This window comes from Sturnira hondurensis, unplaced genomic scaffold, assembly GCF_014824575.4.
Source record: "Sturnira hondurensis isolate 20B ecotype Veracruz unplaced genomic scaffold, ASM1482457v3 Scaffold0015596, whole genome shotgun sequence".
Classification (NCBI taxonomy): domain Eukaryota; kingdom Metazoa; phylum Chordata; class Mammalia; order Chiroptera; family Phyllostomidae; genus Sturnira; species Sturnira hondurensis.
This window is the reverse complement of record NW_028088227.1, coordinates 7,903,051-8,047,229: the sequence shown is the minus strand read 5'-3', so window position 1 is coordinate 8,047,229 and position 144,179 is coordinate 7,903,051. Positions and strand designations below refer to the sequence as shown.

Below are 144,179 nucleotides of genomic sequence, written 5' to 3'. Positions count from 1 at the left end.
ATACATGAACATGAGACAACTGGGGCTGGGTTTCACATAATCAATAAAAATGAAGATTGGGACTAAAATATTGTCTTTGATATTGATTAATAGAGCTGATTTATCTAACAACACATTTTGCTCTAGTGATGCCATGTCTCTAGAACAAACTTGAGGCAGCCATAAAATAAAGAGTTAACTCAGAGTGGTGTGTGATGCTCCAATTTCTTAGACTCAGTTTTCTTCGGGGTTCCTCAAGGACTTGGAACACAGACACCCCTAATTAGCTGAACAGATGACTTGGAAGAGGTTTGAATAATAATTAGTACATCATAAGGAAATTATTTGGTTCACGTTATAATATCTATGTGTATGCATGACAGCATCTATAATATAATAACCATCTCATAGAAATACCTGGGAGGTTATTTCCAAGGCTTATGATTGCTGCCTCTTGTCTACTGAACTGGAATAGTTCCCATGATAATTGGGAAAATCTGTCAGAACCTATCTATAAAAGCAAGAGGACTTCTAGCATCATCAAGTATGTTAACATTTCTGAAGTCAGTCAATTCAATAAGAAGCTGTAGACCCTCTTTCCTAATTTTTTCCAATTTGATATTTAGATTATATTGAATATAATTTTCATTGCATTTCAGTATAATTAGTGCCCTTCCTCAGTCTATGTACTTGTTCTAGTATATTCATATTTATTTGGAAAATTTTTCATTTCTGCAGCTTTAGTCATAATTGCATTCATTTTTTTCTACAAAGGGTTTTCTTATTATTCCACTTTTAAATTTTCGGTGTACTAAAATTTTATTTGCCCCAATATTAAAAAGTAATTTTTAAATACTTTACTCTTAAAAATTACTGAAATGAAACAAGCTTACTGAAAAAAATTAAAACATGATCGAATACATAATGTAACAAGCCAAATTCTCAGAGTTAAGAGTTTGGTATATGCTTTCCCCTACTAGAGGTCATTTGTAGTGTTACTGGAAGTCAAGGTAATAAAGTGCCCACTGTATTTCCATTTTGAAGATGCAAGGCTAAAAGAATGGGGAAGCAGCAAGAAAGGCAAAGACCAAGTCTTCTGGAGCCCATTTCCCCAATGTACATAGTCAGCTGTAGTAGATCCTGGGGCTATCAACTATCATTTAAGAAATTTTCTATTCTTGCTCCTTAATCAGGGTGAGAGAGCTCTGGATGGTAAGGGAATGGAGAATCTATGCTAAGAATCAAATTTGCAGCAGAGGAACAGAGATGACTAGAAAGGGAAATAGTTAAGTTGACCCACTCAAAAAGAGAGAGGAAGGAAGGAAGAAGGAAAGGAGGAAGGACAGAAGGAAAGGAAGGAAAAATTTTTGAAAAAAGCAGTTAACAAACTATGGGTGTCACAGTAACCTAATTTTTCACTTGTGGGACTCACTTTAAAGAATAAGTCAACACTTTGGGACATCCCACTGAATAGGACAGTAAAAATTTTTCATAATTTTGCATAACTGGACAGAGGTGGTCAATTGATAATACAATGTCCAACAGTGTGGCTACTACCTACGGCAACAGGTTTGGTCCCTCCCCTTAGGCAAGTAGAGGACTGATTATACAATAGAATAAAAAACACTAAAATGAAACCTCTAGTCCATATTGTAAGGTAAGGATTCAAATGTTCCCCTAATGAATGAAGCATTAGATGATTTCACCACACTGGTTTTTTTTTTACATAATTGCTTTGATTCTCAAGATTAAAGAAAATATGAACTCCATAAAACAAAAAATGACAGTGTCAAATAACCCGAACTTTTCATTTAACCTGCCATGTAATCTTTAGTAAAACAAATAAACAAAAGCACTTCAAGGATTTTTTCTCATTTTAAAAAGATAAGTAAAAATAAATGATAAAATTATGTAGGAAAGATGAGCGATATACACAATGAACAAATTTAAACAAATTACATTAAATAACTGGCAATTGTGGTTAGAGAGCAGAATATAAATCTCATATTTCTTTAAAGAGAATCTTAGTGTATAATCATAATTTGACTATAATAGTTTAGGACAAAATTCTCAGAGCATGCAAACAAAAATTCAAAGTTGAGGAAAATGAAAAGCAATATTTGTGGCTTACTTCTCTGTCATATGCCATGCTCAATAGAAATGTTAATTCTGTGGTGTGAGTTAACCATGCTTTTATTCTTGAAAAAGAATAAAGACCATTTGCATTTTCTTAAAACTAAGTTCTGGTGGTACAAGAAATAAGGGCCATTTAACTAGCTTCATTATAGAACCTCAGATATGGAAGGGATCTCTGAGGCTACCTATGAAAATATCTACCTAATGGCCTAATAAACTCTATTATTTTATTTCAGACTGATCAAATGAGGACAGCTGAGGCAAATGTGTACATTCCTCCTTCAACTCCAGAGAGCTTAATAATGATTCATTAGGCAGCCAAGTAGACTTGCGTTATTCTCAGTAAGAAGCTCACAGACTCTGCCCAGTGGACACACCTTTGGCATGCTCCTTGCTCTTGGAGCATCTTTGTGTTGCTATTTAGAAGCAGCCCAAGAGGGAGTTTTGTGTTCTAGGAAAAAGAAAAAAAAAGTTCCGTATTTTATGAAGCCTATAAATGCACTGATTTTGATTTGTTTTGTTTAATATACTTCAAAAAAGAAGCACTAGGGAATTTAGTGATTCTGTGGCATATATATAAGACAAATTGAAGACAGTAGTTGGGCACATAGCAAGAAGCTACACAGGAAGGCACATGTGCAGGACTATATATAATGCGTGGTTCTTCTGTGAAGAACATCTTGCTCTTGTAACCTGAAGGAAATCCTAAATATGTAGATTTAAAGTTCCCTTATTTGGTTCTTGAGATAATAAGGTATTGCCCATGGAGAATCCATACATGTAGAATTTTTGTACTAGTCCTGATTTGGCAAAATTCCAGTTCATGGATCTCTAGGGCTTGTAAAATCGTCATTTAAAAAGAGATTTTTATTCTTGTTACAAAAATCGTCACCATGCTTCAGTTTATTATTTTCTAGGTAGATTATTTTATGTATTTCAAGCAAACATCTTATATGGTTTCTAATTTGTTTTGTCATAGATCATAACCTTAAAAATAAAGAAAACCAACGTCAGAGACATTGTAAGGCTACTACAGTTCGTTAAGTGCTGACATCTAGTGGCTCTTGCTGTTCTTTGATAAAGAGTAAGCCAGGTAGTCTTTTCTGCGAGCTCCATTTTAAGAGGTTTAAAAAGTACTGACTTCAGATTTACAGTCAAGATGGTGGCACAGACAAACATGGCTCACCTCTTTGCACAACCACATCAAAATTACAACTAAGATATAAAACAACCATAACTCAGAAGCATCAGAAATCAAGTTGAATGGAAGTCTGAGAACTAGGGAATTAAAGAAACCACTTTCATCCAGACTGGTAGGAGAGGCACAGATGTAGAACAGGCTGGTCCCACACCTACCTGTGGTGGATAAAAATTTGGGTGAAATATCTCAGGAGCAGGGAGTTCCAGACCCACACCAAGCCTCCCAGCCCAGGTTCCAGTGCCAGAAAGATAAGCCCCCAAAACTTCTGGCTGCAAAATCCAGTGAGGATTAAGTGGGAGGAAGAAACTTGTGGAGCCCCAAAGAGTTCCTCTTAAAGAACCCACATATGGACTCACCTTCTCAGACTCACTGCCTCTGGGTTCCAGCACCAGGGTAGCAGCTTGAAAGGCACCAGTGGCATACAGGGAGGACCTGAAGTGTATGGCATCAAGGTGAGCAGAGGCCATTGTCCCTTTTCTAAACCTTCCCCCAACAGAGCTGGCAAGTTGGTGCCATGTCTGAGACTCCATCAACCTAGCTAACACCATTTGATCAGCCAGGGAGATCCCCTAAGACTCTGCTCCACCCAGTTCACAGACCCACCCAAGCTACTTTTCCATATGAATGGCTGGCTAATCTTAGCTCCTGTTTCACAATCAACTAAATCCTATCAAACAAGCAGTAGCTGGCCTAGGTGAACCCCAGGTAAGGCACTAGCAGCAGCCAACCTGGATTCATAGGTTGGCTTCACCTGGGAATCTCCAAGCCCAGCACAAGTAGCAGCCCTCTCAGATTGCTTTATAGCTCAGGCAGGGCAGCCCCGGGCAAAACACAGGTTGGGGCTAACCTTGACTTGTCCCACCTGGGAAATCCTAGTGGACTCAGTGGACAGCTACAGACCACATCGGAGCACGTACCACACTTCCCCTGTGCAGCAATACTCCATGGAGAGTGGAGGTTGATGAAAAGGGGTCACAGCCAGTCCTTGCAGCTGACTAGTCTGAGTAAATCCATCCCATTGATCTGCCAACAGCAACCAAGACCCAACTACAAGAGGAGGGTGTACTCAGTCCATATGAAGGACAGATCTCAAGTCTCCAGCTTGAGTGATAGGGGAGGCAGTGCCACTGGATACCAGGCATTTAGTATTCCCAGACTAATCCTAGGGACACACAATGAACTATTGAGAAATTTTAGGTAAGAAAAACAAATATATCATGAAATAATAGCAAGTTAGTATGATAGGTGTAACGTTGGAACTATGGTAGATTGAAAGACACAAAATTATTGGAGAGAGGAAGAAAAATTTCACTTAGGAGTGAAGTGATCTCTAAACCAGGTTTTGAAGAATATTCATGAATTATCCAGGTGACAAAACCAAGACACTGTAGACAGTCATTTATTTGTTAACCATCCAATAAATATCTATAGGGGAGCTACCATATGCCTAGTGCAATACAGTATGTGCAAAGGCTAGAGATATGAATGATATTTTAGGTCTCTTATTGCTAAAGCAAAAACTAGGAGAAATTGGGGAGCAGTATGAAAGCAAGGTGCATAGTAGGGAAGAAAAATCTGAACTAAAAATCACATCCACTATGTAAACTTTAAGCAAGCAACATAAGCTCACCAAGTATCATTTATGCCATCCATACAATACAAGTAAAGCTATCTCCTGGATTATTGTGAAAGCAGGCTTAAGTAAAAGGTTAATTGTAGCCATCAGCTTTTGCTGCCCTGTAAACAACCACAGAAATCTCTGTGGCCTACCACAACTAGTATTTATTTTCATGCTCATTGGTCTTCAGGTAGACTACAGTTGGGCTGGTCTAGGCTGGGGTGGCTAGGGAACTCTGTTTTAGGCTGTGGGTGGAACCCACATAGCTCATTTTGAGTTTTGGCTGTAAGGACTTAGGCTACTGGGGTATGGTCTTATAGTGATGGCAGAAGTATAAGCCCAACCAATCAAATTCCTTTCAAGCCTCTGTTCATGTCACATTCCTAACACCCCATTGGTCAAAGTTGGCCAATGGGATGTCCAAGTTGAGAGTCAAAAGGTGAGAAGGCATCCTGTGACTCCATGAGTGACAGTATGTGTGTGGGTATGTCATACTGCCAAGAATCTGGGAATAATTTATTTTGTTTATTGCAAAGGCCTTGTGTATGTATTATCCTAAGGACTTTAGACTTTATCCTGCAGATAATGGAAACAACTGATCAAATCTGTGGTTTTAGAAAGATGGTTCTCCTGGTGCATGGAGAGTAGAACTGAAGAGGAACAAGACTAAAAGCCAAAATACCAGTGGCAGTAATGTCTTAGTCTAGAGATGGCAAAGGCCTGAACTGGCCTGCACAGAGACAGAAGACTCTATTAAGTAAAGAGGAGAGAGTAGTACAGTAGGTTGAGTTGTGAGTCTGAATCCTGAGGGATTTATTCGTTTAATTTGCTTCATTTTAAAAAATTATTGAGTAAATCTGTTTAAAGCAATTCTTCCTAAAGCCATGGAATTCATACTCCATAAACTGGAAGTAATCTTACATTGCTTTGGAGAGTCTCTTTGTTCAATGGATGTAGAAAACGAAGCTCAAGTAGAGGGGTGCTAGAGGCAGCTTTTACTGGTTTTTGTGTTACTTGTAAAATTTTCAGGAATTTTGTGAGTTGATTTATGCAGCCATGGTTAAAAATTTAGTTGTATAAACTTATGATGAAATAAATTATGCTAAAAATAAAAGTAATTACTTCTCCTTCCAGCCAAGATAAAATAACTGGGACTGAATTTATTTTCCACCTGAAAAATATTATGAAACTCAGGTAAAGTATACTAAACAACAATTTGCTAGACACTGGTCATTTGGTAACAAAACAGTGATCCCTGAGAGATGAGACGCGATGGTTGCCCCCAGCTTACTGTCTTGAGAATAGCTCTTAACCACTGAGCAGAGGGAAAATGTAGGCAGAGCTAAGGACTCCCTGAAATGTGGAGATGGTGTTAAGAATCCAGAAAGACCAGGGCAACCAGCGTTTTCAGGACAAAGTACCAGAGAGAAGAGAGCTATGGAGATAAAACACTTCAAAGTGCTGTATAGGGTCTCCCTGGAGTATTATGCAGAGTACTGATCAGCACATGCCTTTAAGGAAATCACTTGAGACCAGCAAAAGAACGTTGAAAGGATTAGAGGAAATAGTACTTTGTGCTCACACGTGATCTGAAACAGTGCCTGTTCCCACTAACTGGAAAAACTTATAACTTGGGTAAAATACCAAGAAGGGTCTTGCCTCAATAGTGGGGAATAATTAACCTGGACTGAATATTGCTCAGGTCAACCTTAAGAATCCTTAAAATTGAGAACCAAAAGGAACAAACTTTTCAAGTAATTTAACTACATCACAGAAAAGGCCCAAGAAAATTTATAGGAGTACAAAAATATGCAGTACTCAACAAAGTAAAATTCACAATATCCAATCCAAGATAACAAGAATGCAAAGAAGCAGGAAAAATGGGAACTATAAGAAGACAAATTAATAAATTAAAACCAGCTTAGAACAGATACAGAGGTATCTGTCACTGAAAAAGACAGTGAAAAACTGGTTACTTATATTCCATGTGTTCAACATCTAAGTATAATAGAAACACAGAAGATGTTTTAAAAATCCAAATAGAATTTCTAGAGATGACAGCTACAGTGAGATTTAAAAAAATACTGGAGTGGATTCACAGCAGACTAGACACTGCAGTAGAACAGAGTGGTGAATTGTTGAATACATAGCAATAGAAACTGTCTGCAGTGACACCCAAAGAATAAAATGAATTAAAAAAACAAAACAAAAAGTAAAAAGAGCATCAGTAAACTTTGAGAAATAATCCAAACATAAATTAATAGGTAAGTGGATAAACAAATCCATGAGATGGATTTGAGTGATATTCCATCACTCAAATTTTCATGTTTTTGCTAGGTTTCTGCTTGTGGAAAATTATGAGTTTATAAAAACACACACTTTAACAAAACTGCATTCCTAGTGGTTTATGATTTGTCAAAATACTCTCTACCATCCTGCAAAGCTTTCATCATTTACCTAATATCTGTGATAGAAAGGCTCTGAATGAGAAAATGAGCACTGGATGGGCTGCAGTCATGAGCATATATCAAAAATGGAACATAAAGATATTCCTTCATAACATTTATCAGCAGATTGGGCTTTAAAATTTGAATATTTAAAATGAGGTGATACGTTAAGAAGCCAACACAGAGGATTTGCTGTTATAGGAGTCACAGGACACAAACCGTTAGTTCATTCCTGAATGAACTAATTATCTCAATTTGAGATATTCCATCTCAAATTCCATGAGATGGAATACACTCAGTAATAAAAAGGAATAGACCATTATATGTATACAACAACATGGATGAATCTCAAAATACTAGGCTGTTAAAGAAGTAAGGTAACAGAAGCCTACATACAGTGTGATTCTATTTATACAAAGTTCTAGAGAATCCAAATTAATGTAGTGACAGAAAGCAGATCAATAGTTGCCCAGGAGATAGAATGAGGATGGGGATGGACGGGCAGGAGGGGGGATTACAAAAGAGCACGGGGAAACTTTCTGCAGTGATGGATATGTTCGCCTTTGTGGTTTTGACGATGGTTTCATGGGTGAATACATGTGTCAAAAATTGTACACTTTCAATAAGTGTTGTTTATTGTGTGCAGTTCTACCTCAGAAAAAAAGCAAATTCTGACCCACAGGGATCATTAAATAAGATTTAGCTGTTAAAAACACACACACACACAGAGGTAAGACATTTCCTAATTATGTTACTACATTTTATTATCATCTGTGTCCTTGAGGTTATTTACATCTATTTTTGTCTGGGTGGTGGCAGTATTACACGATAGTGTACCATTTTGAATCTCTTCAGAATCCCACATTCACTGACATCATGCTTGTAGTGTGAAATTGGTCATTATGGGAATATTTACATCACAGAAATTGGCAAATACTATATAAACCATGGCCATTTCCTACCCCTGGGCCAAGAGCCTTTGTTAGCTAGTTAGAAAGACGGGTCTAAAAGTAGGTGTCCTATTCCTATATCCAGTGATCCTTTCTCCAAATCCTGCCACCTGATAGGCCTGTATAACTAGAAACTGCTCAGAGAGACACTGGGGTGGGAGAGACTGAAGCAGAGACTGAAAGGACCATCTCCTCCGGCCTTCCAGCCAAAGGAACAACATTAGTTACGACCGTGAGACCTTGTCCCCATTGTTTCTTATTTCCCCTTCTTTACCCTTTCCATCCGTTTTCACCTGATAAAGGAACAGATCTGCTCTCAAACAGCATTTCCCAACAAAAAAAAGAATACATTATTTTTGGTGGAATTTCAGCAATCAGTGGAAATAATTTTTTTCTTTTGGTGAGGCTTCTTTCAATCAATGCTCTCATTATAATACATGAATGTAGTAACTGTATTCTGCCCCAAATCAGGCATATAGTTTGAAGATCAAATTTATGCATTTCCATAGTATATGAACATGGTGGAGAGAATATCTGGAATCTGGATTTTACCAGAAATTCCACATAAGCTGAATTTGTCAACCCTCACCAGTCTGTGGATACAAGTGGAGTTAAATAAGTGAGCAATCAAATTTTAATATTTCTGCCCTCATCTACTATCACAGGACCTCCAATCTCCCTCTAAATTCCCAGGGCATGTCTTGCAAGGAAGCCCTCTTGAGCCCCTAAATCTGGTCACTGACTTAATGTGCTGCCTGAGAAGAGAAGCCCCTGAAAGTGGTGGCTGCCTTTGTTGTCCTCATCTGACTGAACCTACTGAAGGTACTATTTTTAGATGTGTATTTTTAAAAGATTTTACTTATTTTTATAGAGAGGGGAAGGGAGGGAGAAAGAGAGGGAGAGAAACATCAATGTATGGTTGCCTCTCATGTGGCGCTTATTGGGGACCTGGCCCACAATCCAGGCATGTGCCCTGACTGGGAATTGAACTGGTGACCCTTTGGTTGGCTGCTAATGCTCAATCCACTGAGCTACACCAGCCAGGGCTGAAGGTACCATTTTCTATTGCTTCCAAAGTTGCCCAATCTGGAGGTGCTGAAGCAGCAATGCATTTTCTGAAGCAACTGTTGGTGATGCCAAGTCACGCTGTGCTGTGAGACCTGTAGGGAATGCCCCCTTTTCTCACTTATATCGAGCTGTGTCCCTTTGGCTTCCAGAAGCCACTTAAACTGTTGCTTGAAATTCATTTTGTAACTTCTCTTTATAGAGGGTCCCAATAGGAATCAATGGAGTTCAACCACAGAACATACTGTTTTTTCCATCTTTGGCCTTGGGTAAGTGGTTAGGAAGAGTGTGAAGAGTGGGAGATGGCAGGGGAGAAAGGAAAATAAAAGAGTTAGAAGTCAGTCTAGTTATATCTAAATGCTGGTTTTGACTCAGTAGGGGCTCACTACATCCAATCACATGAGTAATCTTCAGTTTTTCCTATGGCTGTTAAGACTGGTGTTATTTAAACTCTCTGACCGAGTTGTCATCACAGAAATGAAATGTCTGGTCAGAACATGTAGAGGCAGTTCTTGAAAGCCTACGGAAGTTAAAACAAGCGTTAAATCAGAACACATTACCCAATAGCTGAGCCTTTTTTCTTTTTTTATTGGACAAAGCACCCTTCTCTTGCTGTCACTGAATCAACTATTTTTATTTCCTGGGATGAACATTGAGAAGAATGTACCTGAAAGGCAGGAAGAAGTACAAAATAAAGTAACCTTTCCTTCTCCATCTTCTTCACAACTTTAACATTACCTGAAGCATGGACACTTGCATGTGAAATCAGTTTTGTAAAAAAAGAAAAATAAGGCCTTGGGGGTGTAATATCTTAACTTCACAAAGCCCCTAACGGCAGGAATGAACTAACGATTTGTGTCCCGTGACTCCTATATCAGCAAATCCTCTGTGTTGGCTTCTTAACGTATCACCTCATTTTAAATACTCAAATTTTAAAGCCCAATCTGCTGATAAATGTTATGAAGGAATATCTTTATGTTCCATTTTTAATATATGCTCATGACTGCAGCCCATCCAGTGCTCATTTTCTCATTCAGAGCCTTTCTATCACAGATATTAGGTAAATGATGAAAGCTTTGCAGGATGGTAGAGAGTATTTTGACAAATCATAAACCACTAGGAATGCAGTTTTGTTAAAGTGTGTGTTTTTATAAACTCATAATTTTCCACAAGCAGAAACCTAGCAAAAACATGAAAATTTAAAACTCTAAAGGCTTAAAACCATACTTCAAATTCTAAAGCTACAGAAGCAATTGAATGATTTAGTTCAGGCAGTGGGGGTGTAGGGCTCAGTTCTAATATTAGACAAATCAGTTCACTCATCTCTAGTTGACCTATTTGTTCATCCATCCAAGTCATTACCCTAATCTCTGTATCTTCTGTGCTCTGTAAGGTAATTAGCACATATGGGAATCATTTGTAGCAGGCTCTGTCACCTCCTTGACAATAAGCTTAATTGAAATACATGTATTTATGAAAAACTTCCTGTTCAGAGGAGCAACCAATTGATTAAATGGAAGTGGGCGAGGCGTGCCTGGGCAGTCACTGTCAGGCAGCACAGGGCCTTCTTCACTCCTGACGTGAGCACTGCTCTATAAAGTGACACTAGAGACCTCTTTGCTCCATGAGCAGGTATGTCCAGGACCTTATGGGGGTAGAAGGGCATGAATGAACGAAGCTAGTTAACAGGCTGGCTGTGTAATAACCATTCCTACTCATCCAATTATACTCCACTAGCTCCCTTATGTAAAAAACATATATATTACATATTCATTATCAAATATGTAAACACATATTTTGTCTGTTTCCTATTTACAAATGCACAGAAACATACACATACAGATTCCCTCCACACAATATACAAGGAAAATTTATCTCTACTTGTTGCTTAAACAGCTCTGATATTAGCAGAAAAAATCAAGGATGGTAGTGAATACCCCACCTGAGTGTGTAAACAGTCTTCCTCATCAGTTTACTCCTGTAAACATCACTGTTCATGTGGAATGGATAACTCATATCCTTTTTCAAGGGACAAATTAATTTTAGTTGTCAAAAAAGAAAAAAAAACAGATTGCATGGCCATATCATTCCTTTGGGGAAAAAGGAGTATTACATCTTTAAAAGGTTACTTATATGCATAATTTCCTGATTTTATTGATGTGCCCTCATTTCATTACTTTCTTTAGGCCAAGCAACTCTAATTTTCAACCTTTTCCTTGAAGGAGTTGGCAAACTGTATCTTAGGGGTCAAATATGACTCATGGTTTGTTTAAACTAAGAATGGTTTTTTTTACATTTTTAAATCATTACTTTAAAATAAAAAAAGAAACAAAGAATATGTGATGGTAAATACTTTCTGGCCCACAAAGACCTAAAAATCTGGCCCTTTCAAGAAAAAAATTGCTGACCCCTATTCTAGGAGTCGACTCAAAGTCCCCAATCATAGCATTTGCTGAGGAAAAATCGTTATGGTCCAGGCTTGGCCCTTGATATTGCTAGATATTAGGCAAGACCTGGATGTGATTTTAGCACAAGTATACAGAGTAGGGCAAGAGTACGTTTACAATTGTGAGTACACAAAACACAGAGTTTATTCTTGTGTTATTTATTAATTATTGTATTATTTTCCAAATGAACATCTTAAACCTACTTTTGCTCCCACCCTGTAGTTTGCTCTATATCTTTGAACAGAGAATGAGTGTTTTGTATAGAAAGATGTCCCTAACCAAAAAAGCACAAATCTGGAAAAAGGGCACACAGGACATGCATGTAGTCAGTCACATCATACCACACTCATTGCAGAGGTTAATGAAGAGACTTACGTTAGGGCCAGACAACATTTGCATTCACAGTAGTTACGACAGTGATGCAGCAAAATGAAGTGGGCATATGGTCCTCTACTACTTTTACTGGCTTATTTGCCAAACTATTAAACTTCTGTTCACAGCTTTTTTCCTCCTAAGTTGGCAGCATCATCAATCTCTGAGAAAGGAGCTTCTGATGTTAAGAATCTTACACACTGTACAGTGTATTCTTGGTTGGTTTATTCTAATGAAACTGTCTTTTATTTAAAATAGTTAAAAACAGAGTGTAAGTAGTCTTTTACTTTTAAGTAAGACAGTTTTCTTCTTGAATCGAAGAAAAAAAAACCTTGTCTTTATATACTGTGTTTGTTTATTGATTTCCTCTAATTGTATTGACACCTTTTAATCTATTTTGAATAAAGCCAAGACAAAATTTATCCTCAACTTATATGACTTATATGCACATGTGTATCATATACACACACACTTGTGCTTGAGATTAAAATAATGTTAAAATAAAGCACCTGAGACTTCCGCCAAGATGGAGGCATAGGTGGAAACACTGTGCCTTCTCCCACAGCCAAGTTTGAATACAACAAAAGTTTGGAGAATAAAGACACACCCAAAGACCAGAAAATTGAATTATACGGAAGTCCGACAACTACGAACCATTCAACGGGGACGATAAGAGGGACGGAGCCAGTAGTGGAGCAGGATCGGGCAGGACAGATCCCCTGACCTAGGTGAGCAGGCAGCCCAGAACCAGTTGGGGTGTGGGGCAGACTGACCGCGGTCGCACATTCGTGCATAGTGAGATGGACTGCTCAGGCCCCAGGGGCAAACCCAGTGGTGGAGGGCTGACGGTGGTGTCACACTTGAGTGCAGTGGAACGAAACGCGTGGGCCCAGTAACAGTGGTGGCTGCGGCGCCAGTGGGGGCCACGGCAGCAGGCGACAGATGGCACACCATAGTTCCTCGTTGACCCCGCCCCCACATACAACGTCATAACCCAGTGACTGAGTTGCCCTGCTCTAGTGAACACCTTAGGGCTCCAATCCTGCTATGGAACAGGCAGGAACAGCCCAAAAGATGGTGCAAGAAGAACTCAAAGTCCCAGAGCCAATAACTCTAAGCGACCGAGAAATTGCCAGCCTCTCAGAAGCACAATTCAAGACACTGTTTATCAGGATGCTCACAGAACTGGTGGATTATAGTCACAAATTAGAGGAATATATGAAGGCTAAACTAATTGAAATGAAGGGAGATGTCCAGGAAACCAATAGCGATGGAAAGGAAACTGGGACTCAAATCAATGGAATGGACCAGAAGGAAGAACAAAACATCCCACCACAAAGGAATGAAGAAATGAGAATTCAAAAAAGTGAGGAAAGGCTTAGGAACCTCCAGGACATCTTTAAACATTACAACATCTGGATTACAGGGGTACCAGAAGGGGGAAAGAAACAGCCACGAGTGGAAAACATATTTGAACAAATAATAAAGGAGAACTTCCCCAGTCTGGCAAAGGAAATAGACTTCCAGGAAATCCAGGAAGCTCAGAGAGTCCCAAAGAAGTTGGACCCAAGAAGGAACACACCAAGGCACATCATAATTACATTAGCCAAGACTAAAATGAAGGAGAGAATCCTAGAAGCATCAAGGGATAAGGGGACAGTCACCTACAAAGGAGTACCCATCAGACTGTCAGCGGATTTCTCAAAAGAGACCTTACAGGCAAGAAGGGGCTGGAAAGAAGTATTCCAAGTCATGAAATCCAAAGACCTACAGCCAAGATTGCTTTATCCAGCAAAACTTTCATTTAGAATGGAAGGACAGATAAAGTGCTTCTCAGATAAGGTCAAGTTCAAGGAGTTCATCATCACCAAGCCCTTATTATATGAAATGCTAAAGGGACTTATATAAGAAAAAGAAGATGAAAAATATGAACAGTGAAAGGACAGCAAACACACAGTTATTAACAACCACACCTAAAACAAAAGCAAACCAAGAGGACAGCTAGATCAGGAGTGGAACCATAGAAATGAAGAACACATGGAGGGTTAGCAACAGGGGGATGGGAGGAGGAAAAAGGGGGAGAAGGCATAGAAAATAGCATAGATGGTAGGTAGAAAATAGATAGGGGGGAGGGCGAGAATAATGGGGGAAATACAGAATCTAAAGAACTTGTGACACGTGGTTATAAACTAAGGGTGGGGAGAATGGTGGGGGAGGGAGTGTGCGGGTGGAGGGGAATGAAGGGGGGGAATAGAACAACTGTAATGGTAAAATCAATAAAATATATTTAAAAAAATAAAAAAATAATAATAATAAATAAATAAAATAAAATAAAGCACCTGAAATGAGGGTGGAAATAATCACGCCTCCACTCATCGATTTTTCCTTCCCCAACCTCACTTTTCTTTCGTTCTGTTTTATCTTCCTTCCATTAGTGTGAAATAATTGTTAGTGAATTAAGGTACCTGCTTTAAATGTAAAAAACCATGAGGACTTGGGAAGACCCACCTAGGTCACAGTAGTAATCAATAGCAATCATTCAATCTTGTTCATGCCTGTGGGGAGTGCCAATATGTTAGCTCTTATCTGTCCACACCAGGGTTACTACTTAAAGCTATCATCTCACTTTTATTGGCATGCCTTAAGTGCTTGTGGATTTGAATCAAATTGAACTGAATTCAGATGAAAGGGCAGGAAGAACTTACTCTAGTTGAGCTGTTGTATGGACCTGCTTGCCTGCTTCTGTACGTGAAAATGCTGTTTCTGGAACCAGCATTTGAATGGAACCAGCATTTCTGGAACCATTCCATTCAGACACTCATGTCTGAATGTCTTCCGTTGTCTATTTTATAAAGGTCAGTCCTTCCTTTTGTCCTCAGCTTTGACTTTTCCTTCCTCTGAGAGTGAGTCCTGGTTATCTGTGCTTGGATTTGAAGACATCTCCCAGCCCTCTGCCTGAGCATGCTAGATTGGCTTCTGCTGTGGGCCTCTGAACCATGTCTGTGTCTTCACTCTAGCGCCACCCTTGATGCACAGTAACAGATGCCTTTCTGTAGGAGCAAACTACCCACAGTGGGGATAACAAGGGAGGTGCGCAGGCATATTGCTGTCCATGGTCCTGGAACTCCATAGTTCTGAAACCCCTGTGGTTACACTCCACTTTGCTCTCCAGACTAATTCATGGTCTTGGCCTCTGAGTTTCACTCTGTCATGCATTAGACATGAATACTATTTTAAATTTGAAGCACCACTAGGAAGATGCTATGGGGAGGAACTAAAATAGGCAACTGGGCTTGTATCTTTCACCTGAGTTTGTTTATGTTTGACCAAAAGATGTTTAAAACCAAAGACCATGGCTTGGAAGAAAATACAACAAAAGGTTGTATCCATACAACAAAACAGAAAGAAAACAGTATTTTCTTTTCTGATTCCGTGCATTTTATCTAACTCTTTAACTTTCTATCAATGCACACTAATAGTTTAATATATAATTATCATCGTACTTATTTGCAGAAGGTATTTATATTTTTGAATTGTCATGGAGATAGAAAATTTAGGGGGCTTAGATTTTATTTATTTTATTTTTTAAAAAATATTTTATTGATTATGCTATTACAGTTATTCCATTTCCCCCTCTTCACTCCTCTCCACCATGCACACACCTTCCCACTTGCATTTCCCCCTTTAGTTCATGTCCATGGGTCGTACATATAAGTTCTTTGGCTTCTACATTTCCTATACTATTCTTAATGCTCCCCCATCTATTTTGTACCTACCATTTATGCTACTTATTCTCTGTACTTTTCCCCCCTTTCTTCCCCTCCTACTCCCCTGCTGATAACCCTCCATGTGATCTCCATTTCTGTGATTCTGTTCCTGTTCTAGTTCTTTGCTTAGTTTGTTATTTGTTTTAGGTTTGGTTGTTAATAGCTATGACTTCGTTGTACTTCTACTGTTCATGTTTTTAATCTTCTTTTTCTTAGATAAATCTCTTTAATATTTCATATAATAAGAGCTGGTGATGATGAACTCCTTGAACTTGACCTTATCTGGGAAGCACTTTATCTGTCCTTCCATTTTAAATGATAGCTTTGCTGGACAGAGTAATCTTGGATGTAGGTCCTTGCCTTTGAATGACTTTGAATACTTCTTTCTAGCCCCTTCTGGCCTTCAAGGTTGCTTTTGAGAAGTCAGCTGATAGTATTATGAGGACTCCTTTATAGGTAACTGTCTCCTTGTCTCTTGCTGTTTTTAAGATTCTCTCCTTATCTTTAATCTTGGGTAATGTAATTATAATGTGCCTTGATGTGTTCCTCTTTGGGTCTGACTTCTTTGAAACTCTCTGAGCTTCCTAGACTTTCTGAAAGTCTATTTTCTTTGCCAGATTGGGGAAATTCTTCTTCATTATTTCTTCAAATGAGTTTTTGGTTTCTTGTTCTTCCTCTTATACTTCTGGTACCCCTATGATTCAGATGTTGGAACATTTAAAGATGTCCTATATTTCCTAAGCCTCTTCTTATTTTTTTGGATTCTTGTTTCTTCATTCTGTTCTGGTTGAATGTTTCCTTCTTCCTTCTGCTCTAAACCATTGATCTGAGTCCTGGTTTATTTCCTGTCACTGTTGGTTCCCTGAATATTTTGCTTATTTCCCTTTGGGTAGCCTTCATTTGTTCCTTCATTTTGGGACTGAGCTCAATCAGTTCTGTGAGCATCCTAATAACCAGTGTTTTGAACCATGCATCTGATAGGTTGGCTGCCTCTTCATCACTTTGTTGTATTTTTCTGGAGCTTTGATCTGTTCTTTCATTTGGGCCATTTTTTTTGTCTCAGTGCACCTTTTGAGTAGTAAGGAGTGGAGCCTTAGGTGTTCACCAGGGCAGGGCAACCCACATTGCTGCTTTGTGACAATGTATGTGGGGGAGGGGCCCAAGAGGGAACAGTGCTGCTTTCTCTGCTCTCTGCCAGTTTTCAGTCACTTACCCCACTTCCTGCGAGCAAATTGGGCCCTTCTGGTGCTGATTCCCAGGTGGGTGGGTTTGTGTATATTCTAGGACACTGTTGGTCTCTCCAATGAACTCTCTTGTGAGGCTGGGAGTTTCTCCCACTGGCTCAATCCCCACAGGCATTTTCAGTCAGAGGCTTCAGGTTTTATTTCCCTGCACTGGTACCTTGGGTTGTGTGGTCTGTCTCACTCCCCAGTTGTTCCTCCCCGTTATCTGCACGCGAATGTGGGACCACCTGGTCCACCAGCCACCACCTTACTGCGAGTCCTCTCCACACGCTGCCCATCTCCAACCCTCCTACTGGTCTTAATGAATGTTTCTTCTTTAACTCCTTCGTTGTTGGAATTCCATATAGTTCAATTTTCTGTCAGTACTGGTTGGTTTTTGTTTTGAAATTTGTTGTTGTCCTTCTTTTGGTTGTGTGAGGAGACACAATATGTCTACCTACACCTCCATCTTGGCTGGAAGTTGGGATTTAGATTTTGAATAAGTTTGCCCCAGATAGTTGTGAAATTCTGACAAATTATCCTCTAATTGATGAAAAATTATTTTAAAGTTTAATAAAAGTTGTTGAGAATAGTGAATGGATTAGAATCCAGGTATTCATAAACTCTCTTTATCTTTAGATAAAGATAATTACAATGAGGAAGAAGTTATATGAGTAGAGAAAATAAGGTTTTCATTTTAGGCAAACAGTTATGGCCATAGAGTGAAGCTGGGTTATGGATACAAAGGGTTCCTTACATAAAGGGGTAGGTAAAAGTAGGTTTATAGTTGTTCACATGGAAAATAATACATTAATAAATAATACAAGAATAAACTTTGTGTTTCATGTACTCACAGTAGTACATTTACATTTGCCTACCCTTGTGTATTTCCTCTACTTTCGTTTATCTTTGGAAAACTCCATAACAAAACATTTTTTAAATTGTTTTAAATAGTTTCAAAGAAAATAAAAACTTATAAATAAACTTACACTACATCTATATAATAAAATGCCAGTTACATATTAAAATTATTTCTATGCCCTTTTATGTAAATGTGAATGTAATATAATTGAGTCACAGTAACAGAGAGGTTCAGGGCATAAGAAATTCTATCCAGCCTGGGTCAAATCCTGCTCTATGAATTCACAACTATATGCTTGTGTACTAGCAAGGTTAATACTTAATTCAACATGGGACTTTTTTTTTTGTGCTAAGCCCTTTAAAAAATACAGAGGTACATGAACATAAATTGCTGCATGTGATCTTAACTTTTCATCTCTCCATACAATGTCCCTTATCAGAAATGACACTATTATCAGGTCCTTAGTGAGTATTATCCTTGTAGACTTTAAAAAAATGAATTAATATTGATATGTAAATGTATAAATATGTAGTTTTATTATACATATATACATTATATTGTATAATGTCTTTCTGCCAGTTGAATTTTAAACCCAACTGTATTTGAAAGATAGTGATAGTCATTAAATATAAATTCACTCTTCTATTTATAATACCTATTTCACTGTGAGAGTAAATTTGTTGCCTCATTATTCTAATGACAAGTTTCTAGCTTCCTGGTGTAGAAAACAGAATGAAGGGTAAAATCTCAAAGATAAAAGAAAATATTTATGGCCTATTGTTACCACAGCATGGGGAGTTATGATAATTTGTTGAACTGAGGCTATAAAATGCCTGGCAATAGTGATTTGGAAATACTTCTCTAATTTCCCCAGACCTGTGGTATTGAGCAACAATTAGACTTCCAGCCGTAGTGGGTTCTGCTTGGGTCCTATAATTACAGCTTCACATTCAGAGTCTGACAACTTTGTTCTGGGTCATCCATGAACTTGTGGCTGCCTGTCAGTTTCTCTCTTTCAGTTTTGTTGAGCAGACAGTTATTGCAATCATAGCAGCTGAGCACTTGCAGGGATATTAACAATCATCTAATTTGCTTAACAAGGGTGATAGCACAAAGCGACCTCATATTATTGACATGTCAATGTCTTAAAACTTTACCTGCTTTCTTAAAATTCAGATTTTCCCCTTTGAACTAGCTGTTTTCTTTATTTTCTTCCAGTTTTGTTGAGATGTAATTGACACATAACATTGTTTATGTTTAAGGTATACAATGTGTTGATTTAATGCATTTATAATTGCAAAGTGACTACCACCATAGTATTAGCTACCACAGTCATCCCATCACAGAGTTTTCATTTCCTTTTGTGGTGCAAACATGTAATATCTACTCTCAGTGACATTCGTGTATGTGATACAGTATTATTAGCTATAATCACCATACCGTACAATAGATCCCCAAACTTGTTGATTGTATAACTGCATGTTTTTATCTTTTGACTAATATCTCCCAGTTCTCCCACCCCCAGCCACTGACAACCAGCAGTCCACCCTCTATTTCTCTGAGTGTGTCTTTCTTAGATTCCACATAGGGCACCATATAGTATTTGTGTGAAAACCCAGATTTTTGCCTTCATATAAGTGCCATCACCTCAACCATCACTGAAGCAGGTCAGCTGACATTGTTATGAGGAATTGACTTTTAAATACTTTTTAGCAGAATTTTTATGTATATGAAGTTGATAAAATCTGGGTAACTTTTCTCTGAGGTGCTACTGGGTTGCCATCGGGACCGTACTTTTGAAAATTTTTCTTTTTTCTGTTTGAAGAACAAACACATTTTCTTATCTAGAAACAAATATAAAAAAATTTCCTACAAAAGACGCTATTCTCTCATCTCCCCATCTTCTTCCTCTTCTTTAACACACCTGATATAAAGGACATTATTACACCTTATTAAAACTTCACCCAGGTGCCAGACAACGCTCCGTCTATGTATTCTTCTGTGTTTGCAAGCTGCATGTTCATATAGCCATCCACAGATACCAGATAGCCTTTGTACTCCATTCCCCACTTAAGTTTCACCATTACTGGCTTTCCTGTTAATCCATTGAGGAAAGGTTTGGGGTTGAGGGGCAAACTCATCGCAACGATGAGCAAATACTGCAGATTTCTTGCCACGAACCCAGCTCTGGTCCATCTCTCCTGACTAGAGCACCTCAAGCAGAGCCCGAATCGCAGAGCTTTAAGACAAAATCGAAAATTTATCTATTTAAAAACATATGTGACCCATCCATTTGTAGGAGCAAATTTTCAGGATCAAATTTTCAGTGAGATTTTCATAAGAGGCAATGTGCCTTGTAGAAGAGGAGTTTTGATAGAGAGGAGAGAGTACTGAGTTAGGAATTAAGAATTCTCCTTTAGTTTTGCCATAATTAACTGTATAGCTTAGGGAAACTCATCTAATCTGGTTAGGTGTCAATTTCATCTGTCCAGTGGAAATTTTCTTCTTTTCTGCCTCCAGTGTTGCTTTGTATTCCATCAGCAAATATGTATTAAAGACTCAAGGCAACAAAGAGGAAGAGATAGCAAGATCCTACCTCAAAGAAATCACTCAGTGAGGAAGACAAACAGTAAAATAACTTAACACATAGTGAATTAGCTATAATATATGTGTATAGAATAACGTATGGGATTACAGAGGGTGGGCCCCTAACTCATCTAAGGGGTGGTATGAGCTGAGACTTAAAGAATAAGTATCAGTTAAGCAAGTAAATGAAGGTGGAAGGACATTCCAGGGGAAGGCAATAACACCTCATTCCAGTGTGATGTTCGAGAAAGTGCTACACATTTGAGAACAAGTGTTTCATCACAATTGGAGGGAAGGGTTCCTATAGCATAATATCAAATGAAGATGAAGCTTAAAATGGGGCTTTAGAAGACCCTATATGCCATTTCAATAGTTTCTACTTAATTCTGAATGTAATGAAGGCCACTTGACAGACTCTAAGTCTGGGAATGATATGGTCAAATATTAGAAAGATATTGCAAATATTGTGTAATAGCAGTTTGGAAGACTGCTTGTAAGCTTTGAGGCCTGGCTCAGGGGGACCACCTAGGATACTATAGCCAATATCCGAGGAGAATATGCAAGAGAAAATGATGAAGGCCCAACTGTGGCCGTGGTAATGGGAATAGAGATAAAAGGATAGATGCAAGAAATGCTTAAGGGGAGTCGGCTGGTGGGCAGAGGAGATGGTGAAGGTCATTAAAAGGCACAAACTTCTAGTTACAAGAGAAATAAGCTTTGGAAATATAATGTACAGAATGGTAATTATAATTGACAATACCATACTGTATGGTTGAAAGTTGCTAAGAGATTAGATCTTAAAAGTTCTCAGGACAAGAAAAAAACATTTCTAATTAAACTTACTGTAATTATTTTGCAATATATACACACACGAAATCATTGTGTTATTATACTGTATTTTTGTTACATTGCTTATTTATTATGTGTCAATAAACCCAGGGTGGGGTGAAGAAGAGATCCTTAAGGGGAGGGGGAGCAACAGATCTGTGAGACCCAGTGGGTGTAGAGTGGACAATCCAAAGAGGATGCCATGATTTTTTGCTTATGCGTTTGGATGGAGGTAGGTAAAAAAAATGTGTTAAGAAATACAGGTAGAGTAGCAGGACAGCAGACATTTATTGTTTGTGTGGTTACTCAGCACCAGAACTTCCTTTTTTCGAGAAGGGGCAAATCTCCATAAGTCTTAAGTCTCTATAGATGTAGTGATCCTCAGAGCCCATTTCCCACACTTTACTACTAGCCTCTGTTACAGCTCAGGCAGAAGCACATCTCCTAGGCTCAACCAATTAAATACTCCCAGAGTCTAAACTGGAAATCAGTGGTTTAAGGAATGGGTACTCTAATCCATTTTTGTGATGGCAGTCACAGTAGTAGAAGCTCTGCTGGGGCTCCCAGTGTTTGCTGTCAGCAGCTACTGCTGATTGCAGCCCTGTGACTGTGGTGCCTGGCATTCAGCAGCAGTCAGATCAGACTCCCTCTGTAGAGGGATCCTGATTGTAACCTGTGGCTGCTGCCCTGGTTTCCAAGCCTGGCTCTGGGCTTCCTAGTGACTTCTCTTCAGCTGAAATTAGAGTGAGTTCCTGATGCTTCTGATTTAAGTCATTGATGGATACTAACAAACATGGCGGGTAGGATGGTGTGGGGCTGTAGAGAAAATACTATAGCAAATATCCAAGGTCGATAGGTTTCCACACAGCTAGAGCTTTCTAAACAAATGTTACTGAAACTTGGTGCCAGCAAGCCTGAAAGGTAACTTAGGACGAGTAAGATAGTGAGAGACTTCCGGAGAGATCGACCTCAGAGTAAACATCTTTACAGTTGGGGGTGCGGTGGTGGGGGCACAACAGCCCAGACCTTGGACACATCCCTGAGTTGTGAAGGTCTTATCTTTCCCCTGACAGATTTCTTTTTTAAAAATAAATATTTATTTGATTATGCTATTACAGTTGTTCCATTTTTTCTCCCTTTTATTTCCCTCTGCCCTCTACCGACCCTCCCACCACAATTCCCGCACCTTAGTTCATGTCCATGGGTCATACAAATAAGTTCCTTGGCTTCTCCATTTCCCATACTATTCTTAACCTCCCTCTATTCTGACAGATTTCTTTACATAAGAATCCTGGATCCTCTCCATGCCATCTCCAAGGAGACTTTCATTAGGGAAGGAGACAGCTGACTCTTTTTTTTTTCCATATAAACATCCAGATTCTTCTGTGGGAGGACCTTCCCCTTCTACAACACAAGCCCTGTGTTCGTAGAATAATATTTGGCTTTTGTTGTATCACCCCAGGGGAAATAATTGGGCCATGGGGGAGCATAGGGTGGTCATTTGCTTTTAAGTGAATAATAATTATCTGTCTCCACTCCAGAAACTTTGTATGTATGTTCAGGGTAATGTTAATAAATATGGAGAGAGAGAGGGGAAGAATTAGTCAATACGTTCATGTATTTTGAGGTCATCACTGATCTGGAGGTAGCAGTTGTCAAGAAGTCAGAGGGGAAGGACAAGGGGATTAAGAATTTGAAATGGTGGCAAAAGATAAGAAAGTGAATCAAACTGCATCAAACTTAAGAGAAATGTTGTGGTCGTAACAAACTGACAGTTGGAGAGAAACCAGAGCAAAAAAGGAAAAAAAAAACCTGAGCTCAACACTAGGAGAATGTACATCCTTGGGGACAGGATCTGATCCATTCACCAGGAAATTAGAACAGGAGTGCTTTTCTCCCTGAATTTCGTTCATGACAATATCTGTGCTCCTAGTGCTGTGCCAAGTACTGTGTTAGGTTCTGAGGATATAGCGATGTACAAAAATAAACAGAAGTCATTGCCCTGAGGGAGTATACATTCCATTGGTGGAGACAGATAAACAACTATATGTATCAGGTGGAAGTAAATGTAAGGAGAAAAGAGAAACAAGATGAAAGATCTAGCAAATGACAAGCAGAGTCAGATGAGTATTGTTTAAAGATAAACTGAGGCACATTAAGTTTTTTAAGATTTTATTTGACAAAAATAGCCCTGACTGGTGCAGCTCAGTGGATTGAACGCCAGCCTGTGGACCAAAAGACTGCCTCTTCGATTCCCAGTCGGCACATATACCTGGGTTGAGGGCCAGGTCCTCAGCTGGGGGCATGGGACAGGTGACCAATTGATGTTTCTCTTGCACGTGATTGTTTCCCTTGTTTTCTCCCACCTTCCCCCTCTCTCAAAAAGTAAATAAATAAAATCTTTAAAAATGAAGTTTATTTGAGTAAAACCTATTTTAATTTGGCAGCATCCAACTGGAAATGGTGAGAAGCACCTGGATCTCCTAACAGGATCAACACTTACAGAGAAGACACCAAAGCAAAACAAGGAAATGATTGGATCACCTATGGCTTTCATAGTTACCTTATTTGGAAAAGCCTGGTTGGCTTTTGTGATTGATTGTCCTTAGGCTTTGATTTCTTAACCTTCAGGCATTTATAGGCTTAGTGTTTGTTTTGCTTATGTAGGCTGCCAGGGCATTACAGCCACCTCAGTTTCATTAATTTAACAGTATTAATGTATATGGGTGGTGGTTAAAAAAACTCACAACACTTCTCTGTCACAGAGACAGAAGGTGGAGCAGTGGTTGCCAGGGGCAGAAGGAAGAGTGCAAATGGGGAATTAGTATTTAGTGACTACAGAGTTTCCGTTTGGTAAGATAGAAAACATTCTGGAGATGGATGGTGGTGATGGTTCACAACAACGTGAATGTTCTTAATTCCACCGAACCATACACAAAAATGGTTAAGGTGGTAAAATTTTCATATGCAAATTTTACTACAATTTAAAAAATTACCTTTACATATGTTATTTTGCACATATTCAAGTGTATCCACAGGATAAATTCCAAGTTGAATTGCTGAGTCAAACATGTGTACATTTGCATTTTGATAGACACTGTCAAACTGTCCAAATGAGTTACACTGATCAATACTATATTCAGCAATATAGGAAAGCTCTTTCATTTAAACCCACTCCAATCAGGTTTTACACTTGCCACTCCACTAATACCGTACTTATCAAAGATATAAATGACCTCTAAGAAATTCAAGAATCAATTTTCAGTCTTCTTGGTTCTGACTCTCAGAAGTGCTTTAAACACATTCTTCAGGTAGCTTCTGATCTTCCAACTCTCACTACTTTGCTAAATTCATCCACACTTTCCTATCCATTAATGTTGATGTCATTCCCTAAGGGGTCTCATCCAGTTTGTGGTTTTAATACTATCCCGTGCTGATGAGATACATAATGTAATGTGATGAGAAATGTAATATGTCTAGCTTCAACCTCTTTTCTCAATGCCAGACTTACAGATCCAACCTTCTACTTGACATTTCCTCTTAGATATCTAATAAGTCTCTGAAGCTTAAAAGACTCCCAATTCCTCTCCACCCCAACCAGCTCCTTCTCCAGTGTCCTCCAGATCAGTAAATGGCAACTCTAATCACATAGTAAATCACAAAAAAAAAATCCTTAGCTCTAAATCTTAGACTCTTGACTGCTCTCTTTCTTTCAAATCCCTCATCCTATCCACCAGCAAATTCTCAAAAACTGTATATCTCACGATCTTCACAGAAACAATCCTGGTTTAAGCCACCTCCATGTCCCTACAGAACTGTTGCTGTAACTTCCTAACCTTTTATCCTGTACTTCTGTATCTCCTACAGTTTGCTCTCTACTGAGTAGTTAGGGAAGTACTTTTGAAAATATACATTAGGTTGCATCATTCTGTTTGTTTCAGACCATTTGGTGGCTCATCAAATTACAGTCTACTTACCCCCAATATTTCTTTGACCTTATGTCTTAGTACTTCCTGCAAGCTTACTCCACTTTAATTGCACCGGGCTTTGTGCTATCTCCCAAACACTCTAAACTCTTCTCCACTTCATGATTTGTACTTGTGGATCCTTCTGCTTCCCCCATCCCAGCACTTTGAAATATCAGCTTATATTATATTATTTATTTTAATATTTGTATTTTTAAGCCTTTTCTTTTTCTTAAGATTTTATTTATTTATCTTTAGAGAGGAAGGGAAGCAGAGAAATATCAATGTACGGTTGCTTCTTGTGAGTCCCCTGCTGGGAACTGGCCTGTAACCCAGGCATGTGCCCTGACTGGGAATCGAACCTTGATCTTGTGGGTTCACAGGCCCGAGCTCAATCCACTGAGCTACACCAGCCAGGGAAAAGCCTTTTCTATTTAACTGTAAACCCACAAGAATGAGGATATTGTCTGTTTTGTCCCCAATACCTAGAACAGCACCTGAAATGCAATAGATACACAATAAATATGTGTTCAATGAATTAAAACATGCATGTTTCAATCTGTTTTCCATGTATTGTACCTCTCCCCCATCTTTATCACCAGCTCTCACTTGTTATTTCTCATAGACAAGGACAGCACCTTATTTTTCTAAGTACCCCTTTGAGCACGAAACACAAGGCTCTACACTTGTTCCATTTGTTAAGCACATGATGAAATAGGGATTTGGAGAAGTAGAGAGATGTCAGAAGGATGAAAGGCTATTTCTTTTAGCCTTACAGTCTGATGATATCTTGCAAAAGTGTTTAAAGTTACAGTCAACCCAGTTGTACAAAGCTGTTCAGAATAAAATAGCTGTGCAGCTCCCCTCAGCCCAAGTGCCGGTCTACTGGCAGTTTTCTGAGCAGTACATGACCATGTGTGAGAATCAAACCCATTCCCACCTTCAATGCTCCTGGGAACAGTTTCTTCCACAAACGAGGGGTCAGGGCAGTACAAACCTCTGACAAAAAGCTCTTTCAAGCATCCCTGGGTCTGAGCTCAGGAGTTGAGATGGTCTCGCCAACCCCACTGTTCCTCAGCCAGCCTCCAACTTCCCCTTTCATCTGCCTCTGCCCCAGTCCCCACCAAACCTCTCTCCACAGTGACCCCAAAAGTGTAACTGAATCTATTGTGTCAAAATTCAGAGGGAGATAGAACACAAAAACCAAATATTCTGTATAGATTATTTAGGAAGGGGAAAAGAAATCAGCCCTCTCCAACTGAGTTAGTGTTCAGCTAAGAAAGTGCCATTAAGCATCAAAGATTTTCTACATTCTACTTTGAAGTCTATGTACTTGAATTCTCAGGCATCACTATTTTAGGTACCCACATTTTGCCATGTATAATGCACACTTTCCCCCCAAATTTTTGAGGGACAATTAGGATGCACATTATACATGGGTAGTACTAGCTCCATATTTATATAAATGTTCATATAACATTTGTTGTAAAAATGTTAAAAATTGATATAAATTCTTTTATCATAATAGATATTAATCTTTTATCTAATTGATATTAATTATGTTAATGTTTATATAACATTTATATAAATGATAAAAGAATTTATATCAATTCTTTTATTCATGTTTATGCATTAACAATGTAACCCTAAAAAGCAATAACAATATCCATATGTTAAGAAATAAATGCTAGAATTCCTTTATAATACAAAACAAGTATCTAAATATAAAAAAAAATAATTGAATTAAAAATTAAAATGAAAGTTTGTTTTCCTGAAATTTGGGCCAAAACCATGGGTGCACATTATACACAACAAAACATGATAATTGTAAAGTTTTAAAAGATAGATCCAAACATCTTTATCGGGGCTTTTTTGCCCTGATTTTCATACCAAGTCAAGTCCTGCCTTTATGAATGCTATAGGCATACTTATTCATAGGTTTAATTTGAAGAATTGAAGTGTAGAGGTTAAACTGGAACTGTAGGATTAAGTAGGAGGCAGGTTGCAAAGGCACAGAAGTCAATAGTTAATTCAGTGAAGTTAGGTAAGGATTTTGGAGCTTCAATATGTGTCTAGATACAATAAAGCTGTAAGGAGACTGCTCCTCCCTTGATAACATGAAATCTACCACCTCCAAGGCTCAGAGTGGGGAAGCTGACCAAGTATTCTTGACCCTTCCCAAATGGTCCATCGGCATCAAGAGAGTGGTGAGGAGGCACAGTGTTCCATGGTGGCTATTGTGGAGGGTAGAGGGAACAGCAACTGCTGTTAGTTCAGATTACCTTTTGTCTAAAAGCAACAAGTGCTAAGATAATTAATTGAGAATTTCTGGGAGTGTGGCAGTGCTAAAATGAGGAAGGATTCAAACAAAAGAAGCAAAAAAATAACATTTTGGAAGAATAGACATAAAGGATATGACAAAAAAGGATGTTATTTTCCAGACACAAACTTTTGGAGTTGAATCAATATACATTCTTTGTATTGGCCAAGTTATTTTGTATCTCTTGGCTCCTAGATTTTGGAGAACTGCATAACCCATGCACCTGGTTCCCAAGAGAGCAGCCTATTTAAATAATTTGACCCTGCACCCTGGTCTAAGAATGGGCCATCAAGAAAAGCTGTAAGATGTGAGACCATGTCTCCCATCATAAAATACAGAAAAAAATCAGTGAAGTCATATTTGCTTGCTGATACTGTAATTGCTCCCATTTTGCAAATGATGAAAATGGAGACTTCCAGGGCTCAAGGAAGTTTTCAAGGCTTGTATGTGATTAGTTAGGGTAGATCCAGAAATTCTAATGCCAGTTTGTTTGTCTTTAAGAATAATCCTGGTTGCAGTAAGGGCTCAATAAATGCAGACAGTTATTAAAATAAGACTGAAAGGGTTGTTTGAGGACAGTCTGTCAAGCTTTAAATAGCATGCTTAGGAGTTTAGTTTTTCAATTATGGAGAATGCTGATGCTCCATAGTTTCTGAGGTGGGAAATATATGTTTTGATTGTTCTTGAGGAAGAGAACTCCAGCAGAAACCAGAGAGAGTCTAATGGTGCCTCCTCCTTTGGGGTCCATGAACCATCCTATTGCATTAATAAAGTCTATAGTTAATGTAAGCTAGCTGAAGTCAAACTTCTATCACTTGCAATGGGAAAAGTCCTGATTGATAAATCTCAGTTTGCAGAAAAGGAGACTTGAAACCAGACGTTCTGAATGAAGCCCAGTGTGCCAGTGCCGGAGTCAGCATGTCCTCACTCTGCAGTCCTAAACCCTCTGCTTCGGGAAACCAGGCCTTCTGCTTTTTTGCTGCACTAATTGTCTCAAGGTGAAGAAGTCAGTTCATAGGTGGTTGAACATGATTTAGGTAAATTAACCCACACTGCCATTGATGTGGAAAACCAATACTCATAAGACAGATGGGTTTATTAAATGTATTTAGCATAAGATCATCCCATACTCTAGACTCAGTCTTGATAATACTCTTCAGACTCTGCAAATCTAATGATCTGGAGTTAGAGACACAGCATGTGCACATAAGTAGTGAAAACATAATGTGTGTTTAATAATAAATCCACTGCACCAAAGTGGAGGAGAGACAGATCAAATGTATGTAACACTAACTTTGAATGCTCCAGACTTAGCTTTACAAGAAATGGTGACTTGCACTTAAAATAATTGTTTTCCTCCATGAAAATGTATTAACAACTTAAAAAACTTTTGAACAAGTTTTTCTCCCTCATAAGAACTTACTCTGACTACCACTGCTTTCTGAGTCCTTTTTAACTCTTACCCATCTGAAGTCTAGATTCTGAATCCTATCAATCCACAGTACTCACATCCATCTTTTCTTCTTCACTCCCACCTTGATAGAGTGTTTTGTTTCACTCACCTGAGTAATTGCAGTGGCCTCCTCATTCATTCGGCTGTTGCCACTCTCTGTTACTACTGTTTCATTCTGTTGCTCCTCTCTGCTTGAGGAACAGGCTTCAAGCTCCTAAGCATGGCATTCAAGGCTAACTGAAATCTGATGAACACATGTTAGTTAGCCTTAATTATCCAATTAATCATAAGCCTCAGCTGAATCAGATATTTATGCTTAACAGGCATCAACTGTTATTATTTTCCATTAATCAGATTGTCTTGCTTGTTTCTGTTCACCCTGTGTTAACTTGACCTCCTTTCAGGCGTGAAATTTTCCTTGATTCTGTTCAATCCCATGATGACATAATGATTGTCTCCCTTCCATTCCCCTATTGTTGTTATTTTTGCATAACTTGAAGGACTCTCCACAGTTTCCTATGTATTATGTTCATGTTTGTACATGTCTTAACTTTCTCTCCAGCAGTCGAACTCCTTGAGAGTAAAAATGTCTTATTCTTTATTGTATTTCCACCATGCTCCTTGCATGTAAATATTTGTTTGACTTGAATTTGGGAATGAGTTACTGATGATAGAATTAACTCACTGACATCTTTTACGTAATTCAAGATGAATGTTTTTAAAAAAGCAGAATTTTACTGAAGTGCCCAGAAAATCAGTACAAATAAAAATGGTTTTGAATATACACAAGTTCAATGATACTAGTTGCCTTAACACTGTTATTTTAGGTAGGAAACATGATCTTTCAGCTCTCTCAGGTGATTACTAAGGTCATTAAACTTACTACACAATTCAGGAACCTCTTTCATAGGACTAATCAATGATTTCATTCATTTATTGTGGAAGTCAGAGACTTCTACAAATGCTTTAACAGTTAAAAACTAAAAAAATTCTCAGCATGCATCTCATTTTTGATGTTGTCTCTCTATTCCAAGGCCTTCCTTTAGAAAACATAGCACTACTTCCAATGTTAGCATAAACCATAAACATTTTTGCAACAGGTATGTGAAAGTTTGAAATGTCAAAATTATTTTAGTTGTAGCCAAAAGCTCCTACTTTATGCAATCACAGTTTTTGTGATTTATGGAAATCCCATAATTTACATCTCCCCAAAGGTTAATACATTTTAATCCTAAATTTCATGCAGGCTTACAATAATCTACTCTTAAGAAAGTTCTGGTGTCTTACAATTTCTCTCCATGGGGAGAGCTGCTGTTGGCATGTGCTTCCCATGGCCGATGTGCAGGGAAGAGAATTGCTATCTATAGTGCTTTGAGTTCATNAAAAGCTCCTACTTTATGCAATCACAGTTTTTGTGATTTATGGAAATCCCATAATTTACATCTCTCCCAAAGGTTAATACATTTTAATCCTAAATTTCATGCAGGCTTACAATAATCTACTCTTAAGAAAGCTCTGGTGTCTTACAATTTCTCTCCATGGGGAGAGCTGCTGTTGGCATGTGCTTCCCATGGCCGATGTGCAGGGAAGAGAATTGCTATCTATAGTGCTTTGAGTTCATAGAGATAGGAATGTCTAATATGTATGACTTCCATATTTGGAGTGTATTATCTCGGGACTCAAGGAAAAAAGAAGAAAGTTTACTGCAGTTCCATTTTCTCAGGATTAATTTTGTCCCAATATCTTAAGCTTTTATGATGTCTGGAAAGGAAAACATTTTCCACACTATCCCCATATTATTTCATCTTAGTCTTAGAGAACAAGCCTCTTGCTTTGATGGAATAAATGCTTATTGACTTTCTTTGTCATAAGAGAAGTTAGAATATCTTTCAAACATATCATGTTTCCTAAGGGTACTATAGCACAGACATCTTCAACTCACTGAGTGGCCTTTTGAGTGGTAGGAGTTTTTCGTATACAGAATTGACGGTGCACTGGCTCGTGGTGTTCGTGGCATTATGGATGAAATATGAGACAAAATCACATGGATTACCGAGTCCTGTGGAGGAAAAGGGACAACATGGCTACCGTTTCAAGGGGAGAATGTCCCGGAGCAGCCTAGCCACTCTCTCAAGAGGAGAGCACCCCGACCCTTGCTTTGACAGGCTTTTATTTGGTTTGTTTTGCTTAAGAGTACAATTCTTACTGCCTGATAGAGCTCATTAATCATTATCAGGCAGTAAAAATCAAACATACAAAGAACCCTGAGGGCCTATTTTGAGTCAGAGTCTGTTAGCTAAAGGGCTACAGAACTTTGGGAAACAAACTCATTTCCTGCTAGGACGCTTATCATTTAATTGAGGGCATTCTTAGCAAAGCAGGTTTCACAGCAGTTTTTGTATTCTTTCTTAGGCCTGATCACCCTAGGGAGCCCGTACTTTCCAGCACAGGGCTGTACCGCCCTCTGTCATTGTTTCAGGCTTAAGTCAGGCAGGGGAAGTAAAGCAACCAAGAGATTTGGAGACTTCCTGCAGACAGAACGAGGACTCAGGCTTTGTCAAAGCCAAGGGGTGAGGGACCATCACCCCCTTTTGCTCTAGCCCCCCAAGTCCTTCCCTGGGGCCTCCATATGATCATGCCTGTCTTAGGTTGTTCCACCCTTGGGGAATCTTACCCATCATTGACTAACCGATCAAGCATTGAGGGCCAGTTATGGATGAAGTAAAAGGAGCAGAAGTGGTGTCCCTGCCAGGGAGATAAGCTTTGTCTCCCTAGTGGCTTATGGTCTGAAGGTTGCTCACTAAGCTTTAGCTGTGATGGGGTTACAGCTTCTGAAACCAGGCAGGGTGGTTCCCAACACAAAATCTTTAGGAGATAGGTGTGTTGCAAATATTCTTCCCATGGAGAATTTTCCTATTCTTTTTCCAAATGGTAGCTTTTGATGGTAGCATAAGTTTTTAATATTTAAAACTAACATCAACTTTTGTTTTCAGCCTTTTTGTTTTATTTTCTGTGTCCTATATAAGAAGTCTTTGCCTTCTCCCAGGTCACTAGGTCACCAAAGTAATCTCCTATATTTTCTCCTAGAAGCTTTATAGTTTTACTCTTACGTTCAAGTTTATGATCCTTCCTTGATTATTTTGTGTGGAAAGTGATATAGGAGTTGTTCTTTTTTCCTCTTCAAGTGGATATCAAATTACTTCAGTACTATTTTCACTGATTAATATCTCTAGTGTAATGGAAAAGAAGTGAAACAATCATTCTTGTCTTATTCCTAATCTTAGGAAGAAAACAGTATCCAATCACTCTTTACTCTTTTTATTTTTCTGCTCATTTCTTGCATTTCTGTTGAATCGATTGTTTTCTTCTTTTATTTTTTAAAGAATTTTAAAGAGTTTATTTATTTTTGGAAAGAGAGGAAGAGAAACATTGATTGGTTACATCTCATACGCTCCCTAGTAGGGACTTGACCCACACCCCAGGCATGTGCCCTGACCAGATATCAAACCAGCAACCTTTTGGTCTGCAGGATGACACCCAACCCATTGAACTATACCAGCCAGAGCTTGTCTTCTTCTTTTAAATAGAGAAACTTAAGTTAGGGTATCTCCTATAAAACTAGTTTCCTGGGAAGAAAAGAAATACAGCATTAGAAAAAAAGTTAAAACTGAGCCAGAGAAAAATCTGGAACCTTATAAGTGAAAAATTCTATGCTTTGTGATGAAACTTATGATCCAAAATGACCTTTTAAATCTTTCATTTGATATTATTGGCATTGGCTTCCATAGGACAAGTGAGAAAATCTTCAATTCTTTCAGAATTCTTTAGCTAATAAAGTACAAAGAACTATTTGACTTTTTTTGTTGTCCTCCTGAACAGCTCTCCTCTTGGTGTGAAAATCTGCTCTGTCCAAGATGGGAGCCACTAAGTGCTTGTGGCTATTTAATTTAAATTAATTACATTTCAATACACATTTAAACTCTAATTGCTTTAGCCACATTTCAAGTACCCAGTGACCCAATTTGGTTAGTGACAGCTACTTTGGATAGTGCACGTTATAGAATGTTTTTACAATGGTAGAAACCATTGTAGAAACATTCTATTGGCCAGTAGGTGAAAAGTTTATAGTAGTACTGCAACTTCATACACCTTGGAGCAGATCAATTTGAGAGACATCATGTTTTTTAGCAGAATTTATAAAAAGACAATGTACAGTAGCATTCTGTAACATTCTTCCACCATCTGACCTTGTGGTGAACAGTGACCAAGTGATGACCACCTTGCAGGCTCCTGGGGACTTCTACTCCTGCATACAAACTCTAGGCTTGGCATCCACAGGACATTGATAATGATTTATTTAGTACAACAGCTTATGGAGTAATGGTGATAACAGGGGCTGAGGTTCTAGCTTCTGTCTAACAGTAGGGGACTTGACATTCTGAATGGTATAGGGAAGCCAAGAAAGGTTGGAACATTTCCAGTTGAAGCTAGGTGACAAAGGGTTGCGCATGGCTCACATTGGGCCGTAGCATTTGGCATTCCTTAGAAGCTTTGACCTCTCCACCTTGTTGCCAGACTGGTTTAGGTCTCATCTAAACCCGCTGGTTAGAATGTGTATCCTGAGCCTGTTGCACCACTGGCACAAGTGACTAATAGCTGCAGGTCGGGACTGATTTAGGATGGCATGGGCAGGGAAAAACCGTGCCAGCCACGATCTGGCCCTACATTTTCTGGATGGGCGGGGGAGACTATTCTTCTTTCTGGACTGGCCAACATACATTATCATCATCTCTGTGCCCACTCATTGGAAAAATAACTTTGCCTTTCTGAGGAAGAAGATGTGAAAATCCATGTTCTTTCTTTCTCTCTTCCTCTGGCATCATATTGGCATTGGTTATATCCAAGAAGGGAAAATTCTCCCCTGATCTTTTCATTGTCAGTGGTGTTAGCCAGCTTCATACCTGTGTGGATTAATTCTTTCATGGGTCAGCTGCTCAAATTTCTGTTTTTATATTGGCTTGTGCTCAACTTTTGTGTAGAGGTGATAAATATGGTCTCCTTCACTAATTTCCTGAACATTCTTTTCTTTCACATTTTGTTTGTATTTTGAAGGGTTTTTTTTTGACTTAAAAATTCAGAGTCTTTGGATTTCCCCCTGGGATCTGTTATCACTTCGACACTTCAGCATTGTACTAAGTAAATTGAAATATTCATCACCCAGATCTTCCCCAAAAGTTTCATTCAACTTTGTGTCAGGTGCTCTGGTAAGCACCGGAATACAAGGCACAAGACAAGCCAGAGTGGGATTCTATCTTTATAAAGTCACCCAGTAGGAAAGACAAATAATTAAGCTACAGTTAAGTCACTTGTAATGAAGAAAAATGTACATTTTGTATTTGCATTTGTTTGACTTTATTATTCTTTAGATTTGATATATGAAAATAGTATAATATTTCTACAATTTATGTAGCTGAAAAACAAATGTACCCAAACCAGGATGATGGTTTTTAAGAACTGTGCAAATCCCCAATCTATTACGCAGAAGAGTAAGAGAATTGAAGGTCAAGGAAAGGGGTCCCGTGCAACTTTGGAGGGCCACGAGAGAGGACGGGTTGACACCCCAAAAGTCTCTCTAGGATTGTGGGGGGGTACACCCAGACTTGGCATGTTTTCCTCACACACTGCCCTACCCGGGCTTGGGCACTGCCAAAGTGAGGGGTAATACCAGTACAGAGCTGGCGTGGCTCCGCCCGAGTCGCTCGGCTAGAATAGGCGGGCTCCGGACTACGATTCCCAGAAGGCCGTGCAAGGCCGAGAGGGAAGAGCCGCGGCGCCGGAAGAGCGCGAGAGCGAAGGTGGCGGGTGTTTTTTAGGTGGTCGGTCTGGCAATCTCCGAAACCTAGACGGTCCTGGCAGCCCCAGGCGCTGGCCGGGGCGAGCCGGCACTTCTGACCGCAGGACGGGCCGGGGCGGAATGTAGGGCGCCGTGCGCGGAGGCCGCCAGCGCGGCTAGAGAGGCGCGGGGGCGCGCCGAGGATGGAGAGAGCGATGGAGCAACTCAACCGCCTGACTCGCTCGCTGCGGCGTGCTCGCACCGTGGAGCTGCCCGACGGTGAGCGGGGCCAGGCGGCTGGGGCTGAGATCTGGGGGCGACTGGCCCCGGGGGGTGGAGCCCGGGCCTTGAGCGGTCGGTGGGAAAAGTAACAGAAAGCTGACAAAATGCCTGCATTTACTTTCCCGAGCTGGGAGGGGCTGGGACCAGCCGCTCACGCGTAGCCCTCTGCTTCAGCTTCCGCAGGTGGGAGTTTGCGGGAGTGGCCAGGGCGGTGGGGGTCCTGTCGGTGGAAGCAGCGGAATAGACAGAAGTCTCTCCGGACAGGTGGCAGAGACATAGATTCCGGAAACATCACAGTTGTGGGCCATTTTACAGTTGGCTGCTCACTGAGGATGGGAAGATGCTCCATAAATAATATTATGTACTTTAGGCTTCGGGAGGGTGGAGTGGGGATTAAGCAGCCTTTCCCCCACGCCCCAAAATCGTACAGCAGGCGTCCCCAACCTTTTTTGGCATTAGGGACCGGTTTTGTGGGAGGTGAGGGAGGCGACTGGAGGCACAGTTTAGGTGACGTTCGTTTGCTACACGAGGTGGATGAATGGGGTGGGGGGGAGATGGGAGGCTGAGCTCAGGTGAGCTTCCCTAGGTCGCCCAGGGTTGAGGGGGCGGGAGGGGGGAGGTGACAGGAGGCGGAGCTCAGGAGAGCTTCCCAGGGACTGGGTGTCTAACAGGCCGCGGGGTGGGGGCGGGGGACCTGGCGTAGAGCTCTATTGTATTTTCACAACAGATAAATAAGAGGGTGTCAAAGGTCAAGCTTGTATTCTTAAAATACTGTGTGTTTACAGACCCGTATTTACACTTGTCTTTAAATTGAATGCCTGCTTTCATTCTTTACCTATTTGTCAGATGTGGGTGGGGGCTGGGGAGCTTCTACAAAGGAACGGGGCGTGATCCCCTCAGTTCCGGAATTTTAGTTCAGTGTGCCGGGCAGGGTTCCTTCAGAACAGGTGAAATACTAATAGCAGAGGTGAGAAAGAAAGCCGTTTTGTTTGCAGCCTCATGAATTCAGACGTTTTAGTAGCAGTGGGAGATGGCAGTCAGCTTCTCAGGCTTCGTTTATGTATGCGAGGAAAGGGTTAGGCAATTATGGTGGCTAATTTTTTTAAATGCATTGCATTACTTTATCTTATTTCATTTTTTCAAAACTTTATTTGAATTTCTGCTGGAGAGGTGATCTGTCAATTAGGGGTGGAGACCTTCAGAGGGAGTCATTAAAGAAATGTGGGTCTGGATATTTGGGGGATAATTTTCTTGAAAAAATTTTCTCTAGTCTCTACTTATGAATAAGAATAGGGATGATTTGTGGTCTCTCTCAATAATTTTGTATTTGATTCTTTGATAGTATGAAGTAGTTGACTAAAGATGATTCTGCTTTTTAGTAACTAGAACTCCAGCTTCAACTTTTTCTGTTTTCTTTCAAACTTCCATTTTTGAGTTAAGATCTTAAGTGCTGCTCTCACTCATTTTCTAGTCATATTATTGATATAGGTTGATGAAAACTGCATGTGTAGGTTTATTGACAGCAGTTTGTATTGCCTAGTTTAAATCCCAAAGTTTTTCATATGAATGTGATTTAGAATTTGATTAATGTTTCCAGGTTTTTAATAGTAGTAATGTATTTTCATTGTAGAAAATTCTGGAAAAAAAGATGAACAATTCTGTTATTCATCCAGTAATAAACTTAGTATTTTCTTCAGTTCCTTCTATTGTTTTTCTTTCTCTACCAAATTAAGATCATACTGCATATTTGCTTTTAGAATACATGCTACTTTTTTTGTGTCTTTATTTTTTTTTGCCCAGACTATTTAAACTTTTATTCATGCTTTATTCTCCTATAGTCTTTTTTAAAATATATTTTATTGATTATACCATTACAGTTGTTCTATTCCCCCCCTTCATTCCCCTCCACCCACACACTCCCTCCCCCACCATTCTCCCCCCTTAGTTTATAACCACGTGTCTCAAGTTCTTTAGATTCTATATTTCCCCCACTATTCTCACCCTCCCCACTACCTATTTTCTACCTACCATCTATGCTATTTTCTGTACCTTCTCCCCCCTTCTCCTCCTCCCACTCCCCTGTTGCTAACCCTCCATGTGTTCTTCATTTCTATGGTTCCACTCCTGATCTAGCTGTCCTCTTGGTTTGCTTTTGTTTTAGGTGTGGTTGTTAATAACTGTGTGTTTGCTGTCCTTTCACTGTTCATATTTTTCATCTTCTTTTTCTTATATAAGTCCCTTTAGCATTTCATATAATAAGGGCTTGGTGATGATGAACTCCTTGAACTTGACCTTATCTGAGAAGCACTTTATCTGTCCTTCCATTCTAAATGAAAGTTTTGCTGGATAAAGCAATCTTGGCTGTAGGTCTTTGGATTTCATGACTTGGAATACTTCTTTCCAGCCCCTTCTTGCCTGTAAGGTCTCTTTTGAGAAATCCGCTGACAGTCTGATGGGTACTCCTTTGTAGGTGACTGTCCCCTTATCCCTTGCTGCTTCTAGGATTCTCTCCTTCATTTTAGTCTTGGCTAATGTAATTATGATGTGCCTTGGTGTGTTCCTTCTTGGGTCCAACTTCTTTGGCACTCTCTGAGCTTCCTGGATTTCCTGGAAGTCTATGTCCTTTGCCAGACTGGGGAAGTTCTCCTTTATTATTTGTTCAAATAAGTTTTCCACTCGTGGCTGTTTCTTTTCCCCTTCTGGTACCCTTATAATCTGGATGTTGGAACGTTTAAAGATGTCCTGGAGGTTCCTAAGCCTCTCCTCATTTTTTTGAATTCTCATTTCTTCCTTCCTTTCTGGTGGGATGTTTCGTTCTTCCTTCTGGTCCATTCCATTGATTCGAGTCCCAGTTTCCTTTCCATCGCTATTGGTTTCCTGGACATCTCCCCTCATTTCAATTAGTTTAGCCTTCGTATGTTCCTCTATTTTGTTACTATGTTCCTCTAATTTGTGACTATAATCCACCAGTTCTGTGAGCATCCTGATAAGCAGTGTCTTGAATTGTGCTTCTGAGAGGCTGGCAATTTCTTGGTCGCTTAGAGTTATTGGCTCTGGGACTTTGAGTTCTTCTTATACCATCTTTTGGGCTGTTCGTGCCTGTTCCATAGCAGGATCAGAGCCCTAAAGTGTTCACTAGAACAGGGCAACTAAGTCGCTGGGTTGTGACGTTGTATGTGGGGGTGGGGTCAAAGAGTGACAATGGCTCTCACCGGTATTGCAGGGCAACTAAGTCGCTGGGTTGTGATGCTGTATGTGGGGGCGGGGTCAAAGAGGGACAACGGCTTCCCGTCTGCCGCCTGCCGCTGTGGCCCCGGCGCCGCAGCCACCACCGTCACCAGGCCCATGCGTTTTGTTCCACTGCATGCGAGTGTGCCACCGCCGTCAGCCCTCTACCACTGGGTTTGCCCCCTGGGGCCTGCGTGGTCCGTCTTACTGTGCGCGAATGTGAGATCGCGGTCAGTCTGCCCCGCACCCCGATGGGTCTGGGCTGCCTGCGCGCCTAGGTCGGGGGATTTGTCCTGCCCGACCCAGCTCCGCTGCTGGCTCTGCCTCTCTTACCATCCCCGTTGAACAGTTCGTAGTTGTCGGACTTCCGTATAATTCAATTTTCTGGTCTTTGGGTGTGTCCTAGTTCTCCAAACCTTTGTTGTATTCAAACTTGGTTGTGGGAGAAGGCACAGTGTTTCCACCTATGCCTCCATCTTGGCGGAAGTCCTATTCTCCTATTTTTGTGTCTTTAAATATGCTTAATGACTTTGTAGGATTTCATAGGATATAGGTAACAAATATAAAGTCTAATTTTGTTAAGATAGATTTTATGAGGTGAAGCTGGTACTTTTTAAAGTCTTAATTTGTCTCTATAAATATTTTCTTAGCATTAACACATAAAAGAATTATAGATCTAATTATATCAACATTTTTAAAATTGTGAGTATCCACTTCTTAACTTGCTTTTTTGGAAGGTTCTACCAACACACTGAGAGACCCTGGAAACTAGAGTAACTAAAAATAAAACTTTTCCCTATGTTGTTCAGCAAAAGTGGCATTTTTGTTTACATTTGTTTTTCTTTGGTCGTAATGAGTCTGTGCTCATCTTGTTCCTTTAATTTATCTTTGTCCTTAAATTCTGATGACTCTTTTTGAGTTCTGTGAGATTGGCTCTTTGTTGTGTGTGTGTGTGTGTTTTTATGTATCACATTCTAATAAAATTCCAGGTTGTGTTTGTGTTTTGAAGACTGAACAGAACTTCTGAGATTTCTCAATTTAGAAACTAATCAGATATTTATTTTGGTTTGCTAGAATTCATTGATTCATAAGCATCTAGTTGGAACTCATTATTAAGATTGGAAAGTTTTTCATCATCTTTACTCTAAAATTGTCACAGAGTATTAAACTGCAGAGACTTGATTTCCTGAATTGGATACTGAGAAGACACATTTCTATTTCCTTATTTTGATGAAAACCTGAGTATTGTTACTAAGTAATGGAGGAAGTGGAGGTTGTTGGGCCCTATTCTGTGCAGGGCTGACATAGGAATATTCTTTTAGGAGAGGAAGGGATAGGAAAGAACTTACTTTAGGGATGTGGATTCTCAGTGACCTTTAAAGGTTGATTTACATTGCTCACTTATGTGGAAAAAGCCTTAAACTTTTGCACTGCAGTGAATGTAGCTTGTATAATAAAACAATAGGATTTGAGTCCATTTTAACCTATATTTGAATGATGATTAGGATAGTTATCAGTGTTTTAAAACAATCACTCCCATTTTATGATTTGAGGAGTAATTATATACATAACATATAATTGTTAAGGTTTTCCTTTTAGTTGTTGAGTTGTGAAACTTTATTAATGAAAATGGCCAACATATCTGGTTAAGTGAGAGATTCAACTTTTCTTATCACTGAACACTTAAGTTATATGTCTAATACTCAGTGTCTTTATGAGAATAGAAAAAGAAGCACTTGACAAGTTATATTCTGTTTTTAGTAAAGTATTTATTGGATAGTCTCCTTCTAGCGCTATCATTGTTATTCTACTTGTTTCTTCCTACCTTTTAATGTATGTGAGCTACATTTTAATGAGGTTAGATTTGACCTAAAAAATAAGATCTACATCTAAATATTATGTAAATAAATACTTTATAAATAAAACCCATGTGAACCTTATGATGCCCACTTATGCTCACTAAAAATTATGTGCTATCTTGATTTATAAGTTTCAGTTCACTAATCAAGGTATTTCCTGTTTATGACTTTGTTGATTGTGGAGTTACTTAATTGAAATTGTCATGGTTTAGAAGTTCAGATTTTTATTGAAGTGTGTATTACATGAGATACAGAGAGTGTTAGTAAAAGCAAAGATAAATCAATGGGACTATATAAACCTAAAAAGCTTCTGCAAAGCAAAAAAAAACTGCCAACAAAACAAAAAGGCAACCAGTGGAATGGGAGAAGATATTTGCAAACACCATCCCCCACAAGGGATTAATATCCAAACTCTATAAAGAACTCATATAACTCAACATCAAAAAGAAAAAGAAAAAAAGAAATGAAGAAACAATTCAAATAAAAAATAGACAAAGGACCTGAACAGACACTTCTCCCAAGAAGACATAAAAGTGTCCAGTAGGCAGATACTTGAAAAGATATTCAACTAGCTGTTATGGAAATGCAAATCAACAGTACAAATGAGATGCCACCTCACACTTGTCCATATGACCTCAATCAGCAAGACAAGGAATAACAGCTGTTGGAGAGGTTGTGGAGATAAAGGAACCCTCATTCATTGCTGGTGAGAATTTCAATCAGTACAGTCAAAATGTAAAACAGCATAGAGATTCTTCAAAAAATTAAGAATAGAGGTGCCGTATGACCTGGTAACCCTTCTTCTAGGTATCTACCTGAAAAATGTGAAGACACTTATTCACATAGGTATAGGCACCCCTGTGTTCATTGTAGTATTATTCAGTGACCAAGACATGGAAACAATAAAAGTGTCCCTGGATAGATTGGATAACCAAGATGTATACAGATACAATGACATACGACTCAACCATAAGAAAAGGTGAAATGCTGCCATTTGTGACAGCATGAATGGATCTTGAAAATATGCTAAATGAAATAAGTCAGATAGAAAAAGTCAAGAACCATATGATATCTCTCATATGTGGGATGTAAAACTAAGAGCAACAAATGAACAAACAAGAAAAATAATAACTCATAGACAGAGGCAACAGTATGATATTTACCAGAGGGAAGGGTAGGGGAGTGGAGGTACCAGCAAAGGGTAAAGGAGGTCAAATATGTGGTGACAGAAGATTTGACCTTGGGTGTGCTATCATAGAATTGCACTCTTGGAGATTTGACTTTGGATGATGGATTGTGGACTTGTACACTTGAAACCTATATAATTTTATTAACCAATGTCATCCCAATTAATTTAATTTAAAAAATCAAGAAAAAAAAGTTACCGTGCTCAGGGAGGTTTAGTGTAATGTTTTTCAACTCCTGGTGGCGATTTAGTTTCAGTTGATGGGAGTAATTTAGTAGTTACATTCAACATAAAAAAAAAACAACAAAAACTATATGGAAGATAGCAAAACAGATTACAGTGTATTGCAGTTATGTGAAGAGTAAGTTTTGTATTTTAGATCTTTGATTACTATCTGTACTGCATACTAGTTCACTGTAAGATTTTTATGGGGCTATGGAATCACTTAATGTCAGCGTCATCCAGCTTGTTTAGTGCTTCGGTTTTCTCATTTATAAAATGGGGATGATAATAGTACCTGCATCATGGGGTTTCGAGGATAAAAGAGATGATGCATGTAAAGTGTTTGGAACAGTGCCTTTAAGATAATAGCTTAAAACATGTTGACTGTTAACTACTAGGATTCTTTGGTATTTTGTTTTTATAGCAAAAGAGTTGCATTTGCATACTAAACTTGTGAATGTTGATTACCAGTGAATTGCCTTCCATGTATGTACCCCCACATAGTAAAATAATGAACAAAAATGTGAAGAAATAGTAATAACTTATTTCCTTCTCATATCTGAATACTTCAGTATACATTCCTAAATACATAAGTTATGTTTTTTCAAACATAATTACAATACCATAGTTGATGGTTTTTTTATTCTCAAATACCTAGTTCATGATTAGTTTTCCCTTCTCAAAAATATCCTCTTACATTTGGTTTATTTGAGTCAGTATCCAGACAAAGTCCATACATTTGGTTGATTTATTTCTTAAATTTCTTTTAATGATAACAATTCTCCCTCTGTTGTTTTGTTTGAGGGACTGGTTCTCAGTCTGTATTTTAAAGACATTTGTCAATTTTCAGTATCAGAATAGTTGCACAGTTGGTTTCTCTTTCCCCCAGTTGGCCCCCAAAGAGACCACACCAAAGGAGAGTACATTTTAAGCCAATAAACTGCAGGATGCGCACCTAACAGAACTCACAGGAACCTTACCAGAAAGGGGATGCTGAGTAAGGAAAGGAACTTCTAAAAATCAGCACACTGCCAGCCCAGATTGTACAGCGCTTTCACAACCGGATGGGGTGGCTAGTGCACCCGAACCCCAAAGAAGCAAAGTTTCAAAATAATATAAAATTTACGAGCAATTTTGTACATAAATGATTCAAGGTTTCTCCAGCACTAACAGTACAAAGCACAATGAGAGGGCACTTTTAGAGAGAGCAGCTTCAGTCCCAGCAAAGTGTGATGAGAGGAGTTTCATATGGTTTAACCAGTGGCAAAAACATCCTTTTCTTTTGAGGAGGCATACGACCAAATAACTGATCGCTTCAAAATGAGGGGCACACAGTACATTTTGTGAACCATTGAGGGGTAGAGATGGGTGAGGATGTGGCATCAGAGAGGTCCCACCAGAGCATCACTTCTGTTTTGGCTAACTCCTGGAACAACTTTCTTTTTTGGTTAATTCCTACATTGTTTTCTGGATTGATTGGTACTCTGTACAAAGCAATGGTTCTGCCTAGTGGACTCTTTCTCTGGGTTCTGTTTGGCTCTCAGTAATGTAGGCCTGTACCTTTTTCCCTCCTCTGTGGAGAGGACAATACCGGATTAAGCTAAAAAATTACCTTTTAAAAGTGAGAAAGAAATTAGACTGCAGTTTGAGAACTGTGGAATGATTTGAAATGTTTTAAAAATGGTTTCTACAACAACAGAAAAGGTAATTACAAATGTGTATATCACAACATACTTTTAAAGACAGTTTGCAGTGTGCTCACATTCCTTTAAATATTGTTTCCAAAGGTGCTCAGTTTTGTAGTCCAACCAGAATCCCTGGGGAGAGGCAGAGACAGTTTGGCAAAAAAGACATTGGGTGGGGTGGGGGATGAACTGAAAGGAGAAAGCAGCCTTTCAGTTAAAGATCTGCCCTCAGTGTAAAGGTCAGCTTCTGGTAGGCTGGCCTCAGGCAGAGTCAGGGTCAGGGGGTGGAGCTGTGGCTGGGTGAGACTGGGGTGCCCCACATCTCATTCAGATCAAGCAGAGATTTGTCCGACATCCTTTTGTACAGAGGTGTTCGACTTTGGTGCATTTCAGTTTATCTTCCAAATCATCTGTTGTCTTTTCCACCTTGGCTACTGATGATCTCTCCACTAACTCGGATTGGGTCTCTGCTTCCTTGGATTTATCAGTAAGAATCTTGATCTCTTTCTCACATTGGTCTTCTTTTTGAGAGTACTTTCCTTTAGCAGTACTTTAGGTTCTGGGTGATCAGTCTGATCCACTCATCCACCTCGGCAACTGGGCCCTGCTGGCTCCGTTCCTCTGTGGGTTCCAAGTCTCCCTCAATAATCACCAACTTACAAGCCACCTCTTTGTAGTTCCTATCTGCCTCTTCTGCAGTGTGCTTGGCTTCTTTGAGTTGGATTTCTGGGAGTTCCATGTTCATCTTTTAAAGCTCAGTTTTCAATAACCTTCATAGCTTTCTCGCTCTCATTGGCAGCTTTCTCAGCTTCCTCCAGCTTTTGCAGGGTAGCGGCCAGGTGCCCCTGAGTGCAGTCCACCTCCTCTTCAACCAGCTGGATCCTATGCTTAAAGGGGTCCATCTCAGCCTTAGCCTGCCCCCTGGCTCTCCTTTCTCCCTCCACTTTCAGCTGCAGGCGCTTCGCCGTTACCTCTGCATGCATCATCGGCTTGCTACTGCAGAACTGGATCTTGGTGATCCCGCCCATAGTGCCCACCCAGCTCCTCCTCTGTTTTGGTTTCCTGTCTCCTCTACCTGGAGCTGCAGCTTCTCCTCCTCCTTCATTTTTTTTAATGTTTTATTTTTAACTAATTACAGAAAAGTTGTGTAAGTAGTGCAGAGTTCCTATAAACCTAATGTCCCCTGAAGTTCACATCTTCTACAACTGTACTACAGTTATCAAAATTGAGGAATTAATGTTGATATAATACCATTAATGACATTAGAGAGTTTATTAGAATTGAACATGTTTTCTCACTAATGCCCTTTTTCTACTTTATGACCTCATCCAGGATACTATATTGCATTTAGTTTTCGTGTTTCCTTAGCTTCCCCTGAACTGATAATTCTTCAGTTCTTCCTTATATTTAATGGCTTTGAGACTTTAAAAAAAATCCTCATCTGAGGATATATTTTTATTGGTTTCAGAGAAAGAGGAAGGGGGAGAGAGACATCAGTGTGAGAGAGAAACAGTGATGAGTTATTTCTCAATCAGTTACCTCTCATGTGTGCCCTGACTGGGGATCAAACCTGCAACCTAGGTATGTGCCCTGACTGGGAATTGAACCCGCAACTTTTTGTTGTACAGGATGACACTCCAACCAACTGAGCAATTTGGCAGGGCTTAATAGCCTTGAGAATTTATAAGAGTACTATTTAGATATTTTGTGGAATTCCCTTTTATTTGAGTTTGGTGTTTTCTCATGATTAAAGTTATGCATTTTTGGCAAGAATATTGCAAAAGTGATGTTGTCCTTCTCAATGGATCATATCGGGGCTGTATGATATCAGTGTGTATTATTTCTGGTGTTGTTACTACCCTGTATCACTTGATTAGGTGATATCCTCTGGGTATCCACTATGAATTTACTATATTTTCCTCTATAATCAATCAATATTTTGGGGAGATACTTTGGTACTATATATTTATTCTCCTTCTCCTCAAAATTTAACTCATTAATGTTAGCTTTGTTATTAACTTTTTAATGGCTGGCTCTGGCCTGGTGGTTCATTTGGTAAGAATGCCACTCCAGTGCACCAAAAGGTTGCAGATTTGATCCACCAGCGGGACACCTACGGGAGGCCAGTGGAGGTTTCTTTCTCATCCCTTTTTTCCCCTCCCCGTTCCTCCCCTCCCCTTCCTCCCCTCCCCTTCCTCCCCTCCCCTTCCTCCCCTCCCCTTCCTCCCCTCCCTGTTCCTCCCCTCCCTATTCCCCCCTCTTCTCTCTCTCCAAAATCAATGAGCATATCCTCAATCGAGGATTAAAAAATAAAGTTTTTAAGGGCTAAGTGGGAGTTTGCAGGGTTATTTCTTTGCAAGTAACTTACTTAAAAAACATAAACCTCTAAAATTCATTGAATTGAGAAGTGACTATTAGTAATAAATAAAAATAAATTCAAACACTAGCTGAAACATACATAAATATGATATGGCATTATAGATGTTATTGCCTTATATAACTTTTTTTTTTTGTATCACGTTTGTATGAATTTATGCTATAGAATATAAATGAAAATGTGTGAGTAGTTAAAGTTAATACGTAAATCTAAGACTTTAATGCTGTTTTATAAAAGCTTCTAAAGTATTTTTTGTTATAATATTGGTAAGAAACAAGTACTATGTATTTTAAATTTAATTTTAGTTTTAAACTTTTTAAAAAAAGATTTTATTTATTTAATTTGAGAGAGAAGGGAAGGGAGAGAGAAAGGGAGAGAAACATCACTGTGTGGTTGTGTCCCATGTGCATGCCCCCAACTGGGGAGCTGACCCACAACTCAGGCATTTGTCCTGCCTGGGAATTGAACCAGTGACCCTTTGGTTTGCAGGCCTNATGGGAGGCCAGTGGAGGTTTCTTTCTCATCCCTTTTTTCCCCTCCCCTTCCTCCGCTCCCCTTCCTCCCCTCCCCTTCCTCCCCTCCCTGTTCTTCCCCTCCCTATTCCCCCCTCTTCTCTCTCTCCAAAATCAATGAGCATATCCTCAATCGAGGATTAAAAAATAAAGTTTTTAAGGGCTAAGTGGGAGTTGTCAGGGTTATTTCTTTGCAAGTAACTTACTTAAAAAGCATAAACCTCTAAAATTCATTGAACTGAGAAGTGACTATTAGTAATAAATAAAAATAAATTCAAACACTAGCTGAAACATACATAAATATGATATGGCATTATAGATGTTATTGACTTATATAACTTTTTCTTTTGTATCACGTTTGTATGAATTTATGCTATAGAATATAAATGAAAATGTGTGAGTAGTTAAAGTTAATACGTAAATCTAAGACTTTAATGCTGTTTTATAAAAGCTTCTAAAGTATTTTTTGTTATAATATTGGTAAGAAACAAGTACTATGTATTTTAAATTTAATTTTAGTTTTAAACTTTTTAAAAAAAGATTTTATTTATTTAATTTGAGAGAGAAGGGAAGGGAGAGAGAAAGGGAGAGAAACATCACTGTGTGGTTGTGTCCCATGTGCATGCCCCCAACTGGGGAGCTGACCCACAACTCAGGCATTTGTCCTGCCTGGGAATTGAACCAGTGACCCTTTGGTTTGCAGGCCTGTGCTCAATTCACTGAGCCATACCAGCCAGGGCTGTATATTGAAATTTAAAAAAATTGTTAGTTTATATAGCTTTAATATCCATATGTACTTATTTTTTAAAAGATTGTACTTGTTTACTTTTAGAGAGATGGGAAAAGAGGAAGAAAGAGAGGGAGAGAAACATCAATATGTGGTTTCCTCTTGCATGTCCCCTACTGAGGACCTGGCCTGCAACCCAGGCATGTGCCCTGACTAGGAATCGAACAGGTGATCTTTCAGTTCGCAGGCCAGCACTTAACCCACTGAGCCACACCAGCCAGGGCCATATATACTTTTCTCTCAAAGTACATGCAACTATGGTAAAATATGAAGTCAATGCCACCTCTTTGGAACTAAAAGAAATTTTAGTTGTTAAAGCTGCAAAAAATATTAGGGCTCTAGTTTTTCCCTCAGATCTAAAAGCTAAGCAGTTTTATGGTGATGTAGAAGGGATGAGTATTAGAGGGATAAGAAATTCTGCATTATTGCAAATTTCACAATACTACTGATATTCTACACTATTCTTAACCTTCTTTCCCCTCTTCTACTTTTTATGTGGAGTTAAGAAAACTCTAAAATGGTCTAGGTATCACCCTTTGGAAAAAGCTGGAGGTAAAGGAATTCTTTTTTTTTCTTTATCAGATAATGAAACTGCTGTTTATACATTAATGCCAATGGTTATGGCTGATCAACATAGGTGAGTTCCTATTTCACAAATTTATACTTTTTGAGAAATATAAGTTTATCTGAATGTTGTATGTACATACACACATGCAGTTCGGACATAGATGTTATCTGGGGACACATTATTTAACCTATTATAATTTTCTGTCTGTGAGTTAAATAAGATTTTTCAAGCTCCTATGGCAAGAGATTTTTAAAAAATAAATAGGTATTAAGTCAAGTATTTGGTTCGTTGGAGCTGGATGAAGGCGGGCAAAGATGGGAAAAGGGGGACATCTATAATTGTGTTGATCATAAAAGTAAAGTAAAAAAAAGATACAGTTATGTGATTGTGGGATGAGGTGTATATATTTCTAGCAGACAGCTGTGCTGTGGTTAGCCATTGGGTAGTTTCGTGTAAATAAGAAAGTGAAAAGAAACTATATTTTGAAACAAGTTTTTTGCTTTAAAATTCCTATCTGATAATAATTAAAACATTTTTTGTCTCTGATTTTTCTTATTTGGTCAGGATTAATATAGCTGGGCTCAGCTTTCTGCAAGGGGAGCAGCCAGCCCTACTCCCTTTGTTCCTCAAGAATCTAGGGGGAGCTGGACGCTACTTAGATGTCCTCAGAGCAGGTGACATGGTGCCCATGAGGACATCTTCAGCACATTTATTGGTCAGGGCAGCTGGGGTTTGGATGATACTGTGCTGGCTGCCATGTACACTTAAAGAACAATGCCTGTTTTTTTAGTTTATGCAAGACAGAATCTTTTGAATAATTAATTGGTATGAGGAACTAAAGAGCTACTAACTAGCTATGTGTTTTTGAAAACTTTTTAAAACATATCGACACTTTAATTTTCTTTTGTGTAGGTCTGTTTCTGAACTACTATCAAATTCAAAGTTTGATGTTAACTATGCATTTGGACGTGTGAAAAGAAGCTTGCTTCACATTGCAGCAAAGTAAGATTAAAGATATTTTGGATTAAACTCTGGTCTAGAATAATGATCAGTAGTCGGCTTTGAGCCAGTGTTGGCCCACAGTAGTTATGGAGGGAAATGAGGACTGCTCAGTGGTTCTGTATGTGGTTGGGGCATAGTGTGCTATTGCTTGCATTCTTTCTCTACATAAATTGTTAACCTTGCATTGGACTCAAGTCTCGTATGTCCTGTCTTAGCTTGTTCTAGGTTGGATCAGAGTAGGTTAGGCACAGGGATTGTCTTTCCCAGATATATTTAAGAGGGTTCATTCATCGAATTTTTTTTATTCAACCAATATGAGATTTTATATGCTAACTGCCCATTGTCATTGGCTTTATAGTATCTTAAGGTGGAGGCCATTTTTTATTTGTGACAGAAGTTTAGTCAAACTTTAGGTTAATATGGGCTTTAAAAATAGTGTGTTTAATAGAGATTTTTGTTCTTTAATTAAGCTATGTCAACTTGGCTGTTTGTTGAATGTTATCTGACCTGTTTTTAATATTGTTTTAGTTGTGGATCTGTGGAATGCTTGGTTCTGCTATTAAAGAAAGGAGCAAATCCTAACTACCAAGATATTTCAGGTTGTACTCCACTTCATTTGGCAGCTAGAAATGGGTAAATATTTGTTTCCTGAAGTAGATTAAGTTGTATTATCAGTATTCAAGACACTCTACCTTGATTTGATGTCCCCCCCCCAATATTGGTCTTGGGAAGAGGGTCTTGGGTCATACTCAATTTTTAAGTAACTGTCATATCGAATAATTTATGAAATTGTTTAATGATATCTTTCTTCTTAAAAATATTTGAAGTTCATTTTTACTTGTATTATAATGACATTTAATTTTCTGAAAAACATAATTTTCACCTTACTGTTTTGGAGTTTTTTTCCTTCTAATCTTTAGCCACATCTTACTCCATGGCATATTTTTCCAATTGCTTATTTAGTTAATTTTATTAATGGAACTAAATACAGGGTAAATTTTATATCCAGTTTGTGAATAGTAATTATTTGAGAATGACCTACTTTAATTTTTAAGCTTACTAGATAGAGTAAGCTTTCTTAATAAGGGTAGCTTACTCCTTCTAGTGCCAAAACTGCATTTCATTTTAGTTATGACAAAATGTTTTTTCAATAATGTGCTTGCTAGCCCTCCTTTTAATTTTTAATTAAATCAATTTTTCCCCATTATGAAAGTAGTATTTCCAAAATGTAAATATATTTTTGCCTTTTCCTGATAACTGGTCATCATTATGAACATTATTATGTTATGGTATGCTATTTTAAATCCTACTATAATTTTTATGGTTTCTCTCTGCTTTTTTGTCGAAAATATTAGATGTCACATCTCTATGTCTGCCTCTGTCACTATGTTTTACTTCTTAAAATTCTGTTGGACTGAGGAACCAGACAAAAAAGTTTATGTTCAAAAAGAAAATAAGTAGTTTTTGATTCTGAGTTTGAGAAACTTACATTTTTCTAATGCTGTAAAACTTCTTTATGCAGGTTTGTTTCTATATGTCTCTTGATTACTATTGAAAATATTTTTGTTTTCTATTTGAACTAAGATTCTAGATATGGGTATGGAGCTAAAATTTTCTACTGCATCAGTCTGAGACAAATCTGTATACAAGGATTAAAGTGAAACCAAAACATAAGAAGCATAGTGATGTGTAAATTGGACTGGGAAAGGCATAGTCTTTGACCCTGTCTGGTCTTCCCCATTTCCTGACTTAGCATATGAACTAGTTTAGTTATGTACTTTTCTAATCGGTCACAGCAGCTGATTAAATAATTGTTTTTATAATAATTGGCCACATTAGGTATGTTGTAGGGTGTTACCTCGGTGTCATAGAATAAATTATTAATTTCCTTGCTGAATTAATCTCAGATCTAAATACCTCCTTCCAACTGTTGGTAGAATCTTAGTGACAAAGGTCTTCAGAAAAGTTATGTGTAAAAAGATAATCTCAGTACTCTGTCTCAACAAGGACACATGGGTGTGTTTATTGAATGGGCGTCTTGTATAACTTAGAGGTGCTCAGTAAATGTTTGCTAAGCCATTTGAATACTCATAACTTCCTGTAGCTTCTTATATTTTCAGAAATAGCTTTTTACTTTATTTTTTTTATGAGTTCATATTTGTGTAGACTGAAGCATAAGTTGTAAGGGAATTTTGCCTCTTTTGCTAGTCCTTTTGTTTCTTGGCTTTTTTGTTTTGTTCCCTCAGCTGTCGTTGTCAGGTGCCCTGCTTTAGCATTACCCATTAGTGCTGGGTGCCTTGGTTCTGAATTGCCCTCCTTTCCAGCAGAAGACTCATTAAGCTACTACATAGCGCTTAGATGACAGGTCCCTTATCATTTGGGTTACCATAAGCTTCCTATAATTGTTGCAGTGTTGGGGCAGGAAAATAGCTGCTTCCTATACAGGAGGATCCAGTGTTGCTCACTATTGCATGAGAATAAAAGGGAGACTTCAAAATTGTGTATCCTTAGTTTTCATATTGCTCAGATTTGAAACATGATTTCTTCTTTATTTTTTTGGCAGATTGTAAGCTTATAAAGTGCAGAGCCTGTGTATTAGTTAATATTTTAGCTCCAATTTAGCAAAATAGGTGCTCACTTAGTGGGTTGTATTGACTCACCTCAGGTTCTAGAAAGTAACAATAATGATTGTTAAGTAAGAAAAATAGGATCTATTTCTGTCATATTGCCAAGTGCCATTTGCAGTTCATTTTGAGAGGATCGTTACGGACTGCTATTTTTCTGCAGTGACCCCTACCCAAAACACTTCTTTGGAACTATTCCACTGGCCCATTTCCACTAAATGTTTATTTTGGCAATAAGCTGACAGGCTTCTGGATAGGTTTTATAAATTCAGCAATATAAGCACAAACACACATACATATTTTAAACAGTATATTTATTTTAATATGACTCTCTGTTCTGTTGTCTTAGCATTATTGAAGATTTATTTTAGAATGTTTTCATAACAATGTGTTAGATGAAGGACTTTTATAAACATGTGAGCTTATACATTTACTCAGAGCTTTATTTTCTTCTGCTTTTTAAATTATAATTGTGATGTTAAATGACATTGAAACTTCACTTTAGATACAAAACTCAAAGCAAGAAGTTTGTTTTTATAAATGATTTATTCAGCCCATAAAACTTTACTTATTGACTTAAAAAGAATAATAATTCATAAAGTTTTATTGAGGTTTATTGAGAATGCCTAGATATGCTTAGTACTGAGTTGATTAAAGAAATATGACATAACCCATGGCATGAAGAACTTTATGATCTAATTGAATAGTTTTATATATACACATATGTACTATATGTACTAAATATTCTATATACCATATACTGTATGTGTAGAAGCTGTACTCATGTTAATACTATATGTAATACATATATAACACACTACACGTAATACATTGTTACACATACATTATTATGTGTTTTTATATATGTAATGATTTACTCAAGTACGTAGTAAATTGTTATGCCATGGAGTATATTTCCTAAATGCATATACATAAACTGGATATTATGTGCACACACAGGTAGGTGTATATGTGTGTATATACTTTGTTTCCAAAGCATGGATTTTCATTTCATAATTTAATGAAGGGGAAATTGAGATGAATATTGAGTAGTGACTAGTAATTGATCAGTCTGAGAAAAAACATTGTGAGCAAATTAAATGGGTAGGCAGTTCAAAAAGGGGCAAAGAACTTGAATAGGAATTTCTCCAAAGAAGATACACAAAAGGCTACTAAGCATGAAAAGGTTCTCAATATCATTATTCATTGGGGAAATTTCAAATCAAAACAATAATTAAATATTATTGTTTCATGAGTTCACTCAGTAAGGCTATTAAAAAAATAAATGTTGGTAAGGATGTGGAGCAATTGGAACTCTTGAGCACTGTTGGTGGGAATGTAAAATGGCACAGATGCTCTGAAAAACAGTTTGGTAATTCCTCAAAAAATTAAAAATAGAATTATCATATGATCCAACAGTCTCACTTCTGGGTGTATACCCGATAAAATTGAAAGCAGGGTCGTGAAGAAATATTTCTATACCCATGTTTATAGCTATTCACAATAGCTAAGATGAAAGTAACCTCCGTATCCACTGACAGATGAATGGGTGAGCAAAATGTGGTATATGCATACAGTGGAATATTACTCAGCCTTAGAAAAGAAAGGAAGGAAATTCTGACATATGTTAAGAAAGGGATAAATCTTAAGGATATTGTACAAAGTGAAATTAGGCCAGGCACAAAAAGACGAACAACCGTGTGATTCCCCTTTTATGAGGTACTTAGATAAACCCAAATTATAGAGACAGACAGTAGCGTGGTGGTTACAAGGGGGGCTAGGGGAGAGGGAATGGGGACCTATTATTTAATGGACTTCAGTTTTCAAGATGAAAATAGTTCTTGAGGTAGATGGTGGTGATGGTTATACAGTATGAATATACTTAATAGCACTGATCTTAAAAATGGTTAAGATGCTAAATTCTGGCTCTGGTCGGGTAGTTCAGTTGGTTAGAGTGTTGTCCCAGTATGCCTAAGTTGTGGGTTCAATCTGTGGTCAGGGCGTATACAAGAATCAACCAATGATCCTTGGCTGATGTGGCTCAGTGGACTGAGTGCTGGACTGTGAGCCAGAGTTGCTGATTCATTCCGTCGGGGCACATGCCTGGGTCCCCAATGAGGGACATATGAGAGGCAACCACAATATTGATGTTTTTCTCCCTCTTTTTCTCCTTCCTTTCCCCTCTCTATAAAAATAAATAAAACCTTAAAGAAAAAAAAAGAATCAACCACTGAAAGCATGCATAAATGGAACAACAAATCAATGTTTTTTTCTCTCTAAAAATCAGTAAAGTAAAATAAAGGTGCTAAATTTTATGTTATGTGTATTTTGCCACACCAAACATAATTTTAAAAAATGAAGTGGGTAGGAAGGTGCATTTTATTAATTTTATGTATATGTTTTTGTAATTCATGTTACGGTTTTTTTTTTTAGATTTTATTCATTTATTTTTAGACAGAGGGGAAGGGAGGGAGAAAGAGAGGGAGACAAACATCCATGTGTGGTTGCCTTTTGCATGTCCCCCACCAGAGACCTAGCCTACAAGTCATGCCTGTGCCCTTATCGAGAATCAAACCTGCCACACCTGGGTTCACAGGCGGGGGCTCAGGCCCTGAACCACACCAGGGCTTGGCTTTTTTTAATTTTAATTTTAATTTTTAGAGAGGGGGGAAGGAGGGAGAGAGGGAGAGAAACATCAAGGTGTGAGAGATACATCGATTAGTTGCCTCTCACAGGTCCCCAGCTAGTGACCTAACCCACAATCCAGGCATGTGCCTTGAGTGGGAATTGAACCTGTGACCTTTCAGTTTGCAGGCTGGTGCTCAGTCCACTGAGCCACACTAGCCAGAGCAAATCTTGGCATTTCAAGTGGTGAATTTGTCTCAATGACACAAAAATCTTATAGTGCTTTTCCTTTATCCTATTATCTTTGAGCCATGGAAACCGTTTGTGTATTATTTTAAATGTTACAGTGTTTATTTAAATATTGCAGATATAAATTGATACCATTAAATAATATTGAGTATAGTTAATATTTCAGCAAAATAATTGTCATTTTATCAGTTATTTATGACTGTGTCTCTTTTCAGGCAGAAGAAATGCATGAGTAAATTACTAGAATACAGTGCTGATGTCAACATTTGTAATAATGAAGGCCTTACAGCAGTAAGTGCTAAGAATTTCATGAGATTCTTAAAATACATTTTAGAAAATCATATTAAAAGTGACAGTAATGCAATGAATAATACATATGTTTCTGCAAGTTACTTGTTTGTGATAATTAAGAAGATACAGAATGACTTGAGATATAATTCTCAGCTTTATTAAGAGAAGCTATGGTTACCAAATTTCTCCTTTTTTCTCCTATTTCAATTTGTGACATTTCATTTGTTTTGAGGTCTCATTTTCTCAGCTTTTGTCGTTGACTTTCAAGAGACTTTTTAGGAGTATCTTTGCTAAGGTGTATGATGAGTTCATTATAGGAGAGCTGTTTTTCATTATGTCCTTTTAAATTTTCATATGTACATTATTGGAAAATTGTGTTGCTAGGCAGAAAGGGAAAAAAGGTAACAATGAATGACCACTCACCTGTATTTTCCGCACTCAGAGATAATCACTGTTAATATTTTGGCCTGTATTATTTCAGAAGAATATGTTTTATTAAAACTAATATTGTAATTCATTTTGCCAAGTTACTTTTTTTCCAAAGAAAAGTTTATTTTTAATTTTTTGTCCACATAGGCATTATGGGGAGATGGTATGGGATATTTCTGAAGAGATTGTTGAAATCAAAAATTTTAATTAAATTGTCAGTATTTAATAAAGCATTATTCATTTTAGAAGTAGAGATGAAATGGAATTTTGTGATTATTGAGAAATTATTCCGAAGTCATGACAGAAGATGTTAAGTTTTATTTATTAAATTTAACCAGCCTATGTGTGATGTATATGTATGATGATCTGTTAGTTAACTGGATGGTGGGACTCCTTTTATAATTAATAAGCTCAATCATGATTGTGTAGAATCCACAATTCCTGTGATAATTCAGATATTGTTATATATGTAACACCATCTACTTTATAAAGAAAAACTGTTTTGAATATCTTCTGGTTGCTTAGTGATATGCTAGGTATCTCAGAGGGTTATAAAACTATGTCACTGATATAGATCTATCCTTAGGGCACTATCTGGTATAGGCAAGATAAGATGTCCAATATTAATATAATTGTTTTATCACAAAAGGTTTTATCTGCTAATTTCTCTCCTTCCTGAACTTTAAGGGAAGTGAAGTAGAAAACTTTTAAAAGTCAAATTTTTATTTAAAAATAATTTATGCATATATTTAAAGAGTCATTTGGTTCTACTAGGCTTGTTATAGAAAAACAGTCTCTATTCTCTTTCTGCCTGGGATCAGCCTCAGTGTTCTCTCCTGTGACCCCAACTGGTGTGGTATGCTTGCTTCTCTTGGATACTGTTACCACCAAGGATGTTCCTGCCGTGTCCCAGACCACTGTGGTGGAATTAATTCAACAGTTGGGCTCATTGACCTCATTGGGTGAAGGAAGCTGAGATGCTGAAAATGGGCTTTGTTCTGAATTCAGCACAATTATAAAAATTATTCAATAGGAGTGATGGAATATCTATTTGGATTGTCACTAATATCATCTCCCAGCTGCTATCAAGGAACTCACTGCCTCTAAGAGAAAGTTCCATGACAGCAAATCTAAAAGAACATCAGTAAGAGACACTGAAGTCAGTGGTGACTGATTTCATTCAGGTGGCAAAGTCAAGGTGTACTTTTATCTATCTGTCTATCTGCATATTTATATTTATCTGTGTGTGTATTTTATCTGTCTCAGGAAATGGGCAGTGACTGCTAATGGGTACGTTTTCATTGATGATTGTACAACACTTGAATATTGTAAAAACCAACAGATTGTATACTTGAAATAGGTGAATTGTATGACATATTGTATGTCATTTTACCTCAAACTGATATACAAATATCTTATGATACCCTTGTCCCCCCAAAATAAACATTCTCTTTTTAAAAAAATATTTTATTTATTTACTTTTAGAGAGAGGGGAAGGGAAGGAGAAAGAGTGGGAGAGAAACATCAGTGTGTGGTTGCCTCTCATGTGTCCCCCACTGGGGACCTGGCCTGCAACCCATGCATATGCCCTGACTGGGAATCGAACCGGCAATCCTTTGCTTCACAGGCCCATGCTCAATCCACTGAGTTACACCAGCCAGGGCAAACATTCTCTTGATCTTCTTCCCAACTTCCAAAATTCTCGTTCCATAGTCAACTCCTTTCAAATATTTTTAATATATTTAAAAACTTTGTTTTCCTGTACCTGAATAGCATGCTAATATTTCTCCTTTTTGATTTTTTTTAATTCTAGGCATCAGCTATTGACTTTCTGGAAGATAAGATTATTGCTCTCATTTTTCAGTCCCTCTTCCTTATATTCCATCATGTACAAGCACATTTCCCTCATACCTTTACAAATATACTTGTAATTTTAGTGACATCATTTTTCAGTGTTTTAATTTTTGACTTTATTAAAACTATTCATAGTTAGGCTAAGTTTTCTCTAGTTACTTTTCTTACAATGCATTTTGTTTTTCATGTAGTTAATAATCACACTTAAAAATTGAGATAATTGTAGATTCATATGCAATTGTAAGAAATGATACAGAAAAAAATCACCTTTAGATTTTGCCCAGTTTCTCAATGGTCACATTTTATAGAACCATAGTATAATATAATATCATGACCAGGATATTGACATTCAGTCTAACTTAAAACTTTCCCCAGTTTTACTTGCACACAGTTTTACCTGTGTGTATGTATGTATATTAAGTTGTATACAGCTTTATTACACACCTACCTGTGTGGGTCCATGTGTCTATTACCGTAGTCAATATTCCAGACATTTCTAATTCTACAGAGATGCCTTGTGCTGCTCTTCTTTTCTGACCACACCTTTCTTCCCCTTAACCCACGTCCAATTCCTGGCAACCACTAATCTGCTTCAGTTCAAGAATAAATGTAATCATACCGTATGGAACCTTTTGGGATTGGCTTTTGTGTGCACATAAGATTCCCTGGAGATTGATTCAGATTTTTGTGTGTATAAATACTTGGTTCTTTTACTTCAGTGGCTAGTATTCCTTAGTATAGCTGTGCCACTGTGTAACCATCACCAGTTGAAGGACTTCTGGATTGTTTCCTGTTTGGAGCCGTTGTGAATAAAGATGCTATAAACAAACACTAGTGTATAGGCTTTTGTGAATATAAAAATTTTCATTTCTCTGGAATAAATGCCCAGAAATGCAGCTGTAGGGTTGTATGACAGTTTTATGTTTAATTTTTCAAATGAGCTGCCCAACTTTTTCAGAGTGGCTGTATCATTGTACAACCCCATCAGGAGTCTCGTTTTTCAGCATCCTTAGCAGCATTTGGTGTTTTACTGTTTTTTATTTTAGCTATTATTCTAGGTATATAGTGATACCTTTTGTGGTTTTAACTTGCATTTGCCTAATTGCTAATGTTGAATGTATTTTCCTGTGGCTTTTTTTACCATTTTTTCATCATTTTATTTGAAATGAAAGTTCATATCATTTGTCCCATTTAAAATTGGATTTTTAACTGTTGAATTGTGATAATTCTTTATATATTGAAGATACCAGTTCTTTGTCAAAGATTAATTTTTTACAAATATTTTCCCCAAATCTTTAGTTTGCCTTTTCAAACTCTTAACAAGGGTTTTTTATAGTGCAGAAGTTTTAAATTTTGATGATATCCAATATACAGTTTTTCCTTTTATGGTAAAGAACTCCGTCTAGCTGTAGATCCTGGAAATTTTCTCCTATCTTTTTTTGACAAGTTTTGTAATTGTACATTTTACATCTAAGTTGTATGAAATGTTTTGAACTCATATCAGTATAGGAGGTTACACTTAAGTCAAGGTTCATTTTTTTTTTTTTGCCTGTGAAGTCCAATTACTCGAACACTGCTAGTTGCAAAGGCTACCCATCCTGCGTGAAAGTGGTTTTGCGTATTTCCCAAGAGTCTGTTGGGCATATTCGTGTAGGCTCACTTTGGGGTCCTCAGCTCTGCTCCACTGGTGTGTGTGTCTGTCCTCTTGCTAATACCGCATTGTCTTGGTCATTGTAGCTGCATAGTAAGCCGTAATATCAGGTAGAGTAATTACTCCTACTTTTTTTGGTAAGATTGTGTTAGCTATTCTGATTCCTTTGTTTTTTTTTGTATACATTTTAGAATAAGCTTGTCTATGATAAAAAATCCTAGGAACTACATTAAACCTATAGATCAGTTTGGGGAGAGTTGACGTCTTTGCTATGTTGAATCTTCCCGTCTCTGAACTCAGCATATCTGGCTATTTAGTTAGGTCTTAGATTGCTGTCATCGGCACTTTGTACTCTTCAGCAACTCAGATCTTGTACATCTTTTAAGTGTATAGCTAAGTATTTCATTTTCTTTGGAGCAGTTGTAAATAGTATTACGATTTTAATTTTGGTTTCTGCATGTTTTCTGCATCATTTCTATAGTAGATTGAAATGAGTTTGCTTTTTCTGTTTTGATCATGTATCTTGAGAACTTGCTAAATTCACTTATGAGTTCTAGGAGATTCTGTAGATTCCATGGGATTTTTTTGTTATGTGCAAATACAGATTGTTTTCAGTTCCAATCTGTATGTCTTTTATTTCTGTTTCTTGCCTTATTGTAGCTTAAATTTTTTTTTCAAGTTTTCTAAGTACTTATTACTTTGTTAGCAAACTTTCTGAGGTTTCTCTAAGCTTTGTACCCTGTGTATTCAGCACCTTTCTCCTTCTCTCTCTCTCTCTTTTTTTTAAGGATTTTATTTATTTATTTTTAGAGAGAAGGGAAGGGAGGGAGAAAGGTAAAAGCATTGACCTGGGAGAGAAACATCAATTGGTTGCCTCTCACATGCCCTCAGGGGACCAGGCCTGCAACCCTGGCAAGTGCCCTGACCCAGAGTGGCAGGGGGTGACCTTTCCAAAGATGCTTATCCCACTGAGCCACTCCAGTCAGGACCAGTACCTTTCTTCTTGATTAGTTTTGAAGCAGTCTCTCCTGGAGACTGCTGTCCTCTCTAGGCCACATTGGTGGATTTCGAGGCCTGCTTTACGCTTTTTGGAATGTCACCATCGTCCTAGCGATTCCTTTTGTCTTTCTCTTGGGTTTTGGGTTCTTTATTATATAGGTTCTGTATCTGTATTTTCTAGTAACTGTTTTGTCACGTTGCTGGAGTACAATTTCTAGTAATTAACTGAGAAAGGATGTATAGGAGGCAAATTTGTTGGTAGTTAGCATGACCGAATATTACTTGAGTCTTTGAGTTTGTCTGACAGTTTAAGTGACAATGACATTCTAGGCTGGACATTGTTTTCCCTTAGGATTTTAGAAGCATTGCTTTGTTGTCTTCTGGCTTTCAGCTTTGAAGTTTGGTGCCATTTGATTATTATTGTTTTTATGAAACCTGTTTTTTTTTTTCTAGAAACTTAGAATTTACTTTGCTTTTAGAGTGCCAAAATTTCATAATTCTATGTCCTGGTTTGGAGTAATTTTTTTCCATTTGGCTGGATAATACTGACATTTTGTCAACCCAGAAACTCATGTAATGGGAGCTCATGAAAAATTTTCATAAATGATTTCTTTGATGATTTCCTCTCCTGTGTTTTCCCTACTCCTTTTTGAATTTCCGTTATTTGACTATTAGGCCTCTTGGCCTAGCCTTTTAATCTTCTTACCCTTTCTTTTGTTTTTCCTTTTCTCTGTCTTTTTGTGCTTTTTGGGAGACTTTTTCAATATTATCTGCCAAACCTTTAGAGTTTGCATGTGTGTAATCACATTATTAATTTTTGACAGATGTTTTGGAACTGTCCATTTAAAATTTTTTTTAATCATGTTCTTGTTTTAAGGACGTAGTCACCATGTTCTCTCTCTGAGAGTATTAAATCTAGTTTTTCCTTTTGAAGTTTTTTTCTTAAATAATCATGGTTCCTTTTTTATGTACTTTTTGCTTTTAGTTTATTTTGTATTTTGTCTTTTAGATTAGTTACACTTGTCAGATGTTTGGTGGGACAGGAAAAAGTTACTCGAAAGCTTTGAGTGAGTGAGGTTTGTTCCCTGTGGGCTTCGTCAGTGTAGTGCGATCTGCCTTTAGGATCCTCTCTGATGTCCTTTTCCTTAGGCATTTACTCTTGAACTGGTTAGCCTTCTGGGTGCTGGGTAGAGGCAAATGTTGTGGGATTTCAGTATTCAGCGTGTGATCTTGCACATCACCTTCCCTTTTCAGTGTGTTATTCTCGCCTCAGTGCCTAGTGTCCTTTACCTAGACATTTTTGTTTTTGAGCCTCTTGTGTTCTCTCAGATTAAGGAGGCGTGTTTCTTGGCCATACAGAGTAGGGAAGGGTTGAGGATCTAAGGGTCTAAATCTTATCAAATAATCTTTCAACTGATCTGGTTTTAGTCCCACATTCCCTTCTGCTTCAAGAGGTGATGACCGATGATTCTTAGGTCTTTGGGGAGTTCTGTGATAGGAATCGCCATCCTTGGCTTTCTCTACTGCTGGTTTAGGATTCAGCTTTTGGGTTTCACAACTCGAACAAAAGCTTCCAGTTTCTAAAATTGGTTGCTGTTGTATTCTTTTCTTTACCATATTGAGTTTATCCTTTAAGATGAAGTTCTCTTTACTGTCATTTTAGTGGTGTTTGGGGAAGAAATAGATCTGATGCATGTGTTCAAAATGCCATTTTAAAACAGAAGTTTTTGTGATACAGATATTTATATTTCAAAAGTTTATTTAGTATCAGCAAGAGGAAACTTTGATTAGCACCACAGAACATTTTATGACTTGAGTTACAAAGGAATACCACATTTTTTGCACTTGTAATCGACTTCCCTTTTTACACGTGTTGGCAAGAGGGAAAAAAAGCTAGCATATGGCTGAAAGATAAAATAACTAAATTCCATGGAAACCTTTAAAATGAAAGGGGAGGCTTATGTTGAAGGATCAGCTAACACATTTAGTAAACCTGTGTGTTTTTTTAAAAAAGATTTTATTTATTTATCTTTCGAGGGAAAGGGAAGGAGAGAAGGAGAGAAATATCAATGTATGGTTGCCTCTCGTTAGTCCACTGCTGGGAACTGGCCTGCAACCCAGGCATGTGCCCTGACTGGGAATCGAACTGTGATCGTGTGGTTCGCAGGCCCGTGCTCAATCCACTGAGCTACACCAGCCAGGGCAGTAAACCTGTGTTATTAACACTAGTTAATCAAAGTTATTTTTTTCTTTTGATGGTATATTTTTTCATATACAGACTGGAAACAACAAAATTTTACATATCTTTTTTCTTGCTGCCCAGGTTGATGTTTCCATAAAGTGGTTTTAAGTTCTATCTGCTCAGATTTTAAGTGTTTTGATTTGTTTAAAAAGGGTTGTTCATAGAAAAAATTACTTTGGACAGTGTACAGGTCTAGTGGAGACAGGTTACTTCACGACATCAGACAGTACAATCCATATCAGCCAGGTAGCTGGTTTCTGTAGACACCCTTTGCTGTCCTCACTGAAGGTGCCTCGTGTCTTGAGGTCGTTCATTCCTCTTGCCCATAGAAGTCGTATGTCTTGTCACTGAGTGCATGTCCTTAATCATCATGATATATTTTTTAATTGGAAAAAAGTCAAATGAAAAAGCGTGGTTTACATAGTCCAAAGTTTTAACATTGATTATCTTTGAGCGATAGACTTATTGGTGCTTGGTATTTTTTTATCCTCCCTATATATTTTATTATTTATACATACTTTACTTGTAAAATACAAAAAGTGAAGAATATGATACCTATTTTGCTAATTACTTTTTAACTTATGTTTGCTTCTGGGGAGAGAAAAATATGCAGAACCTTTTTTCAAGAGATAAGATATGCATAGAGTCCAGGATCATCTAAGAAGCAGAGTTTTTAATGATCCTAAGTTCTCACTTAACTACTTTGAGCCATAAAGTGCTTGATTTTGAAATACATGGTGATGTAACTAACATACATCTTGATGCATCTTTCCCCATATAAAAATTCTGGAAAAAATATTGGCTTACATTTTAATTTTAGTGTTTGGTGTGTGTATTATGCTCGCAGTTTGGGAAATAATAGCATTATTTATCTGCTGTTTTTATATGAAAAACTCTTGCATAAATGTTAAGTAATTAAATGGCCGCACAGATACACTGGCTGGCTGTGAATGGGCGGACGGAACTACTCCATGACCTGGTACAACATGTCAGTGACGTCGATGTTGAGGACGCAATGGGACAGACGGCGCTGCATGTGGCCTGCCAGAATGGTCACAAGACGGTAAATTCAGCTGTGAGAATTTTAAGTTGCATGTGTTTATTTTTTAAAACTTTGAATCTATGAAAAGATTTTTACTGTGCATAATTGGGAACATGAAGCATTATAGCAAAATCTTGTTGTTACGTTTTCTTTATCATAGACTTCAGATTTATATATTTTATGTAGAAAAAAGGAATAGAAAATAGTGCTTTAAATCTGTTTGAAATATTTGTAATTTGGATTTCAGTTTTATTTCTGATTTGTAGATTTTTAGTAGCTGATATATTAAAATTTTAATATATGTTCATATATAACTTTAACAATTATGTTTTGTTCTCACTTTTATCAACTAACTTGCGCATATTTTATTTGTTACTACTAAGCCTCAGTTATTGGGATTAAAAAGTAAAAAAGTGAATACCAACATTGCTTCAATTGGGTTATCCTATTTGCTGCCTTGGAATATGATACAAGGTCTAGAGTGACAGTTGTTTTCTTGCTGACTTCAGAGTTCTGAAATGAATGCATTTGTTCTTTAACCGAAATTTTCTGTTATTCCCATGTTCCAACAATTGGCTTTTAAAATTGCTTATAGTTTTCTCTCTCATTAGGACACTTTGCTGCCTTATGTAAAAGTTGTAAGCATAAGATTTTAGATGAATTTCTACTTTGCTATAATTTCCTGGTTACTTTCAGTTTTTTGGTCACATTTACTATTATTCATAATAGATTTTATGTATTTACTTTCTAATCATAACTATAACAACAACAAAGACTAACCCAAAACGAAAAGTCAGCACCAACAACTACAAAGATACAAAATTTGTTTTTATTTACTTTTTTTGTGTACTATCTGAGTGTTGTCTCTTTGTTGAGAGAATTCTTAGTGGAATCGTGGATAGCCATCTCTGCAAACACTTTTTCCCTTTGGATTCAGAGTGTAGGATCCTACATGATTAGATGCTTTATGTATGACCTCAGTTCACAGAATATCTCACTTCTTTAAGATAGTGAGGCTAAGGTTAGCATTGTCTTATGTTTAATAAGAGTTGAATAAAAAGAATATAGGATTGTTTTTTTTCTTCTAGGAATGAGTTCTGAACATCAGTGTTCATTTTAAGCTTTTTGTTTTTTTTATCATCTGAAAATGAACTCAATGTTTTCAAGGTATATTCCTTCTCATTATTTTTTACTTTCTCAGAGTCCACATTATTAAATTTTAAAAGTATTCCATATGAAAAAAAGTTTACCTCAAATATTCTAATTTTGAGTGGCCCAGGCTTTTAAGCAGCTCATTCTTATTAGAGAGTGAGTCCTGCTGGTAGCTCTCACAGAACAGAAAAGCACTTTGATATAAACACTGTTTTGCTACAACAGATAAGTGGAGTGTCATTTACTAAGATTGCAAAACCTATCTGTGTGCCCAGAAACTGGTGTAGGAAAAGCTGGAATTCAGATTAGAAGTGATCTACAAAGGCTAATTTTAGTTGCCTTGAATCAGTGAAGAAGCAAGAATTACATAGGAACTCTTGTTTCAAAACATGTGCATTACAGACTGCATTAGAAATTTAGAATTGCCTTCTGAAGTTATTGAAAGGTAGTTAGTATAAGTATAATATATTCCATATGGTTTGCAACCTAAAGCAGGTGTGGTAAAGTAAGGGAGAATTCCTCATAGCCAAACGCCTTTGAAGAATCGTATTCTCAGAAGATTTATAGGGAGCCTGACTTCACTGTGGTGATGAGTTTTACAGGGTGAGATTTAGCAGATATAGTAGAGGAGGAAGTGTACAAAAAAACCATGTTGACTTGGGGTCGATTGTATTAGTGAGTGACATTCCATTCTGTCATAGTTGATCAATTACGGTTATCTGCAAGGGTCATATACAGATAATGTTTAAAACTGACCATTTTCTGAATCATTGTATTCATCTTTAATCCTTTTTCAATTAGGGAAAGAAGGAATCTTGAAAAATTTGTACGTTTAAATTGTACCTCTAAAAATCTGTGTTGATAGGTGATATCTGTGCTGATACTACCCATGTTTCTTAATTTTCCATATATTTCTGGGCTGTGTCAGTAGATAAGCACACTCTTTTATCTTAAGTTAGATATGATTTATTGGGTTATGAGATATGACAATTTGTTATAGGATAGGGATTATTGATTTTTTAACCCCTTTTATATCTTTCCATATGCTGAATACTGAGTCTAAAATACTTTGTCAGGTATCATAGTGACTTATTTTAGGGGCAAGTGGAAATGGCCTTTTCATGGTCTTAAAGTAGCCAGTTCTTGCATAAAATCATTAGAAGGTATTCAAAACTGGTGTTGGTGTAGACATGGTTTTCAAGTTTTCAGTTTATGTTTAAGCTTAAAAGCTTGCGTATTGCTTATGTAATTTTTATAAAATGTAATATAAAACTTTAAAGAGGGAAAGAAGCTATTTAGAAAACATTTATAAAAACATCATTGTTTTTCAAATTAAAAAGATAGCTATGATAAAGAAATTCTCTGAAATTTACTGTCTAATCTAATGTTAAGGTAAGTAAGTCTCAAGGATGCATGATAACCCCTCCCCCACCTACTTTATTTATTTAAAATTGTGTTTTTGTCATTTGCAACTGCAATTATGTTTTAGCCAATATATTAAAAACATTTTTGCCTTTGAATTGATACTTCTAACAATTAAGTGCAGATTTTTACGGGTGGAGCATTCAGCCTTACAGAGTTGGAAATCAGGGGACTCATCCATGATCACACTGTTAGGAGTGAAGTTAGAATTAGAGACGACGCCTTATAATTGAAAGAATAACGAATTTGTAATTGAATACTATATTCTTGCTTTAATGACAAGAAATGCTTTCCAGATTTACATTACTTTTTTTAAAGTTAAAAGATTTGGTATGCTAATTTTTGTTATAACTAAGAAGTTGAGTGATTTTTGCTATGATTTCATATAGATACAAAATAAGCATTGTTATTTTAAACTACTATTCCTATTTATGAATGATCAGGTGAAAGAAATGATAACTCCTTAATAATGTAATTCTTTATAAATTTCCTTAGGTCAGTTATTATTAGCTGTACAATATTAAAATTATGACTTGTTTTTGGATATTGATTTTAACAAATAATTTCAGATTTTGATTATTCAACTGGCTTATTATATAATCTTTGACAACTTTTCTTTCCCTGCCTACTGATTATATAATTAAGAAAATTGTTGTAAACATGTTGGAAGACACTTAAAAGCGATAGTATGGGTGCTGTTAACAGGCATTATTAATATGGATAATGTGATTCTGCAAGGCAATGTAGAGAGCTCTAGCCAGATCCTTGATTCCTTTACTCTTATGCAGTAAGTTAGCTTAGTGTGTTATTTGAGTTTTAAACACATTTTTAGAAAGAGTAGTGAAACTTAACATTATTCTGCATAGGTGTAATTGACTTTGATTTTTTTGGCCATAAATTGAACTTACTTTTTGGTAACTTTTTTTTTGTAATTAGTTAAAATTTATTAATGTGTTGGATTGCCACAAATAGATACTTAATGTTTCCCTGGAATAACTTGGATTTAGAAACCCTAGAGAACTATCAGGTGGTTCAGTCTTAATTTATGTAAGTTAGAGTACACAGCAGGATTAGTTTATGGACAAGTTTCAGTTTGCTTATAAAATAAATTTTATTTTTATCAGAATAAATTTTATATTGCTAAATTTATATGCTGAATATGAAGCTTGGCAAACATATAAAATATTAGCTGGACTCTGCTTGGAGTAGATTTAAGCTCCTGAAACATAAAAGCAGTCCTTCGACACTGGTATTATAGACTATCTTTGATAGAATCGAGTGCATTTTTTTGCTGAAACTGTAGGCTTGTTAAGGAACGGTGCTCACTCCCCTCTGTTCAGTCAGCTCTCTTGATGTCTTTAGCCAGCTTCCAGGCTTTTCATCCAGAGATTATAGGACAGACATATTTAATTAAAAGCTTTGTGAAAACACTGATGGATTAGCCTTGAGGCACAAAAGATAGACTAACATTGTATATTTTTTGTATTTTTCGGTTTTGAGTAATTTTATTTATTCTAATGTTAGATTTCTCCTTTATCATTTTTGGGAAATGTGGGAAAAATAGAAAGTTCTTTTATTATTCTGGTTTTTCTCTTATGAATGGATAATATTGATTTTTTTTGCTAGATATTGCATGAGAGTTCAAAGGCTCTGTAGTTATATGTGGACAGACTTCTAGAGAAGACATACAAACCAGTCATGGATTAGTGAGTTGGCCATTTTTCTTAGTGCTTATTTGTGTATTGCCATTAAGTCACGTCATCAGAGTTTTTTCTAGTGTTTAGAACTTTTAAAATTTAATTAAATGTATTGGGGTGATATTGATTAATAAACAGAATTAATTTTAATGAAAGATAAAACAAAGATTTTGTTGTTTGGTCTTTCAGCATATGATAATACCATAATAGATTTTTACCTGTAGTTTTAATGTTGAGTATCTATTCCTTTTTACTTGGATCAGTGTTGTTTAGAGACTTGGCATTGATAAAGCAGAGCTGCCTTGGATTTCTTACTTTGTAATTTATCAGTATATCGGGCACAGGTGGTCTTCGTTAGTCACTGCCTTCAATTAAATGACTTTTGTGATTGACCCAAACATTAGCTTTGCACATTAGTTTTCTACTCAGGATATTGTTTTATCATTTGAAAGGTCATGAAATCTGTTGAAAATGTGTTGTTTCTTTACAAGGATTTTTTCAGCCCATATGAAAATCCCCTTTCAATGCTTTTTTCTTCAAGTTTCCTTCCCGGTACTTTCTTATTCTGTAAGAAAGAAGACCCCCATCCCCCACTGTAGATTGTCTAGAAATATGAGAATAATTATTTTTTAAGGGGAGGAGGGAATTTCAAATTCTGAATTATTTTAAAACCATATTTTGGTGATCTAAATGAGGCATATAAAATGATATTAGTTCAGTGTCATTCTTAAAATTGTGTTATGATAACTTGAAAAATAGAAGTAATCAACTATCAGCCACAATTATTTATGTTGGTATACTTTTATGTTTATAGTTACTAAATTATAAGCTGCTGAGCTTAATTTTTGCAAGTAAATGAGAAGCCATAAAATAAGATACAAAACAGTTTTCACAGAAGTATTTTGTATAGAGGTTTAAGGGTGAGAAATATGCTAAGACAAATGGAATTCCAATCTGTCATTCAAATTCTATCATTTTTTCTGGATAGGATTTATTACCATCTAGTGCACTAGATATTTTGTGTATTTCTTTTGTCTCCTGGTATTCCTTTTCTACTAGAATTTAAGCTTCATAAAGGCAGAGTTTTGTCCCTTTTGTTAGTTGATGTAAGCATCTAGAGTAGTCCCTAGCACATAATAGACTTTGAAATTTTTGTTGAATGATGGGAGGAATGGACTACTCATTTGCCGTATCATTTCAACCAATTTATTTCTGGCATTCTCTTTCCATTTCTGAGTATCATTGTTTTTTAACAAAATGGATTTTAGATGAGAGGGAGGGAGAGAGGAAGAGAGAGAGAGAGACAGACAGACATTGACTTACTGTTCCAGTTATTTATGCATTCATTGTTTATTTCTTGTGTGTGCCCTGACTGGGGATCCAACCTGCAAACCTGGCTTTTCAGGGTGAAGTTCTAACCATCTGAGCTGTCTGGCCAGGGCTCACTTTTTTTCTTTTGTACCTTTAAGTATAATGAATTGATAGTGCTGGTCCTTATAAAAATTTGTATCTGATTTATTGGTATTTGTTTATGAAAATCTTCGCTTTTGAGGATCCTCAGGGATCCTCAAGTAGTTGGATCCAGAATTTATTCTCTTCAATTATGTTTTTGCTGTATGCTTCTATATAGTTTAATATCTTTAAGTAGTATTGTTTCTCAAAATGCTTTTGTGTATTTGTTTTAATAAACACTCAGTTTAGTCCATCTGAGTTTTACTAGTTACAAAGTTATTTTACCCTTGTTGTACATATAAGTCATTTACATAGACTGGAAAATTTTTTTAAATGGCAATTTGGGTTTTTTGTGACTTTCTTGCTCCTTGTCCCATTATACCATCCAATTGATCATTGAATTATGTATTGGACTTTCTCTTCCTGTTTCAGAGCTTTTACAAAAAAAAGTGCAAAACCCCCCCCTTTTTTAAAGTTACAAAGATTGATGACTTTATGATCATTTCAGTGCTGTAAGGTGATTGTTTATTCTTCCCATTCAAATTCCTTTGTGTATTTTTTATCTTAACTCTGAGGGAAATGGGTTTTCTTCCTGTTTGTGATCAGGTAACATTTTATCTACAATCTATAAATAAAGCTTTTGAAAACTTACTACAACAATTTTTTTTAGTAGTTGACTATTTTGAGGATCTTAATTGGGATAATTTTGTTAAAACAAAAATAGAAAAATTTATAATGGAAAATAAAATGCTAGAATGAGCTATTTCCACGTGTTTTTCTCTTATAAAAACAGAAAGAATTTCTACTAACTGTAGAGTATTTCCTGTGTATAAGGATATGATAGGATCATATGATAGTTCATGTTGTAAATCCTGCTTTCTTGCTATGATTTGCCCTAAGTTTGTCTCACCACTTTGTTAAGAGAACAGTAGCAGAATATGGTAGTCTAATGGCTAAATTGTTTATATACTGTAAGCTCTACAGTATAAATAGAAATAGAGAAGTATTATAAAAAGTATATTGTTTTAGCATTACTTAAAAATGAAATGCGAATACCTGTCTAGGCATTTATTTAATAGGGAATTATTAGGTCATCTATGAGTAATGTAGCTTATGAGATACACCAAATTAGTCGTAATTAGTAACCCGGATTCAGACAAATCAGAATTCTTACTTAGGTAAATAGCATAGTGGTGATGGACATGGGCTTAGGTTTTGATTCCTGCTTCTCTGTTTATATGTGTGTTGGGGTGCACATTATTTGACCTCTTTGAGACTCAGCTTCTTGCTTATAAAAGCAGAGGGAATATTGACTTTCTCACAGGATATATTAAATGAAATGATAAATTCCTATTGCACAGTGTCCAGACACATGTTAAAGTTATTCATATTATTATATCATTACATAGTTTTGATAACTCTATAATTTTTATGAATGCATAATATATTTTGTTACTAATTATTTCAACCACTCTTTGGATTGCTTGGTTTTAATCACATACTAATATATATATATTTTTGATATATTTGCTTTCATCTCTCCTGAGCCTTTAAAAAAGTAATTTATTTATTTATTTTTAGAGAGGGGAAGGGAGGGAGAAAGAGGGAGAAAACATATGCGAGGGATGCATCACTTGGGAAACATCAATCGCCTCTTGCTAGCCCTCAACCAGGGACCTGGCCTACAACCTAGGCATGTGCCCTAACCAGGAATTGGCAACTTTTGGTTTCTCAGGACGACATCCCACCCACTGAGCCACACTGGTCAGGGCTTTCCTGAGCCTTTTGAGAGATAATTTATTGTCTGTCATTTCTGTAACAGTTAGTAAACATTATTGCTGCTGTCCCTCTCCTATTTTGGTACCATACAGAGCTTCTAGATCAGAAATCAAAAAGGGGAAAGCCATGATGAAAATGTTCAATTTGGTCTTATAAAATGACCCAAATGCTTAATTTTTTTCTCTTTAAACAGAAAGCTGTACTAGAACACATGTGCTCAGTTTAAAGGTGATAATAAAGTTTTATGTAATATTTCTATTATATTACATAGATTATATAGATTTTAGAGTTCCTCTTGGAATAGAACACATGAATAGTGTATCAAAATATTTTATTAAAACCTTTGTAATAAAAAATAATAGCCCCTTTACCCATCATTCTTCTCTGTCAAGTCATGATCACCAGGCAACAATATTCAATTCTTCTTGCTTTTCTGATAATATCTATTTCCAAATAACATGCTTCTGCTGCTTTTCTCAGCTCATAACTTGTAGATAGCACCAAATCAGTTCTTGTTATGGTGTGTGAGAATTTAACTAATTTAAATCCTCTTCTCATACCCTCTCCCCCCATTTCTAAAACTAATTACACCACAAGTTTTGCTTAGATAATACTAGTTGTTTATATACTTAGGTAAATATTGTTTACTGCTGAGTAAAGTCTATTTCATGTCTGCCAGCCTAGAACCTCCCTGTTCACTTTGTCCAGAGAATAAACCTTCCTCCTGGGACAGTGTAAGGTGCATTAGTAGCTAACTGTATGGGCCAGGGAGCAGGGGTTCTGGGAGAAGACGCAACTGTTTGTTTTATAGGCTTTCAAGTCCTCCTGCTCTTAGCTATGTGTCACTGTTCCTATGTTCCAAAGTTCTTGGTAGTATTGGCTACTGTGTTTTTTGTGTTCTGTAGCAAGCACTGATGATTTGTTTTTGGAATCCCTGTTTATAGGCACTTAGACTTTAGTTTTCTTTGATCTGCTAACTCAGTTACTGTTTCTCTACTTGCTTGCCATGTTCCCAAACTGATTGACTTATCTAGTATGCTGTGGTATTCCTTCCTGTTCTTCCTTGTGAGTTTTTATGGTATGATTATTTTATTGCTGTTGCACCAGGTTTTAGAACAGAGAGAAAAATGAACATGTGTGTTCAGTGCAGAAAAAATATTAAACAGTCTGATTCCCAAAACTTAAGTTTTACACATTTTCTTTTTCAGGAGAAATTAAAATGAGGGTCATAGGACTAAAACCAGAAAAGATTATCCTTCTCACAGTTTTCAGGCAAGCCTTGCTCAAGCCCTAAACATCGGATATGTATTCTTAAGATTTTATATTAGCTTACTTTTTTGTTAGTAATTGACGGTTGCAGAAGGAAAGCTTAGGGGACATGAGAAAACAGGAATGATGGTCAGAAAAACTGAGTCAGTTTTGGCTGCTGTTAATAGCAAAAGTGTTCTTAACTTTTTAACATTTTGTACTTTAACAATTATGCTCTTTGACTTTGAGAGAGTTATAGCTGTGACACATGTCTTTTTCTTTTTAGAGGCAAAAAATCTGTATTTTAAATTCAAATATTTAGATCAGTACCATTCAATTTACTAGCCATGCATAGCTGTTTAAACTTAGATTAAATGTAAAATTAAATTAAATTCTTTATTTGTGCCAGCCAAATTTTTTAAAACATTTTTTAAAAGATTTTATTTATTTATTTTTAGAGAGAGGGGGAGGGAGAAAGAGAGAGAAACATCAGTGTGTGGTTCCCTCTTGCGTACATCTGACTGGGTACCTGGTCTACAACTCAGGCATGTGTCCTGACTGGGAATTGAACCAGTGTGCCTTTGGCTGGTAGGCTGGTGCTAAATCCACTGAGCCACTCCAGCCAGGGCGCCAAATTTTTTTTTTAATTAAGGCTACTTAAAAAAAAAAGTCCTCACCTGAGGATATGTTTATTGAATTGTGGGGAGGGGTGGAGAGAAACATCAGTGTGAGAGCGAAACATCAGTTTCCTCCTGTACTCACCCTGACCGACCAGAAATGAAACCAGCAATCTTTCGGTGTATAGGACAATGTACCAACAAACTGACGCACCCGGCCAGGGATGTACTAGCCAAATTTAATTTCTTTGGTAGCTCTCTGTGCCAACTTCTTAGAGCCTTCCCAGTTTAACACAGTTTATATTACATTGATAATTTCTCATATATTGTATAGTGCCTGAGAAACTCAGAGAGCTTACTGAAAGTTGAATTTGTCCAGCCATCCTAATTGTCATGTTCCTACTCAATCCTTAGAGCTTCAAGTTGTGGCAAGAACTTTCCTTGAATGGATAAAAATTGTGATAATTTTGTCTTTGTTTGACTTTTCTGACTTTATTTTTAATTGTTTCTTTTCTCCCCAGACAGTGCAATGCTTGCTAGACAGTGGTGCTGATATTAACAGGCCAAATGTGTCAGGAGCCACTCCATTGTACTTTGCTTGCAGGTATCATATTTTATATTTCCAGATACTGTCATTAAAGAATGTTGTGTATGAGCTGTATTTCCAGGCACCAACATTTTCTAAGGTATTTTCTAAGGCTCTCTTGTTTCCTCATTAATACTGAGCTGTCTTTTAAAATATAGTATATAGCATTATAGTTGTTACTTAACTGCATGAGGAAAAGTATTTTTTATTATATTGTCTTTATATGGTATAAATGGAGCTTTTGATTTATTTGATGATTAAATTTTAGATTAATTACTTATTAAGTAATAAGAGAACACATAATACAGTAATTTCCATAGTTTTAACTTTTTTAAGTACCAGGTCAGTTCCAGTGAGATAAGATGTTAAAGTATGTCTTGGTCCAGAGTCAAGTCATGTCTTTGCTTTCTCTGGATTTGTTTTTTGTTTTTTTTGTTTTTTGTTTTAGATTTTATTTATTTATCTTTAGAGAGAAGGAGAGAAATATCAATGTATGGTTGCCTCTCATGGATCCCCTGCTGGGAACTGGCCTGCAACCCAGGCATGTGCCCTGACTGGGAATTGAACCGCGATCGTGTGGTTCGCAGTCCCGTGCTCAATCCACTGAGCTACACCAGCCAGGGCTGGATTTGTAACTGAAAAAAAAAAAAAGTTAAATTATGCATTAAGTTATTTTTGCACTTTGTCCTGGTTAATTTTCTTAAAGTGTACATTTGTTCATTGATTCATTTATGTAATATGCAAACATTTAGGTAGCATTCATTGTTTACAATCCATTATTATAGGCATTAGTGATACAGTAATAAATATACCCCAGTTCTTGTGGAGGTAACAATATAATAATTATAAACATACACCCTCGCACACATAGATATACACACGCACGCACAATGTTGTGTAAATATAGTTTGCAGTTAGCAACAGTTCACAATACACTAGTGATTCTTCTCTTCAGTTTAGAGTATATGAATTATAATAATTTAGTTAGGCTCTTGAATTCATATATACAGCTTTTCCGAAAGCTGTTCTTTTTCTTTATCCTTTTTCCTGTTCTATATCATTTTATTGGAGATTTTAGACTGAAATACCTAGTTTTCTTCTTGTTTAGCGTCTCTTTAGGAATTCTGATGCAAATCACCATCGGACAACCTTGAGTTAGAATGCAAGGACTTTGGAGTTGTAGACTTTAGATCTTATCTAAATTCAGTTATTTTCTAAAATTATTATTTGGTTGCTTGACTAGAAAACTAGTTTTTTCCATAGTATCCTGAATTTATAAATAATATTTGATTCTGTGAAATTATATCCCATCCTGAGGGGTTATCTCTAGATAAGACCTTCCTTTGAAGCTTTAGATTTGAACATCCACCTGATTTATACCATAGCTTGCGAGTCTCCTGGAATATTGATGTTAACTTTTCAAACACGTGTCCCAAACACAGCTTTCTGATTTTCCTTTTCAAACCTTCAGTTTTTCCCATCTCAGTCATTGGAACCTATATCCTTCCAGTTTAAACCAGAAACTGGATCATTGTTTTTTACTTCTCTTTGTATTTCTCTGGCCTTTAACTTGGAAATGATTAGTCAATTCTGTAAATTCCACTTTCAGAATATATTCTGAATCTCTCTGTTCTCTCTGACTCACTGAAACCGCTTGGTTAAAGCTGTTACCGCTCTCTAGAGTACTTCAGTAGTCTCTTAACTGGCCCTCCTGATTCCTCTGCTTTCCGTCCATCCGTTCTTTTCTCAGCCGCCAAAGCGATCTTTTTAAAAAATGAATTGGTCTTGTTCCCTTGTGTTTAAACCTTGTATTTAAAACTTTTTTGTGCCTCTTTGTTGCATTTAATATAAAATCCAAACTCTGCACTCACCTGTGAGACCTGTGTGGTCGAACTCTGGCTTGGCTCGCTGTTCTTCAGCCACATTGGTTGTCTTTGAGTTCCCCCAACACAGCCGCCTCTTTCCATCAGGCTTTTCTACATGTTGTTTGTTTTGCCTGAAATGTGCTTCCCTAGGCTTTTTATGTGGCTGACTCCTTGCCTCTCCCCACATTTTCTTTTTTATTATTTTAAAGATTTTATATGTTTTTAGAGAGAGGGGATGGGGGGAGAAAGAGAGGGGCAGAAACATCAATGTGTGGTCTTGTGGGCTCCCAGCCAGGAACCTGGCCCAAAACCCAGGCTTGTGCCCTAACTGGGAATCAAACTGGCAACCCTTTGGTTCCCAGGCAGGCTCTCAATACACTGAACCACATCAGCCAGGGCCTCTCCCCACATTTTCTATTATAGCATTATGAGCAATTACAAAGTATTTCACAGTACTTTATATTTTGTAATTGTTTATTTACTTGTTTATAGTGTGTCTCCCCTACTAGACCAAAAGCTCAGTGAAAGCAATAATTTTATTTTATTCACTACAGTCAATGTGCAGTACAGTGCTTTCTGCTGAAATGCGTAATAGACGTTTTTGAATGAATCAGTCACTATAACTACATGTTTGAGAAACATTTTCTATAAAATAATGCCATATATAATAGAAAAATATAAGTATAGTACTGTACAGAACTGGTATTTTCATATAGTTAGTCTAAGCATAGGGATATGGTAAAAAAAAAACCTTCAGAAGTATTTTCTGCTGGTATTATAGTCCCATCATTAAGTTTTTAAAAAAATTGATTTTAGAGAGAGAGAGTTAAGGAGAGTGAGAGAGAGAAAAACATTGATTTGTTATTCCACTTATTTATGCATTCATTGATTGATTCTTGTATGTGCCGACCAGGGATCACACCAGCAACCTTGGCGTATCAGGATGACACTGTAACCAACTAAGCTTCCTGGCCAGGACCCCATCATTAATATTTAATTTAGCAAACATTGGATCTCTTTGAACAAAGATGGTTAAGCGAATTTGATTAAAATTGAAACTGGAAAATGAATTGTATTAGAGCAGGACAATAGATATGGAATATGGTTCATTTATAAGCAGTCGTTTAATAGTATTTTTGTTTTCTAGGTATTCTTATATATTAAAGATATAGTTATTATCTGTATGTGGTCTCTGATAAACAAAAGGGAAAGGAATGTGGGAATTAAAACAGCTTGACCCTGCAGACAAATTATAGGGCTTGAAGATTAAAAAGTTAAATTTAACGCAAGATTTTACTGGTTAAGATATATTATCATGTATCTTATTTAAGAATCAACTATCAAAACTTTTTTTTATTTTGAATTAAATTTAAAAAGTATTGAGATGTATAGGAGAAAGCATTTAAGTTTTGGAAGCAGCCCAAAGCTTTGAAAATTTAGTCAAGTTTCTTGACCTCTGAAGCATTGTTTGTGAAATGGAAATGCTTATATATGTCCTGTGAGGCAACAGAGTTAAATAAATTGGGTTTAAACAGCCCATAGACTGAAAATTGTAAACATATAGAATAGGGAAGGACCATTGGAAAAATACAGTGTCTTTGTTTCATAAGCATTCCCTAAAAATATTGTACTTTATGCCAAGTTTTCAAATCATGTTGCTGAAAGAGCTTGAAGTTAGAAGACTGAAAGTGCTTGAGAAATCAGAAGTGTGTTAGGTGCACTACAGGTTTCTTGATAGTTTAATCTTTGCTAACCTCTTACTTTCCCCCAAATACATTGGCATATTCTTGATGGGGATAGATCTCAATCAGTATAAAAAAGTAAGTTGTAGGTCCTTGCCTTTCATGACTTTGAATACTTCTCTCCAGCCCCTTCTTGCCTTCAAGGTTTCTTTCAAGAAATCAGATGATAATTTTATGGGAACTCCTTTGTAGGTAACTTTCTCCTTTTCTCTTGCTGCTTTTAAGATGCACTTCTTATCTTTGATTTTGGCTAGTATAATTATGATGTGCCTTGGTGTGTTCCTCTTTGGATCCAACTTCTTTGGGACTCTCTGAGCTTCCTGGACTTCCTGGAAGTGTATTTCCTTTGTCAGATTTGGGATGTTCTCCTTCGTTATTTTTTCAAATACATTTTCAATTTCTTGGTCTTTCTCTTCTCCTTCTGGCACCCCTATGATTCAGATGTTGGAACGTTTAAAGATGTCTTAGAGGTTCCTAATCCTCTCCTCATTTTTTTTTTTTGAGTTCTTGTTTCTTCATTCTGTTCTGGTTGAATGTTTCTTTCTCTCTTCTGGTCCAAACCATTGATTTTAGTCCTGGTTTCTTTCCTGTCACTGTTTGTTCCTTGTAGATTATTTCACATAATGCAACCTTCATTGCTGCCTGGGTCTTTTTTATGCTGTTGAAGTACCCAGTGAGTTCCTGGAGCATCCTGATAACCAGTGTTTTGAACTGTGCATGTGATAGGTTGGCTATCTCTTTATTGCTTAGTTACATTTTTTCTGGAGCTTTGATCTGTTCTTTCATTTGGGCCATATCTTTTTTGTCTCGGGGTGCCTGTTACAAATAAGGGGCAGAGGCTTAGGTGTTTACCAGGGCAGGGCAACCCACGTTGCTGCGTTGCAACGCTGCATGTGGAGGAGGGGTCCTAGAGGGAACAGTGCCACTTGCTCTGCTCTATGCTGGCTTTCATTAACTTCCCCCGCTTCCCACAAGCAAGTTGGGCTCTTCAGGTGCTGATTCCCGGGTGGGTGGGCTTGTGTACCTTCTAGGACCCTGTGGGTGTCTCCAGCGCACTCTCCTGTGAGGGTGGGAGTTTCTCCTGCTGCCACCTCAACCCCCACGGGTGTTTTTAGTCAGAGGCTTTGAAGCTTTATTTCCCTGCGCTGGAGCCTTGGGTTGCCATGTCTCTCACTCCCCAGTTGTTTCTCCCGGTTTACCTGCATGCAAATGTGGCATCACCCAGTCCAACAGCCACCGCCTTGCTGCAAGCCCTCTCCACCCAGCTGCCTGTCCCCTCCCCTCCTACTGGTCTGGATGAATGTGTCTTCTTTAACTCCTTGGTTATTGGAATTCCATACAGTTTGATTTTCTGTTCTGCTTGTTTTTTGTTTTTAAATTTGTTGTTGTTCTTCTTTTGGTTGTGTGAGAAGGCACAGTGTATCTACCTATACCTCCATCTTGGCCAGAAGTCCTATTTTGAGACTTTTTACAAGCTGCATATATTGAATAGTGTCTCATTTGTATATAGTGATCTGTGTTCATACTATGTGATTCCCCCGTTAGTGTTCTCAAAGCATACTTTCCCTTTGCACCTGATACCATACTTTCATGAGTACTAAATTGTTTATTGTTTGAGGTAAACCATATCTTTATTCATCTTGGTAGAGCAATATGATATCAGTGAAAGATTTTGACATCAGAGTGATCTAGATTTAAATTCTGCTGTGCTATGTAACTATTGGGTTTGAGCAACTCCATTGTGTTATGGTTTTCTCAAATGAAAAATGGAGTGAATGCTTATTTTATAACAATGTTAGGATTAAATCAGACTTTGTACAAAGAACTGAATATTATGCTTGTCATCTATAGATCCTCAAATAAATTAAGATTCAAATATCTTTTGTAATTTTCTGTAATGTAGCATCTTTTTAAATGCTATTTGTCAAGTGAATCTAAAGTTAAAACCTGTAATATATTTCACCAATTGTATTGAGTATATATTATAAACCAACTACCATGTTTAGTTCTATGGAACAAGTGTATTGTCAAAAAGTTTATAGTTCAATTGGAAAGATTGCACACATGAATATTTAAATCCATAGTTTCTTAATTTGCTTTTTCTGGAGTAAATTAGATATAGTTCACTTAAAAATTTTAATTTTGTATTGATTTCGTGTGTACAGCTTAGTGTTTTAGAAATTATTCTTAAGTTAGTTTGGGCCTATTATTATTTGTATTAAGGAAGGTAATCAGTGTTACATAAAACATCAAGATAGTGATATAACTATTATCTGCCACAAAATTTATAGTAGGATCCTGTTTTTTAATCTTTAATTCCAATTGGTTATAAATTATACTTTCCACAGTGTCATTTTGTAAAAAAGGAATAAGTAGGTTTTTTTAAGGTTCAGAGAAATCTGTGTAGTCTTTCTTTTTGTGAAATAGCATTTCTTTTCAGGTAATGGTATTGTGCAAAGACTACTGGTCTAGAAAACCAGAGCTTTGAGTTCTAGTTTTACCCGTGTTTGAGGTAGTAACTTTTCTCATCTACAAAGTAAATTTTTTTATCAGATACTCTTTCAAACTGTATGACTTCCTTGGGTATTTCATAAAATTAGCTTAAAACTTTAATGTCCCTGAATTGTTCATTTGTTTTTTATTTCCTGTATTTAAGATCAGATTATCTCATTTAAAGCTACCCCCAAATAAACTGCCTCCTAGCTGAAAGAATTGTTTCTAATTTTGTTCCTGTTAGAAAGAGAGTAGTAATTGGAGAGAATGGGGGATGTGGATAAAAGAGTTATCCATTCTAGGTCAGATCGAATAGCTGTCAGCAGAAGTCAAACAAAGTGGGTTGATAAAATGAATATTGGAAGCTACGTGGTATTTTTGGCTAACCAACCCTAACCCTTCCCCCATTCTCTTACTTTGATATTTCTTTTCATTTTACTTTTTTCCAAATATTTAAGTGCCATAAAATATGCTTTTATTTTGAGTAATGAGGTCTTTTAGATTTGCATGGTAGGAAGAAATTCTGGTTAGAGCTAAGAAGGAAGTGACTGGAAGAAAAAAATAAAGCATCAGCCTAAGTAGCAGCTACTTACTTCAAAAATGTTATGATTTATTGGAAGTAATGTATTCCAAGTTCAAGTGTAAGATTTAATAAGTCATTTTCTTATCTACAGTGAAAGTACAACTTAACATTGCGAATGTTTTCCTGATTGTTGAGGATGTAGTTCAGATCTTTCCCTCACTTTTTAAAAATTGTTCATCCTCTGTTCATTCATATTAACTGTCCATTCATGGAAAATAACTTGAAATTAAAGTGATTATTTTTAAAATTTTGTTCTCTTTCTGTAGTCATGGTCAGAGAGACACAGCACAGATTCTTCTATTACGAGGAGCCAAATACCTGCCGGATAAAAATGGTGTAACCCCTCTGGATTTGTGTGTGCAGGTGTGTTGTTACTGTGTATTCTTAGGCCCTTCCTTCACCATGGAGACAGACTGGTAAAATCACTTTTCTTCTCAAGTGAGAGGTTGGGTCCAAAGATTTCTATTCTGTGAAGAATATGCTCTTTAAAAGAGCTATGATATAAGAAATATGCATTGGTTTTTATCCCAGTTTATGACACAAGAACTTCTAGGACCTTTGAAATCTCCAGAGTGTAAGACTATACTTTTGTATATTAATGAGATGACTAGTGGCCGAAAGCCCCTTATAGCTTCAAGATGTGGGCTGCTTGCCAGAGGAGCCAACCATGTGGCTAAGAGGGCACCCTCTTCCCCCGCTTCTGGGGAAAGAGGCTCCAGCTTGAGTTCAGTCACTCATGACCAATAATTCAACCAATTATGCTTATATTATGGAGCTTCCCTAAAAGTCCAAAAAAGTGAGTTTCTCAGTCTGGGTTGGTGAGGGTGTCCAAGTGCTCAGCGAGGGCATGAAGCTCTGTGCTCCTTTCTATGTATGTTGCCCCAAGAGTCTCCTCCATTGGCTGTTCCAGAGTTGCATCCTTTATAATGAACAGGTAATAGTAAAGGGGTTCCTTGGGTTCTCTGAGCTCCTCTAGCAAATTATCACACTCACGAAGGGGTTGTGGGAACTCCTGGCTTGCATCTGGTTAGTCAGAAGTATGGGTGGCCTGGACTGGTGATTGCCTTCCCAAGTTGGGGCCCTCTTGTGGGATTGCGCTCCTAAGCTGTGGGCCCAGCCCCCAAGTTTTCCTTTAGGAACTTCATTTTTAAACCTAGATAATTATAAATCTTTTTTTTTAGGGTGGATATGGAGAGACCTGTGAAGTGTTAATTCAGTATCACCCTAGGCTTTTCCAGACAATTATTCAAATGACACAAAATGAAGATCTCCGAGAAAACATGGTAATATAATTGTGCTAGCAGCTTGTAAAAGAACAAGCTTTATGCATGCTTAGCATATATGGCAGTTTACAAATGTGTTTCTTAATTTTATTATTATAAATATCCTGATGTTTATAATTAATTTTATTATAAGTGTTATAATATTTATAACTGTAATAATGCAATGTTTATAAATGTAATGTTTATTACTGTAATAATACAAATATTTACAATAATACAATAAATTTATTGTGACTTACTATTTATAATAACAATAAATTTTCTTATTTGCATTAGAAGATAAGTATGAATTATATAATAATTAATAAGCTTTGTGCTAATATTTGGCCCCAGCAGTCTTCTTTTTTCTGGGTCTCCGGTCTTTCTTAACAGGAATATAATGTTATGATTGATACTCACTAGTTTACAGCACTCAGTATTTAGACTAATAGCACTGAAATTTTCCTTAAATTTTAGAATTAAATTTCTATAAATAAACTTAGTGGTATCTGCTTTATTTATATATATTTTTGCTTCCTTGGTGACTTTGAACAAAGATTTTATATCATCTTGTCTCTATATTAGGTTTTGAATTTATGCAAGGCAAAATGACTAAAGGACTTGATTTCTGCTGATTGGCTTTGGGATACTTATTAGTACTTAATTTTTTGATAAAGTTTGATGGATTACTATATAATCACATTTTTTAATTTGTAAAACATTTAGTTACGGCAAGTTCTAGAACATTTGTCTCAGCAAAGTGAGAGCCAGTACCTGAAGATTTTAACAAGCCTTGCTGAAGTTGCCACAACAAATGGTCACAAACTGCTTAGGTGAGTGTTGTAAAATATTACACATCAATAGGTAGCAGCATCTCTGAGCTTTGTCTCTTGTAGGCTTTTCTGGGAAGAGTTTATTTTCTTGTATGCCTTTTGCCAGTGGTAAGAGATTCTAAAATTCTGCTGACATGTCATTGTATTTTTGTTTTAAAGGACCAGGAGAATCAACTTTTATTGAGGAGACTTTAGTTTCCCTAAAGAGACTAAAACTAGAGACTAAGTTTGGGCATATGTGTCTAGACTTTTATAAAATGATTGCTTTGAACAATCGTGTGAGTAAAATATGCCAGAAATATGCCAATGAAAACTATGAACAATAAAGAGTAATGAAGATACTAGTTTAGGAATCTTGATCACTAATGTATAGAACTGGGTATAAGCTGCTTATTAGTTCTGCCTCTCAGTACACCATAATGATTCAGATACAGTTTTCTCCTTGAGCTCTCCCTCTTTTCAGTTTTTTATTCTTTCAAAAAATTACATGGTTTTAATAGCTCATCTCTAAGTCCATGGCGTTAATACCTTTATAATATTTGCATTTATATATTATATATCCTTGCAGCTACACTTCTTTGTATGTGGTTAGCCACTTCAATTAGGAATAAACAGCCATTGAGAAATGGTTAATGTGTTATTGTGTAGCGTTAAATTTGGCCCACTTTTAATTTGGATTTTTTCCATCTTGTAATAGTCTTTTTACTTATGATCTTAATACATTCACAGTATTAATAGATCATGGTCTTCTCTAACCTCTCCAAGTTGCAATTGGACTTCTTCCTTCTAACTGTATGCTGCTTCTATTGTATAAAACAGCCACATTGTCAAATCCATTATGTTAGCCCTTTTTTTCTGTTCAGACTTTTGATATGCTTCAGACCAGAATTACATTCTGTATCATTTACTTAGAAGAATCTTTGAGTCCTTTATACTTCTTGGTACCAATGTCACCTTCTTTTATTCTCTTAGCCATTTAAATCTTTGGTCAGTAGTTTTACTCAAAACTACTTTCAGCTCTAAGAGTCATTGAATTCCACCTTGACATAATGCTCTCCTTTTATTTAGTTATTTCCCTTAATCCATTTATTTAATGAGGACTTTCTAAGATTTAGACATACTAGGTGAAAGCATTTACACCACACTCAGGTTTAAAGCCAGACATCACCATTTATTGTGCAACCTCAGCAAGTATAATAACTTCTCCAAGTTGCCCTTCAATGTCCACCTAATACTTATTTTTTTAAAAAGATTTTATTTATTTATTTTTAGAGAGAGGAAAGGGAGGGGGAAAGAGAGGGAGAGAAACATCAATGTGTGGTTGCATCTTGTGCGCCCCTACTGGGGCCTGGTCAGGTCCCAGGTCCTGAAACCCAGGCATGTGCCCTGACTGGAAATCGAACCCTTGACCCTTTGGTTCCCAGGCAAGCACTCAATCCACTGAGCCACACCAGCCAGGGCTAAAGAAAGAATCTTAAAAGCAGCAAGAGGTAAGCAGTTAGTTACCTATAGGGGAGTTCCCATAAAACTATCAGCTGATTTCTCCAAAGAAACTTTGCAGGCTAGAAGGGATTGGGAAAAATACTCAAAGTCATGAACAGTAGGGGCCTACCGCCACGCTTGCTCTAACCAGCAAAGGTATCATTCAGAATCGAAGGGCAGATAAAGAGCTTCCCAGACAAGAAAAAAACTAAAGGAGTTCATCATCACCAAACCATTGTTATATGAAATGTTAAATGAACTTCTTTAAGAAAAGAAATGAAAACTATGAACAATAAAATGGCAAAAAATACATATCTATCAACAATTGAGCTTAAAAAAACAAACTAAGCAAACAAGAAGAACAGAGACAGAATCATGGATACAGAAAGTGGTTTGATGTTTGCCAGATGGGAGAGTCAGTGTAGGGGAATAGGTAAAGGTGTGAGGGGATTAAGAAGTACTAGTAGGTAGTTACAGAGGAGCCATGGGGATGCAAAGTACAGTATATGAAAGGGAGTAGCCAAAGAACTTACACGCTTGACAATGAACATGAACAATGGTGGGGGATTGTCTTACGGAGTCGGGAGTGCTGGGTGGAGGGGGCAAAGGAGAATAGTTGGGATAGCTGTAATAGCATAATTAATAAAATGTAATTAAAGATAAATTTCAACAGCAAAAAAAAGCATAGAAGATTAGTGGAATAGGAGAAACAGGCTAGGAAAAGGGGATCTATAGACAGTAAGGTCTTAAAGTTATTTTGCTCAACTGTACTGTCTTGCCGCTACCGTGCTACTGTTCCAGTGCTTTATAGAATCTGTCATTATGGCCTTCTTTGGCCTGTATAACCTCTTTGTTGGGATCAGTAGTATTGGTTATTAGTATTAGAATTTGTTGTATTGTTACTGTTCTGACAAAACCCAGTCTTCTGTGTTTCTCTTTTACTCTCATATCACTACCACACTCAAACAACACTCTGACACCAGATACACGGACTCTTATTCTCTATATCAAGCAATTTCCAACCCCATCTGGGAGTCTTATAATTTAAATCAAATTGGACACTCTCTACCTAAAGAGCATCAAATCCTGTAGATTAAGGGCTCAGTTCCACAAGTCTGTCCCCCCTTTAGATGTCAGTCCCAAAGTATTAGGTCTCCAGATTACCTATAACCTCTGTCCATTTTGACTATAGAGTGCAGATTCTAATAACCTCTTCCCCCTTGGATTTGCTTATTTCCTAGAACAGTTCACAAAATTCAGGGGGACACAGTTACCAATTTATTAAAGGCTATGATAAAGGATACTGAAGAACAGCCAGATAGAGATACTTTGGGCAAGGTCTGGGAGGGTCCTGGGGAGCTTCTTTTCCCATGGAGTTGGGGTACATCACCATCCTGGTATGTGGATGTGTTCGCTAGCTCAGAAGCTTCCTGAGTCCCATATTTTTTTGGCCTTTTATGGAGGCTTTATCACATAGCATGTTGATCATTACCACCATTGCCAGCCCCTCTCTTCTTGCTGGAGAATGGGGCATGTGTCTGAAAGTTCTAACCTGCTAGTCATGGCTTGGTCTTTTTGGTAACCAGCCTCCATCTCAGAGCCTACCCAGAATTTCTTCAGAAGAACAAAAGACACTGCTATCACCCAGGACATTCCAAAGGATTTAGGAGCTCTGTGTTAAAAATTGACACCAAAGACCAAATGTTAGAACAAAAGATGCTCCTAGTACTCTAATCACTTTGGAAAATTATGAGAGTTTTAGGAGCTGTGTGCCGGCAACTGGGGGCAGAGACCATTAGATATGTTTTCTGGTATCTGACAGCTGCCAAGATAGATTCTTAGAGGATCTACAAATTATTTCAGCCTTCCAAATCATGTTTAATGGTATCTAAAATTTAAAAAAAATTTTTAAAATTACAGTTGCCATTCAGTATTACATTCTGTTTAGTGGTATTTTTGCAGATTGTCTTTCTTTTGTTCATTTATTTGTGAGTCATTTTATGTTTCTCAAACCACAATGTGATGTAATTTTGGCCATTTGCTTTAATAGAAATTTTAGTTAAGAAAAAAGTTAATTTATATATATTAGTTAGTGAAAATTGAGATGTTATTTAGCACACTGTTGTAAAAAATGAATAGCCTTTTGTATAACCGATTCAAGCAATATTTGGTAATGATAATAAGTATTTACTGAGGGCATTTTTACACATATTTTTTTCATTGAGTTTTCTTGCTTTCTATAGATTTAAANTATTTGTGAGTCATTTTATGTTTCTCAAACCAAAATGTGATGTAATTTTGGCCATTTGCTTTAATAAAAATTTTAGTTAAGAAAAAAGTTAATTTATATATATTAATTAGTGAAAATTGAGATGTTATTTAGCACACTGTTGTAAAAAATGAATAGCTTTTGTATAACTGATTCAAGCAATATTTGGTAATGATAATAAGTATTTACTGAGGGCATTTTTACACATATTTTTTTCATTGAGTTTTCTTGCTTTCTATAGATTTAAAATTGAAGGTAAAGATAGTTAACAATATGCAAATGAACAGAGAAGTCACAGCCTTTGCTAAGTAGGACACTGACTGAATGGAGGTGCACCCTCATGTAAAAACCAAAGGTGGGAGGTACATCCATGGGGCTCTGCACTAGGAAACTGGTTTTCGAACTTTTATATTCAGACCTGGTAGCTTGGAAAGAAATTATTTTATGATCAACTGGGAAGGATATGGTGAAGTTTGAATTTTTATAATCTTTTTTGTGTAATACAAAAGAGATCTTTCACTGGTTGGAAAGTGAAAAATGACATTGTTTTTTTTTAAAATATATTTTATTGATTATACCATTACAGTTGTTCTATTCCCCCCCTTCAATCCCTTCCACCCGCACCCTCCCTCCCCCACCATTCTGCCCCCCTTAGTTTATNATGCAAATGAACAGAGAAGTCACAGCCTTTGCTAAGTAGGACACTGACTGAATGGAGGTGCACCCTCATGTAAAAACCAAAGGTGGGAGGTACATCCATAGGGCTCTGCACTAGGAAACTGGTTTTTGAACTTTTATATTCAGACCTGGTAGCTTGGAAAGAAATTATTTTATGATCAACTGGGAAAGATATGGTGAAGTTTGAATTTTTATAATCTTTTTTGTGTAATACAAAAGAGATCTTTCACTGGTTGGAAAGTGAAAAATGACATTGTTTTTTTAATTGGCTTGAAAGAAGCTTAAACTGGGTAAAGTAGTATAAAATTACTAGGCTCTATTAATAGCTGATGACTTTAAAATTCTATTGTAAGGAAATACTTCTTATTGTAAGATAACTCCAGATCAGGTACTTAAAAAACATTTATATATGTTGTAACTTTGCAGGGGAAAATCAAATCACACCTTCCTCATGGAGAAGAATTTGAGTCATTGTACTTAATTTTTCGAAGATCTGCAACACAATAAAAAAAGGAAATAGTGTTAACCAAACAACCTTTTTATTTTGTTTGAACAGTCTTATGATATAAAATTAAAAAATACTTAGTAAAGTCAAATATGTAAAAATTAGTTCAAACAAAACTATTCTATACACATTTTATTTAAAGTTACTAAAACAAAAAATTTTACTAATATGCTGTAGGTGTCCCAGTCAGTAGCTGTTATATTTCACTAACACTTAAAACTGATAGCTCATTTTTATTGGCTATTTTTTACAATTTAACAATTCCTAGAGTGAAAAACAACATGAATATTGACATGAAATAGTCAGAAAATTTTGACTACCATGTCAATTTAGAGGGATAGGAAATAACTTCTAATTTGGTGCTTACCAAACTGAAATACTTAGAAGTAGGCATTTGCTATTTGTATATTACTAATCCATAGGTTTTTTTTAACTTTAAAAAATATTTATTTATTTTTAGAGAGAGGGGAAGGGAAGGTCAAAGAGTGGGAGAGAAACATCAGTGTGTGGTTGCCTCTCATGTGTCCCCTCTTAGGGACCTGGCCCACAACCCAGGCATGTGTCCTGAGTGGGAATCAAACCGGCGACCATTCGCTTCACAGGCTTGTGCTCAATCTGCTGAGCTACACCAGCCAGGGCTTTTTTTTTTAAATGTTAAAAGATACCTAAAGTATCATAGAGGAAAACTTTAATGAACTGGATAAAGTACACTAAGGGGAAGAGAGGATACACTTTGATGATTAAATTTGTACAAAGATAATCATACCATTCTGCCTGAAAGTGTATGTCACTCTTCACTCCAATTTTGTGCAGCCTTTGTAATAGAAGATAACTGATGTTAGAGATTTTGAAATAAAACCACCCTCTAAACGACAACACCAGTAAAAAGTTTAAAAATATCTAACATTAGATTCAATACAAATTTAGCCTGTCCTGTACAGTTTCTTAGTGGAAGAGTAATGATTGAAATTTATGATGATGACCAATCCCCAGGCACTATGGGATTCTGAAGGGCTTTGTGATTTGTCAAAGAATGTTTGTATTATAGTCAATGTGGATTAGTGTTGATTGGATTTGAGTCTTTTTTTTAATAATGTGATGTTTCTTATATTTATGTAGACTCATAAGACAACCCATTATATAGAGAACCACCCTAATAGAGGTAGTAACTTTAAGACTATTCAATTTGTGAATGTTCTATACGTGAAAAATTGGTTATTATTCTGGGGTGGGGAGAGGAAATGAAGTTATGAATTGAATAGCTGACAGATCAGCCTGTACAATTGAGCTGTGGGTTGGCCTAAGAACATAAGGCCATCATTTCTACCATTGTTTCTCTGTGAAATGTTTTCAGAATTAATAATTTATTCATATGTAATCCAAATAATATACGAGGTCTATCCAGAAGTTATCCAGCCACATACTATGAAAAATAGAGACATTTATTGAAGAAGATACCAGAAACATTGTATATAGAACAATTAGGCCTTAGTCCCCTTCAAAGTAGGTACTTTGGGACTTCACACAGTTCTCCCGATTGCCATCAGCTGCCATGTTGTGTTTTCCTGAATCTCATCACTGATCTGAAATCTCTTCCGTCTGAAAGGTGATTTTAGTTTTGGGAAAAGGCTGAGTCACCTGGGCAATTTGATATTTCACCAAAGCACTCTGTACGGGTTGTGCTGCATGAGTGGGCATGTTGTCCTGATGAAGCTGCCAATCACCAGCTGCCCATAGCTGCAGCCTTCTGAATCATCCAAGTAGTTTCTGTGGAGAAATGGTCAAGCTTAATTCTGCAAAATTTGATGCAGATTTGTTGTTTACTGCTCATTCATTTTTAATGCTATGGCTCACTCAATGGCACCTACCACCCCCACTGACTAGTACAGTAAAGTAGTCATTGTTCATGCATGTGCATTCCAGTCCATTCTCCTTGGCTGCCAGGTTACACTGATGTGGAGCGAACTGTTCTCATTATATTAGTAATGGCTGGACTTTTTCTGGACAGACCTTATATGTTTGATAACTTTCTGTTAAAGCATAGTGTTCTCTGTCACAATAGGAAAGGAATTTTAATGGTTATATTATAAAACAGGTGGATGATTGATGAAAATGTTTTAAAATAAAGTAGTTTAAGATACAGTTTGCTTTATGACATCTAATCTGTTTATGTTTTTATTTTCAGCCTGTCTAGTAATTATGATGCTCAAATGAGAAGCCTTTTGAGAATTGTGAGGATATTTTGTCATGTCTTTCGAATTGGTCCATCCTCTCCCAGTAATGGAATCGATATGGGCTACAACGGGAATAAAACTCCAAGAAGCCAGGTGTTCAAGGTCAGAAAAGTATATGACGTTGTTATGAAGATAGACGTAAAAGAGATGAATGTCACAAAGCATGCATTCATTAATCAGAAACCTCATACACAGGACGTAAGTTCGGTTCCCGCCCATACCACTTTTTAAGTTAGGCACACACCTTCCTCCTTTCATCTCTGTTTAATCAACAGCAAGTCTTAATTGGTGAGCTTTTATATTTCTCTTTCAAGTAAAATTTAATTTATATTTCTCTTTCAAGTAAAATTTAAAATTTAGTGTTTTATTCTAGTAGTAAGATATTTAGTGTTTAAATCTAATTAAATTTACTTCTTATTGGTTTATAGGTTTTTAAGGTGGCAATATGCAGTTGCATGCTTTTTAAACAATACTTATTTAGAAGGAAAGAAAATATTTAGATTTATTTAGATTTTATTATCATGTATATGTTTTATGTGTATCCATGTATATGTTCCTTTTTTTAAAGTTTAATCTTTATTACATTCTTTTTCCATTAACATTTAGCCCCCTTGACCCCCTCCCCACAGGGGTCTGCACACTGTGGTCCGTGTCCATGAGTGCGAAGAACAAATTCAGGAGCACTCATCAGGCATTCCAATCTGCAGATTGGAATTTTAATTGCACCAAACTGTAATGCAAAATTAAATACCCTGTGTAGGTGACCAATCCAAACTATATAAATAACTTTTACTGAACAAGAAATTAAATGGAAACATAGCAATCTAAGTGTATTTAAGATTATTAAGTCCAAACATCAAAATTATTCTTTTACTTAAGTAGATATGTAACTTTGAATCCTTGATCTAATAATCTTTTTAGTAATTTGTCATCTCACATACTATAGAATATATTTGTTACTAAAGGACCTTTTTTAAAAGTAAAAAGTAAAGGATGTTTAAAAGTAAAGCTATGTAGAATTCTTTTTCTCATTTTATTTTTTATATTTTATTGATTATACCTTTACAGTTGTCCCATTTCCCCCTTCATTCCCCTCTTTCCTGCACACCCCATCCCACCCACATTCCCCCCTTTAGTTCATGTTCATGTGTCATAAGTTCTTTAGCTCCTACATTTCCCACACTACTCTTGCCCTCCCCCTGTCTATTTTCTCCCCACCATCTATGCTGCTTATTCTCTGTACCTTCCCCCCACCCCTAACTCCCCTATTGCTAACTGTCCATGTGATCTCCATTTCTGTGGCTCCACTCCTGTTTTAGGTGTCTGCTTAGTTTGCTTTTGTTTTAGGTGTGGTTGATAATAACTGTGAGTTTGCTGTCCTTCCACTGTTCATATTTTTTCTCTTCTTTTTCTTAGATGAGTCCCATTAACATTTCATATAATAAGGGCTTGGTGATGATGAGCTCCTTGAATTTGACCTTATCTGAGAAGCACTTTATCTGCCCTTCCATTCTAAATGAAAGCTTTGCTGGATAGAGCAATCTTGGATGTAGGTCCTTGCCTTTCATGGCTTGGAATATTTCTTTCCAGCCCCTTCTTGCTTGTAAGGTCTTTTGAGAAATCAGCTGGCAGTCTGATGGGAACTCCTTTGTAGGTGACTGTCCCCTTATCCCTTGCTACTTCTAGGATTCTCTCCTTCATTTTAGTCTTGGCTAATGTAATTATGATGTGCCTTGGTGTGTTCCTTCTCAGGTCCAACTTCTTTGGGACTCTCTGAGCTTCCTGGGTTTCCTGGAAGTCTATTTCCTTTGCCACATTGGGGAAGTTCTCCTTTATTATTTGTTCAAATAAGTTTCCTCCTTGTTGCTCTTCCTCTTCTTCCCTATAATTCAGACGTTGGAATGTTTAAAGATGTCCTGGAGGTTCCTAAGCCTCCTAATTTTTTTGAATTCTTGTTCCTTCCTTCTTTTCTATTTGTTTGTTTCTTTCTTTCTTCTGGTCCACTCCATTGTTTGAGTCCCAGTTTTCTTTCCATCATTATTGGTTCCCGTGCATTTTCCTTCATTTCACTTAGTGTAGCCTTCATTTTTTCATCTAATTTGTGAGCAAAATCAACCAGTTCTGTGAGCATTTTGATTACCAGTGTTTTGAACTGTGCATCCGCTAGGTTGGCTATCTCTTGGTATCTTAGAAGTATTGCCTCTGGGGCTTTGATCTGTCCTTCTGTTTGAGCCATAATTTTTTGGTCAGGTTGCACCTGTTAATTTTTTGGTTAGGCCGCACCTCTCTGCTGAGAGGCAGAGCCTTAGGTGTTCACCAGGGCAGGTCAACCCAGTGGCTGGATTGTGACGCTGCGTGTGGGGGGGGTCAGAAAGGGAACAACGGTGCTTGTTCTGCTCTCTCTCTCGGATTTTGGTCCCCTCTGCTGCTTCCCACAAGCAAACTGGGCCCTCCTGATACTGGTTCCCAGGTGGGTGGGCTTGTGTACGTTCTAGGACCCTGTGGGTCTCTCCAGCAAACTCTCCTGTCAGGCTGGGAGTCTCTCTTGGCACCTTTTCAGTTGGTGCTTTTAGGCTTTATTTCCTGGTGCTGTGGTCCTGGGTTGCATGGTCTGTCTTGCTGCCTGTTTTTGCCTAGTTTATCTGCGTGTGAATGTGTGTCCGTGGTCAGCCAACTGCCTTGCACACTCTGCTTGTTTCCTCCTTGTGCCCGGAGTCTGCTAGCCCTATGCCACCTGCACTCCCAGGTCTGGCAGCCACTGCCTTTTCCTGCCGGGATCCCTCTCCGATGGCCGCGGGCTCCGCCCCTTACCAGTCTGGATGAATGGTTGTTGGACTTCCGTACAATTCAATTTTCTGTCTCTTCTGATTGTGTTTTTGTTTCTAAATCTTCGTTGTCCTTAATTTTGGTTGTGTGAGGAGGCACAGTGTTTCCACCTACTCCTCCATCTTGGCTGGAAGTCTCTCCATGTATATGTTCTTAAAATAAAATTACTTTCAATTAATGGGTTTACCAACAGTTAACTCCTGGCATCACTTCAAGGAAAAATCATTGAGATATGTATTTTGCTTCTTTTATACAAGCATATTTGTGGGTGGAATCCTTAGAATAATAATTCCATATAAAACCCAAGGCAGGGTTGCTACTCATGCTAAATTATTATTTTATAAAGTAAACAAAATGGATGTGGCTGTAATTGCTATTACTAATGCTTTTTTATAGCATTATATTTTCAAATAACTCAGATTTAGGACAAATGTGTAATTTAATAATTTTTTCCATGTTATTTTTTAAAGGTAATTAAAAAAATTGTATGGTATAAAATTTGCTTCTGGGTTCATAAAGACATTTCTCTAAATAGTCTTTTGAGTCTTAATACAGTTTATCTATCCAAAAAGTGATATAATTGCTTTTATTTGCCACTTCCTCCTAAACTAATTATGATGGACAGCTTTACTGTCTATAAAAATTTAAAGTTATATTGAGCTATGTTAAATGATTCTTACATGGCAAATTTTTGGCAGACACTTAACAAATAAATGGTTTGCAAGCATTTCAACACTAGTAGATTCCTTATGCTTGGAATAGGTATGGTATGCTTTTGGAAGGTATGTATGAGAATCCCTGCATCTGTTAGAGTTTCTCTCTCTGTCGTCAATGCACGAAAGACTTTTCACTCTTTTTTCCTTCCCTTCTTTTCTCTTCCCCTATTGTGCCATCTCCTGGAAGAAGGAAGATATGCATCTTCTTGTATTTCAAATTTTGGCTTTTCGCATACCATTTTCTTGAACATTAGTTAGGAATGATAACTTGTGGTCCATGTAGACTTCAGATCTAAACTATCGATCCATTTTTTTTCTGTGCTGTTTTAAATGAGTTTTATTGCTCAAACATTCACATTACACGCAGTTGTTCTGAACATGTTCTGGTGTGGCTCCTACTGTTAGTTACTCAGTCTACCCCTGATTTGATTTTTCTACTCATCCTTTCTACTTATTTATAATGATGAATAGAAAAATCACTTCAGGTATAAATGTGGTCAGCATTATTTATATTTACTGTAGTCTGATTTTTTGTTAAAATTTGAATGTGCCACCTCTTTACTAATGATGTCAGAAAGTAAGTATGTGCTAAGTAGCCTCTCTGTATCCATTTAGTGCTTGTTAGTGTCCTCCCTACCTGGTCAGTAAAGCTATGGCTGAGTAGAAAATGGTATCCCTGGTGTGCTGTTAGGTTTTCTTTTGTGGGATTCAGACTCTGTATTTTGATCATCACATTATCAATTATATGTGTATGTGTGTGCGTGTGTGTGTGTATTATTTGTTAGTATTTTTATTTCTTTTTTAAGGCATTATTTTTCTGTGTTATTGACAACTGCTTTTGCCTCTCAGCACTTATTTTCTCTTAAATTTTGATCTGTCACTTTAAAGCATTTTTATTAAAAAACTCAGCTAATTTTTTAAAAATAATAGTTTTGTTCTTAAGGGGTTTATTAGTCTCTTCCCATGTAATTTAATGAATTAAGTGTAGAATGTTTAAAGGATGGCAAAAAGGTCTGCCCTCCCAGCTACAGGATAACAATAGAAATTCCATTGTCATATATGTATACGAGGTCTTCTGTTCATTGTGGAACAATCACAGTTGTGAAAATGTTAAACATATTGCTGAGTTACAGTGATGTTAGATTGGAAATATCGTTTTAATTTTTACCACATTTGGTTCAAGGTAGCCATTGATCTCCACTTTTCCTTCCATTAAGTAGGCACTCCAGCATGTCCCTCTATTAAGGTTAACTAAGGGGTTTTCCATTAATATTAGTAGGTTTATAGGCCATGTGTTTTTAGTAGGTGAAATTATCTAACATCCTGTTGTTAGTGTTTTTGTCTTAGAAGTTCTTTGAATTAATTAATCTGAACACCTAGCCTTTTTTCAGTGTTAAGAGATTTTTGTCTAGTGCCTGGGAAACCTCAGAGCACCTGCAGGAGGCAGAGGCAGTGCAGGTTTCAAAGTGAGCGTGGGAGAGACCGTTCAGGCCTCCTGAATGTTGACATGCTGCTTTTGTGAATAGTGAGCTATGACTATTGACAGTTTTATAGATGCATGATTGGGAAAATTTGGAAGCCAAGAAAGATTGGGAAACTTTCAACTATACAGTTGTGGCATTTGACAGAATCAAGTTGAGAATAGTCCAACAGGATTTCAAGATACTATTAATGAACTTAAGTGTGTAATGCTTTCTCATCAGATTTGTGCCTCTCTTTGGTACCTCGATCTTGAAAAACTTTTAAGTTTTCAACAAGTTTGCGATTATATGTTACAGCTTTGAAATATAGATTGAAATGTTTTGAAAATCATCTGTGATTGTCATCATTGTTGCTATAGGTAGAATGTAATTATGTGGTGAAATCACTAAATAATATGAGGTGAAGCAGTGTTTTCACAGTGCGAAGAAGTCAGCTCGTGTCTGCCATCATCACTGACTCCTTTTTCAGCAGCAGTTGATATGCACGGTGCTTTGTGTCTTATCAATGGTTTCATTACTATTTGTGGATAGAGAAAGTATCACAGACATGGTTTGCAATGATTTATTTTTATTTTTAAAAAATTATTATAATCTTTTTTGTCTGTGGCTTCTACCACAATTAGAAATTAAAGTTATTTCCACAGTATTTTTTTTGGTTATTGAGGAATGAATTTTCTGAACAGATCTTCAAAGGGACAATTTCCTAGGTAAAAATACCTCAAGGTTGGGGTTTTGTTTTACTGCATGTGTGAGTGAAGGAAAAAAGGTGGGAAAGAGAGAAGAGAAGGGTTTAAGGGTTGCCTAAGGGCCCATGAAACGATGACTTACCACGTCTTTTTTTTTTTTTTTTTTTCATTCTCTTTTAAATCTGTGGTGTGTTCCTTTATTGAAAACTTTCTGGTTTATTTTTATTTTCTATTTTTTTTAGACAAATAGGAAGAAAGGGAGAAAGAAAGGGATAAAAACATCAATGTGTAGTTGTCTCTCACACATCCCCTACTGGGGACCTGGCCCGCAACCCAGGCATGTGCTCTAGACTGGGAATTGAACTGGTGACCCTTTGGTTCGCAGGCCAGCACTCAATCCACTAAGCCACACCAGTCAGGACTAGTTTATTTTTAGATGTTTCTGGATTATTCAAAATTTGCCTTTCAGTTTTGCACATTGTCAGTTTTTGGAAACAGGATTGTTACAGGTTCATGTTCAGTGCTCTAGTCTGCAGGAGGAGCAGGTGTCAGTTCCTGCCTTAGGCTCATCTCCATCCAGTGTGCTGATTTTCTAGGTTTTAGCCCTTCTCATTCGGAGACCGGTTATTCCTTTTTTCCTTAGTTTCAAGCAGGATTACATCACTACCACCTGTTCTTTCTATTTTGGAAGTTGATTTTCTGATGTGAAGCTGAATAATTTTGCTGATATAAAAAATTCTTTTTCATCTTTTACAGCAGGTTTAATGTTTTGCTCATGAAGTGCAACTGTCAGCTCCAACTTGAGTCATGATTAGAATTAACGCATTTTCGGTGAAGGTATCATCTCAGTGTTCAGAGGAGCTAGTTGTTTTGCCCCCTCCTTTAAGCAGCTCAGGAACCCGAATTTTCCAACTGCTCTCTGCCTAGTCGTGGAAAAAACCATTTTGTGGCAGAGGGGCACTGATTTCAACCTCAGAAGAGGTGTAATTAGTTTCTCACTTTGCTTACCTGTTTACCTAGTATGTGCTAATGAAACATTTGTTGAATGAGTGCGTTAGGTTTTTGGTTGGGGTTTTCATTTTGTTTTGTTTTCTGCTTTTTAGTTTAATGTTTTAAGTGAAGACTTAGGGGTGATTTAATTGTTTGTAAGTTTATTAAGTCAAATATTCCCAAAGAGAGGATGTTGTGGACACCAGAAGGGCTGAAGATGTAGTAGAGGGACTTGTTAGATAATCGGAGCGAATTTTCTGGCAAAATAGGTTCATAGTGTTATTTAAACACTTGCTAAGATTCCAAATATGGGAGCATAATCTCTTCCCCTAGCAGTCTTTAAGATTATTTCTTCTAGTTGAAGTAATGTAAGGGTAGGTCTTTCCAAAGTACGTGATCTGGTTTGTAGTATCCTGTGATAATATAAGAATAAAAAAGTAAGGTGGACTTTTATATTCATTTGCAGAAAATTAATCATTCTCAATGGGGACATTTAAAATAGTGTGGGAATGAAGGGCCATTTAACCATTACCCCTTGCCAGTTGTTCACTTTTATTTGGGAAATAAAAATGTTCCAGTGGGTTCTTTTTTAATTGACATAAATATTGTGTAAGTTTAAGACAAAAGTATGTTACTTTAATACATGTGTATGTTGCAAAATGTTTACTACAGTAAGGTTAGTTAATGCATCCTTTACCTCACATAATTACTGTTTTGTTATTGTTATGGTAAGAACATTAAAGCTTTACCGTCATAGCAACTTTCAATTATATGACACAGTGTTGCTAACTAGGGTCGTGCTGCTGCACGCTAGATTCCCAGCAGCAGATCATTTAATGGCAGTTGGGCATTTATATTTCTGCTTGGGTTAAAAGCTTCTCATTGTTAGAGATGACGTATATGTTTCATCCTCTCTAGTACTTAGTCCTGTTACAGCATTTGAGATCACATAATATTTAAAAAAGAAAATGTTATTTACTGTTAATTTACCAAAGGCATTTTATTCCTGTCAAAAGGAGTATTTTATATACTGTAGAAATAAACTGTTTAATTATTCCCCATCTTTTTCTTTTTTAAGCTGTTAATCTCTACTTGGAATTAAGAATTTGCTAGTCAGTATTTTATAGTTACCATTTAATAGAAATGGATTTTGTGTGTGTGTGTTGGTGAGCATATGTATACCTATATGTATATGTATGTGTATATGTGTATGTATATATAAATGTCATATCATAATTTAAAATTTCTTGTCATAAATTTTCAAAATTTTAAGAATTAGATGTAAAGAAAAGAGCATAGTAAACTCAGCTGTTTATTAGGCTGTTTAGGAAAACCCTAATAATTCTAATTTTTTTTAATTGAAAAAAGACTTACAATTGAAAATTGTTTGCACATTAATACTGTAAAGGTTAAGGGGATTTTACATGTGTGTGTAATAAATGGTTTAAAAATGAAATATTTGAAAATGTTTAAAAGAAATTTGCTCATATATTTTTTGTTAGGTTTTAGTTTTTCCTTTTTATTCCAAGGAATGCATAAGCACAAATTAAGTTTTCATTATAAATGAAGAAATTGTCATTTATATGGCATTCATATATTTTTGTTACTTACTTATAGTCATTGCTGTCACATTAACTTGGGAAAATAGAAGTATGTAGGGTAAATTTTCTCTTATTATTTATTTGGCTGGAGTTTCAGAATGATATTTAAAACACCTTTTCTTTTTCTCTTAGCCTCTTGAGTTGCTTTGGCACTCATTAGATGAATGGCTAGTTTTAATAGCTACAGAACTGATGAAAAACAAAAAGGACTCAACGGATATCACTTCTATTTTACTAAAACAAAAAGGCCAAGATCAAGATGGTACTTCCATTCCTCCATTTCAACCTCCAGGACCTGGGAGCTATGAAAATCTATCCACTGGCACCAGGGAATCTAAACCAGATGCTCTAGGAGGGAAACAGGAAGCCAGTGCAGACTGTCAGGATGTTATTTCTATGACAGCTAACCGGCTAAGTGCTGTCATTCAAGCCTTTTACATGTGCTGTTCTTGTCAGATGCCTCCAGGGTAAGAAGGTTTCTGCTTTGTTTTGTGTGTAGGTCTCAGCCTATCAATAACCAATCTTGTGGCTGGACCAGCCCTTGTGGTTCTTATTATGATTGCAAGGCGCCCTTCAGCAATAACCATCAGGAAACTTTGAAAAAAAAAGGTTTATTACTTACAAGGTCTGGAAATTACATGGCACACCTGGGGCCACACAGCGAGGTCGCTGGGAGAGAGCAAGAGTGAGAGCATGGCCCCTGACACAGCTAGCCGCTCATGCGGTGTGGGCGTGGGCCAGGCATTCTGCTTTTTGGGGGGTCAAAGATGGGGGGCAGTTTCTGGTGCTCACCCTTTATTGGTGAATTTAAAACATAAGAGTAGGAATTTAAAATGTGGGAAGAGGGAAAAAAAACGAGTAGCATAAGTGGTCAGTTATTGAAATCAATCAGGATCTCTAAAACAAGGGAGCCTCAGTGGGGGGAGGCGGCCTGGCTCTTATCTAGTTGGGTGGCTGGCAATGTGTTTATTAAAGGTAGCCATCTTTGAAGTGTATGCCTCTTTGAAGCGGAAGCCTGGGCAACCAAAATTTAAGTCAGGCACTTGCATTATAAAAAAGAAAAACCCGACTGTCAAGGCTTACACTGCACGCTTATTATTTCTTCTCTGATAGATTTTAAAAAACGCTTTTTTTGTAATTTCAGTAAATACAAATAGTAATTTGTTGCTTTTTAGCTTCTGTTCTGATCTTGTTAGGATCTTGTTAGGACAGTTCAGAACATTTGCTAAGCATTGTGTAAGTTATCAGCATGTAGAATGGCGAATGCCACTTTGTGTAAGGATCACTTTATTGTGTATTTGAAATGTATAGACCAGAGATGCTTAACATTTTAAGTTTTCTAAAATGTCACTTGCTTATATCAATATTATCTGTTAATGAAAATTATATATTTCTTCATCTTAGAGATTAACCAGGCACGCCTGATTTCTTAAATTTGTAAAGATGACCCAAACCCCAATATTTTTTTGCCTAGAAGCCAGTCCAGTTCAATACATAGTTTTCAGATTTGCTATATCACCAACTTTGTCCATGGTTCTGATTTGTTTTACTCTCTGCAGGATGACTTCACCCCGTTTCATTGAATTTGTATGCAAACACGACGAAGTCTTAAAATGCTTTGTTAACAGGTAAGGCTTTCTTAGATTCATGGACTGCCCTTACAATCTTCTTTCTTTACTTACAGTTTTCATCTCAACAGGAAAAAAATGTTAACTTCTGTTAAACTATTCAAAAAATGCTTCATGACGAGTGAAAGTGTAGTAGGTGTATTCTTCTGTTTCAGTATCCATGCATTTCAATCAATGCCACTTAATCCTTCCTGTCCATTTAAACAAAGTGTCTTTTTCTTTTAGAAATCCCAAAATTATATTTGATCACTTTCACTTCCTCCTTGAATGTCCTGAGTTGATGTCAAGATTCATGCACATCATAAAAGCACAGGTAGAAATTTCTCTTAATCTTATTTTTGGTCTAAGGAGAACTTTCTAAATTTGAGTTTTGTTTAGTGAAGTAATTATTATATGTGACACTTCCTGCTATAAGAAGAGTGAAATTACTTTATTCTTTAGAGTATGGAGTTATGTTAGCATGTAACTTTAGTATGAGGAGCAATTTTTTTCTTCAAGAAATGTGTATTGATGTCCTGCTATGTACAAAGGCTGTTCAAAGATAGCAGAACATGTTGCCACATCTCTTGGAATGAGTGGTCCTTGAGACAAGGATTTTATTCCCAAATACACTTGGGAAGTATGCCCTGTTGGAGATTGATAAAGTTGATCAGTAGCTTGTTAAAGACTTTGAGAAGCCCTTTTCTAAATATAGTGATTAAACTTTGTTAACCCTCTAAACTTTGACCTGAGAACCTTCCTTCTGCCAGGGTTCATTCCACATATTTCATGTTGTGTGAAACATGTTAGGAAAAGCTTTCTACTTAACAACTATGTGACTTTGAGCATATATCCAGCATCCTTGAGTTATGATTCCGTCTGTAAAATAGAGGTAAACCTTGTAAAACTCTTGTAAAGAGTAAGTTTTAAGTAGCGACTGGCATGTATGTGCAATGTATGGTAGTTGTTTTAGAGGTTTATAGAAGATATATATCCTTTCTCCAACAGGATCTTAATTCAGTCTAGCTGGGGAGGTGATAAATATACCTGTAAGGTAGTAATGACAATACTACCTGATTCTTTAGGGGTTTGTAGGATGGAGCACTTGTTTTTGGTTGCTATAGTCAAGGGGAATTTCAAAGAGGAGGTAGATTTTAAACTGGACCTTGAAAACCATGCAAAATTTTTATGAGAGTAAATGGGGAAGATGAACATTCTAGCCAAGATACGGACATGGAGGTGGAAAAGTGTATAAAACTACAGTGGTTGAAGCAGAAATTTTGTGTGAGTGAAGAATGTGACATAATACTAGAAAGGCAGATTTGGGTCATTGTGCCTTAAGCCTTCGTTGGCAGATTAAGGAATCTTTGTTTGCCAGAATGGCAGGAGCATGACATGATCCTGGCAAAATTTTAGGAAACTGTTGTCAGAAGTGTGGGGTAAACTACAGGCTACGGTTTGGATAGTAGTCATAGGATACATACTGTAGGTGCTTTTAAATTCTTTAGGGACACTGATTCTTTTAGCAGAGAAAGCTAAGAACTAATCTTATAAAACTATACACAAGTACATAGGTATCCTTTGGCATCTGTTTAATCATGATAATGTAAAAGAGTACTAATAATGAATTACATTTATTGAATGCTTTACGTGGATTATTTTATTTTCGTAGAAATCATGTGAGGTGGGTACTCTTACTGAAGCTGAAGAGGTTAAGTAAGTCAAGTCATTCAGCTACTAAGTGGGAGAACCAGAATTTAAAAGTGTGTCTGGTTCTCAAGTTCATTTTTTTAACCTACATTGTGGCTTCATTCTAGTGCAAATGAGATTATGTGTGAAAGAAACTTAGTTTTTGAAAGTGGTAGTTTGCTATTTTTTATTACTCTCTCTGCTTTTCACTTCCTGTTCCCCCTCCCCTTCCTAAAAAATTCAGTCCAAAAGCATCTGCATCAGCTCTCTACCACACGCACCTTTTTGACCAGGGTGAGGGAAGTGTTGTGTTGTTCCATTATGGGGTTTGGAGCTTGGGCATGGAAAGGAGGGTGTCCGTAGAAGAGGGGCTCAGCACAGACAGTGTGAGTTGGAGAGGCATGTGGGGGGTGTTGCATGTGGGGGGTGTTGCATGCGGAGGGTCGCGACAGTTGCTCAGTAGTTTGACAGAACCCAAGTGGGATGAAGGGCATCCGTGCAGTGAAGCATTCATGCTAGCAACGGGATGCTGGTTATATGCAGGTTGGTCAAATAAATAAAGATTACAGAACCGTAGTTTCTCATTGTTGGAGAAAGGAGTTATAAAATGGAGGAAAATAGAATGAACCATGTGTTGTCGGGTTGTAATTGGAGATAGCAGTGTGAACTTGCTTTTTAATGTAGATAGATACAGCAGTCTTGGCACTCAGTTCTTGATGTTTAAATACCATCCTCACAGAGCCAGACTCACTGGAGGAATGGCTAATTGTATGGCTAGGTCAGGGAAAGACGAGCCTGGACCTTCGTATTGTGCAGGAAAGTCGTTTGAAGAGTTATGTTATGTTAAAAATGACTCAGAACCAGTTTGAATGAGTCCACTGGCCTAATCTGGAACAATCCAATCATCAAAATAAACAATAATGACAAAATATTATAAATGAAATTAATTACGAGTCTATATTGAAAATAATGAATGAGTAAATGGAAAGTTTGATGATGTGCGTTACGTATTTACTATTTCAAACTATCTCTCCGTGGAATACTTACTGATTACAAAGACTGAAAAAACAAAAGAACTTTATAGTGGGTACATTTGGCAGTGATCAAGGCAGACAGTAACGGCATGCCAGCCGATAAGATGCATGGAGAAAGAATATGGTATCACTTCTTTAATATTCTTGCCAAAGATGCACACCCTGAACTTAATCATGGGAAAACATCAGACTTACTCCAGTTGGGACAATCTAACAAAACACTGACCTGCAATCTTTAAAGGTGTTGAGGTTATGGAAATTAAGAAAACATTGAAGAACTCTACCAAAATGAGACAGACAACGAAATACAACTCATGAATCATTGTGCTATAAAGGACATTGTTAGGAAATTGGCAAAACTTGCATTGGGTCTAAGGATTAGATATAATAACGTGTCCGTGTTAGTTTTCTGACTTTGATGGTTGTTTTCTGGTTATGTAGAAGAGTTCTCTTATTTGTAGGAAATATACACCGAAGGTTTAGGGATAACTGGACATCTTGTTGGCAACTTACACTCACTTCAGGAAGAAGAAATACTTTGTATTCTACTATATTTAGAAGTTTACACCCTGGTTGGTATAGCTGAGTGAATTGAGTGTGGGCTGTTAACCAAAGGGTTGCCAGTTTGATTCCCAGTCAGGGCACATGCCTGGGTTGCAGGCCAGATCCTCAGTCTGGGCCATGTGAGAAGCAGTCACACATTGATATTTTTCTCCTTCTCTTTCTCCCTCCCTTCCTTCCCCTCTCGCTAAAAATAAATAAAGAAAGAAAAATTTTTTGTAACTCGGGGGGGCTGTTCCAAGGGAAAAAAACCACCAATTAAAAACAAAAACTGTATCTTCCAAGGGATTGACTTCTTGTTCTCTCAGTGGTTTTCAGGTAGCCTCTAGTTAAAGAGAGAGACATTTTGTGTTGCTGTAACAGTCCTGTTTTGTGAATTATTTTATGGAAGTGCAGGTACTCAGAAAGTTTACACATAAAAATCTGCCTTTTGGCTTTGTGGGTATATGTATGTGGATGTTTTGATCTGACAGGTATCTTATTAGCTTTTACTAGCATTTTGTACCTTTTAATGTTCCATTTGAATTACTTAAAAAATTTGCCACTTGCTTTTATTTCTTGGTTCACATTTTATATAGATAAAGGACATATCAGTATTTTAATATTTAATATCTGGTAATGACTGGGATATTTACTGTCATTTTAAATATGTATTCACAATAATTTTAACATCATTAGGAGTGATAATAAGAGCAACACCTTTTATTGAGCATTCTGGGTATTAAGTATTTCTAAAAAGTTAACCTTGGGGTTACATTTTTTCTTCTGTGAAATGGGTATAATAAGAGTCTTTTTCCTCAAAATGTTGTAAGGATATGTCAAAATACATGTAAAGTGCTTCAAATGGTACCTGGTTTATAGGTGCTTTAATAAACATTAGCTAATTTATTATAATTATTATACCCTATATTTGCATTGTTTCACTTAATTCTCAAAATTAGCCCTAGAAGTGTTTTCCCTATTTTACAGGTGGGAAACTAAAGTTCTGAGAGGATTCTTAATTCCTCTAAATTCTTAATATACTATAATTTGCACTTCACTATGTAGAACTTAATATTGTATATGTATGATATTATTCTAATGCTAGTCTCATCTCTTTAACTGTATTAAACAGTTTTTAGCAAATAAATTGAGATGTTTACAGCTCTTAGGTTACCTGCAGTGTTGGCACATGCTGGGTATTCAGCAATTCTTTCTGAATAATCATAAGAAATTACAAGTCATCTATATTTGCATATCTGGCAAATTAACAAAAGGTAGAGACTTTTCTGCTTAAGAGGTCTTATTCTTTAATTTTTAGGGTCGAAGAAGGGAAGGAGGAAGGAAGAAGCTTACAAATTCTTTTTTGGTTGCTGCATATATTCAAAGGATAAAACTAAGAGTAAATTGAGGTGTAAAAGATTATTTTCATGAAAAATTAAATGGAACATGTGACATAATTTTTCTGAAAAAAATTATTTTTATAAGCTTTGTTGGGTTTAAAAGAAATTGAGAGTAAATGGATTTAATTACATACATGACATTAAGTTCTTAGATATAACCTTCTAATTATAAAGTTGTTTCTGTTGAAAGTGTAGGGAATTTTAAAAAATACACTGCTTAGATAGTCAAGAGTTTTTCGGCTGAGCTCTGCCTTCTTGTGAGTAGTTGGTGACATGGCAAGACATGATCTCGAACCACTTACTATAAACAGGTCTGAGGGTGATCGTTTGTAGAAGGGGCATTTAGCATGCTAGTTAGTCAATTTAAGAGGTGACTGGAATACTGCTCACATTGTACTGTTATTTGTTGGGGTAGCCATTTAAAGATCGCTGTGAGTGGTTCTACGAGCATTTGCATTCAGGACAACCAGATTCGGACATGGTGCACAGGCCAGTGAGTGAAAGTGATATCCTGCTGGTCCACAGAGGTATGTGTGACAGAGAAAATGGATGTGTCTGTGAGGCACAAAATGCTAATTATTGTAAGTTTTATTATGTGAAATTAACCAATGCTACATATTTAGATTCTATTTTTAGGAGTAGCTGTGAAGTTGTGTCAAAAGCAAGCTGTGCAAAGCTAAAGCAGGGAATTGCCGTGCGGTTCCATGGAGAAGAAGGCATGGTGGGTATGAGATAAATGCTGTGAACATCACTGCATGCTAGAGGTTGAAATGCACTTGAATCAAATTTAATACTTAATCGATAATGGAAGAAATTTAATATGATTTTAATTTTATTATTTAGAAAAAAATCCCCATTTTATATATTTCTGTTGATACTTAATTTTATTTTCTTGAACTCAGGGTCAAGGTGTTGTGCGTGAGTGGTTTGATATTCTATCTAATGAGATAGTCAATCCTGATTATGCATTGTTTACCCAGTCAGCTGACGGTAAGTTGTACAGTCTAGATGACTTTTTCTGTGGCTTGTCACATTGTCATACTACTTCAGTGTGTTTTATTCTTTGATTCCCACAGTAGTCCTATGAGATAGGTGGAGTATTCGCATTTGATAGAAGAGACAACTGAAATCAGTGTTTGCCTACGTTAACACAATTACGAGTGGAAACTCGTACACTGACAGTGTAGCAGGCTTTCCTTTAAACACTTGATTCCCAAATGCTGGTCTCAGGTACTCGTGCTGGTACCCAAGACACTTTTCATTAGCCCTTTGTATACTAAAACTAAATTTATTTACTTCAAGGATTGTCCTTTAGTTTACTTTTCTTGAATTAAAGTTTCCTTTAGTGAAATAGTGACAGTAGATGGACTTAAAAATAATGTAAAGCCTTATTCGGAAATATTAAAATTTGCTAGCCCTATTTGAGCTTCTAAGTCTCAAATTTATTGTTCATAAAAACACAGTCTAGAAATCATGGTGTCAAATCTTAAAGTCTTTTTATATATAGTAACTTAGTTTTCAGTCTTTCTGAAATATCAAGACCTCACAACTAGAAAGCTCTTACTGCTAGGGGGAGGGAAGTATAAGGGGACTAAATGGTAATGGGAAAGAAATACAGTAAAGATTAAATTGTTTTTTAAGAGCTCTAATTTAGCCATATAATACAGAAGAAAACCTCTGTTGAAATGGTGCTGTTGACCTACGGAATTGTAATTTTATATTGTAGACTAAATGGAATTGGTTAATACTGCCTTGTTGGCGTGAGATATAGTTGAGAGTTTTGTAACTTAGTAGAGACATCCAAGTGAAGGTAGGATTTCAGTTTCTAAATGCTGTGTGTAGTTGCTTTTATTTCCTGAAAATGTTTTCTTTCCATTGTTTAAATTTTTAAAATAATGCTAGAGTGCTTCATTAATGGTAGTTCCCAGTTGCATCCAACCAAATGAGCAGCAGTCTCCTTTGAGTAAGAACGACTCTGAGAGAGGCAAGCAGGAGTGGGCTGCAGTGACACTAGGTAGCTGTAGATGTTCACCTATGTGACAGGCTCTTCAGGTACTCCTGGTGTATTTGAAATTGTTTAGGAATATGGGACTGCCGGCTTAAACCCTGTCACCTTTAACTCTTGGCTATGAAATGGATTTGTTGAATTTGAGAAGATTGATGGGACCCTGGGTTTAGTTAGTTAGGCCTAATTTTTGATGTAAGATTTATCATTAAGACATTGTGTTTTAGATTTCTTTCTTTTCTTTATAGCCCTTCATTCTGAGTCTATTTAGTTTCATACCTGTAAAACAGATTTGGTGTGAAACCATTAGTTGAGGTACGTCCTTACCCTGCACATTTATACCACAGCATATACTGAAGCACATAGATTATAAAGATTGTGACTTGTCCTCCTCGTAAGCCACATGAGTATTTTCTTTAGGGTCATAGTATTAACACATTCAAATCTAGATCACTGGTGGCAAACACAAGGCCCGTGGGCCGAATCCGGCCCTCCACCTTGTTTCATCCCGCCCGGGGCCTTGTTTCTACCCGGCAGCAGTCCCAAGCTCCTTACCCCTAGTTAGGGAGTAGTTACATTTACACAGTCCTAAAGTTATTTTCGGCCCTTTGAAGGCAACCTCGAGGCTGATGTGGCCCCTGGTGAAAACGAGATTGACACCCCTGATCTAGATGAGATTATTCTTACGAATAGTTGACATGAAGAGAATTACACTTAAGAATTAACAATTCCTAAATGTGGGAAATGTTTAACTAGATCTAACTTCTATAATAATTTCTCTAAATTAAGATACATTAAAGAAGTGATATAGTATAGTGGCTGAATTTGGCCTTTGTTGTTACACTGATGTAAATGATGGCTCTGCCCCTCTTTATGCTAAGATTTGGGGTCAATAAATGTAACTTTTCTGGACCTCAGTTTGCTGACTTGAAATGGTGACGTCCTGTGTTTTGTAATGTAGTGAGTGAGAATCAATTAGCTGTTGTGTAAAAAATGATTGGCCCAGTACCTGGCATCTAGAAAGCAGAAATAACTGTTAGATGTTGTTATTACTATTCTGTGAAATACAGTTTTTCTGAAGTGATGAAAATAGCTGGGAGTGTTAAGGTTACTTTTACTTTGAGCTTAAAACATAACATAAAATTTATATTGTTCTTACTAGTTTTCAAGTTAAAAACTATTATTTGTTTCCTAAATATTTTCCCTAGTTGTTTCATTTTTTTTATGTCTCCGTATCTATTCCTTTTAATAATACAGGTTTCCCAGAAAGTACTTAGGGAAGGAATTATACACAGCCCTGGGGGTGAAGTCGAGTTATCAAAAGTCTTTGCTGATTCATCAATTACCCTAAGCATTCACTATTTTTAATAGGTATAAAATATTTGTGATTATTCTCAGAATACCATATTTTTTGAAATGATGGTAGGTTTATCTTTGAAGTTTTTCATCTCAGAGAACTTTGCTTTGACTTTTAATATCCAGTCTTACATTATGATTGGGAATGGTTCTCAAAAGGTAAATGACCAGCTTTATGTGGCTCTTTTAAATCATTCGCCCATAAGCTTCTAAATTTGTACCTTATATCTAAGTGGATTTGTCATGGCCATTTAGTCCAGTGCCAGTTCTCATAAATCAAAGACCAGTGAAGCCTAAAGAGAATTATTGTCAAAATATATATACTAAATGACCATACATAAAAACTGTATTTCACTCTCCAGTACTTTTTTATTTTTCCTTTATTTTTCTTTGATGCAATTTCATTAGATTTATCAGTTATTCTTTCTTTTAGCCCAGGTACCTAGAAGAGTAGTAAGTACCATGAACTCAGTAAATATTTGTTAAATGATGAGAGAAGTTAGTGATTATCACAGAAGAGTAGGGAGGGAGGGTTATTTAAAGTTGAGATTTTGGTATTAGATTTTTCCATTGCTCTAGATTTCTTTGAGACTTTTTTATTTTTTAAAGATTTTATTTATTTTTAGAGAGAGGGGAAGGGAGGAAGAGAGAGAGAAACATCAGTGCAAGAGGTGTTGATTGGTTGCCTCTCACAAGCCCCCAACTGGGGACCTATCTTGCAACCTGGGCATGTGCCCTGATTGGGAATTGAACTCAGCGACCTTTCAGTTCTCAGGTGGGCACTCAATCCATTGAGCCACACCATCCAGAGCTCTTTGAGATGTTTTTACCATGATAAAATAAAATTTACCATTTTAACCATATTAAAGTGTTATAATTCAGTGGCAGTAAGTACATTTACAATGTTGTGTAATCATCACCACTGTTTCCAGACTTTTTTTCTTGTAAGTGGAGTCATATAGTCCATTGCTGTAGATTGTGACAGTAATTGATAACTGTTGCTTTGCCATTTTTACTTTTACACATCAGTGGTATTATACTTAATTGATTATTTGCCATGAGGATGAATTGGTTGACTTGTGGAGTTCAGTGATTTTCTGATAATTATTAAAAGGCATCAAGTTCATAGATTTAGTCTGTCACTAAAGAACAGTTGTACATTTAAAATTTTTAGTTATTCTCTTGTAGTGCCCTGTTCTGTAAGAAACAAAAAATAGTAAATATCTACTGTTCTGGGCCTGAATGAGACAGTGCCCGAATTCACAGCCTAGTAGCTATTTCCCCACACTGCTTAGGACAGCCGCGCGCGTGTGTGTGTGTGTGTGTGTGTGTGTGAGAGAGAGAGAGAGAGAAAGAGAGAGATCTTTTAATATATTATTTCCGGGATCTCTCTGACAAATCTTCTAACTTCAACAGTTAAAAGTATTCTAAAATTTTCTCTCTGTACAAAGACTTGCTGTGACACATGTGTGTGAGTTGAGTTAATGATCATCTTTTCACCTCCGGTTCCAACCTCCAGTTCCACTAAGAGCATATAGTCCACAAAGAGCATTCCTGTGGAAGTTTATACATAGCTTCAGTTTTGCTGAAGTTTTATATGAACTAATTTATCTGCATTAAAATGATCTCTCTTCTGTGTATAGGTTTTTTAAATAAATTATTTTGTATTTATTTTAATAAGGAACAACTTTTCAGCCTAATAGCAACTCCTATGTAAACCCTGATCACCTGAACTATTTCCGGTTTGCTGGACAGATTTTGGGATTAGCACTGAACCACAGGCAGCTGGTCAACATTTACTTCACAAGATCATTCTACAAGCACATTCTTGGTATGGCTCTAAGGTTATTTCCACAGACATTTACTTAAGGTGCTTTTCTTAAACTTTTTAGGGAAATCTAATTTGGTAAGTAATGGCATTTTGGACAAGATCATTTTTATTTTTATTAGAGATTATCTGTATATGTAAGTCATTTAAATGGGGGCTTGAGAGGAAGAAAAAAATACCTACTCTTTTGCTACAAAAAGTTTTTTTTATTTTAGTGTATATATAGTTATGCTAAGATTGCATTTTGATATGAATATACTGAGAGAATTGGTACTTTTTGAAGTTTATAATTTCCTGAGTAGCTATTTCAAAGAAAGATTCCATTGTAAAAATGTAGAAGAAACATAAGCTTAAATTAACAGACCTTCAAATTCAGGAATTAGCGTCCGTTTAAATCATGCTGTGAATTTGATTATATTTTGCAGTTTTACACAATATCTGTAGAGGGCAGTATTTTACCATTAAATAGATAAGGAAAGGCAAAAAACTCGTAAAATATGATTGCTGTATGTTTACATTTGTAGGTATTCCTGTAAATTACCAAGATGTGGCATCTATTGATCCAGAATATGCCAAAAATTTACAGTGGATTTTGGATAATGATATTAGTGATCTGGGTCTAGAACTCACTTTTTCTGTTGAGACTGATGTATTTGGAGCAATGGAGGAGGTGCCTTTGAAGCCTGGGGGTGAAAGTATCCTGGTGACACAGAACAACAAAGTAAGTATTTGAACTTTCACCTTAGGCATTGCTTGTAGTTTGACCCTGATATTCTGACGTCTCCTGGCACTAACTAAAAAAGCTTTTACTGTTAGAGTTTAATAACATTTTACAAAAGATAAAATATTTAAATTAACTACACCATCGCATATCAGACTTATGGTTAATAAGATTAAAACCTTTTTTCTTTCCTTTAGTTGGATTATAATTCAAGACAGCTTCAGAATCGTCTAACTGTAAAAAATAATGTTCATGGAACCATTTTTAGACCAGCAATTTAGTAATATACTGACTTTTTTTAAGCCAGAAGAATTGGCCATTGTTTTAGCTAAACTCTTCAAGCCTCAGTTTTCTAGTCTGTAAAATTGAGATAATAATGCCTCCTATAGAGAATTTTTACTAGCACTTCATAAACCTAAAAGCACGTTACAAAAATTATTTGTTATTAGATAGTTTTTTTAAAATAAAAATAGGCTTTTAGTTTCAGATATTTACAGGGTATTGGAGACCTAGACTAAGATATATAATTTTACTTTTTGAAACTTAGATACTGTACATATAAACAAGCATGAAGTTTATCTTCGGCACATAAAATTAGGAACAAGTTTTTCCACATTTATACTTGGAAATGTTTTAGTCTACCCTCTCATTTTACATATGAGGATACTGAAGTCTAAAACAAGGGCCAAAACCCAGGCCTCCTAGTTGCAAATCTAATGTTCTGCATACTATTTACAAAATTAATTATGTTGAGGAAGAGCTTACTTGAGTTTAATATAATGAGGCCTATGATGCTCTAAAAATTAAAATAGTAAAGTGCTTAAATTAACTTTTAAAATCTCTATTAGCTTGCTAGTAAATGAAAATATTTTCAAATTCTTCTAATTTTTACATTGCCCAACCTTACAGTGGTTTGTTACTGTATTTTACACTGGAGACGTGCACTCAATGAAGTGTCATGAAGTCATAGACTCTTTATTATAAACAAGAGATTGCTTTTCACGAGGAAACCTCAAACGGGATTCCTGTCTGGGAACGCTGTGTCTGTGAGTGGCTTCGGCACCCCTCTCAGATACGCTTTAGGTAACGCAGTGGAAAGGGGGAAAGCCCCATTGACAGTTGCACGATAGATACCTATACCTGTTCCTCCTGCTGGCTACCTTCCTTTCCACTATGATGCGATATTTGTTTAGATTTTTAAAAATTAAGGTTTTATTCTTTTACAGTTAGTCTTTTGTTGAAATCTAGAAAGAAGGGAGATATGGAAAAATAGTAACAAATGAGAACATACTCACATTGAAGGCATGCTCTTCATCTTGATTGTAGTCTGAGGCTGGAATACTTTTGTAATATTAAAGAGCTTGAAACTTTGGTTTCTAAGTTTAATACATTTTTATTCAACTATCTTAACTAATTGCTTGGTTGATTACAGGCCATTCTTTTTCAATAATTAGTTTTAGTAATAGACATAAAAGCAGTATCTCAACCACTAATATGTTAATTCTTTTCAGCTTTCATTTTTCTGATGTAAAGTTTTTCACAATAAATTGAACTTCTTCATTTTCTAATATTACCAGTAACAGTCAAGTTTAATTTTATATCTAATTGTTGATGCTTAAACATAAAATGTCATTTAATAAACAACCTGATTGTTAAATATTCAAATCTTTAGAAACATACCAACAGCTTAAATTTATCACTCTAAATACTTTAAAATTGTTAAAGTATTTAATTTACAAATAAAAGTTTCAAACCATGTTCTTTAGAGGTGTTTTTTTTTTAACATGCATTTTTGTCATGAACTTTTTTGTTACTTTAGGGGCAGCCTTTTATCTACTTACCTTTATAGGTATCAAATGATAATTGTCACGTTTGGAGTTCAACTTCAAAATTTATAGGCGTTTTGAAGCTTAAATCACTTGCCAAGCTAGTTAGTAAGAGAAAGCCTATGTAAGCTGATCTCCACATGGGGGAGGCATTTATTCCTCAGTTTTATTGAAAGGCTTTGGTAATTATAGAGTGAAACCAAACAGATGAAAATACCTACCTTTGTTTAAAAAGCAGTACATTAAAAAATACAAGTGATGTAAGGCAGAAGACAATATATTGGTTCCACATTTGAAGTATGTTGCTTTTTTAAATTTCATTTTGTATCTGTCAATGATTTGTTTTAAAATCTGAGGAAAAAACCTTGGTTTCACTTTTGAAAATAGCTGAATTACTAGGAGCTATTTACATTTAAATGTTTTTTAATTTTTATTTTGTTTTGCTTTCACTTTTTTACTTCTAATTTCATTTGTAAATTCTTGATGAAAAACTGAAATTGTAGAACTGTGAAGTCTGGAGTTAAAAGTGACTCCCCCCTCCCCCCCCTTAAATCTTCAGTTATAGCTAACAGCTAGAAATGAAGAGTAAACTGCTTGCAATTAAGTGTTAGCAACACTTTTACAATACTAATCGTCAAGTTCATTCTGGCTGGGAGAGGGGACATGGGGGTGGGATGAGACAGGATATCGGGGAATGGAGGAGGTGGCGCGGAAGTTGAACAGAGATCGCTACGTGGTCAGTTAGGAGGAAGGAAGGGTAGAAGGGAGTGCTCTGTGCCTACGGGAAGTCGCGAGATGGACTGAGCATGTGTTTGGGGAACCACAGAGAGAAGAGACCTGTGGATCTTCGCTTAGATTGTGAAGTGAGTGAGTGGAAAAAGATGAGGCGAGGGAGGTAGAAAGGGGCCAAATCTGAAAGACTTTAATTCACAATTAGAAATTAGAAAATTATTGAAGGCTGTTGGGGTGATTGCAGATGCCACAGAGGGGAGTAACATGATTGAATTTCTGGTTTTTTAAGGAAAACACAAACTCAGCTTGGAGTGTGGAGGATGGATTGAAATGGGACAATACTGGAGTCAGGTCAGCTGAGAGGATGTGGCATTGGTCTGCGCAGCATGCGGGGGGTTTGTCAGACAGCGACAGTGAGGGTGGACAAAGTTAGATAGCTTTCAAAGACACAGAACTTACAGAACCTGGTCATTAGTTGTTTGGGAAGATGAAAAGAACACCTTGAACCTGACTGCTGCTTAAGTGGATTGGCCCCCAGAACAACTGCTGGTGTTGCCATACTGCTCTTCATCAGTCTCATCACCATGAGTCTGGTTTCTGGTGGTGATAACAGCACTGTCTCTTGAGCCCTTTGTGTATATTTCAGGTATTTGAGATGTGTTTTTTGTGCATTTCTCACTTATTATAACAGCCTTTTGAGATAATTATTCCTACTTATTGATTGTGGAAACAACTTTAATATTAAAGCATCTGACATTCATTAAGTGCTTATAATGTGTTAGGCACTGTTCAGACTACTTTATGTGAAGTGTAGATATTTTTTCCTACAAGTCAGGAAACTGAAGCATTAAGAATTTAAGTAGCTTTCCTCCAAATCACATGATGAATAAATGGAGCTAGGATTTGAACACAGGCAGACTACAAATTTCAAGCCTGAGTTTGTAACTATGACACTGTATATTTCTTTTTCCCCCTCACCCGGGGATATTTTTCCATTGCTTTTTAGAGAGAAAGGAATGGAGAGAGGAAGGGAGGGAGAGAGACATGGATGTGAGAGAGAAACACTGGCCCTGCTGCCTCCTGCATGTGCCCGGACTGGGGATCTAACTGCAACCTAGGCATATTCCCTGACTGGGAATCCGACCCACGACCCTTCAGTAATGGGTCTACGCCCCAGCCAACTGAGCCACACTGACCAGAGCAACCTATGTATTTCGTTAGTAGTTTAGTAACTGTCTAAGGGCTCAAAATTAGTAAGTAGTGGATCCTCCATTTATTTATTTATTTATTTATTTATTTATTTATTTATTTATTTATTTATTGAAATTAAAAAAAATTTTTTTTTAGGGCCCATTTGGTGGGTGTTTATTTCCCCCCCAAAAAAAACACAGTGTGGTGGAACCATCTAATGCTTTATTCATTTGGGGAACATTTGAATCCTTACCTTACAATATGGACTAGAGGTTTCATTTTAGTGTTTTTTATTCTGTTGTATAATCAGTCCTGTACTTGCCTAAGGGGAGGGACCAAACCTGTTGCCATAGGTAGTAGCCACACTGTTAGGCTTTATATTATCAATTGCCCACCTCTGTCCAATTTTGCAAAATTATGAAAAAATTTTATTGTCCTATTCAGTGGGATGTCCTAAAGTGTTGACTTATTCTTTAAAGTGAGTCCCACAATTTTGTGAAAAATCAGGTTACTGTGACACCCATAGTTTGTTAACTGCTTTTTTCAAAAATTTTTCCTTCCTCCCCCCTTCCCTTCTTCCTTCCTTCCTCTCTCTTTTTGAGTAGGTCAACTTAACTATTTCCCTTTCTAGTCACCTCTGTTCCTCTGCTGCAAGTTTGATTCTTAGCATAGATTCCCCATTCCCTTACCATCCAGAGTTCTCTCACCCTGATTAAGGAGCAAGAATAGAAAATTTCTTTTTTTAAATATATTTTATTGATCATGCCTTTACGGTTGTTCTATTCCCCCCCCCTTCATTCCCCTCCACCCTGCACGCTCCTTCCCCACCATTCCCCCCCTTTAGTTTATGACCGCATGTCTCAAGTTCTTTAGATTCTGTATTTCCCCTACTATTCTTCCCTCCCCCTATCTATTTTCTACCTACCATCTATGCTACTTATTTTCTGTACCTTCTACCCCCTTCTCCACCTCCCACTTCCCTGTTGCTAACCCTCCATGTGATCTCCATTTCTATGGTTCCTCTCCTGATCTAGCTGTCCTCTTAGTTTGCTTTTGTTTTAGGTGTGGTTGTTAGTGACTGTGAGTTTGCTGTCCTTCCACTGTTCATATTTTTTATCTTCTTTTTCTTAGATAAGTCCCTTTAACATTTCATATAATAAGAGCTTGGTGATGATGAACTCCTTGAATTTGATCTTATCTGAGAAGCACTTTATCTGCCCTTCCATTCTAAATGAAAGCTTGGCTGGATAAAGCAATCCTGGGTGTAGGTCTTTGGATTTCATGACTTGGAATACTTCTTTCCAGCCCCTTCTTGCCTGGAAGGTCCCTTTTGAGAAATCAGCTGACAGTCTGATGGGCACTCCTTTGTAGGTGACTGTCCCCTTATCTCTTGCTGCTTCTAGGATTCTCTCCTTCATTTTAGTCTTGGCTAATGTAATTATGATGTGCCTTGGTGTGTTCCTTCTTGGGTCCAACTTCTTTGGGACTCTCTGAGCTTCCTGGATTTCCTGGAAGTGTATTTCCTTTGCCAGACTGGGGAAGTTCTCTTTTACTATTTGTTCAAATAAGTTTTCCACTTGTGGCTGTTCCTCTTCTCCTTCTGGTACCCCTATAATTGAGATGTTGGAACATTAAAGATGTTATGGAGGTTCCTAAGCCTCTCCTTATTTTTTTGAATTCTTGTTTCTTCCTTCTTTTCTGTTTGGTCATTTTTTTCTTCCTTCTGGTCTACTCCTTTGATTTGAGTCCCAATTTCCTTTCCATCACTATTGTTTTCCTGTGCATTTCCCTTCATTTCCATTAGTTTAGCCTTCCTTTGTTCCTGTAATTTGTAACTATAATCAACCAATTCTGTGAGCATCCTGATCACCAGTGTTTTGAACTGTGCATCTGATAGGTTGGCTATTTCTTCGTCGCTTAGAGTTATTGGCTCTGGGGCTTTTGAGTTCTTCTTGAGCCATAATGTCTTGGTATGAGGGGCAGAGCCTTAGGTGTTCACCAGGGCAGGGCGACCCAGGTTGCTGGGTTGTGACGCTGTATTTGGGGGTGAGGTCAGAGAGGGGCAATGGCGATCCCCTCTGCTGTTCCCTGCCACTGGGGCCTGTGCGGTCTGTCTCAGTGCTTGCTCCTTTGCCTGGTTTATCTGCCCAGGAATGTGTGACCGCTGTCAGCCTGCCACCTTGTGCTCTCACTGGGTCTGCCCGTCGCAACCCCACACCTGGGATCTGCCAACCACTGCCCATGCGCCTGGGTCAGTCTGGCCGAGATTTCCAGTGAGACCCCACTCTGACCCAGCTCCACCAGTCGCTGGCTCTGCCCCTCTTACCGGTCTGGCTGAATGGTTCATTGTTGTTGGACTTCCGTATAGTTCAATTTTCTGTTTTTTGGTTGCATTTTTGTTACTAAAACTTTGTTGTCTTTAAACTTGGTTGTGTGAGGAGGCACAGTGTTTCCACCTACGCCTCCATCTTGGCCAGCGGATCCTCAGTTTAAACCAAGGTCTGTATGATTGTGTAACTGCTAGGCTTCTCATTTAGTAAGTCAGAGAATATGAAGAAAGTTGCAAATAAATATTTATTGCATTTTCCTCCACTTCATTTTTATATAGTTAATACCTTGCATTTTATTGCTACTTCCACTTGATTTATTTTACTCACAAACACATCTGATGCACATAGAGGCACAAAATAGAAGTTTGCGTATATAGTGGTGGATTCCTTATTTTATCTACAGAAAAGTATACTGTGAGAAATTTTTTCATTACTTGGAAAACTTTTAAAACAATTCAGGTCAGAGCTTCTCCACATTGAGTGTGTGTATTACTAGAGCAGATTTTAAGTTATCTTTAATATTTCTCTATCTACAAAGAGAACATGCTTTTCTTTGCATTTTTGTAAGTATATTCTAAAATTTTACCAAATTCATGAAATGGTAACCTGAAGAATCATTATTTTCAATAACTAAATGTTCTTCAAGGAAACTGAAGTAATATGATTTTTACCAGACTATCAATGTTTGTAACTAATCTGTGACCTTAAAAATAAGAACATACTCATCCAGAAAAAATTATTGAAAAATATTAAGTTGTGCCCTGGCTGGTGTAGCTCAGTGGACTGAGCACGGGCCTGCGAACCACACAATTGCGGTTCGATTCCCAGTTGGGCACATGCCTAGGTTGCAGGGCAGTTCCCAGCGGGGGGCGCATGAGAGGCAGCCATACATTGACATTTCTCTCCCTCTCTCCTTCCCTTCCCCTCTAAAGATAAATAAATAAATCTTTTAAAAAATAAATAAAGTATTGAAAAAAGAAAAATATTAAATTGTAAGAACATTTCTGTCCTTTTTCTTGTATTCACTTATCCCTACAAAAGAAACTTGATATTCTTTTGAGTTCTAGGGAGAGAAATTTTCAGTAGTAATTCTTACATAACAGAGTAGTAACAAGTGGATAAATCCAGGAAGGAAGCTTTTATTACCAAAGAATTTATATTCAGTTCAGTGAATTATACCAAAATTAATGCCATTTAGACTATTAATTGCTAAAAAATATTCAGACAGTTTTATAAATATAGATAAGTTTATTGGTTTACTTAGAGGAGGGAAAAGGGACATCTTGTTTTCACTGTAAGAGTTTATTATTTTTATAAATATGGTTTATTTAGATATTTTTCTACAAAGCGTGAAAAAGAAGAAAAATAGCTTCCAAAAATGTGTCAGGTTTTCAACATCACCACCGTCCTTCATGAAAAGACATAATTTAGATCCAAAGCAGTTGGAATTTTAAGGAACCCTTCTAGGTAGTGATGTTGGTCATTATACACATTTGGAAGAGTAGGAAATTATTAAGACATTCCTATAACTAAACCTGTAATGTAACTGGAGCATAATGTCAGAAGTTGCATCTTCTTAATCTTAATGTCATTTTTTCTTTCTCAGTTACTTTTTGTTTTACCTTTGTTGTATCAGTTATGAGGCTCAGAGGTTCAGCTAGAAGAGTTGCTAGGGTTTTTGCTGTTGTTTTTGTCTCCACACTGCGGCTTTCTAAGTCGAAAGCTTTATATACATCAACATAACTATTCAGTACAAGTACTAACTATATACAGATTCTTGTGTATAGTTTATTCTTCAATTTAAGTCTACTGCATCTGATACTATTTTATGCGCTCAAAGAATGAACAACAAAACTCAGGTGGGAGCAAATACGCCATCTGTTGGGGGATGCAGGATGCTCCCCCACCTCCCTTACATCATAACATCTCTTTTAATACCTTAGAAAAGAGCGAGATTTTAGGTTTGGTTCATATTTAATGTTTGATTGTACAGTCTTTATGCCAGTGTTTTGCAGACTGATTATCATCTGTATGTCCACTGTTTCCTTAAGGCATGTAAGATTCTTGATGTAGATTGCAGGGCGTAAGTGTGGAGGCGAGGCACCGGCTGCCTGCCTAAGCAGAGGGAATGTAGCCAGTGCGTTTCCATAGCACTGTGTGAACAGTCAAAATGTTAGTGCATAATAATAGTGGCCTTTCATAGTACTAATTACGCAGTGTCATCAAGAAAACGTTCCTGTGTGTTTTTTGGTTTGAGGACGTGCTGGGTAAGGAGGCAGAGCAGTGTATTTTAGAAGCTTTTGGACTTAGATTTTTTTTCTGTTTTCTGTAGATTTTAACTGTTAAACAGTTATTTTTCACTACCTGGAAAGCTCTTATTTTACTGTTACTCTCAGGGCTATTTATGATGGCTAGGATTTTATTGCTTTACTGAGAAATAATTTAGACCAAGATCCATTCACATTTAAATTAACTTAATATGGAGACTGGTATCTGAGGGAGTTGGTTTTTACTAACTGACATCCAATAACTGTGAACCAGAGCTACAGAAATAAATGTGGAAAACAGTGTTTGATGGAAGAGAAGGGAACATGTGAGCAAAGATTAGTATACTTACGAAAGTTAATTTCTGAAAATCAAATGTAGAGTGAAAAATAGTAATTAACTGATAAAAAAGAATGTGTACTAGTCTAATAAATAGACTGCAATGGCAAACTAAAATAAGTGTACTTCAATTTAAAATCCTTTACTTTCATACTTCATAATTTATTAAGGTCTTGAGTGATGACTATTGAATAGTGCCTTAAGATTATAAAAGCAAAACCTCTTGAGGAAAAGCTATTTTTTGCTAGGGAAACATAGTATCTCATGTAGCACCTTAAACATATAATTAATGGATGAATGGGGCCAAAGAAATTGTAATGTTGAATAAGCAGTTTCAGCTAGAGCAGACATAAATATCAGTATAATCATGGACTAATGTGGAAATCATTGCTGGTTATCACTTAGAAGTGTGTTATTATATAATACTTCTTAATTGGCCCTGGAATTTTAGCTTTATGTTTCTATTTGATTCTTTGGCACGCATTTCTGCCCTGTCTAGTAACTACCTGTGTGTAACTTGTAGTAGCTGATTAATTCCTATACAGTGGAGAAAAGCCTTTGGTGGTAGGGAGTGGGATTTGGGGATGGGAAAAGGTTAAATGACAGGGGTAGCAGCTTTCCCTGTGCCGGCTTGTACAAGGAGCCACCTGGGGTTTGGGGCTAGGTGGGAGGAACTCACTGTGACACTTCTGTGGCTCTGGGATATAAGGAGAATTCATAGCCAGAAGTCAAATCTAACTTCCTGGCTCAGCGCCTGTGGTTTTTTGGGAGCTGGGGAACATAATCAGGTAAGTGCCAATGATCGAATAAGTAAGTAAAAGTAAAGGAAGAGTCTAAAACAGGCTTTCTCCCCTTTGTGTTTAGAGCATTCATTCTTGGGAAGTGAGAATTACATATGGCATACTGTTTTTAAGTCAGAAAGTTTCACTTAGATGTAATTTAAAATAGATAAGTGATAATAATTGATAGGGTACATATGCTAATTTATTCTGGTCTGAGCCAAAATGCATTTTTATTACCAGTTAAATTTTTAAGTGACACTATTTCCTATGATGATGATGTATTTTAAAATAAAATGAGTAAAAGTAGCTTAGCTTAACTCAAAATCAAATCAGCTACACTTAAACGAGCTATTTTATCAAGTTCTAAGTATGTATTAAATGAACTTGTTGAATGTATGCATGTACCACACAGTTTTTGAACACTTACAAAGTGGCCATCACTGTTTTTAGGAGCTGAAGACCTATGCTGGTAAACCAGACAGGGACCCTGCCTGCAGAGAGATTACATCCCAATGAGACTTTTGGTCAGAGGCACCAGGAAGTATGAAAACACTGAGGCCTGAACAAGCTTGTGCTTGGGTAATACAGTGAGTGAGCAAGGAGAGAGTGGAAGGAAATGAGATGAGAAAGCAAGGCAGAGAGGCTAGGAAGGGAATTTGGGTTTTATTCTAAGTGTCCTGGGAAGTTAGTGTAGGGTTTTGGGCGGGAAGGTTATGTGATCTAAATTATATTTAAAAAACCACTCTGGTGTGGAGAAGGAGTGGTACAGAGTCAAGATGGAAACAGGGACACCAGATGTTGCAGTGATTTAGGTGAGATGATGATGACTTGGGCCAGGGTGTTAAAAGTGGGGGATAATTTTTGGGAAGTAGATGTGATAGCACTTGCTGTTAGGATGTAGGAGAAATCATGGGTGATTAGGAGTTTGGCCTAAACAGTTTAGTGAATGGATATTGGTGCCAAATTAATTCTAAACTTCACCTCTTAAGTGAAAAACGATTATATCAACATTATCTTAAATATGTGAAATTAAACGTCATCACAAAAACTGTTTTCTTTTTTTAATAGGCGGAGTATGTCCAGCTTGTTACTGAACTTCGAATGACAAGAGCCATTCAGCCTCAGATCAATGCCTTTCTACAGGGCTTTCATATGTTCATTCCACCCTCCCTCATACAACTGTTCGATGAATTTGAGTTGGTAAGGAAGAGCATCAGCTCCTTTGTTGTTGCACAGCAATACAAAACTCCAGATGATGTAACTCAGAAATAATGTTGGAAGTCTATGATGAATGGAGTAATGTGTAAGATTTACGGTTTAATGTTCATGTTTAGAGACTTGTTGCAACACTTATGTTTGTTCTTCTTTTAAGCTTAGTAACCAGGTTAGCAATTCTTAAATGTGAAAGGGAGTGCCGTGGTGACAGACGAAAATGGAGTGTTATTTCCGAAGTACTGGGGCGGGGCGGGGGGCCGGTGGCTAAAAGCCAGTCTTCCAAAAGCAAAATTTCCATTATTTCTGGATTTTTTATTTGGCTATCTGTGGTAAAAAGGATATTGATACAAACGTCTTGGGTTTTCAAAAAGAAGGATCAATTAATAGGGTTTTCCTTGTTGTATTTGGGTCATCTTTTCCAGCTTTTTATTTCATCACATATATAATTTTGTAATCTTTCATTTCAAACCTCTGTGGAGTCCACTCTGTTTGTTGGGCTCTGATCCCTAGTGAATATTTTGTTAGACTTCATTAATTTGCCTGCCCTTTACTGTGATCTTATGGGATTTCTAATTTTATATAATCTGTGTCTGCATTTCCCTTTATTTCCTTTTTCTCTTTTATTTTTGGTAATAATTATTTTTAAATCCTATGAGTTTTTAACTCCTTAATAAAACACAGTAGTATTTTAAATAGAGTATAGCTTTTAAAAAGTATAATTTAGAATAGTAAATTTTGGATTAATGGAAAGTACCCTTTGGTTTTTATTGTTTAATAAAATTAGCTTTACCCTGTGCTTTTCGTTTTAATATATGAATAAGTACAATGGTGTGTGCATTTACTTTTACATATATACCAATGTTTTCATTTGGTCACTCATAGTGTATCTTAGTACAGTAGTGGACAGAATTTGCTATTTAATTTAGAGGTTCCTTATGACTTAGTTTCATTAAATATCAGTTTTGAGTTTTTTGGTTTTGTTTTTATGTTTAAGATTAATGGTCTTGTTTAACATAGACTTGTCTGGTTTTTGCATAACCATAAAAGTTACTTTTAGCATTTAAAATGGAAGAGTACTTATGAACGGTTAAACAGAAAATTAATTACTTTATTTCTTGTACCTGTGGTGTGAAAAATCAATAGTAACATAAATAATTAGCAAAACTTTGCCTCATAATTTACTGATACTGGTAAGTCCTGTGAAACTTCCAGAATTACAATATAGAGAGAAAAAAGTGCATGCACCATAAATGTGTAGTTTGATAAATTTTCACAAGCTGCCCACACCCATGAGATGAGCATCCAAATCACGAAGCTGAAGCCTGGCACCCAGATGGCCCTCCTCTGTCCCCTTTCACTCACTATTCCCGGTCATGGGTAGCCACTCTCCTAACTGACGATATCATAGATTACGTTGCCTGTTTTTGAGCTTCATATAAGTGAAATAATCACCTTAAATATATCTGACTTCCTCGTTCATCATTTTGTTTGTGAGAACTGTAAGTGCTGTTACCTGCAGTACAATTTGTTCCTCTTCATTGCTGTATGGTGGTTCGTTGTATCATTGTACTTTTTGTCTTTTTTACTCTTGACGAGCATTTGGGGGGTATCTTTTAGTTCTGGGCTGTTTGGAACAGTGCTGCTATAAACATTCTGGTACACTTCTTTGGGAGAACATAAGAATGCGCTCTGTGGGTTATATATCTTGGAGTAGAATTGCTGAGGGATAGGGTGTGCATTTATTCCATTAGCATAGGACTAGCCAATAGTTTTCCAAAGTGGTATGTCAAGTTACACTTTCACCAACAGGTGTGAGAGTTCTGGATGTTCACATTCCTCACAAGCATTTGATAATTTCTTTTTTCGTTTTACCATTCTCGTAGATCAGTAGTGGTATTTCATCATGATTTTAATTTGCATTTCCCTTATGATTAATGAAGTTGAGTGTATGTGATATGTTTATTAGCCATTTGTGTTCTCTGATTTTGAAGAGCTTGTTCAAGTAATTTGTCTGTTTTTCTGTTCTCTGTTTTTATTGTTGTTGTTGTTACTGACTTGTAGGACTCTGTAGGAGTCTTCGTTAGATGTACATATCGTAAATGTCTTTTACTGGGGTGTCCTGGTGAATAAAAGTTTTCAGTTTTAACATAGTTTATCTTTTTTTAAATGAATGTAGTTTTTTATGTCCTGTTTAAGAAACTGTTTCTTATTCCAAGGTCATGAAGGTATTTTTCTTTGCTTTCTTCTAAAAGCTTTATTTCTTTGTCTTTCACATTTATTAGAAGTTAGGCTAGGATTCCTGGTTCCTTAGACTCTAGCTTTAAAACTAAGTTGAGCTGATTCAGATGGTAGGATTGTTCGGGAAGAGAAGTGTTAAATAGGATAATAAAGATCTTTCATCTTCATAAAAAGTTATAACATGATATTCATGAAATAGGTCAAGTTTCTTGAGAATAAAGCCTCAGTCATTTTAATTCATAATTATTAACAGTGAGAGCATCTTAATATTATTAAAAGCTTACTCTAGCTTAGAAGGGAAGAAGATTAAATTCAGATTGTAAGAAACATGTAAAATTCATTCTTACTCCCTTTTGACAGGTCTGTGTCAGGATCTAGCTACAGAACAGAATTCCCCAGCTAGTTCAAGTAAGGACATAGGACGTTTTGACACAGGGATTATTCCAGAGGCGCAGGCAGTGTTGAGAACAGATGAGATTTGGTGAGGCATCCAGAGACTAGTAACAGTGGAAAGGCGTTATCACCTCTAGAACTGGAGAGACAGGTGGAGGAATTACTGTGAAGAGCCCTGTGATGAGGGGATGGGGCTGCTGACAAGATGTGCTGGAGCATGGAGGGAGCAGAAAATATGCTCACCTCCAGACTTTGGCCTGTTCTCAATGGGGAAACCCAACCTCAAGCCAGCAGACAAGAGAGCTCGTTTGTCAGCATCAGCCCCCTAAGGAACAGAACAGTGCAAAGAAAGATGGAGAAGGTATTTGTGGGTGCCAAATGGACCCTAACCAGAATGCCGTCATCTAGTTAAAACTATTGTATGCAGTAGTAGCATGGCAAGAACCAAAATACTAGCAGTTCTCAAACTTTTTGATCTTAGGACCCCCCCCCCCCACAACAAAAGCCTTTTTGTATATGTGAGTTATATTAATTGGTGTTAGCTGTATTTGAAATTAAAATAGAAATGTAAAATATTGTACTGATTTTAAGTAAAGAATTCATTACCTGTTAACATAAATACCATTTAAAAAATGAAAACCAGATTTTTCCAGAATGAAGTAAAAATAAAGGGAACAGTGGCATTGTTTTACAAATTTCTCTAATATCTAGCTTAATAAAGACAACTGGGAACTTATATCTGCTTCTACACATTATCTATTGTGGTATCTGTTGGTTGAATTATATGGAGAAAGTCCAGCCTTAGATAAGTTGAATAAGAGAGATGCCTCGCAGACTGCTGGATCAGGTTTCAGAAACACCCAAGAGTTTTCAGACACCACCTGATATTAGCCTTCAAAGTGCACTCTCTACTGGTCTCGTATATATCATGAGTACTTGCTGTAGGGAACCTGATTGTGAACCGTGTTATATTTGTTTCTGTGGTAACAAGTTGTGATATTCCAGCTTGGCAATGTTTTAGTGAAGTGCAGGCTAGTCATTGCCTCACCTGACTGTGTAAGTGGATAATCAATCTGACTGAGAACTGGGCTGCTTTAGAGATGTGGACAAGCTCTTTTTCAAGTTTTCTTTTCTCTTGGAAAACATAATGGTAAATACTGTTGCCGTTCTTTTTTTTTTTTTAAGATTTTATTTATTTATCTTTAAAGAGGAAGGGAAGGAGAGAAGGAGAGAAATATCAATGTATGGTTGCCTCTCATGAGTCCCCCGCTGGGGACTGGCCTGCAACCCAGGCATGTGCCCTGACTGGGAATCGAACCACGATCATGTGGTTCACAGCCTGCGCTCAATCCACTGAGCTACACCAGCCAGGCACTGTTGCCATTCTTAATTTAACTTTGTAGTTAATTGATTGCTGTTTTGTTTATTTGATGATCTTCCTGGGAAAAAGGTGGCTGCCAAATATTAATGGGTAAATTTCATTTTTTTTCTCACCTTGGGAAAAGTTGACATTAGAGGATCTGAATTATTCCAGAAGGATTCTTCAAAGGCCTGAATGTGTGTGCTTTTTAAATATAATTATTTTCATTGTATTACCTTCTTTTTCCTAATGATTAGGGTTACTTGCTGATCCTTTCCTTTGCTTAACCCAGGATTTACTTGGGTCTGTGTTGTCACTTTCCTATTGAGAGTATGGCCCCTTTATACAGTTTAACAAATTTATAAAATAAAAATAAACATAAAGATAATAATGTTCATAAAATTATCGCACGTGTAGACTGTTGTTGCATAAATGTTTACATATAAACAAAGCATTGCCTCATGTTGTAATTAAATTGTATCAATGCAGACATGTCTCCACATCCCATAGTGTCTGAGATTATCATTACCAAGGATTCTCTCCCATGTACAGTAGTAGCTGTTACTGATGACTTGCAGAAACTGTCACAAAAACAAATCAGTTTTACATAGAATTAGTTTCTAATTAAGGCACATTTACTCTTTAAATATGATAGGTTTTTTCCCCCCAAAGAAGATTAATGAAATATTTTTCTGTTTCCCCAAAGGAGCTACTGCTTTCTGGCATGCCAGAAATTGATGTGAGCGATTGGATAAAAAATACAGAATACACAAGTGGCTATGAAAGAGAAGATCCAGTTATTCAGGTAAAATTTCTCTAGAGCTTAGAATGAAGTTAAGTTTTGCTATTTAATTTTGTAAGCTTTTCAGCACTATTGGATGAAAACTTACATTAATTAACAAAGTTTTTCCCTAAATTCTTCTCATGGGAATTACGTATAAAAGCTTTGTATGAAATCATTTTTGATAAATGAGTTTCTTCGAATAAAATATGCTTTATGAACGCTGTGTATTTCTCTGGTGTTAAGTGTCTGATTGCTCTAAAATATGAACTAAGTCTTTTTTGTTGTTGTTAGTGGTTCTGGGAAGTTGTGGAGGATATTACTCCGGAGGAGAGAGTTCTTCTCCTGCAGTTTGTTACTGGCAGGTAAGAAGTGTTTTTATGATAATGTGAAAAGAATTTAATGTATTCCATTCCTAGTGGCTTAGAGATAAACAACCAAAACGAATTATTACTCTGAATTGTCAGTTTCTCCCCTCCCTTTCTACTTTTTAAAATCCTTATCCAAAGATATGCTTATTAATTGTTAGAGAAAGGGAGGGAGAAAGAGGTAGAGAAACATCGATGTGAGAGAGAAACACTGACCAGGTGCCTACATCGTGCACCCCTACCAGTGACTGAACCCATCACCTAGGCATGTGCCCTGACCGGAAATCGAACCTGGGACCTTTTGGTGTACAGGATGACACTCCAACCAAACCACACAGGTCAGGGCCCCACTATTTTGGTATTAAACAAAGATTTATTTAGGCATTTAAGATAAAACACAGTGCTGAATAAATGTTTATTTAATGTATGAAAAAAATAAACTGTTGCAACCCGGGTTATTAGCCTGCATATTGTATTTTATAATTTGGTAATCTTTTTGAAGGTTGGTCAATGGTAGTAGCCAAATTTTTAATGTTGCTAGACAACACACACACATACACACACGCTCGCGCGCACGTGCGGCATGCTGAGAAATACCTAGATAATTGAGTAGGAAAAATAATTAAAAAATATGTTTCTGTGTAGGAAGGTTAGACAATTCCAATTAAAAAAATCACTGTTAGCCCTGGCTGGTGTAGCTCAGTGGATTGAGCATAGGCCTGTGAAGCAAGGGGTCACTGGTTCAATTCCCAGTCAGAGCATATGCCTGGGTTACGGGCCAGGTCCCCAGAAGGGGACACATGAGAGGCAACCACACATTGATGTTTCTCTCCCACTCTTTCTCCTTCCCGTCCTCTCTCTCTAAAAATAAATAAATAAATATATCAAAAAAATTTAAAAATCACCATTAATATGAATCACTGAAGATAATCACTATTAAACTTTTGGTTATTGTTTCAGAATGCTTTTCACATATATACAGTTTTACTTTTTTTTTTTTTTAAATACTCACCCAAAGATATGTTCATTGATTTTTAGAGAAAGAGGAGGGGAGAGAGACAGAGAAAAAGACAATTGGATTGGCCTAAAAGTCCATATGCTTTTTTCTGTAAAATAGAAGACACCAAGTTAGTAACTTTAACTTTATAGATTTGAATATTTTGAGTACGTTGGCTGTCTCCCACTTGGTATAATGTTGATTGTTCTTAGTAAATGTCTCAATTTGATCACTGTCAACTTCAGCTGGTAATCCTGACCATGGAGCATCATCCAGCGAGAAATCTCCAGCATAAAACTTTGAAACCACTTTTGACGTGTTTGCTCAGTCACAACACCTTCTTTGTACACTGCACAAATCTTTTTTTTTTTTGCAATTCAGTTGTGTTTTTATCTTTCTTAAAACAAGCATAATGTGCCAAAATGCTGCTCATTTTCTTCCATTTTCAATATTAAGATAGCTGTACAAAAATTTGTCAATTTTGATAAGTTTTTAAAAAATGCACGCTGATATGACAGCTGTCACAATACAATCGAACAAAATTGTTTCAAATTAAGTTAAAGACAAAAATGCTACTGGACTCATCTTATGGAAACAAAAGAACTTTTTGGCCAGCTCAATAGGTAAAGAGGGAGAGAAACATCCATCTGAGAGAGAAACATAGTTTCTTTGCCTGCTGTACCTAGCTTGAGTATCAGACCTGTAAGCTTTTGGTTTAGGGGACAGTGTTCCAACCAACTGAACTACCCAGCCAGGACTAAATTTTTACTTTTTAAAAACATTATCTCTGTTTTCTAACTTGAATTTTGTAATATGTCATTAAAATAGAAGATCTGATTTTTTAAAAGGCTGCCTGCTCTTCAATTTATGGATTTCCTTTCACTGATATTGTCCTTTATGCTGTTTTCCTATTTATGAATAATGCTGAAAAAATAAGAATTTTTGTGCTACATACTAGTCAGGTTAATATCCTACATTATTTACATCGGCTAAATTCATAGGAGGGAAATTTTTGGATACAAAATTACATATATTTTTACAGCCTTAACACATTGCTCGTTTATCCCTCAGAAAGATACTAGTATTCACGTCAGCAGGGAATGAGAGGGCCTGTTTCTTTCATTCTGTCAGTGCAAGATAGAATCATTTTTATTTTCATATAACTTCTTATTTATATAATTTTTGAGTGATTTGAATAGCCTCTCTTTGTTTTCTGTTTATTATTCTGCTGTCATTTTCAAAAATTCAGTTTCAAATGTTTTTTTAATAACAGGGACATATATAAAGAACTTTTTCCCAGTTTATCACTTTCCTTTTAACTTTATTAAATTAGAGAGAGTTTCATGTAATTTAAATTATAAATTTAATTTATAGGGGGGAGGATGCGGGGTGGGATGGGATGGGAGTAATAGACAGAAAACTGTACTTGAAAAATAATTAAATAAAAAAATTGAAAGAAAAAGAAGAAAAATAAATAAATTTAATTTATAAAATTTATTAAATAGAAGTTTTAAATGATGTTATAAGTTGATTATACTTTCCTTTATGGTTTTTATAAATCTTTTCCTATATTCAAGACTTTATAGATATGTTTATCTGCATTTTTTGTAACTTTTTACAGGGTCTGTTTTTACTTTCCAATTTTAAACTGACTTTGGTTTATCGTCTGAGGTGGTGCTCTTTCATTACTTTTCTAGTGGTTTCTATCTAAGCACCATCTAGTGCATTATTATATTTCCCCACCCTTACCCTGTGATGTAGTTAGTGTGAGTCTTTAAAATGCAGGGATAAAATTATTCAGGTTCTTTGGTACCAAAAATGTCTGTAGAATTGCTGCTCTTGTGGAATCAACAGTCACTGGCCTTGGTAACGCACGGTGCTACTCCTGCGTCACTAGCACAGTCACTGTTACCAGTGCTGAAAACCGTGCCGCCACGTCTTTGACTGGGCGTGACGTGTAGCATGTGAACCCATTTAAACTGAGGCGGAAGGATGTGGGTACAGAGTAGGAGCCACGGAATCTGAGGGGAAGCAACGCAACTCGGCTTTCGCTCATGTTGAAGAATCCACCTTTCAGCCCTTACTGTACGATAAGTCCTTGTTTTCATCCAAACAGTAAGCCTTAAGTTCTTTTAAACCTTAACTTTCCTTTTACACTGGGCCTCCCAGCAGTCCATTACTCCAGGTATAGCATTTGCCATTCTAAACCTGACGTGTGTGTTTTTCTTTTCTTTAGCACTTTGTGGAAAATTCTGGTTATCCATTGGTTTGTATTTAGATACAGGGTTTATATTTAGAAATGAGATGTCTTTCTCCATGTGTTAGTATAATTTAGTGCAGTCTTACTAAAAAGTTAAATGTGTTCAATTATACTATAGATCTAAAAAATAATTTTAAAGTATTTTTATGGTAGTGACAATATTTTCATGGTCTATAAGATGTTCTTCAATGTATTGCTCTTTTTTTGATATTCCTTTAAGAATAATGAAAGTTGGACTTGATTTTATCTGTAAATTCAACCCTCTTTGGATTGAAAATTCTAGAAAAAATGTTGCATTGTTGCTGGTGTGTACTATGTAATTAGGCTATGGTGGCTAGTGGTTGTGTCTGTACTAAAGATGTACAGACTTTTTTTTAATTTTTAAATGTATTTATTTAAGTTTTTAAAAAATATATTTTATTGATTATGCCATTAAAGTTGTCCCATTCTCTCCTTCACTCCCCTCCACCCTGCACGCCCCTTCCCCACCATTCCCCCCCTTTAGTTTATGACCGCATGTCTCAAGTTCTTTAGATTCTGTATTTCCCATAGTATTCCTGCCCTTCCCCTATTTTCTACCTACCATCTATGCTACTTATTTTCTGTACCTTCTCCCCCCTTCCCCTCCTCCCACTCCCCTGTTGCTAACCCTCCATGTGATCTCCATTTCTATGGTTCTGTTCCTGATCTAGCTGTCCTCTTAGTTTGCTTTTGTTTTAGGAGTGGTAATTAATAACTGTGAGTTTGCTGTCCTTCCACTGTTCATATTTTTTCTCTTCTTTTTCTTAGATAAGTCCCTTTAGCATTTCATATAATAAGAGCTTGGTGATGATGAACTCCTTGAATTTGACCTTATCTGAGAAGCACTTTATCTGCCCTTCCATTCTAAATGAAAGCTTGGCTGGATAGAGCAATCTTGGCTGTAGGTCTTTGGATTTCATGACTTGGAATCCTTCTTTCCAGCCCCTTCTTGCCTGGAAGGTCTTTTTTGAGAAATCCGCTGACAGTCTGATGGGCACTCCTTTTTAGGTGACTGTCCCCTTATCTCTTGCTGCTTCTAGGATTCTCTCCTTCGTTTTAATCCTGGCTAATGTAATTATGATGTGCCTTGGTGTGTTCCTTCTTGGGTCCAACTTCTTTGGGACTCTCTGAGCTTCCTGGATTTCCTAGAAGTCTGTTTCCTTGCCGGACTGGGAAAGTTCTCCTTTATTATTTGTTCAAATAAGTTTTCCACTTGTGGCTGTTCCTCTTCTCCTTCTGGTACCCCTATAATTCAGATGTTGGAACATTAAAGATGTTATGGAGGTTCCTAAGCCTCTCCTCATTTTTTTGAATTCTTGTTTCTTCATTGTTTTCTGTTTGGTTGTTTCTTTCTTCTTTTCTGTTTGGTTGTTTCTTTCTTCATTCTGGTCCTCTGCCTTGATTTGAGTCCCAGTTTCCTTTCCATCACTATTGGTTTCCTGTGCATTTCCCTTCATTTCAATTAGTTTAGCCTTCATATGTTCCTCTAATTTGTGGCTAAAATCAACCAATTCTGTGAGCATCCTGATCACCAGTGTTTTGAACTATGCACCTGATAGGTTGGCTATTTTTTTGTCACTTAGAATTATAGGCTCTGGGGCTTTGAGCTGTTCTTGAGTCGTAATGTTTGGTCTGTTCGCACCTGTTATGTATGAGGGGCAGACCCTTAGGTGTTCACCAGGGCTGGGTGACCCAGTTGCTGGGTGGTGGTGCTATATCTGGGGGAGGGGTCAGAGAGGGCAAAAAAATGGTGCTTTGCTCTGCTCTGCTCTTTCTCAGATTTCTATCCCCTCTGTGGCTTCCCACAAGCAGATTGGGCCCCTCTGGTGCTGGTTCCCGGGTGTGTGGGCCCGTGTACTCTACAGGACCCTGTGGGTCTCTCCAATGAACTCTCTGTGAGCCTGGGAGCCTCTCCCGGCCCCTCGACCCTGAGAATGTCTTTCCAGTTGGTGCTTTCAGGCTGTAATTCCCGTCGCTGGGGCCCTAGCCTGCAGGGTCTGTCTCACTGTTCGCTCCTTTGCTTGGTTTATCTGCACGAGAATGTGACTGCAGTCAGCCAGCCGCCCTGTGTCCTCACTGGGTCTTCCCCTCACCACCCCATGCCTGGGATCCACCAAGTGCTGCCGCTGACTCCGCCCCTCTTACTGGTCTGGCTGAGTGGTTCGTTGTTGTTGGACTTCCACTTCCATACAGTTCAATTTTCACTGTTTTGGCTGCATTTTTGTTTCTAAAACTTAGCTGTCTTTAAATTTAGTTGTGGGAGGGGGCACAGTGTTTTCACCTATGCCTTTATCTTGGCTGGAAGTCCCTGTACAGACTTTCTTCTTGTCATTATTTCCTAAACAGTACAGTATAATAATTGTTTATAGAGCATTTACATTGTATTATGTATTATGAGCAATCCAGAGATGATTCAAAGTATATGGGAAGATGTGTGTAGGTTATATGCAAATACTACATCAATTTAAATAAGGGACTTGGGCATTAGTGGGTTTTGGTAACATTAGGGGATCCAGGAATCAAACCCCTGCAGATACCAAGGGATAATTATATGTCATTTAAAAAATTTTTATTGTTGTCCAAGTATAGTTGTCCCCATTTTTCCCCATTACTCTCCCCTGCCCTACCCACTCCCCACCTCCCACATGCAGTCCTCTGCCACCACCCCTTACCCCTCTCATTGTCCTTGTCCATGGGCCTTTCATACATGTCCCTTGACTGGACCCTTCCACTTCTTTCCCCTATTATCCCCCTTCCCCTCGCCTCTGGTTACTGTCAGTGCGTTCTTTATTTCCATGTCTCTGGTTCTATTTAGCATGCTTCTTTGTTTTGTTGAGTAGGTTCCACCTGTAGGTGAGATCATTTGGTATTTGTCTTTCATCACCTGGCTTACTTCACTCAGCATAATGCTCTCCAGTTCCACCCATGTTGTTGTGAAGGGTAGGAGCTCCTTTTTTTCTTTCTGCTGCATAGAATTCCATTGTGTAAATGTACCACAGTTTTTTTAATCCACTCTGATGGGCACTTAAGCTGTTTCTAGCACTTGGCTATTGTGAATGATGCTGCTATGAACTTGGGGTGCATAGGTTCTTTTGATTAGGTGTTTCAGGGTTCTTAGGGTATAATCCCAGCGGTGGAATTACAAGGTCAAAAGGCAGTTCCATTTTTTAGTTTTTTGAGGAAATTCTACACTGTTTTCCACAGTGGCTGCACCAGGCTGCCTTCACACCAACAGTGTAGTTGTATGTTATTTTTGTCAACTGTAATTTTACCTGGTAAAACCCAGGTTTCATAATATTCAGCTAGATTATTTTTCTCATACATGGTTAAGTTTGGTGAGCCATGGTCTTAGCATAAGGTTCACGGATTATTCAAGTGTGGAGCCCAGTCATATTTGTAGTTTAGAAGAGGAGGCGTATGGTTTGGGGACTGTTTGTGAATATCAGTTTACAGAATAATTTCAATTCAGATATTAAAATTGGGAAATCTTTTTTAAGCTTTTCAAAATTTAGCTATATGACGACATTAGACTGATTATCCTGATATTGAAATACTGTGTTATAATTTGTGTAAGAATCAGTGTCAAGGCCCATCGTCTCAGCCTGTCCTGATAAATGTACCCCTGTTTTGAAATGCTAAAAAACAAGTGCTGCCTCTATAGGCAATTGAGAACAGCTTTGATTTTTTATCCTTTTTCATTCTGGGGTGCCTTCGTGATTTTTAAAAAATATTTATTTATTGTTTGTTAGAGGGGAAGGGAAGGAGAGAGGGGGAGAAACTACAATGTGTGGTTGCCTCTCATGTGTCCCCTGCTGGGAACTGACCTGCAGCCCAAGCATGTGCCCTGACTGGGAATCCAACCACGGTCCTTTGGTTCGCCGGCCCACGCTCAGTCTACTGAGCTACACCAGCCAGGACCCTTCGTGATTTTTTAGGCAAAGGTTAATATGCACAGATTAACTAGTGTAGAATTTTATTTCAATTTACAGACATATTCAGGTCTTTAGATGTTATTTTGCCCTAAGTAGGGATTGCTCATGCATTAGCATATTATTAGTAAGATTCAGACATACTTTCAGTATTCACTTAGACTCTAAGGTAAGCTTGGGCATTTCATCAAGAAAACATTTAATAGCAACCAAACTACTTCCCAGCTAGAAGAGAAAACTGCTGTCTTTAGAGATTCATTGATAGTAGATTGCTGTATTTCTTCTGTGAATATATACCTATCCGTGATTTCAGGTAGAAGGTTTTGGTTCATTTTCAACAGCTTTTATAGTATGCGCTGAAAAATATATAACATTTGCCTTTTGAAAAACAGTTCTGTGACGTTAAGTGCATTTACATTGTGCAGCCATCACCACCGTCCAAGTCCTGAACGTTTTTATCTTCCTCAGTTGAAACAGTTCCCATTAAACACTAACTTTTCATCCCTTCTCCTCCAGCCCCTGACTGCCCCCATTCTTCTGTCTTTCTCTATGAATTTGACTATTCTAGGTACCTCATGTAAGTGGAATTATTTGTCATTTTGTGATGGACTTATTTCACTTACTGTGATATCTTCAAGGTTCATCCATATTGTCCCAAATGCCAGAACTGTCTTTCTTTTTAAGGCCAAATAATATTCCATTGTGTGTATATGCCTCCTTTTGCTCATCTCTCCATCTGTGGATGGTCGCTCGGGTCGCTTCCAGCTTTTTGCTGTTGTCTGTGGTGCTGTGATGAACATGGATGTTCACATATCTCTTTGATTCTCTGCTTTTGCTTCTCTGGGACGTACACTGTAATTCTGTGTCTTGTTTGTTTGAAAAACTGTCAGGCGGTTTTCCACAGTGCCTGCCCCGCTTTACATCCTGACCAGTAATGCGTATGGGTTCCAGTTTCTGTCTTTCCTTTCCACTGTTGTTTTCTTTCTTTTGGGGGGAGGTGATTGGTGGTTTTTTTGTTTTCTGCTTTATTAATAGTAATCCTAATGTGTCTGGAGTGGGTATCTCATTGTGGTTTTAATTTGCATTTCCCTATGATGAATGATTTGATTGAGCATCTTTTTATCTTTATAGGCCATTTGTGTATCTTTTTTGGAGAAGTATCTATTCAAGTCCTTTACCTATTTTTGATTGTGCTTTGTTACTGTTGTTGAGGAAGAATTCTGTATATTTTTGGATATCAATTCCTTATGCTTTAGGATCTGAAAATATTTTTACCCATTCTGTGTGTTACTTTTTCTCTCTGTTCCTGGTATCCTTTGGCATATAAGTTTTTAATTTTGATGAAGTTCAATTTATCTGTTTTGTCTTTTGTGCTTTTGGTGTCATATCCAAGAAATCACTGCCAAATCCAGTGCCATGAAGCCTTTCCCTTGTATCAGGGGTGTTGTTACCGAACAAAGGTTCCGAGGGGGGGGGGGCAATACTTGGCCCACCGAGGGATGCCAAAAACTGCTGCAGAAAACAGGGGCCCCTCCCAAGGACGATACACTAATATCTATAGGGCTCTTCTGTCCGCCGCCAATTGGAAACACATCTCTCAATGCCAGAGATTTGTGAAAAGGAAACAAAATGTTTATTTAATGCTATTCAGGCCTAATGCCTTCCTTAAAATATTAAAGTCTTTAAGGGTATACACCTACACACACACACACAGCGCTCCCTTCTCCCACTGTCCCAACTCCGGGTACCGTAAATCAGGAAAAGAGCACACGTCCGTTTTCAGGCCGCTGGCACGTGAGCTGCGTCGTCTGCCTGTCCAGGCAGGATCTCCAATTAATCCAAAGTCATGCGGCACCTTCCACTGGCAAGAGTTCTTTGTACCAAGTTCTAGTCAAAGTCTCTCCTGCTTTCCAGGCTACTCAGCCAAAGGGAGCACGCCAAAGCCGTGTGGGCCTCTTCTACCAAAGCCGCGTCTTTCTTCTTCACCTGGCCGCAGGGATCTCCATTCTGGCAAAGTTGCGTGGTTTTCTCTTCCACCTGGCCAAGAGGGGGTCTGCACTCTGCTGAAACTGCATGGCTCTCCCTCCTAATGGCTACAGGGGTCTACATCTTTCTAAATAGCGTGGCTCTCCCCCTCATCTGGCCAAGAGGGGGTCCTCACTCTGCTAAAGCCACATGGCTCTCTCACAGGCAATCTCTCCGAGAAGCAGCCCCAGTTCCCAAATCCAGCCTGGTTTTCCCCCACTCTGCTAAAGCCACATGGCTCTCAAGCAGGCCCTCTCTCAGAGAAGCAGCTCCCAATTCTAGCTTGGGTAGCAGCCACTCACTTCTCCCTGGCCCAAAACTTGGCCACAGCTATTTAACATATCTATGAAACCAGTTAAAGGTTATAGATATGTTAAATGACCATTCCTGAGGTTAGCTGCAAAACTGTTGCTATGCAAAACAGCTCTCAATGGCCCTGCTCCATTCATCCCTTCCCCCAACTGACACCTTGGGGTGGGTGAGGATATCTTAATATTTCCTCCAATATTCCTGTACACTTTGAGTTCTGGACACCATTCCAAATCTTTTCTGGCCCCCCCCTTGGCTGCACCCTGTATCAGTGTCACACTCATTTTCACCAGGGGCCACATCAGCCTCACCGTTGCCTTCAAAGGGCCAAATGTCATTTTAGGACTGTGTAAATGTAACTACTCCTTAACTAGGGGCAAGGAGCTGGCACTGCTGTCGGGTAGAAACAAGGTGCCAGGCTGGATAGAACAAGGTGGGGAGGGCCGGATTCTGCACATAGGCCTTGTGTTCGCCACTTGTGCCTTGTATCTTCTTATAAGGATTTTGTATTTATATCTCTGAAGTTTAGGTGTTTGATTTATTTTGAGTTAGTTTTTATAAATGGTGTTATTAGGTAAGGGTCCAACTTTATTATAATTTTTTTGTGGTGGATATCTAGTTTTTCCACCACAATTTATTGAAAAGGCAGACTTTTCCCCATTGAATGTACTTATTAGCACACTCCTTGAAAATCATTTGGCCATATATGTGAGGGTTTATTTTTGGATTCTCTGTTTTATTCCATTGGTCGATATGTCTTTATGCCAGTACCATAGTTTTGATCTTCGTAGCTTTGTAGTTTAAGTTTCGAAATCAGAAACTATCAGAAATCTTTTCCAAGATTGGTCTGGTTATTCAAATTTCAATGATTTTTAAAATGAACTGCATTATGCTTTGTACTCTGAGTCATGTTGGAAGACACTTTTAATATTGAGAGTCTACTGCTTTTGAAGATGTGTTTAATACCTGTACATTAAATGTTTACCATCATTCTAATTTATCCAAAAAACACTGCAGCATCTCATTTTAAAAACAAAAAAAAAATTTATTCCAGTATCAGTTTATTTATTCATGATAGATATACAAAGGCTAATTTGAAATACTAATTTTTTTGCAAATTGAAACAATAGAATTTCAGGTGTTATAATTACACCCTTTACAGCTATGTACCCAAGACTAAATTTTCTAGTGATGTTTATGTGTTGTGTTGGCCTTCCTGTGGTTTCATTATGTTAGGTAACATTAAAGAAAATATATTGATATTATGAATCTCGGGAAAGAGAAATGTAAAAAACTTTCTAGTTTTTCCAGTGTGAAAAACAAAACAAAATCCCTTTGACTCTAGATACTTTTCAAACAGGGAAATTATTTGGATTACATGTAAAGGCCTTTGTTGCCTTAATTAGTCAAGCAAACATTCATTTATTCAGCAAATATTTAATGAATGTCTATTAGATGCCAGTTGCTTTGCTAACCCCAGGAATGCAAATACAAATATGACATACTTGGGCTCACAAATCGATCCCAGTTTAGGAGGGAGAGACACGAAATAATTGTATATGCCGTATGCTAAATGTAACAGTAGAGCCATGTGCTGTGGCCAGTTGAAAGCATAGTATAGCTTATAGAGATGTGGAAGGGTATAGCTTATAGAAAGCTCCATGAAGCTTGCTAACCGGCCACAGGGTGACTTTTAGTAATGAGTTAGAGTGTTGTAGATTCAAAAATGTTATTTTGTCAGTGACCTAGAGTTGAATATACTCTTACCCTAACTGAGAATTTAAAGTACAACTATGACAAAGATTCACCTTTCTTGATTACAACTTACAAAGATACGAACTATTAGTTCTAGGGTCCCACATGGTGGATTTGCTAATATCATGGGTGGAAGCGGATTGCAAAACTTCACAATCGCTGCTGTGCCATATACTCCAAATCTTCTACCAACTTCAAGCACGTGGTATGTGAAATTTTTTTATTTAAGTGCATTTTAAAAATTGATTAATTTTGAATGATCAAAAGTCTAACGATTTCTATTGCTACAACGAGAGGAAAATGTCGACCGTGATCGCCATCAGAATTTTGGAATCACTGATGAATAAGTAGCTACATAGTTCCTTCCCCCCTTTTTGGTGGGGAATATGTTTGAGGAAGCTACCTACAATTTAATTGAATATAGCTCAACTGTCACTAAAGTTAAATTGTCATAGTATCGCTGACTTACACTGTCATTTCAAACTAAATCACTTACATATTTTTGGCCAAAAGGAACGCATTTTCTTTTACTACATTTGCATGCTAAAGGAAACTGCAGTGCAGCAGGATTTTAGTTTTTGTTCTTTTTAAATACTGCTTCAGGGTTTTCCCATTTGAATGCAAATTTGAGGTGGTGGTTTTATGTTAATCTCTGAGGTTTTCACTGCTAGACAAAACAATTAGAAATTTCATAGATTTCCTGTTTAATGGTGGTATATTTTTCTTTTAAAGCATCAACATGCTCAAGTTACCTGAATACCCAAGTAAAGAAATACTCAAGGACAGACTTCTGGTGGCACTGCATTGTGGCAGCTATGGTTACACAATGGCCTAATGACGTCTGGAAAGCTCGTCGGACTACTGACGACTCAGAGCGGCAGGGGGATTGAGGGAGCTGTCCGCGGGAAAGCAGCCTACACGCAGCTGCAGGCGGGGCTGTGTTTAAAATTCGCGAGGATCAGGGTTTTTTCCTCACCCCTTTTTCCTTGTTCTCAGTTTGTGATACAATTAGAAAATCACAGGAGTGTTCATTTTTAAAAATGCTAATTGAAAGTTATAGAAACTGTCTTTTTTGATATTTCTTTAATCTTATCCAAGGTTATGTTAAGGCAAAATCTTATTTTACATTCCACCTCTGCTATGTTACTGTCTTGTTGAAAGGATGTTTTCTCTTTGTTGTCATGTATATTAAAATGTATTAGGACTTCCAAACTGGTGTGTTCTATTGCATGTAAAGTGCTGTTTATATTTTGGAAAACTATTGAATAGAATGGATTAATTTAGATTGTATATAAAGCCATAAAATATGTATTTTCCCATATTGAATCTATATTGCAATGATGTTTTTTAGCTTCTTATTTTTTAATATATAATGTAAAGTTTAAACTAATGTGACTAACACAGCTGATGTAATGATATCTAATTTATATATTAAAGCTTATACTATGAATTATTTGCTTCCTTCATGTTCAGTTTTCCGTATATATTTCAGTCTCAAAGTTTTTCTTATGCCTTAATTTATATTTTAGATAAAAGTAAAATATAATATTTCATCATATTTTTATTTTATCTGTGAGTTTTGATGACACATTTAAAGAAGTACTCTGATGTGCAGGTTCCAATTTAAATATGTAATTTTTTCTTAAATTGCTTTTTAGGATTAAGATGTTGAGTTCCAGTGACATGCCTAAAACTGCATTTGTTTTTAAGTTTTAGGGTGATCTAATCAGTTTTTATTTTGAGAAGACTCACTTGAGTAGTTGCAGCATACCTTGTAGTGGGAAGTAGGAACGTGCACATATTTGGAAATGCCAACAGAGGAACTTGTAATGTTAAGGACCTTGCGTGGGCAGAGGGGGGGTGGGGGGGTGTGAGGACTAGAAGGAGCCTGGCTAATGGCATGTCCGAGCATTATTTTCTCACATGAGCAGCCAGTAAGTTTGTCACTGACAAATACGGACGATGTACACGTCAGTGCAGACAAATATATACTGTATATTTGTATATAGACATATACATTGAAAGCTTTGCTAACATATAAAGCTTCTCTGATAGGTGTTTTTCAGTCCTCTTTTGTTATTGTGTTTTTTTAAAAATATTACAAAGACATCTTAATCCCTTCACCTTTTTCACTTGGCCCCACAACCTCCCTCCCCTCTGCCAGCTGTCAGTCTCTGTCTCTGTGAGTCTGTTTCTGTTTTGTTAGTTTATTGTGTTCCTTAGGGATTAAGGGGAAAAAAGTTCTTGGATACAGACAACAGCCTGGGGATTTCCAGGGGGAAAGGTGGGTGGGGAGAGCGAAAAGATGGTACGGGTACAAATGGTGATGGAAGGGGATTTGACTGGGGGTGGGAACACACAATACAATATACAGTTGATGTATTATAGAATTATATACCTGAAACCTATAGAATTTTATTAACCAGTCTTACCCCAAGAAGTTTAGTTAAAAATAAAAGAAATAGAAAAAAGAAAAAGAAAACATCTAAAAGATAACATTTAAAGACTAGGAATTCTTCAAAAATTACTTTTGACTCTCAAATTGAAAGTCATATGTTTTATTTATAATAAACTAATAATTTTTAAAGTTTGGTTTTCAAAATTTAATTGTAGAGGTCATTGACTTTTGTCTTTTAAAATAAGTATTAATAAATGACTTTAATATTACATTGCTTATAATTTTCATGTTTACAAACATTAACTTCTGTTTATAAATAACAGTCCACTTGCTTTGTCAGATTGACCCTTTTGCAAGTATTTATGTATAAGAAATAATTAAACATTAAAAATCTAATATTTTATTCATGAATATGAATGTCTTTTGATACAGATGTAGTAATTTCAGGGGTTACTCTTTTACATTGTATTTATTTTTTAAACTATAGGAATGCAGTTAATATGAAAAGATTTTACATGGATTAATTAAAAGTACTAATTAAACAAAGAGGCAGCAAGTCTTTTTAACTTATTCCACAATTTCTTCTATAAGTNCCCCCAACTGACACCTTGGTGGGGGGGGGGGTGAGGATATCTTAATATTTCCTCCAATATTCCTGTACACTTTGAGTTCTGGACACCATTCCAAATCTTTTCTGGGTCCCCCCCTGGCTGCACCCTGTATCAATATGAATGTCTTTTGATACAGATGTAGTAATTTCAGGGGTTACTCTTTTACATTGTATTTATTTTTTAAACTATAGGAATGCAGTTAATATGAAAAGATTTTACATGGATTAATTAAAAGTACTAATTAAACAAAGAGGCAGCAAGTCTTTTTAACTTATTCCACAATTTCTTCTATAAGTAGATAGATATATTGAATGGAAGATAGCATAGAAAAATGATCAGAGCTTTACTTTCCCTTAGGGTAGAGGAAGATTATACTGATAGGAAAATGACGTAAGTCTTAAAATATGTGGCCGTTCCACATAAGGAAGGAAACAGAAGCATAACACTCTAAAAAGAATAAAAATGTAAGTCATTGGAGCGTATTGTAGAAAACTGATTAATGAAAACCTCTAGGCAAGAGGGGCAAGAGATTATTAAGTCACCCAAATAATTTGAATGGCTAATGACCACATAGTTAATGAAATCCATTATCTAGTTCATCAACAAAATAAAATGTAATCTAAGGAAATCCCAGTTTTAAAACAGTATGTTGAATCCAGCCTGTTGCCGTGACAGTCTTTATTAGGGTGGTGGGGGGGGGGCAGGACATTTTAGAGCACAGGTTACAAGGTGGAGGCCCAACAGATGATTCCCTGTTGGAGGAGGTAATCAAGAGGACTCAACCACCAGTTAGTTGGCCTTAGGGTTGGACCTGTGCAGTCAGAGGCTCCTCACCCCCTTCCCTGTTCCTAGAATGCACATTCTACCCACCATTCCCACACTGCGAGCCATTTGCAAGAACACGACTTTGAGAGAGCACTGTGTAAAGACCATCTATGAGGTATATGTGATTGAGCCCAGTTAAGGCCTCTGTCTAAACTTGTAGGATTTGGCAGGTGGATGCAAGGATCTACTTACTTCGCAGCTGCCCAGGACAAGCCTTGTAAGTGGATGCTTGTTAAAACTGCCTCCCATCAGTCTGGAGGGTCTGCCCCTCTGGCTGTGTGGGCTGCTTTCAGATTTTACCAGGGCAGCATCCAAGGTTCTATACCAGCACTCCCTCTCCACACATGGCTTTTTTGTCGTGCCAATTCTAAAATTTTAATGAGCTGTCAACAATTTGAAAATCTGGAGATTTTATGCAGAAGTCCAGAGTTTGGCTTTTGAGAACTCAAACAATCGAACAACACTGAGGATGGTGTTCCTAGNCAGATGATTCCCTGTTGGAGGAGGTAATCAAGAGGACTCAACCACCAGTTGGCCTTAGGGTTGGACCTGTGCAGTCAGAGGCTCCTCACCCCCTTCCCTGTTCCTAGAATGCACGTTCTACCCACCATTCCCACACTGCGAGCCATTTGCAAGGACACGACTTTGAGAGAGCACTGTGTAAAGACCATCTATGAGGTATATGTGATTGAGCCCGGTTAAGGCCTCTGTCTAAACTTGTAGGATTTGGCAGGTGGATGCAAGGATCTACTTACTTCGCAGCTGCCCAGGACAAGCCTTGTAAGTAGATGCTTGTTAAAACTGCCTCCCGTCAGTCTGGAGGGTCTGCCCCTCTGGCTGTGTGGGCTGCTTTCAGATTTTACCAGGGCAGCATCCAAGGTTCTATAGCAGCACTCCCTCTCCACACATGGCTTTTTTGTCGTGCCAATTCTAAAATTTTAATGAGCTGTCAACAATTTGAAAATCTGGAGATTTTATGCAGAAGTCCAGAGTTTGGCTTTTGAGAACTCAAACAATCGAACAACACTGAGGATGGTGTTCCTAGAAGGCATTTTCAGTGGGCTGGGCTTGAGTAGAAGCTGCTACTCTCAACGACTGACTGTGCCCTCCAGTTTGCCGCTTTCTTACCCCAGCCTGCCCCACGAGTTTGCGTTACCTTTCTGGCATTGACAGCATTGGAGTTTGCTTTTTAAAATCTTTGTTGATCAGAAGTATTCCCTTCGAGTGTTAATTGGTACAAATACTTTGAAGGCAATTTGGCAATATCCTATTTTAAAAATGTGCATATGCTTTTTGACTCAACAATTCGACTTTCAGGATTTTACCTGATGGCATACTTAATTCATGTACATAAAGACATCTGTACAAGAATGTCACTTCAGCCTTCTTTGTCATAGAGAAAAACTGGAAATAATTTAAATGTCTGTCGCTGAGGTGTAACCGATAAATTGTGTTACTTCCATGCAATTGAATATTAATTAGCATTTATAAGAATGACATGGATCTATACATGCTAATATGTAAATATTTCTGAGGTGTGTGAGGTGAAATAAGGTGTGTGGAAGTGTGATTAGTATATAAATACAAAATACATAGGGTTTTCTTCAAGAAAAGTTTTTTGGCCAGAGACTATTGCTGTATCTCAGAAAGTATTATAAAATGGGGTAAAGGTTTTTTCACTGTATAACGTTTGTCTGTTTGTCTAAATCACAAGTCTGTGTTATCCTCTGTTATCTGAAGGAACACCCAGTGTCTTTAGTCAGGGGGGACAAGGATCAGGCATAAGCATTATTGAATCTGTAAAATGCAGTAACAGTGGTAATGAGCAGTATTTTCATACTCACAGATCTTACTTTATAATGAGGTTAAAAGTCAGCTCCCAGTTAAATTCTGTTGCAGACAGTGAGTGGAGGAATGCTCCCTTGCCCACAAATGTTCATTTCCATGTTGCCTGATACTTAGCACTGTTTATGGCTCCTAACATTCTAATTAGAGATTTATTTCAATTTGCACTTTCCTCCAATTTTTCTTTTTCTCTCCAAATGACAAAAGCACTTATTTAATATGGGAAAATGTAGTAAGCATGGATTTGTGTACTAACTAGAAAAAAGCAGTAAGTTATCATTTTACTCCCTGGCAATACCTTTCCTTCTAGTCTTTCTCAATGCGTTTTCTCCACAGTTGAGTTTGTAAAGAACACAGCATCTAGTACCTTCCTTATTCAGTGTTACCTTTCAAACATTTTCCACATCACTACACCTTGTTTGTTAATATTAGTTTAAGCGGTGGCATAGTCTATTGTGTGTATATATCATAATTTACTTATGTCTCTAAAATTTTTTAAAAATTTAATCTTTGTTGTATTTTTCCATTACCATCTAGTCCCCTTATACCCACTCCCCCCTGCAATCAACACTCTGTTGTCCAATAACACTTAGATTTCTAATATTTTTGCTTTTGTAAATAGCAGGTGGCCTCTTCTAACACCGTAGTCTAGGAGTGGTAATGTTTTCCGGGGTATTTGTGGAAGTGTTCACCAGCTGCCCCGTGGTTGTGGGACTGCTGTTGAACGGCTCAGAAAGGGCCCGGGGAACACAGGGCCCTTTTTGGTAGGTGGGGCTGCATAGGCTGGTACCAGCAGCACCACCGGGCTGTGTTAGGGTGGAGAAGGGTTAGAAAGTGAGGTAGAAGGGCGTGGCAAGAGTAAATTAGTTTTGTGAATTGGTTACTTTCTGTAACCACTTTTCCCAAGAATGGGGGAGGAACTGGGGAGGAGAAGGGGGCTTGTTATATGACACACAACCCCTTCTCAGAACCCAGAACTCAAACATGGATGTTACATAGTTTAGCTACATCAAAAGTTGCTTATGCACTTGTGGTGAAACTAGAAAGACTGACTCCATAAAGTTTCCCCAAAATGGACATACAAGCCCTTGGAGTGCAGCCTTTTGTCCTTTGGACAATGCTAGTGTAACAGCTATCTCTATGGGCGGGTGTTTAGCTACTATGGAAGTTTTGGTTATTTTCACAAGTTAGGTGTATCAGTATAAATCAGTAGTCATGATTTTTTTCATATGGAATGTGCTTCTCTGCTCTTGTGCACTTCCACAGTTTTTAGTCAACAAAAATTAACAGAAATTCCAGTTTTACCGTTGGTTTAAGCTAACATAATGTGACCAGATTTCTGTTAAAATGTCCTTGTGAAATTCTTAGGTACTAGGCTATGGTTCTGCCTGTTGTTCTTTCATTTTACAGGTCAGAGAAAACTGGAGACCAGTGGGGTGATATCTTCCTTAAGGTTCAGGGTTCCTTAACCAAACCTGAATTTAGAACCTAGATTTTCTGTTTCTTAGTCCACTAGGTTTTCTTTTTCTCCATGCTGCCTCTTTATGACACAACTGCATTATAAAAAGACTCTCAGAAAAACACCTGCAGCCTATTAACAGTCATGTAAGATAAGCCTTTTGGGAAACTATAACTTAATAAACTGATAGTTAAGAGTGATTAATAGGACTGTATTTCTCTTTCCCACTGTGAACGGTGAGCTAGGTTGGGTATTTCACCATCTCAAAATGAAAAAGAACAGATGTATTGTCAGATCATAGATCATGGACAGTCATTAACTTTTATTATCTTTATAAAAATGTTCAATTCTAAGCATGCTTGGTGCTTGCTTGGAAATACGTTGTACATCAAAGTTGCAAAATCATTAAAACCATAAACAATATGACGATTATAGTGTACTTCTGTGAGTGAATCGGGTCTCGTTGAGTGCAATGGAGGGGAAGCAGTCCTGTGTGTGCTAGATACACAGTTAGTGGAAAAAACTTCAAATCAGTTCAACAAATTCCCTTGAATGCCTTTTATGTATTCAATACAGGTTTAGGGACTGTGACCCAGTCCCTACCCACAAAGGAGAGAAAATTCAGCTAGTTAAATGGAAGGCATATTTGAAGCAGGTTTTAAAATTGTGCAGTGTAGCAAATGAGTAAGTATGAAAACCAGCTATAGAAATGCATTAGCGTATGAGGAAGGAGGTTTGAATAGAAACTGTGTCCAATGCAGGTTCTAGTATTTGACC

The 144,179-nt window shown here is 37.1% G+C and overlaps 1 protein-coding gene and 2 pseudogenes across 6 annotated transcripts; 1 reads left to right on the top strand and 2 right to left on the bottom strand.

Moving 5' to 3' along the window:
* Positions 1-19,932: 19,932 nt before the first annotated feature.
* On the bottom strand, positions 19,933-20,289 carry LOC119000297 (small nuclear ribonucleoprotein F-like; annotated as a pseudogene).
* Positions 20,290-35,029: 14,740 nt separating this feature from the next.
* HACE1 (HECT domain and ankyrin repeat containing E3 ubiquitin protein ligase 1) lies at positions 35,030-137,365 on the top strand. 6 transcript variants are annotated; one of them, XM_037064950.1, is made up of 24 exons: positions 35,030-35,331; positions 47,773-47,827; positions 48,671-48,760; positions 49,289-49,393; positions 54,474-54,549; positions 62,656-62,787; positions 72,655-72,737; positions 79,669-79,765; positions 80,584-80,685; positions 81,391-81,497; positions 88,617-88,767; positions 97,098-97,432; positions 98,525-98,593; positions 98,819-98,906; positions 103,654-103,765; positions 103,862-103,959; positions 104,141-104,228; positions 108,281-108,430; positions 108,952-109,148; positions 119,682-119,813; positions 124,526-124,624; positions 124,895-124,965; positions 136,356-136,469; positions 136,997-137,365. In XM_037064950.1, exons 1-24 carry the CDS (start codon positions 35,256-35,258, stop codon positions 137,097-137,099), a joined length of 2,730 nt encoding a protein of 909 aa, XP_036920845.1. In that variant the 5' UTR covers positions 35,030-35,255; the 3' UTR covers positions 137,100-137,365. The 6 variants fall into 6 exon arrangements, with proteins under 6 accessions (XP_036920845.1, XP_036920844.1, XP_036920847.1 ...); XM_037064949.1 differs by having other exon boundaries at positions 88,617-88,863; XM_037064952.1 differs by lacking the exon at positions 62,656-62,787.
* LOC119000323 (tropomyosin alpha-3 chain-like) lies at positions 43,792-44,542 on the bottom strand (annotated as a pseudogene).
* Positions 137,366-144,179: the final 6,814 nt, after the last annotated feature.

What these genes read in the sequence shown, in the direction of transcription:
- HACE1 (XM_037064949.1), top strand. Translation starts at nt 35,256, where the DNA reads ATGGAGAGAGCGATGGAGCAACTCAACCGCCTGACTCGCTCGCTGCGG. An exon ending in TGTTCGATGAATTTGAGTTG is followed by an intron (nt 119,814 to 124,525) that starts GTAAGGAAGAGC and finishes GTTTCCCCAAAG; the next exon opens with GAGCTACTGCTTTCTGGCAT. An exon ending in CTACCAACTTCAAGCACGTG is followed by an intron (nt 136,470 to 136,996) that starts GTATGTGAAATT and finishes TTTCTTTTAAAG; the next exon opens with CATCAACATGCTCAAGTTAC.